This window comes from Coffea arabica, chromosome 8c (assembly GCF_036785885.1).
Source record: "Coffea arabica cultivar ET-39 chromosome 8c, Coffea Arabica ET-39 HiFi, whole genome shotgun sequence".
Taxonomy (NCBI): Eukaryota; Viridiplantae; Streptophyta; class Magnoliopsida; order Gentianales; family Rubiaceae; genus Coffea; species Coffea arabica.
Genome location: NC_092325.1, coordinates 45,486,849 through 45,611,909, shown reverse-complemented (window position 1 = coordinate 45,611,909; position 125,061 = coordinate 45,486,849). Strand labels below are relative to the sequence as shown.

General features: G+C 36.0%; 18 protein-coding genes and 1 non-coding gene across 35 annotated transcripts; 7 read left to right on the top strand and 12 right to left on the bottom strand.

Moving 5' to 3' along the window:
* Positions 1–384: 384 nt before the first annotated feature.
* On the bottom strand, positions 385–10,236 carry LOC113705283 (uncharacterized protein At4g10930). 8 transcript variants are annotated; one of them, XM_027227082.2, is made up of 15 exons: positions 10,065–10,236; positions 9,883–9,965; positions 8,954–9,039; positions 8,412–8,502; positions 8,135–8,184; positions 7,932–8,001; positions 7,254–7,363; positions 6,730–6,795; positions 5,713–6,272; positions 5,527–5,610; positions 5,270–5,384; positions 2,920–4,153; positions 2,756–2,830; positions 936–2,003; positions 385–744 (listed from the first exon to the last, which is right to left on the bottom strand). In XM_027227082.2, exons 2-15 carry the CDS (start codon positions 9,949–9,951, stop codon positions 526–528), a joined length of 3,897 nt encoding a protein of 1,298 aa, XP_027082883.1. In that variant the 5' UTR covers positions 9,952–9,965; positions 10,065–10,236; the 3' UTR covers positions 385–525. The 8 variants fall into 8 exon arrangements, with proteins under 8 accessions (XP_027082883.1, XP_027082884.1, XP_071918503.1 ...); XM_027227083.2 differs by having other exon boundaries at positions 10,077–10,234; XM_072062402.1 differs by lacking the exon at positions 7,932–8,001.
* A 2,407-nt stretch (positions 10,237–12,643) lies between these two features.
* On the top strand, positions 12,644–17,660 carry LOC113705265 (calcineurin B-like protein 7). Of its 2 annotated transcripts, XM_027227064.2 has the most exons (9): positions 12,644–12,752; positions 14,189–14,338; positions 14,721–14,803; positions 15,265–15,324; positions 15,812–15,920; positions 16,066–16,118; positions 16,845–16,925; positions 17,033–17,145; positions 17,449–17,660. In XM_027227064.2, exons 2-9 carry the CDS (start codon positions 14,251–14,253, stop codon positions 17,516–17,518), a joined length of 657 nt encoding a protein of 218 aa, XP_027082865.1. In that variant the 5' UTR covers positions 12,644–12,752; positions 14,189–14,250; the 3' UTR covers positions 17,519–17,660. The 2 variants fall into 2 exon arrangements, with proteins under 2 accessions (XP_027082865.1, XP_071920091.1); XM_072063990.1 differs by lacking the exon at positions 12,644–12,752 and having other exon boundaries at positions 12,943–14,338.
* Positions 17,661–18,002: 342 nt separating this feature from the next.
* Positions 18,003–20,601, top strand: LOC113705264 (calcineurin B-like protein 7). Of its 3 annotated transcripts, none has more exons than XM_027227062.2 (8): positions 18,003–18,806; positions 18,891–18,973; positions 19,108–19,167; positions 19,293–19,338; positions 19,500–19,552; positions 19,636–19,716; positions 19,804–19,916; positions 20,003–20,114. In XM_027227062.2, the coding sequence occupies exons 1-8, from the start codon at positions 18,731–18,733 to the stop codon at positions 20,088–20,090; spliced, it is 600 nt and encodes a 199-aa protein (XP_027082863.1). In that variant the 5' UTR covers positions 18,003–18,730; the 3' UTR covers positions 20,091–20,114. The 3 variants fall into 3 exon arrangements, with proteins under 3 accessions (XP_027082863.1, XP_027082861.1, XP_027082862.1); XM_027227060.2 differs by having other exon boundaries at positions 18,012–18,806; positions 19,293–19,401; XM_027227061.2 differs by lacking the exon at positions 20,003–20,114 and adding an exon at positions 20,360–20,601 and having other exon boundaries at positions 18,352–18,806; positions 19,293–19,401.
* A 125-nt stretch (positions 20,602–20,726) lies between these two features.
* Positions 20,727–23,512, bottom strand: LOC113705263 (GDSL esterase/lipase At5g08460). The gene is made up of 5 exons (XM_027227059.2): positions 22,888–23,512; positions 22,475–22,602; positions 21,877–22,116; positions 21,211–21,466; positions 20,727–21,126 (listed from the first exon to the last, which is right to left on the bottom strand). The coding sequence occupies exons 1-5, from the start codon at positions 23,252–23,254 to the stop codon at positions 20,891–20,893; spliced, it is 1,227 nt and encodes a 408-aa protein (XP_027082860.1). The 5' UTR covers positions 23,255–23,512; the 3' UTR covers positions 20,727–20,890.
* An 895-nt stretch (positions 23,513–24,407) lies between these two features.
* On the top strand, positions 24,408–36,573 carry LOC140013600 (serine/threonine-protein phosphatase 7 long form homolog). The gene is made up of 5 exons (XM_072062950.1): positions 24,408–24,942; positions 25,034–25,102; positions 34,059–35,010; positions 35,100–35,543; positions 35,629–36,573. Exons 3-5 carry the CDS (start codon positions 34,075–34,077, stop codon positions 36,571–36,573), a joined length of 2,325 nt encoding a protein of 774 aa, XP_071919051.1. The 5' UTR covers positions 24,408–24,942; positions 25,034–25,102; positions 34,059–34,074.
* Positions 32,193–33,829, top strand: LOC113706268 (uncharacterized). Its single transcript, XM_027228141.2, has 2 exons — positions 32,193–32,932; positions 33,034–33,829. Exons 1-2 carry the CDS (start codon positions 32,193–32,195, stop codon positions 33,827–33,829), a joined length of 1,536 nt encoding a protein of 511 aa, XP_027083942.2.
* A 4,406-nt stretch (positions 36,574–40,979) lies between the features above and the next one.
* Positions 40,980–44,678, top strand: LOC113706301 (phosphatidylinositol 4-kinase gamma 4). The gene is made up of 2 exons (XM_027228175.2): positions 40,980–43,475; positions 44,049–44,678. The coding sequence occupies exons 1-2, from the start codon at positions 42,099–42,101 to the stop codon at positions 44,433–44,435; spliced, it is 1,764 nt and encodes a 587-aa protein (XP_027083976.1). The 5' UTR covers positions 40,980–42,098; the 3' UTR covers positions 44,436–44,678.
* A 1,237-nt stretch (positions 44,679–45,915) lies between these two features.
* LOC113706736 (uncharacterized) lies at positions 45,916–48,531 on the top strand. 3 transcript variants are annotated; one of them, XM_027228691.2, is made up of 3 exons: positions 45,916–46,686; positions 47,195–47,320; positions 47,400–48,531. In XM_027228691.2, the coding sequence occupies exons 1-2, from the start codon at positions 46,129–46,131 to the stop codon at positions 47,291–47,293; spliced, it is 657 nt and encodes a 218-aa protein (XP_027084492.1). In that variant the 5' UTR covers positions 45,916–46,128; the 3' UTR covers positions 47,294–47,320; positions 47,400–48,531. The 3 variants fall into 3 exon arrangements, with proteins under 3 accessions (XP_027084492.1, XP_027084490.1, XP_027084493.1); XM_027228689.2 differs by having other exon boundaries at positions 47,195–48,531; XM_027228692.2 differs by lacking the exons at positions 47,195–47,320; positions 47,400–48,531 and having other exon boundaries at positions 45,916–46,829.
* Positions 48,275–51,361, bottom strand: LOC113706734 (GDSL esterase/lipase At4g10955-like). Of its 2 annotated transcripts, none has more exons than XM_027228687.2 (4): positions 51,152–51,361; positions 50,359–50,451; positions 50,181–50,274; positions 48,275–49,418 (listed from the first exon to the last, which is right to left on the bottom strand). In XM_027228687.2, the coding sequence occupies exons 2-4, from the start codon at positions 50,366–50,368 to the stop codon at positions 48,449–48,451; spliced, it is 1,074 nt and encodes a 357-aa protein (XP_027084488.1). In that variant the 5' UTR covers positions 50,369–50,451; positions 51,152–51,361; the 3' UTR covers positions 48,275–48,448. The 2 variants fall into 2 exon arrangements, with proteins under 2 accessions (XP_027084488.1, XP_027084487.1); XM_027228686.2 differs by having other exon boundaries at positions 50,359–50,400.
* Positions 51,362–53,482: 2,121 nt separating this feature from the next.
* Positions 53,483–57,833, bottom strand: LOC113706735 (UDP-glucose 4-epimerase GEPI48-like). Its single transcript, XM_027228688.2, has 9 exons — positions 57,046–57,833; positions 56,422–56,471; positions 56,089–56,224; positions 55,796–55,897; positions 55,342–55,569; positions 54,853–54,931; positions 54,523–54,605; positions 54,085–54,176; positions 53,483–53,910 (listed from the first exon to the last, which is right to left on the bottom strand). The coding sequence occupies exons 1-9, from the start codon at positions 57,232–57,234 to the stop codon at positions 53,817–53,819; spliced, it is 1,053 nt and encodes a 350-aa protein (XP_027084489.1). The 5' UTR covers positions 57,235–57,833; the 3' UTR covers positions 53,483–53,816.
* A 1,747-nt stretch (positions 57,834–59,580) lies between these two features.
* LOC113706732 (uncharacterized) lies at positions 59,581–65,190 on the bottom strand. Of its 2 annotated transcripts, XM_027228685.2 has the most exons (13): positions 64,449–65,190; positions 64,025–64,188; positions 63,656–63,733; positions 63,225–63,304; positions 62,805–62,889; positions 62,104–62,523; positions 61,473–61,580; positions 60,965–61,032; positions 60,769–60,856; positions 60,579–60,650; positions 60,358–60,411; positions 60,025–60,135; positions 59,581–59,941 (listed from the first exon to the last, which is right to left on the bottom strand). In XM_027228685.2, the coding sequence occupies exons 1-12, from the start codon at positions 64,903–64,905 to the stop codon at positions 60,046–60,048; spliced, it is 1,764 nt and encodes a 587-aa protein (XP_027084486.1). In that variant the 5' UTR covers positions 64,906–65,190; the 3' UTR covers positions 59,581–59,941; positions 60,025–60,045. The 2 variants fall into 2 exon arrangements, with proteins under 2 accessions (XP_027084486.1, XP_071918636.1); XM_072062535.1 differs by having other exon boundaries at positions 59,581–60,135.
* Positions 65,191–65,238: 48 nt separating this feature from the next.
* On the bottom strand, positions 65,239–65,311 carry TRNAA-CGC (transfer RNA alanine (anticodon CGC)). The gene has a single exon. It is a non-coding gene; the product is annotated as a tRNA-Ala (tRNA).
* Positions 65,312–67,623: 2,312 nt separating this feature from the next.
* Positions 67,624–71,664, bottom strand: LOC113706691 (uncharacterized). Of its 2 annotated transcripts, none has more exons than XM_027228634.2 (7): positions 71,487–71,664; positions 70,467–70,533; positions 70,311–70,369; positions 70,136–70,225; positions 69,879–70,018; positions 68,273–68,330; positions 67,624–67,973 (listed from the first exon to the last, which is right to left on the bottom strand). In XM_027228634.2, exons 2-7 carry the CDS (start codon positions 70,531–70,533, stop codon positions 67,797–67,799), a joined length of 591 nt encoding a protein of 196 aa, XP_027084435.1. In that variant the 5' UTR covers positions 71,487–71,664; the 3' UTR covers positions 67,624–67,796. The 2 variants fall into 2 exon arrangements, with proteins under 2 accessions (XP_027084435.1, XP_071919104.1); XM_072063003.1 differs by having other exon boundaries at positions 70,311–70,385; positions 71,487–71,532.
* A 3,842-nt stretch (positions 71,665–75,506) lies between these two features.
* Positions 75,507–84,143, bottom strand: LOC113707164 (uncharacterized). Its single transcript, XM_027229355.2, has 16 exons — positions 84,003–84,143; positions 83,815–83,919; positions 82,330–82,475; positions 82,143–82,254; positions 81,983–82,065; positions 81,330–81,393; positions 81,103–81,220; positions 80,444–80,598; positions 80,126–80,175; positions 78,502–78,584; positions 77,655–77,789; positions 76,804–76,841; positions 76,626–76,676; positions 76,161–76,328; positions 75,964–76,076; positions 75,507–75,849 (listed from the first exon to the last, which is right to left on the bottom strand). The coding sequence occupies exons 3-16, from the start codon at positions 82,449–82,451 to the stop codon at positions 75,726–75,728; spliced, it is 1,416 nt and encodes a 471-aa protein (XP_027085156.1). The 5' UTR covers positions 82,452–82,475; positions 83,815–83,919; positions 84,003–84,143; the 3' UTR covers positions 75,507–75,725.
* Positions 84,144–85,971: 1,828 nt separating this feature from the next.
* LOC113706356 (uncharacterized) lies at positions 85,972–93,395 on the bottom strand. 2 transcript variants are annotated; one of them, XM_027228247.2, is made up of 6 exons: positions 92,205–93,373; positions 89,443–90,541; positions 88,218–88,684; positions 87,271–88,130; positions 87,097–87,180; positions 85,972–86,624 (listed from the first exon to the last, which is right to left on the bottom strand). In XM_027228247.2, the coding sequence occupies exons 1-6, from the start codon at positions 92,989–92,991 to the stop codon at positions 86,001–86,003; spliced, it is 3,921 nt and encodes a 1,306-aa protein (XP_027084048.2). In that variant the 5' UTR covers positions 92,992–93,373; the 3' UTR covers positions 85,972–86,000. The 2 variants fall into 2 exon arrangements, with proteins under 2 accessions (XP_027084048.2, XP_027084047.2); XM_027228246.2 differs by having other exon boundaries at positions 87,271–88,684; positions 92,205–93,395.
* Positions 93,396–94,437: 1,042 nt separating this feature from the next.
* LOC113707293 (NAD(P)H-quinone oxidoreductase subunit S, chloroplastic-like) lies at positions 94,438–95,461 on the top strand. Its single transcript, XM_027229550.2, has one exon. The coding sequence runs from the start codon at positions 94,571–94,573 to the stop codon at positions 95,261–95,263; it is 693 nt and encodes a 230-aa protein (XP_027085351.2). The 5' UTR covers positions 94,438–94,570; the 3' UTR covers positions 95,264–95,461.
* A 208-nt stretch (positions 95,462–95,669) lies between these two features.
* On the bottom strand, positions 95,670–98,215 carry LOC140013681 (uncharacterized). The gene is made up of 3 exons (XM_072063376.1): positions 98,012–98,215; positions 96,686–96,834; positions 95,670–95,844 (listed from the first exon to the last, which is right to left on the bottom strand). Exons 1-3 carry the CDS (start codon positions 98,085–98,087, stop codon positions 95,827–95,829), a joined length of 243 nt encoding a protein of 80 aa, XP_071919477.1. The 5' UTR covers positions 98,088–98,215; the 3' UTR covers positions 95,670–95,826.
* A 6,452-nt stretch (positions 98,216–104,667) lies between these two features.
* Positions 104,668–105,003, bottom strand: LOC113707242 (uncharacterized). The gene has a single exon (XM_027229472.2). The coding sequence runs from the start codon at positions 105,001–105,003 to the stop codon at positions 104,668–104,670; it is 336 nt and encodes a 111-aa protein (XP_027085273.1).
* An 8,119-nt stretch (positions 105,004–113,122) lies between these two features.
* LOC113705309 (uncharacterized) lies at positions 113,123–117,433 on the bottom strand. Its single transcript, XM_027227112.2, has 5 exons — positions 117,159–117,433; positions 116,060–116,218; positions 114,971–115,231; positions 113,678–114,337; positions 113,123–113,579 (listed from the first exon to the last, which is right to left on the bottom strand). The coding sequence occupies exons 1-5, from the start codon at positions 117,237–117,239 to the stop codon at positions 113,490–113,492; spliced, it is 1,251 nt and encodes a 416-aa protein (XP_027082913.1). The 5' UTR covers positions 117,240–117,433; the 3' UTR covers positions 113,123–113,489.
* Positions 117,434–125,061: the final 7,628 nt, after the last annotated feature.

The following is a 125,061-nucleotide window of genomic DNA, read 5'->3' as shown; positions in this document are numbered from 1 at the left end:
TCAAGCCTTTAAGGTTCCAGTATATCCTCTCCCATGGTGAAAAGCGCCATCAAGCAGAATGTGAGGGTGCAGAAAGCTCGTTCTACAAATTGCATAGGAATCCTTTACAAAACTTGCCCAGTCAAAAATTTTTCAAAAAAAATCTCCTCCACTCAAAATTTTGGACAAACTTGCAGAGTTCCTTTGTTCTATTTCTGTGTGATTAGTTTACTTTTCTATGACTTCACATTCAGCTAATCTTTGTCCTTTTTTCCCCCTTAAATTAGAAAGGTTTCGAGCTGAGTTAGATAAAGGGAATTCCGTGCGTTAGCAAGACTAATTGGGAGATCATTTATGGGTCTGTTCCGGTGCTATGCCAGATTTAAGGTTTGATAAATTCCATGGTTCAGTGGCAAAAGGATTCATGAATATCGAATTGCATATCTACAATTGCCGTATATTGAAAGCCCGTTGGCTCTGCATATTAAGAAGCCTCTTTACATGACCATACAAAATTGGTGGACCAGCAAACAGTCTGATGGCTGCCTACTGAGCTTTTGCTGTTTGCTGGGCAGCTTCGACATACTGCTCAGCAAGTTTCTTCACTTTCTCCCCTTCCTTGATGAGAAAATTTGCATTTTGTTCTTTTGAGTGATATTTCATAACTTTCTCAGTTGTTTTTCCTACAGCCCATCTGTATTGTTCAACAGTGATAACACCGCTCTTGCACAATGGCCGGATATGCTCTTTGATATATGCTTCAACCTGTGTAGAAATATATAAGTGGATTTATCAGAAAATAAAACATGGATGGACATAACCGGTGAAGCAGTTAAAGAGTAGAGTGCCACTATGCACACAGTAAAATGGTGACAGAACAGCCTTTTCGTGTTTTTACTTTTTAATCGAGTGGAGCTATTGAAAATCCACCAAACAAATGCATTAGTGACTAGTACCTTCTTTGATACAAAATTACGGCTGTCTGATAGCTTGTTGGAGTCCACAGTAGACATCTTTTCCTTCCTTTGCACCTTTTCAGTATTTTGGGAATGACTAGGTGAATTTACTGATCCGACACTGCCCTGGTGAGCTTCGCTAACTGCTAAATTCCCACTCTTGGATTCAGATGTCTTTGCCATTTCACTGGATCCATGACATCCATTTTCCATCACAATCTCTTTACCGGCTACCAGTTCGCATGGTTTGACTAGTGCTGTCTCTGGATACTTTTCAATCAGTGGTTCTTTGTCCGGGCCATACAATTCCTCACATTCAGCAAGAGAAAGCTCCCCATATACTTCATCAACTCTGGTGTTCTGTGGTTGGTTATCATTTGCCCTACCATCGACAGTTGAATTCCCAGCATCTGTAAGGAATTCATGACCAGAGGAAGCCATTGTAGGTCCAACACCAGCTGATCCTTCATGATCACATATATCTTGGGAGCCATTTGATGCATCGGGGTTAAGAGTGGAAAAAAGAACTTTCATTTTTGACACCTCTTGCTGTAGCTTAGAAATCTTTAGAGCACTTGCACCAACAAAGTAATCATCTTCCAAATCATAATCAAAATCACCATAAATATCAAGTTCTGGTTGAGAATCCATTTCGAATACATTGTCTGGGCCATCAGATTCGCTCTTATTCAAGAAGCCAGCATCCTCCTTAATTTCCTCCACTGGTTTAGATGGACTATTTGGAGGTGTATCAGACAAAAGCCCAGCAGTTTTCAGTGCTTCGTTAACCTCAAGATTGGAATCATTGGTTACTTTTTCTCCATCACTAGAAACTCCTGAAGTCGGAGGACTTGTTTCTGCATCTCTACTCAAGTTCATGTTATCAGATCTACGTGATAACTCCTGTGAACACAAATTTACGTAAACCAGCTTGCTGTTTGACTTATCAGCAACCTCCTTTTCAATATTAATAGCATCAGCAACTGCCAACTCCGTTTCTGCAGTTCTGCGTATAATGGATAGATTTGCTTTCCTCAAAAAGTGCTCCAAAAGGCGGTAAAGTTGAGCCTGTGCAATAATTTTTATGCAAACCATCAAGACCTTGAATTGACAGCTTTCAACTATTACATTTCAGGAAATCAGAATTCCAGGAATCGAGATTCTTAAGCATGCCAAACAGGAAAACATGGGTTATGGTACTGATCATTATACATATTATCACATATAAAGGTCTTAAGGCTTTTCAAAAGCTTGGAAATACTTTTAGATGAAAGGAGATTAACTGATTATGCTTTCAGCAAATCCATGCTGTGTATCTACATTAGTTTTCAGTGAGGTTGAAGTTCCTACAAAACTTGTAATAGCAATGCAAAAATTAGCAAAACTAGTAGGGCAGTAAGTTTAATTGCAGTAAAGACAGAAGAATTATAGTTGAAGGTGCAGGAAGCCAGACTAAAATCTGTAGCAGAGGTGAGAAATCCCAGAAGAGCATAAAGATGTTGATATGCAAAACTAGCAGCCTGAAAGTCCTAACAGTCACGAGAATGAGGATTGCAATTGCATTTCAAGCATTAAATTGGTTTCATTAGCCATATCATACAATAGCAATTCTAGTAAAATTTTGGAGCTAGTATTGCAAAAACCAGATATTTCTGGCTCAAAAGATGCTACACGTCAGCAGTCAACTCAAATAATTATCAAATACATCTTATTTTTTGATGACCAAGTAATGCTAATAGCAATTTTTTATTCGTTTTTTGCACTAATTTCTCGGGTTAAGTCTCTGAAAAGAAGGCTAGAAAACAACACACACTGTTTACCTGCCTGACTGCTATAGGGATTTTATTGTGGCGAATGGGTGCCAAACTTGGTCGCATATCTTTCGGTAGCTGAGCCTGCTCAATTCAGTAAAGGAAAAACATGTTTTAGCTCCCCAAGTGAAAAGAGAGGAGATATTTGTAACATAAATGGAAGTATCACATACTAATAAAGGGAAATTTCCTTTAAGCATGACACTGTCCTCTTCCTTTTCTTGCACCCCAGTAGTAGGTGTTACAGCTGTTTTTCTAGCAAGAACTTCTAAAGCCCATTTCCTCTTATCAGTCTTCATGCTACCAGTTGCACTAGTGATTTCCTGCTCAGAAGCTACCTTTGAGCCACCTAATTTGGAGGTGGATGGCCTCTCTGTGCGATTGTTTGGACACGATTTAGTTGAAGCAGCTTCAGCCTTAACGCCTGAGGCACCCTTCTTGGTCCCATTGCTGTCTGAAATTACAGAAACAACTGGTTTCTTTGAAACCTCGTGTTTCATTGGATTGACTTCAAGTTTTTCAGGAGTATTCTGCTCCTGATTTTTTTCAACTGCATCACCTTTGGAGGCTGAGACAGGCCTGATGTTATGCTTCCTTGGGAAAATAGAAGTATCCGCTAAATACAATCTTGAAAGAATCGAACTTGCCTCGCCTTCTTTATGATGCTTGATTTCCTTGTTAACAGTATCATTTCGCAGGACGTCAAGAACAGATTTTAAGGTTTGAATTTTTTCAGGCCTTGATATGTTTGAGCAGCGATGTTTCCAAAACTCAACTTCACAATCTCGAGTCCATGCACGTCTTCGTCTTCCCCCCATCCCATATATTTTCTTGGTTAAATTTTCACGTACCTTCCCCTTCTGCAATAATGCCTTCTTTGCCTTCAAATCTAGAGGAGGCTTCTTAGTTTCTGCCACCGATCCTGACACAGCAGCCCTAAAAGCAGCCAGGAGTTTTGGATCAAAAAGACTTTCTCCAATTTCTTTAGAGGATTTATTCCGAACAGCTTCCCTGATTTCTTTTCTCAGCTTCTGAACCAGTACGGACGAATCTGCATCCTCATCAGTTCTCCTCATGATCTTTTTCACTCTCAAACCTGCTGCATTTTCTGATTTTTCCCTTTTTCTAGATGATATGTTACTAGAATTGGCATGTGCTAACGGCTTTGGACGTCTACGACCTGTCTCCTGAACTATATCCATTATAACATCACTAACATTTTTCTTTTCCGACGCACAAGTTGGTTCACTATTCTCAATATTTGTTGTACTTGAAAACTGTCTAGAATCATATGGAACAGGGTCTTTCAAAGGAGTCAACTTAGTTCCCTCAATAGCCTCAACTTTGACTTTCTTGAGAGGAGCATTAGCATCAATTTCAGCCTTGCATTCTCCATCATCCAGACTTCTGCAAACCATTAGGATCATTATGAGAAACAAGATAAACAGTTAAAATATAAAGAAAACCTCAAAAGGAAATTTGGTTTCACATGTTGTAAGATAATACATTACATTGACAGAAGTTTTCAAACATGAAGCACATAGCAAGCTCATACGGGAACTTTACCTTCTCTCAGTTCACACACATACAATTGATATCAAAATCAGCACCGGAAGTCTCACAGGACTATAAATGTAGATCTAATCAAAGCTATCTTTCCAATTCCATTTGTCATCCTAAAAAGATAAGTATTTTATTTCCTAGATTACATTTGGCTACTCAACACTAGATTAAATTTTGGATACTCGACACTTCAGCTGGTTGTAAATCCCCCACTCATAATATGGACTTTCTCCCATGAGATTCCCTTCGGTAATTTCCAGCTATCCCACAGAAGGGTAAAGTTAAGGAAAAAGCCAGTTTCCAAGATAGATGAATCCAAGACAATATACAATTATTGCCTAACCATGACTCTCAATCTTGGACTACAGATTTATCAAGTCACTAGAATCCATCAAACCAGTGACTAAACATAAATCAAACTCTTAGAGATCTGAGAACTTGTACAGAAGATTAAGAATGGTAATACACTTTATCTACTATATCTATAGTATTTGAGAAATATACTTATCTGATGAGAATCAAAGAAGCTCTAATTTGAGCTATTTGTACTAAACCTACTCTCTGACACTAACATGCAGTGTACGAATGGACCGATATTTTGTCAAAAGATTCACATGTTCATTTCATAAGGTAATCAACTCCAAGCACAAGTTACTATCAACTCTAAGCACAAGTTACTATGTAAAACTTGATCACTTCATGGATCTATCATTGCTTTGGAGGCTTCTTCATAAGTAAAACGTAGGGTCTTTTCAAACAGCACATTACTTGAGCACTGCAGCACTTAAAGTACCAGGCAGGCATATGAGATGCAGTCCAAGACTTAGAAGCAATCTTGCCTATGCCAATACTTGTCAGTTGTCACCCACAAAAGACAGTTTTTCCACATAAAACAAAAAGCGTCCAAACATTAGTATTCAGAGTTCCAGTAATAGCACAAATTACGAAAAGAAATATTACCCAGTATCTTTGTGCTTTCTCTTTTCACCACTAACTAGAGTAGTATCATCATTTTTATCAGGCATCATCCTGCCTACTGTAAGTATCACCTCTTCATGAGGCACCATTCCATCAGCTGGAAGCATTCAAGTGAAAAGGCCATAAGCAAGCCACATAAGAAAGAGTTGCACAAAAGCTTAGCCACGCTAATTTGGTAATTATGCTCCAAACTGAAGTATAAACCACAACGAAAGATTTAAACTTCATCCTTCTTGTACCTGATAAGAGATGTCCTGAGCTGCTTTTCTGGTAAACCAACCCAAGCTCATGATCATCCATGGATGTATTATTTATCATGTCAACTATTTCCATATAAGAAAGGCAAGTAAATAAAAAATTGCAACATCTTTATTGGAGAATGTTAGGAAGATCTTGAAAACGAAAAAACTATGAACACCAATTACCAGTTGAGGATGAGTTTACTGATAAACCCAGATGAAGGTCTAAACCAGATTTAGCCATTTTATCCTCAAGAAGAATGGAAGAACATTTTGTTGAAGACATTCCAAGCTTATTGACAAGTTTTTGTTCTCCTGTTTCTTCCTTATCAGCTTTAACAGTCAAATCAATGGAAGGAAATTGTGAACTGAAACAAATATCCCCTGACAAGGAGAGTTTTAGTTCCTCTGACTCAGACTTTGGTACAAAGCCAAGCCTTTCACTGGATAGGTCTCCACATTGAGGAGCAAATGCAACATTACTTGACAAGGAAGCATCAGCTTTTGTGTCGGTTGTGAAGTCCAATGTTGAATGTTCTCCACCTGGTTCTTCAGCCCTTCGGCTTCCCTCAACAACAGAGACAACAACAGCTGTCTCACCAGCATCAGCAACAGATACTGACACCTTTCCAGAAAAAGCTGCTTCACCGGAGCCCCCACTTCTTGCATTTTCTGGCTCATGCTGGTTGCCTAACCTGGGTACTAGAACACCATCTAATTTTTTAGGCAGTTGATCAACTAGACACCTGTATCAGCTACAAAAATTAGTTCAAAGAAAGCAAAAGAAAGAACCTTAATGAAAAGTCAACTGAAATAGATAACCAAAATGAAAGTAACTGAGCTGGAAAGATAGATCAATCAAGATTAACTAACCCAAACAAGGAAAGCGTGTATCATAAGTGAAGAGATATACAATTTTTATTGGGTTGAAACTTTCTTATTGTTCAACAGATATTAGCAAGAAATTGTAACCAGGACTCACTTTCAATTGTTAGTAATACAGCCAGAATTTCCCAAAACGGGTTATAACAGTAACTTATTTTGCCTCATTTTGTAACTTATTGCTGCAAAAGAATTAACATTAAAAAAAAAGAGGTCTTAAAACAGAAAAGTAATCTTGTGCCCCAATACCATGCAGTGGCTTTTGATTTTGGCAAATGCAATGGTACTAATAAATGTGACATCCAATTCCCAGTTAACTACCTTGGGCAGAGCCATGAATTCTCACATGCACCTTCGGGATCAAATCCAACACAGAAGGCGTGGTACCTGATTAATGCACACAATAAGCAATTAGGAAAACAAGAACAGAAAAAATTTCAAAGATCATCAGACACAGAAGAATTTCTATGTCAAAAGTATCAGACAACATCTATTACAACAAATTCACACTTTTCCCTGAAACTTCTCAACTGGTACACTTCAGGGCCATTTATTGTCACAATTGCACATCTAGCACCATAGCCAACAATCATGTGGCAGCCTGGCAGGACCCAATATGCTAATGCTAAAGAAAGTAGTTCCAGTCAATGCCTTTTAACTTTCATTCAGAAAGTGGCCATTTCATGTGACTTAAAGCATCTAGTTTCCATTTCTTAGATGTTATTATGTAAGCTAGCAATTCATTGTTCACGTAGATAGTCCCCAGAGAACTTAAAATTCATTAAGATACAAGGATTCAACCTGTGTACAAAATGATTAGGCTTGACAAAGCATATTCTACATACCATATATCACATGAATCACAAGCAATTGATGTGTCAAGGTTTGAATCTGCTTCCATTGCTGCAGATCTACTTCGAATTTTGCAGCCATCACCATCCAAACAGACAACTGCCTACAAGATGACAAAGTGCATGGCAATTTCCTGGTCATAAAAAGACTTGCACAAAACTGAACGCCAACCAGGTAATAAAAAGCAAAAAGTATGAGGATCTGGCCAAATATACTAAATATAGTTATACTTTCCATGTATTTCCCAAAGAAATAATTCAGCAAAAGAGCAGTAATGCAGCACATCCTAAAACTTCATTCTTCACACCAAATGAAGAAGTGACTATCCTGCACATATTTAAATAGTGTTCTTCAAAATCATATTTCTTCAATAGGCATATGCTTTGTTTCATCATCATAACTATTTTTCGAAAGACCCATAGGAAGATGCAGTATGTGGCAGATCCTGAATCATGACATAGTCATTATAAACTCAATGTTGAAGCAATCTTCTCATGTTATCAAATAAGCTAAAATCAATTACTAAATTCACAATGCCAGATGTGTGTATCTTCATCTAGACCTTTCTCTAATAGATAAGGTACAAAGTTAATGATTTCTGAAAGTTGGTAGACCATTGATGGCATTAAAATCACAATTCCATGAACCACTAGATGACTTCATTGCCTTACATTTTCATCAATATAATATGATGGAAAAGAAAGAGTGTTATTCTTTCCTTCAATGCACCAATCATCATCCCTGCACAGACCAGACAAAATACAAATTACAATGTCTGAGACACCTAATTGACAAAAACAACTGTAGCACTTTCATTCGATGAAATAGTAGCACACACTATAGAATACTGAGAGCATCTAGAAAATAAAACTACCTGGAATATGAATCCTCATCAGTCTTGTTGCTACCAATAGTATCATATACCTTCACAATTAAGAATCATGCATCAGCAGCTTCTTTAAAAATTTCTTCAAGAGCTTTTTTAACAGGCTCTATGACAATTCTCCAAGAAATTACAGCACAAGGACCAAGAGAATGAATAAGCATTATCCAGAGTAAATAGGGTTTTGGCCAGAATATAGTATGAAAATCAACTAAAAGGTGGTCATAGAAGCAATAACCAAGAACCGTCTAACATTTTTGTTACTCACAGGCACACATGTGATCAATTGAAATTCATTCTGGCAAAGCGGGCATAGATTTGTGATTGTAGCCCAGTTGTCAATGCATGTAAAACAGAACCTGAAATTTGAATCATAAGCTCAGGTCATAATTTACATGTGATCCAGACAAGCTGGATTAACTTCAAAACTAGTAACAGAATCAGGAGATATAGTTCCACTAAATTGCATCTTAACTAATCACATTAACCAGAATACGAATGTTTGATGTCTAAAAATTACCATAGGCTGACTACCATAAGATATACATGTCAGAGTCACTAAGGACTATGAAAACATAAATCAGAAAGTTAAACATATTGAGCCAATATTCATGACAATATTGCAGGAGTATGGATATGTATTTAGTACACCAGCAAAAGGATACTAGTCTCTTCTGAATAGACATAAGACCAGTAAAACAACTGAGTGACAAATACCACCAAGGGCCCCCACCTCAGCCAATCCTTGCCCACCCTCACCACCAGAAATACAAAAAAGTTTAGTGCTATATAGAGTGATCAAACACATACCAGTGCTGACAACAATCAAGAACTCCTCTGTCAATGACAATATCCATACAAATACCACATCTTTCACCGTCAAAATTCATATATACCTGAAAAGAAAGAAGCCCATTAGAGGCACAATAACACACATTCACCATTCTTCAGCAAATTTATCAAAAATTGCTTATCTTGTCAATGTCACAACACATAGAAACTTATATTATGATTAAAAAAAATGAAAAACTAAACACAATCATCAAAAATCAGAGTTGAAAACAGAAGGAAGCCAGAGAAAATGAATCAATTTTTTTGGAACATTTTGGAGAATAAACTGAAATTTAGGGCACTCCCCGAAAATCTGTATCTGACTTCTATGGCAGTATTTGAATTTCATGGTCATAGTTCATCTACAAGATACTGGGAAGACGCCGCATGGGGTTGAATCAAAACGAAGTCACTTGTTACGCAACTCAAGTTCAGATTAATAGAGATCATTAAGAATTGGCTCATCGAATAATCAAACCCAGCATGAAAACAACTTAATGTTTCTTGGTTTCTAAAGCTCACCTTGGTAAGTATAGAATGTGATATATACAAACAACAACAATTAAGCTACTCGAGCTTGATTCGAGCTTGGGTTGATAAAAGCTCATTCCACCCAGGGCTTGTTATAATCAAGCCAACAATCACACCAGTCAGGAATGCAAATTTCAAGCTTGATAAGAAATCAAACCAAGCTTAGAATACAGGAGTTACAATCCTATGAATTGCTCTTCATAGCAATAACTTACTCTAACAATTAGCACTAAACCGTAAGCTAAGCAAGTAAACTAGATTATTAAAGTTTTACTCCCGAGATCAATTTTTTTAGGGTCTGAACAGTAAGAAGAACTAAACCGTGTAACCAATTTTACTGCCTCTGGTGATGAAAATGAATTAGAAAGAAAAATGACCTCATTATTTTCATCAATTCTATAGCCTTCATCATCCGATGTTCCTTCTGTAACCAATTCCACATCCATAGCTTCGTATAGACCTGAAATTTAACCCCAGAAAAAAAAAGATGCGACTTTTGGAGTGAAGAAAATGAATTAACCAATGTAAAATTGAAACGCAATTTATGATCGCCTCGTACCTAGGACTTTACCAGTTCTAGCAGTGAATAGCAGTTGAAGCTGTAATGTGCCCAAAGATTAACGGAGAATAATAATAATAATGGGGAAAGAAAAAAGAAAAAAAGGCAAGATCATCTGAGAGGGAGAGAGAGAAAGGGGGCCGAGAAAGGGGGACTCACAGGCCCCCATTGTCTTCGTTTAGTATCGTACATGGTTCTTGCAAAGTGGCTAGCAATGGGTCCAAGCTACCAGTCCTGTTTAGCATTTTAGGGCCTGTACTCAAGCCCATATAATGAGTGCTGCGGAAAGAAGCCAATTTATTGGCGATGGCCCAAGATGAAAAAATAGCTGCCTTGAAGATGTGTAGGGGCCTCAATTTGGTCGTGGAAACACCGCTTCCGGCCCTTTCCTTGTATATTCCGGTCAGAGTTGATAATGCCATTGCCACCGCTCGACGAGCCCTCCTCCATTTCCTTCGTTTATTTTTTAGTAAAAATGCCGAAAAAATCACTCAATTATGTAAGATTGCACCGTCCGGTCACCAAATATTTTCTTTAGCCGACAAGGTCACTAAACTCGTAATAGTGTATCTTTTTTGATCATTTTGTCGAATTCTAGTGTTAAAATAGTTGAAAATGAAATTATACAAATAATACGCTTAGGTTTTTAACACCAAAAATATCTCACAATCTTTTCGAAAAGGGATGAATTGAATGATAAAGAAAAAAACAGTATAAATAAAAAGTCTCAGATTTGATGTGAGATCTCTCACTTATACTAAAAACAAAAAACAAAAAAAAGAAATTTGAAAAGAGATTAAGGATCTTCTCATATTACGATTGTAATCTTTAACCGTGCTCGGAAAAAATGGGTCAAAATCTGAAGAGAATAAGTGAAGTTTGAAAATTCAAAAAGCCCTCAATCTTTGTTTCTAGTAATATGTATCAAAGACTGTGAGACATTTTAGTCTCTGAGAATCTAAAAGTGGACTGGTCACATGGATGCATTTTCAGCTATTTTAGTACCGGAATTCAAAGAAATGACTTTGATGACTTTTGCCAAAAAGAAAACAAAAAAAAAAGGTTTAATGACCAAACGATATAATTTTAAATAATTGAGCGATTTTTTTTTTGTTTTTTACCATTTGCTCTTTATTTTTTGTTATTAGTGTGGTTTGTGTGCGCACAAACAAGGAGTGTAAAGTGGACATAAATAACAGTAGTGTGTTGTACTTGGAAGAATTTTGTATGTCCTGCTACTGGGGAAGAAAATTAAAAAAAAAAAAAAAAAAAAAAAGCTATCTCATGACTTTGTGCGCGTCTTCTTGCTTATTTTATTAATCCAAAGACCACAGGATTGGACAAACATCACAATTTTTACCAAAGAAACTAGAAAATATTTATATTATTCGTAGCAAAATAATTAAATAAAATAAATGGGTGACTAAGGTGTCGTTCACCTCAAGGCTCAAACGGACCGCGTCTCGGTTGGGAAGGTCACAACTGGCGAAGCTTCTCTGCAATTCTCACATTGTGGACGGTGATGTATTGGTATTCTGTTACTTCTCTCCTGCTGCGTAAATTCGAACATCACCAATAGCAGAAACACAAATGTCCTTTTGCTATCTACCAACAGATTGATGCAAAATTAATTGTCAATGTAGTAATGTTCATAAATCAACTCGTTTAGGTGAGTTGGCCATGAATTTTAAATTTCTTGTTTGGGCAAGGGTCGCTGCTGAACTGTAGTGAATCCAGAAAGTGCACTCTTCTGACCTAAAGCGTGGACAGAAGAGGCAGGACCCGTGGAGGGGATAGAACTTAGAAGGTGCCTTGCTAGCAGTGTAATAGTTCTAAATGACCATTGTTTTCTTTTCTGAATAAATCTTATATACACTGACTGACAGTGTATGTACTATCACGGTTGGATGCATGACACACGTACGTAAAATTTGGGTTTCAAATTCAAATATGAATTATGTATCATGCATCTAATGATGAAAATATATACACTGTCATGTCAGTGTATAGAAGAAGGTTAATCCTTGTTTTCTTCTGTACCAAATTTTCTTGAGTTAGGTGGTCTGATTTGGATTTGCCCTTATGACTCGTGAATTAACTAACGAGCCAGAATAGTCCTGTTACTTTTTAAGTCATTCTCTCTCTAGAATGGTCTCTCAAGTCTCATCTTCTGATTACTCTATTGAACACTACTGCACCTTCTCTAGTTGTGCTGAGTCTTACGCCATTTAAAATTAGGTCATAAGCTAATGGCAGTGATTTGATCTTTGAGTTTTTATTTGGCACAGCTATTAAACTATGGTTTTCGAGTGCAAGGCTAATGTGACTCTTACTAGTCCTCATTGCGTTTGCGGGATAACAAAATGTCAACCATCTTCTCCGGATCTGCTGACACACACGTTAGAACAGTAGTACTAATAATGTAGACAAATATTCATTTCTTGATAGCAGCATGCATTAGACTATTAGCTCAGTCCATGCATAATGCAACTAAATAAATGTGGTCCGGTTGCGACCCGGCATTGTCACAAGACTACGAGAACAAATAAAACAGAAGCCCGAAAACTGAAAGAAGAGGAATACACCATTTAAAGAGAGAGATTAGCACTCTGAAGATGAACTCGGTTTGATGTAGCTAGCCTACACCAGCTAAAGAGCAAAGAAGCATATAGTACTAATAAATTACAGGTGAAGTCACGAGTTTCTACGTTTTTTTATTTCCTTCATTCCAACTCCTAATTATATATGGTTAACATCTGGTAATTGTCTAAGTTTCCATATTTTTTACAATCCTTCTACAACTCCATATAACATATGCCAAAAAGAGTTTGTACGATGTTGCTTGTCGACTTGTGGGATTCCTGGTCCCCAAGTGCTTTTTGTGGATGTTTTTCTTCATCACTATTGTGCGCTATATGTTAGCAAGTTGAAAAGTTGCTGCATTAGACTCTGCCGCATTAGAGTGGAAAAGTTGAAAAGTGCTTTTGTTTTGACTTATTTTCTCATATTGTTTCTGCGTCTTCCTGTTTCAATCAGTTGCGGTGTTACCTGGAGAAATGTTTAAGAACTCGCAACCATCCCAGGGCGGTCCATGCCAAAAGCCACCAATCCCAAGTGGTCTTTTAAAGAATAAAACCAAATTCTGTATATTTGACATAGATTGGTATTGGAACGGTTATCTCTGTTCCGATCTCAGAAGGTCGCCTGAGTTTATCGGTGCTGTATATTCTATTTAGTACAATGAAAACATAAAGTGTTTTTGGTAGCTGCGCTTTCAGGTCTCAACTCTATGCACCGCGGAGCTAAGTGATATCCGATAATGAGGACTTGCATGACAATTTATAATTGTTTTCTCGTTATCATTTCAACCAGCATCCTGACCATCCTTGTTAATTTTATTGTTATTGGCTTCCTCGTCTACCATTGGGGTTTTGGTCAGTACTCAAGAAATTCCTGAAACACGAAGCGAATTGTTCACTTTGTTTTCTTAAACAGAAAAATGAGGTTAAGTAAACTGTATTTCCCCAAAAAATAGATGGATGTTGAATTTCAGTTGCATATTGATGCTGTTCTCTTATTGATATTTTTTACGATGCTAATCTTGAGTAGGATGGTGCTGCATGGATTTACTATGATGAATTCAGTAGAATCCTAAGATTCACTCTAGTGGTTCAGCTAGCCAGCTAAAGGAAATTGAGTTGTTCTTGGTCGGCTGGACATTTGTCAAATTCTGTGACGGACAAATAAGTCATCAAACATGATTGGTTGCCTATTGATATTAGTTGCTTGCCTGGCAAAAAATACCACTTTTGATTCATTTAAAGATGCTATGTTCATGTTCTGAAGAGCAGTGTTTTTTGACTTAAAACACAATGCGGATACACAGTTAAACCTTTTGATTTAGCTGCGTTTACTAGGACGGAAATTGCTAATTGAACTATTAAATTCACTCTGCTGTCTTTCCGACAGAGTAACTCTGCCCATGACCATTGACAACAGCTGCTACTAAACCTCAGTCTAAAGTCCGACCACTCCCCAACTCTTGCAAATTTTATTTCGCTATTCCTATGATGAAAGCGTCTTGATTTGCTGGACTTAGTTTGCCTCTTTTACTCTTACGGCAGGTGCAGTTCTTAACAAACGCAATTGAGTTTCGGGGGCAGGTATACAAACTTGCTACAGGAATATGAATTCCATGGCAAGCTGCTTTTGCTTGAAGAGAGCTGGACGTCCAACTCTTGAGGAGCATTCTATACTTGCTTCTGAGACATCTTGTGAGTGGATATATGCAACAGTGTTCAATTATCTTTCGTGGAACTGCAATATAACTAGGCCTTGATCACCTATCATCTTTGATTTTCAACTGCAAATAAGTTGATGCACTTGCATAGAAAGTGTAGTGCTGGTTGTCTAAATTGTAATGCAAGGACAGTTGAACTGGCTTTTAATAAAGTCACAAAGGCCATTTCAGAAGAGTGAACTGTCAGTGGTATATTACTCTTTTCAATAGTAATCTTTAATCCATAACAATTTGATATAACCTTCTTCTAGAGCTTTCTGTCCTAGATGATGTTTTATGTTTCATTTTTTGTGTCCAGTTGACCGGTTAATCTAGTGAAAAATTCTAAGTCGTAATGGCTCAATTTCATTTGACAGTTACCGTGAATGAAGTAGACGCTCTCTATACTCTGTATGAGAAACTAAGCAGCTCCATCACTGATGATGGTCTTCTTCACAAGGTACTACGTCAAACTTTCTGAAGGTGCATGATATCAAATCTCACCAGTTCTGTCCTTTAATGATGTTAACATGCACATTAGTCCATATCCAAGACATTAACTGCCCATATGTCTTGTTATTTCTGTTTCTTTAAGAACATGACTCCAATATCTTTCTCTTTTTCTGTCTTCCGTAATTGTAAGAAGAGACAAACTTCAGACTAATCCACAAAATTTGTCTCCCAACTTTTTCACTGGAGATATCTTGAGTTATTAGGGTTGAACTTTGAAACAGTATCATATAGAAGGATCATGAACGTCAATATCTGGTTTCCTCATCCTCCCGTATTGAGTTGTTTTTTCATCAATACGGTAGGCTGAGTGCTTTTTCATCAGAGGGATCAAAACCTTCTTGCATGCATCTATTTCCACCAACTTTGCTTTGTGCATCGTTTGTAACTCTACTTTGTGCTTTCTTGCAGGAAGATTTTCAGCTTGCTCTTCTTGATAGCAGCAATAAGCATACATTCTTTGCAGACAGGGTTTGTGATTTGGTCTTATTCTTATTCATCAAACGATTGCCCTTTTTTTTTTTTTTTGGAAATTATTGCTAACTGAGGGCATGGTAAAGTTTCTCAAGAAAGGATTGCTGCACCATTTATGTTCATCAGCGTTGCAGAAAAAAAATAAAGCAAAACAATAGCGTATGATCTAAAATTACTATACTGCCAAATTCAAATTCAGATTTAGATGGAAAATGTGGTATGTTCTCTAAAGAAACATTATAATGGTTCAAAGTTTTGTCTCTCAATTAATGGCAGCAAAGGTCAGAAGCCGGGATGAACTTAAGATTATGAAATAATTTTCTGGCCCTGACTTCATCTAATCAGTATTTTCATAGAAAATGTCCTTTTTTTTTCTGTGCTGATGCTTTGCTATGAACTCTTTCTATTACCCTTATCAAGCATGCTTGTCCCTCATCCTCCAAAAGCTAACAAAACTCTGTTCCGTGTTCTCTCACAATTGCAGTTGTTTGATTTGTTTGATCTTAAGCATAATGGAGTTATTGAATTTGGAGAATTTGTTCGTTCTTTAAGCATCTTTCACCCAAGAGCACCAGAGGCAGACAAAATTGCTTGTAAGGAATACAGTTGGTGATTCTAGAAATATTTATTCTGCTGTACCTCATGGCCTAGTTGAAATATTTGAATATTTTAAGATTTGCGATCATCAAATGGTACAATGCAACTTCCTGCAGCTAACTTAAGGAGATTCCTTTTCAGTTTCCTTTAAGTTGTATGACTTGAGGTGCACTGGCTATATCGAACATGATGAGGTACATACCTAGATTGGCAGTTATTCAATTCTTTGGCTGTTTTATTATGTAGCTGAGTTGAGAGTTAACTATGGTATAGGGTGGCATCTCACTCATGCGTGCTGTTCAATTCGTTTGGTATGTTACTCGGAATAAGTCTGCTTGAATCCGGGATATCAATCTTGATGCTTGGAAATTGGCATATCTTATAAGATCTATCAGGTTTTCATTTCCCATCTTCAACTAAAATCAGCATATATTCTTTTCAGCGCATCAAACTGGCTTCTGCCAGTGGTCTGTCTAAAAATTTTACCTCAGGTTTTCTTTTATCAGTAGTTACGGAGTTTTCCAAAATGGGTATCCTTCAATTACTTATTGCATCGTGAACTTATGATTTCTCTGAATGACCAGAAACGCACATCTTGTGGCCTCCATCTGCATCTGATCACGGTGCCCCTCCTGCATTCACATTTGAATTTAGTCATAAAACAAAGCAAGAGGAAGTTAGAAGCATATACTGTCTCAAGTCCAATGTAGAATCTGGAGCGTATTGTGCAAAGCTAATAATGTTAAGAAATATTATGCTAGCTAAGAACGAGATAGCATCGTGATTGCTAGAGTATCTGTAAACAAACGATTTGGTTTGCTAATTTAGCTGCTTCAGCTTACGAGTTTTGTAGACACAAACGGTTTTTTTTTTTTTCCCTCATGAAGTTAGAAATGATCTCCGAACTTAATTCTTTGCAGTTGAAAGAAATGGTATTGGCTCTTCTACGTGAATCAGAATTGACACTTCCAGATGACGTCGTTGAAGCAATCGTAAATAAGGTGGTGAAAAATACAGTTAGATGCATCAACTTTAGAGTTGTGTAGTCTGGTCCTCCTATATCCTCTTATCAATTAATGAGAGCTTGTCTGAGTTGAAAATTTAACAGACAATCATGGAGGCAGATCTAAAAGGTGATGGGAGGATTGATCCAGAAGAATGGAAGGAATTGGTGGCAAGGCATCCTTCAGTCATAAAAAACATGACTCTTCCACATTTAAAGTAAGTGATCACTTCTCCGGTAACCTACCTTCATATATCTGGAACGACTGTTGCTTGGTTAATATGTTGGCTAGTTTTAAAAAACATCATCATGTCTTCTGACCGATAAACTTTGAAAATGCTAGTTGTGCAAGTACATCTTTTGCAGTAGGCACGAACTGACCGATGCCCAGGAATGACCTTTTGCAATCTGAGCTTGTCTTAGCTGATTACTTGTGTTTTTTTTTTTTTTTTTTCCTTTCAAGTGACTCCGGCATGTCTTGTTGCTTGTATGAGATTCAAATTCAGAGTCCCCTGTTGCAGGGAGATAACTTTGGCATTTCCAAGTTTTGTGATGAAGACGCGTGTTCAAGATTCAGAACTCTTCTCTTAAAATGACAACCAACCGACCAAGCGTACCAAATTCTCGTGGTGTAATCAACGAGAAGCATTTTCTTTTTGCAGGTTTTAATACGCCATCTATCAGACATTAAAAAACATAGCCTGATATAAATCAGTCGTCAATTCACTATCAATCCTCTGTTAGCTAGTTTGCCATTTTTATCCTCCTGAACCATCAGCATATGATGCGTTTTTAATTACTATTGCTCTTTCTTATCTGATCTCAACTCATAGAGCACCACGTAATGGAAAAATATATCTGATCTTTCAAAAGCTTTTGGTTGCAGAGATCTTTCAAATGTATTATCTGAGATCTTGAAAAGTTACATGAATAAGTTACCATGCATGGCCGCCCTACATCTATCCTTTGCAACTTCTGGTCTAAAATCTTTAATATTTTAGTTTTGCCAAGAAATCCTGCATGTCACGCCACATTTGCATTTGTTGTTCCAAAATCTTTGTCATCCAGGGGAGAAGAATGATGAGCTTATCGAGGGAATAAACCGGTTGCTTGTTGAAATTCCTTGCAGATTGAAAGTGAAGTAAAATTAGCTTATCTGCCATCAGTTCGAGAGCATTTGGTTGGATTGACAGAAGAAATCTATTCTTAGCAAGTTCCATCTAGAAAAGTAACGGCACCAGATTCCAAAGCAAATTTACGAAAGCCATAGGATATTTTGTGCTTGTACGTAGTGTTTATGGCCATTGCACATGCGCGCGTGATCAAACCAAATAGAGAAAGATTTGACGCTCGAATCAACTTTCCATTTGAAAATGGAAACTTACTTCATAAAAGCCGATGATTTTTCCATTTTTATCCAGAATTCAGAATCAGGGCTCTTTTGATTTGGAGTGGGATGAGATTTTGCGGTTCCAATTTCCTTTTCTCGGACAGGAATCGCGACTCCTGAGAGAAGTGACGTGGATGACCACTCAAAATAGACGGTCAAGAAGAGCAATTTTTTTTTGGGAAAAGAGTATAAACCGTTGCCTTTTTTTATTTTTCGTGGATTTTTTTAGAAAGAGAACTCCTTCGGACTGTGGTATCCATTCACACCATTACATCTAACTTCTTCGCATATATAATTGACTTCAGTGTTGTTGGAGATTAATGCTCACAAAGTTCGAACTGCTTGGTTTTAGATACACACATGTCCTAATGAATCTCTGTAGTAACTAAAAATAGAAGCACGTAGCTTTCTACATGGGAAATTGGTGTATGAAGCAGCGGCATCAGGTATATCATGAAGATCCATCTGTTCTTGCATCTGAAACACATTGTGAGTGAGCTAGAACGCCGCCTCTCTTTTAGGAGGTTATTATACACATTACATCTTTTTCAAATTTACTACACATGGCTGCAGTTACTGTGAGGGAGGTGAAACTGTTGTACAAGTTGTTCAAGAAATTAAGCAGCTCTATAATTGATGATGGATTTATCAGCAGAGTAGGTTTTATCACTTGTTTTGCGTGTTTCATAATTACTACTCCTGCAAAAGATTGCTGCTGATGTTCCAATCAGCAACTAAAAAAACGCAGTACCACTTTTCAGCACTTGTTCATAAGTATTAGCTTTGGCAGGAAGAGTTTCAGCTCGGATTGGTTCAAAATAGCAAGAAGCAGTCATTCTTTGCAGATAGGGTAAGCCGGCTTTATGCTGTTTGTTGATGGAATATACAGCATAATGAATGTTATTCACAAATCCCAGGCTTAACTATTATCTCTCTGTAGCCATTATGATGTTTTATCTCTGTCAACCTCTGCAGATGTTCAATTTATTTGACTACAAGAATGATGGAGTGATAGATTTTGGTGAGTTTGTCCGATCTTTGAGCATCTTTCACCCCGACACACCTGAAGCCAAAAAAGTTGCTTGTATGGAAATTCATCCTCTACAAGTAGTAGTACATTTCGAATGCAAATAGAAAATTATGCAGGCTTGAGGTTGCATTAAAACTTTTTCTGTGATGCAGTTGCATTCGGACTATATGACATTTGGCAGACAGGATTTATAGAAACTGAGGAGGTAAGTCAAATATTACCATTGTGAAATTCAGAGCTTAAGACATTTTAAGTGGTCATGCATGCTCCTCTCTCATTCCATATTAGGTCAAGGAGATGATTTTGGCATTCCTAGATGAGTCAGATTTGACGCTGTCCGATGATACTGTTGAACTCATAATCAGCAAGGTATAAATAGAATTTAAGTTCTAAATCTGGAGTCTGTTTTACCTTTTTACGAGTATTCCCTGCCTTATATGGTACGGTTTTGTGAAGACATTTGAAGAAGCTGATTCAAAGAGAGACGGAAAGATTGACACGGAAGAATTTAAGGATTTTGCTGCCCGGAATCCATCCTTACTAAAGAACATGACAATTCCATACCTGAAGTAAATCTCTCTTATTCATTCAGTTGCAAAGTCAAGTCCTGGAATGGACTAGCTTAAGCCCTCTTGAAAATTTTACCATCTCAAAGGTGTAAATACTCGAAAAGCAAACTTATTCAGCACTCAATGCAAGCAAGGAGATTGTTTGACTTGGAGCACACCAGTTTAAATTCATAATAGAGGCAAATATGCTGTTGGTTATTCACCTCTTCCCCATGCTTCAACTTAGTCAATCAAATTGCTTTAAGTCTATAGTTGACTAGGTGGAAAGATTAAAAAGCATTTGAAATTGCGGACAATCGAAATTCTTTGGACAGAATAAATAGGCTTATTTTGCTGAAAATGGTATGATTACTTGATCCAATAAAAAATTATTAGTTGTCCTAGTTTTTTCCTTTCGGAAGACAAATTACTTCTTTTTTTTTCCCCCCTCCCTCTATTTGCAGGGATATAACTACGGCATTTCCTAGTTTTGTGCTGAAATCTGAGCCGGAAGATGGGATTACCAAGGCGTTTTGAGGATGTTATGACCAACTAGACTTGTTAAATGATGCAGAGAGTAATTAAAGGATGGCAAAACACATCCCTTTGAACACTGAACAGATGAAGTGTTTATGTAGAATAAGTTTGACGTGAAGTTGCAGTTTAAGTACGATGTGAAACCTTTTAAGATGGTGTTTTGGTTCAACATTTAAAGCCTTTCCATTCTGCATGTACGATCGATAATATAATTGAGGGATAAATCAAGAAGCAAACTGAGGCTAGGAAGTGCTTATAAGAGGAAAATCACATGTTATATCCACCAAGGCATCAAATGGAAAAACAAAAAAGTTTATACTCAAATCTGCCTCATCGGTGTTTGACGTTGCTTCAAAATCAACCAAGTACGCTACAAAATACGTTTGACAGGATCTCAGAAGCAAAACAAAATTCCCGTCTAATGCATGGAGAGTTTGTCAATTGCTGCGCTTCCATGTCTAATCATTTTGCTTCTGAGCAATCATGTCCTCCAAGTTCATGGGGTAGCATATATTGGTATGCAAACCGGACCATACATTGTCAGCCAAAATAGCATTTACTGCATCTGTTGGATGAAATTGGTCCCACCAAATGTGATTTGAAGCATTACTGCATGCCATTTCAGGAGTAAGGCATGTTATCCAACCCTTATATTTCCCTAAACCACAGCAAGCATTTGCAGTAACATTGAAACCTGGGACAGCACAAAAAGTGATGGCATAAGACAAAATGCTACCAGTTCAAATGATTTGATCATTGTGAAACCATAAGATCTCACCATAATGGTCATGATTCTTGATTATGTCCATTGAAGCTTCAAATGCATCACAGAAGATTATGTTGGAGTCCATGAGCTCCTGATTTAGTTCATCAACCATGTATCTCATAGCATAGTTAAACTCCATTATCATGTCATTTATCTTCTCAATACACCTCCCATGTTTGCTGCCATACATCCACAGATAGTAAGGAGCACATCCCAAAGGGGCGAGTCCCATCACAACCACTTTTCTGACGTTTGCAGTGTACAAATTCTGTTCAAACATTACACCTTAGATGAATTCTGAAGAAAGCTTAAGCAATGTGTCACACTGAAAATGCTCAATTGGGAAGAAAGAACAATTACAACTGAACACCTTGTGAAAGAGATGCTTGCTCAACATTTTACCAGGGGACTACAACGGTATATTTAAAACAAAATGAAAAAAAAAATTCCAACTATATACTCCTAAAGGACATGAATTGCAGGGAATTTTAGTATCTATACCAATTAACCAAAAAGGGGCAGGCAACTCCTGATATTTTTTGGACCCAGGGATGCAGGGGCCAAGAAAGTTCTGTTTTTGTGAAGCATTGCAGATGAAGAGGACATGTTTCTTGTGGAGATATTTTCTTAGTTGCTGTGTAAACACAAGGCCATAAAATGATGAAGCAAAATAATCACCTTAATTTCCTCCTTCATTGTATCTGCTAAGAACTGGTTGAAACCCCAAGGTAGGTACGCAGATTGCACATTAGACACATTACGAAGATAGTAATGTATGTAGTCATTGCTGCCAATCGATATGTAAAATATAGATCTTGACATCAGATCAGCTGTTGCATCCTCACCAATGTTCAGTATGAACTGTTGGTTTGTGTCATAAACTTGCTGAATTTGCTGTGTCAGAGAAATATGTTGACCCTGCATAAATTTGACCACAATCAAAGTAACAAGCAGGGAAATAGGGTAATCGTATCAGGTAACAAATGCTTCATCATCAGATTCTATTGAAGTGCCAAAAGCATCAAAGGACTAATAGAACTGATCAGTTTTAACATCAAAAGCAGAAAAACTCCAAAATCATCATTTCCTATCATCTCAATAAACAGCCAAGTTAACTAGGATCTTGACATATAATCATTTTCATCTTTTGCAGCAACCGAGTCCTTGTACTACAGCTGACTAATTATCGACACTTCTTGACCGATAAAATAAACAATTTACAACCAAGTATGATCTGTGTAAAACCAAGAAACAACTACAGGCGGAAATATCTTACCAATTCAGAGCCACTGGAGAAAATTATCCCAGCACCAGCAGATGCATAATTCACTCCTTTCATCATATCCTCAATAGAACCACCTTGCCCAAGGTAACTGGGAACAAACGGCAACCCAAGACGCAATGCTGTTGATATTAACCATCAAAATCAAACAAAATAAAAGATCCAGATATAAATGACAATCATCCATGAAGAAGAAACAGCCCAAGAAACATACTCGGTTTTTCATTTTCTTCTAAGTTAAGAAACTAATTAACTGGAAAAATAATAATAAAATTAAATCAGCCCGGCTCAGCTCCAAGAAAATAAAAAACGAAGCACCCCATAATCATTATTCCCATCCTCTCGAACTCCATTGGGTCATCTAAAAACCCAAGTCAAAAATCAAGAAAAAATGAACAGGAAATTACCAATGTAGTCAACAGGGATTCTTCCGTTGCAGAAACGTCCAGTGGGCTGATGTGTATCAAAGTCTTTCCCGTAAGGAAGCCTATCAGCACGAGCAAATGTTCCAAGAAAGTTATTGGTCCCACAATCAACAGAAGAATCGCCAATTACGAACAGGGCAGGGACTTTAGTGGGAGAAATCTGTGGGTCTGGAGGGAGGTGAAAAGTAACATTTCTTGGTTGAAATGGAGAAATTGTGTCCAACATCTTGATCAGATTTGGGTTTGCATCGTGTTTGTGGTTGAGACCTTGAGCTGTAATCGCCGTTGAGGTGGGGTAGAAAATGAAGATCAGAATCAAAATGCGGCAGAGTTCTCGAATTGACTCCATGAATGAACTGAGAGCGAGACGGAGAGGTGCTCTGTGAAATTTGGCGGGTAAAAGAAAGAGGCGGTTGAGCTATAACTAACTATACAAATCCCAAATAATAAAGAACTTGTAATATTTTTGTGACTTCAAGAACTCGTTATATACTTGCTTTTTTTTTTTCTTTTTTTTTTGGCGGTAGGCTCTCTTCTGGTGCCTCGTTATATCCCTTGATTCGCATTTTTTTCCCTTTTTTTTAATTAAATAAACCTTTGGCTCCTTCTTACACCTTTCCTGCCTCCAAAAGTATGCTTTACTAGAATTTCAGGTTTAGAACACGGATGAGATATTTAAGACTTGTATTTGGGAGATGTTCACCATCTCGAACATGGAGCTGCAGCTCTTTTCTTTCTTCCTTTACATGCAGTGCTAAAGCTCTAACTTCAATTTAAGCCGACCACCAAAAAGATACAGCATTCAATATAGAACAAAATGCACTATGCCATTAATTTCTACCGACAACAAGGTATATGTATCCTATTAACGCTAACCAAAAAGGATCATTTGAATTCCAAAATTTTCCCCAAGCCTGGCACAAGTCTGAGCATTTTGCCGGTGCACCGGCCCCAGCACTACTTAACGGTAATGAGGTTGCATGCATGAGCTAGTGGAAACTGACTAGCAGCTCAGAAACAACCGATCAAAATATACAGTATCGTATATACTTGCTGTGCCCATTATGTTGATGCCATAATTATTTATCTTTGTTTGAATGAATGCGTAATTATTTAAAGCATTTTTTATGCCATATGTGTAGAAATTTAAAAAATGTTACAGTATATTTTTCTCAAAATTACACTCTATTTTTATTCCTTAGACTATTGTTTGAAAAAAAAAAAGTCGTCTACCTACGGATCTGACACTGGGTAAGTATGAATCTATGGGTGCCGGGCTGTCTCAGCCCGGCACCTGACACTCCAATTTAAAAAAATTTTTTTTTTTTTAAAATTGGCAGCCCGGCAACCGACAGAATTTTGTGCTGTAAGTGTTATCAGGTGCCGGGCTCTGTCAGCCCGGCACCTGACAGATTCTTTTTTTTTTTTTTTAAAGCAGTGCACCAGACAGCTTTTTAAAGCCATGCGCCCCTCTCGTCCATGCAATTTCCTGACCCGCCACCTGACAGATTCTCCCTTTTTTTTTTGTTTTTTTAAAGCTGTGCACCAGACAGCTTTTTAAAGCCATGCGCCCCTCTCGTCCATGCAATTTCCTGAGCCGCCAGAGCTTTTATCAGGTGCCTGTTAGCTGGTGGAATCTCAGCTTAGCATCCCGTGGTGCCTAGCTACGGAAAAACAAACAAAAGCTATCTCAGCTTAGCACCCCGTGGTGGCTAGCTACGGACAGAAACAAAAACTGCAATCACGTGGGCTTGCTCCAGCGTCGTGAACTCCGAATGTGTATATAAACGAACCAAACTTCACCCTTCACCCCTCATCCCGCACCTCATTTCTCATTTCCTTATTTCTGAGCTCTCCCAATTCTATTTGCATCATCCCTCTCACTTCTCACTCAGCTTCTCGGCCAAAGTTCCTCCAGAGCCGAAAGACATTTGTTGTGTTTGCGATTTGCCTTCCCTATTGGTGTCTCAGATTTGCCTTGTCGAGGATTGTCCCTCTCGGTGTCTCTGACCATAGCTTTGTTCGCGGGCAGAATTGGTGAGCCTATTGTTAATGTATTTATGCTAAGACGTTCGTGTTAATTAATTACGATACCGCCGTGCTAATTAATTACGGTGCTTTTGTTTAGGTCGCCGTACTGACTACTAACGGTGCTGACAAGACAATCAATTTTTTAAATACAAATAGTTCGAAAGAGGTTAGTGATCTGTCTTATATAAAAATTGTTATAACTGTTATATTATGTTACTCAATTGGTGATAAATATTTTATATTGTTGTTATATTGTGTTGTTAATATTTTTTGTTAAATAAATATTTAATTTATTATAGAATAGTTGTATACAAATAATGTAATTTACTTTTTACGTAAGTTAGCTAATATTAGTTTAATAATATGGTACATGCTTAGTTGAATTAGTTTAGTGATAAAATTAGTTTAAGTAGTTTAATTAGTTGTTTAAATTTATTTAATGGATGAATTAAATTAGTTTAACTAAAATACATAAAATTAGCATAACTTAATTAATGATATTAGTGTTATTAGTTTAATACAATTTACTTTATTATGCAAATTAGTTGATAATTAGTTTATGTAATTTAGTATATGATTAGTTTAATTAGTTTAGTGGATTAATTAGTTTAATTAATTGTGGAATTCATTGAATTTAAGAGGTTCAATTAGGGGTGAATTTAGATGTATTCGGCAAGGTTAGTTTATGTTATTTAGTATATGTTATTAGTTTAATTAGTTTAAATGAATTTTGATTAAATGAATTTAAATGAATTAGTTTATGTTATTTAGTATATGTTATTAGTTTAATTAGTTTAAATGAATTTCGATTAAATGATTTTAAATGAATTATTTTATGTTATTTAGTATATGATTAGTTTAATTAGCCAATAGGATATATTAGTTTAATTAATTGAATGAATTAATTTTAAGAGGTTCGATTAGGGGTGAATTTAGATGTATTCGGCAAGGTTAGTTTATGTTATCTAGTATATGTTATTAGTTTAATTAGTTTAAATGAATTTTGATTAAATGAATTTAAATGAATTAGTTTATGTTATTTAGTATATGTTATTAGTTTAATTAGTTTAAATGAATTTCGATTAAATGAATTTAAATGAATTAGTTTATGTTATTTAGTATATGATTAGTTTAATTAGCCAACAGGATATATTAGTTTAATTAATTGAATGAATTAATTTTAAGAGGTTCGATTAGGGGTGAATTTAGATGTATTCGGCAAGGTTAGTTTATGTTATCTAGTATATGTTATTAGTTTATGTAAGAGCCCGGTGCAACCCAATGAGTACAAACAAATTCACAATGATGCACAAAGATATATCAAATTTAAGCACAATAAAGAAAACTTAATTAAAGAGAAAAGATAAGAAATGCAAACCAAATATCAAACCAATAGCCTCTTCAATTGATGGCGATGCTAACCAAGATGTACAAGTGAAGGCTCACTCCTTCCTCACCCCAAATACTCTTTGGGTGAGCCAAGGAGCTTTACAACTATTCTAGTTAACCCTCAACAACTTACACTTGAAAGATCACTCACCCAATTAAGAACTATTTTATACAAATGAGGCAACCTTCACCAAGGTTTTACCACTCCAAGTGATTGGTTCACCTTCACCAAGGTTTTACTACTCCAAGAGAGTAACCTTCACTTGAGCAACCTCACAACCCAACTTCCCCAACCCCTTATACAACCAACAAAGAATCTTTCTACTCAAAAATCTCACTTGTAAGCTTGTATTTTGTGTTGGCAAAAGTCTCTTGTCTTCTTGTGCTTTGGGGTGTTTATAGAAGGTGAGAAATGGCTTCAAAAGGCTCTCCAACGGTCAAATATTAAATGCTGTCAAAACTAGCCGTTGGCCTGTCGGACGTCCGAACCACCTGTCGATCGTCCGAACCCTGCGTCCAAACCACCTGTCGGACGTCCGAACCCTGCGTCCGACCGTCGTCAGAGAGTCATCAAATCTTTGCGAAATTTCTCGGACGTCCGATGCGATCGATGTGCGTCCGACAGAGTTTCCTTCTTGATGTTCTTCATCCTTTCGGACGTCCGATAGCTTCCTTTCGGACGTCCCACATGAGTGCCCTGTTTTTGCTTCTTCTTTTATGCCACAAGAATCTGTTCTAACAAATTACTCACATAAAAACATTAGCCCAAATCTACATTTTGGTTTGTTAATCATCAAAACCAAGGATTGATCGACCAAGGTCAACAATCTCCCCCTTTTTGATGATGACAAACAAAATGAAGATTTCTTTTATCAAATAAGTTCAAATAAAGCTCCCCCTTAGAAAGTGCCAACATACAAAGAAATTTCAATAAATCCTACTCCCCCTTTTGGCATCAATAAAAAAAAAACAAACTCCCCCTTTATTTTTCAGATCAAAACCATATTGAATATCAAAATTTTCAAATGTACTTACAACCATATAGCACTACTTGGATCAAAACTTCATGATGTACCTAAATATGAGAAATTTCATTTGGTACCCTTTCTTTATAGGGTCCTTGGGAGTTAATAAGACATGATCTAGCAATCCACATGAATTTCATGCCTTTTCTCATATTTTTTTTTACATAGCAATCATTTTGCATATGTCCAAATTTGCAACAAAAGTTACACATGATAGAAGTATTTTGCACATAGGTGGATTTAATGCAACTAATTTTCTTACTTCTTATCATAGCAAACTTATTTGTGCCTTGAAAAGATTTGCTTTCTTTTGTTTGAGAAAACTTTTGTTTTTCATTTTGGAGAAACTCGTTCAAGTCATTAATTCTTTTCTTTAACACATTTTGTTCCTCCAACATTTTTTCATAAAACTTTGTTTTCTCTTCTAACTTCCTTTTCAAATTATTTTTGCAATCAAAAACACTTTTTTGATTTTTTAAATCATCATTTTCCATTCTCAAACATTTGTTTTCTTGAAACAGTTTGGAGTTTTCTTCCAACAAATCATTTATTTTTGTTTTCAAATCTTTATTTTTAGCATAAGATTTTCTCAAACTTTTATGCATATTAATCATAAGAATTTTCACATCATCATCTTCATCATCTTCATCACAAGAAGAGTGATAAGAACTTACCTCATCTTCTCCAACGGCCATTAGTGCCATTTGGGCCAACTCTTCTTTTTCTCTTTTTGAATTGCATTCATCCCATGTAATTTTGCAATCTCCTCTTGAGCATCTCTTGTTGAAGGTCTTCTTGGAACTTTTGATGTGAGGAGTTGTATCATTGTCCACATCCATGATTTCATTACCCATGAAGTCAGGGTTATCCCCCACTTGAGATGCTTTAAAAGCTATGCCTCTCTTATACATTCTTGCATTTTCTTCCTCTTGCACTTTGAATTTCAGCTTTAATTCATAAGAGGTTAGGGTATCCACAAGAGATTCAATGGACATAGAATTTAAATCCTTTGCCTCTTCTATAGCATTTATTTTGTTTTCCCATTCTTTTGGCAAGGCATTCAAAATCTTTCTATTTTTCTCACCCAAAGAATATTCTTTTCCAAGCAATTTAAGATCTTCAATAATGTCACAAAATCTACTACACATCTTCTCAACATTTTCAAGAGGATGCATTTTGAAAAATTCATATTGAGAAACAAGCAAAGATTTCTTTTGTTCTTTAATATCTTGGTTACCTTCATGAAATACACACAATTTATCCCAAATATCTTTAGCTGATTTACAACCTTTAATCCTACTAGATTCATTTACATCTAATGCATTGTACAATATACACATGGCCTTGGCATTCAAAGAAAGGTATCTCTTGTTTTTTTTATTCAATTCTTGTCTAGTCTTTAATCTATTCAAATTGGTGATAGAGTCAACTATTCTAGTTTCATAAGGACCATCTTCTACCACATACCATAATTCAATGTAAACAGATTGTAAGAAAATCATCATTCTTTGTTTCCACATGCTAAAATGAGAACCATTAAACATAGGTGGTCTATCAATAGATTGCCCTTCTAAAAAAGAAACTTTTATGGTTGCCATGATCTTTACTCTAAGCGGTTAAGCTTGATCAAAAGAGACCAAGCTCTGATACCAATTGTAAGAGCCCGGTGCAACCCAATGAGTACAAACAAATTCACAATGATGCACAAAGATATATCAAATTTAAGCACAATAAAGAAAACTTAATTAAAGAGAAAAGATAAGAAATGCAAACCAAATATCAAACCAATAGCCTCTTCAATTGATGGCGATGCTAACCAAGATGTACAAGTGAAGGCTCACTCCTTCCTCACCCCAAATACTCTTTGGGTGAGCCAAGGAGTTTTACAACTATTCTAGTTAACCCTCAACAACCTACACTTGAAAGATCACTCACCCAATTAAGAACTATTTTATACAAATGAGGCAACCTTCACCAAGGTTTTACCACTCCAAGTGATTGGTTCACCTTCACCAAGGTTTTACTACTCCAAGAGAGTAACCTTCACTTGAGTAACCTCACAACCCAACTTCCCCAACCCCTTATACAATCAACAAAGAATCTTTCTACTCAAAAATCTCACTTGTAAGCTTGTATTTTGTGTTGGCAAAAGTCTCTTGTCTTCTTGTGCTTTGGGGTGTTTATAGAAGGTGAGAAATGACTTCAAAAGGCTCTCCAACGGTCAAATATTAAATGCTGTCAAAACTAGCCGTTGGCCTGTCGGACGTCCGAACCACCTGTCGATCGTCCGAACCCTGCGTCCAAACCACCTGTCGGACGTCCGAACCCTGCGTCCGACCGTCGTCAGAGAGTCATCAAATCTTTGCGAAATTTCTCGGACGTCCGATGCGATCGATGTGCGTCCGACAGAGTTTCCTTCTTGATGTTCTTCATCCTTTCGGACGTCCGATAGCTTCCTTTCGGACGTCCCACATGAGTGCCCTGTTTTTGCTTCTTCTTTTATGCCACAAGAATCTGTTCTAACAAATTACTCACATAAAAACATTAGCCCAAATCTACATTTTGGTTTGTTAATCATCAAAATCAAGGATTGATCGACCAAGGTCAACAGTTTAATTAGTTTAAATGAATTTTGATTAAATGAATTTAAATGAATTAGTTTATGTTATTTAGTATATGTTATTAGTTTAATTAGTTTAAATGAATTTCGATTAAATGAATTAGTTTATGTTATTTAGTATATGTTATTAGTTTAATTAGTTTAAATGAATTTCGATTAAATGAATTTAAATGAATTAGTTTATGTTATTTAGTATATGATTAGTTTAATTAGCCAACAGGATATATTAGTTTAATTAATTGAATGAATTAATTTTAAGAGGTTCGATTAAATGAATTTAGATGTACTTGGCGAGGTTAATTAATTGAATGGATTAATTGAACGAATTTGTGCAATTGAGTTTTGATTAAGATAGCCGTTTAGTCGGGGCAATTTAAGTAATTGAAATAATACCTATGCTAATAAAATAAATACATAAAATTAATGTAATTAGCATAGCAAAATTTCATACCTAGTGATATTAGTTTAATGCTATTCACTTTATTTGTTAAGTTAGTTGATAATTAGTTTATGTTATTTAGTAAACAATTATTTTAATTAGTTTAGTGGATTAATTAGTTTAATTAGTTGTGAAATTAGTTAAATTAAAGAGGTTCGATCAAATGCATTTGTTGTTAATTAAGGTGATGAATTAGGATTATGTTGTTATTTATTAAATATTCATTTGTTTATTATAAATGATTTAATTATTTAATTATAATGCATTATTTGTTGTTATTTGTTGTTATTTAATTACACTTTATTTGTTGTTATTTGTTATACTGTTTGTTATTATTTGTTATTTATTAATTACGCTTTATTTGCTGTTATTCGTTATATTATTTGTTGTTATTTAATCACACTTGATTTGTTGTTATTCATTATACTATTAGTTATTATTCGTTATTATTTAATTACACTTTATTTGTTGTTATTTGTTATACTATTTGTTATCATTCGTTATTATTTAATTACACTTTATTTGTTGTTATTTGTTATTATTTGTCACAGTTATAGAATCGTAATTATTTATTATTTGTTATTAAATTATATATATATTTGATTCAATTAAATAATTATTCAAATAAGTATATTAATGGTGTTTTAAAATGCTATCAACACTCGTCTCTAATAGGTATAACATGTCAAGTGATAATTGCTTGGTGATTCAAGTATATTGGGGAGGAAAAATTATATACGAAGGAGGGTCAATTTCATATGATCCCCCTATACCGAAACAAGTATTGTTCCTTCCAGAGATGGTAGGTTATGATGATTTGGTAGACCAAATATACAATCTTTTGGGTTTAGATCGGAAGCGCTATAAGATTAGTTTGATATATCGAAGTTGCCTTCCAAATGGCAAGTTTGGTGCAATGCCTTTGGTGAATGACAATGGAGTTGCCGGGCTGTACTACTTACAATCTGGTAGTAGACTTGCAACCGAAATATATGTGGAGGTCGAGGAGGTCTTTCATTTACAAGAGAATGATTCTCAAATTTTAGGTGTTGTAAGTGCTAATCTTGATAGAGGTGGTAGTAGTTCAGAACACATATCTTTATTCCAGTCAGGCGGCCTTTTTGAGAGTCAAATGACCCAATTAGATGTAGGTGATGTTCAACCAAGGCATAGAGAGCGAAGAAGGGGTAATGGTCGGCGGAGTAATAATGATCCTTCAAGTACAAGTGGTCAACCAATAGAGCACACCTCATCATTTCAAACTCGATGTACGGATATTGAATCATCTCCGATGTTTGATGCTCTACCATCTACTGACATTCAGTTTGTAGATGTTGACATGGACTCCGAACCGGAGCCCAATCTTAGTGGTTCCGATGAAGAGAACCACCAACATGATACCGATCGACAAGATGGGTATTCAAATCTTCCAACTACGACCTATGTTGACATGGGTCGCAATGCTCCTTGGATAACTCGTGAAGGACCACAACTGCGTTATGAAGCTGGTGTCGACGCTGCATTGAATTATGACCCCCTTGATGTTGGGCGAGTTGAGAAGTTAAAGTTGTGGAATTAACACACCAAAGATTTAGAATTAGGTCAACTTTTCGAAACAAAGGAGCATGTCAAGAGAGCTGTGAAATTGTGGTCCATAAAGGAGAATAGGGAGTTCAAAGTTCGTGAGAGCACGCCAACAACATGGTATGTTCGTTGTCGGGCTCGTAACTCTGTACCCCCGTGTAATTGGCAGCTTCGTGCAACCCTGCGTAGCTCGCACAACATGTGGATGATTGTCACACTTGCTGATGCTCATACATGCATTCGTGTCTGTTTTAATAATGACCACCGTGGATTGAGTAGCGACATAATTGCCGAACATATTATTCCCCACATTATGAATGGTCCAGTGTATAAAATCAAGGAAATTCAAGCATCGGTGAAACAGGAGTTTCATTGCGATGTGTCTTACAAGAAAGCTTGGTATGCTAGACGCCGTGCCATTGATATATTATACGGGGATTGGCCGACATCCATATCACAGCTGCCAACCTATATTCAGGAGTTACAACGGTCCAATCCGGGTACGGTAGTTGTGTGGGACCATCATCCATCGAGTACCCCTTCCAATATTATTTTTGATTATATATTTTGGGCATTTGCACCTGCCATCCAAGGCTTTCGCCATCTGAAACCGGTCATATGTGTGGATGGTACCTTTTTGAAAGGACCTTATCGGGGAAAACTTCTTGTCGCCGTAGGTTTTGATGCTAATGGTTCACTGTTTCCCCTGGCATATGCTCTAGTCGATGAGGAGAATAATCGGAGTTGGCATTGGTTCATGAGACTGTTACGCATTCACGTGTGTGGTGACATGCAGAATATATGCATTATTTCTGATCGTCATCATGGCATCATTAATGCAATGCGTACACTCGAAGAGTGGCAGGAGCCATTAGGGGTGCACCGATTCTGTTCGATTCATATTCGGAGCAATTTCATACAAAAATTCAAGAATGAAAGGTAAATTGTCATTTAACCCCTAAAAATTAAATATATTTTCATGTTCCACCCATCATAGGTAAATTAATCCCCTTTTGACGTTATTTTACGATGTGTGTTAGGCTTAAAAACCTGATGTACGGGGCTGGTGTGGCGAATCAGACACGTAAGTATGAGAACTTCATGAATGTGATTTTCTCCCTAAATACGGAGGCATATGCATGGCTAACGGGTGGATCAGTTCGACCCGAACAATGGGCTCTGTGCAAAGATGGGGGATATCGTTGGGGCCACATATCCACAAATATGGTCGAGTGTTTCAACAATCTCTTGAGGGACGCTCGGTTGCTGCCAATTACTGCGTTGATAAGATTCACATTCAATCAAACTGTTGATTTGTTCGTGAAGAATCACAAGGTTGCATGGGATGAGGTATACCGCCTCCCAAAGAAATCTTGGGATAAATATGTCAAAAATGAACAAAAAAGGCGGGCCCATGCAGTTCAAGTGTTCGATCATAGGATGGGTATTTACTGCATTACGACTGCCTATCGACAAAGCCATCAAGGAGGTAATGCGCAAACCGTTGACATTGAAAATCGCACGTGCACATGTGGAAAATGGAGAGAATTCCGCTTCCCATGTTCACATGCCATAGCTGCGTGTTTTAGGTGTGGCATCTCCCCATTGACGCTTGTCGCTCATGAACACACGTTTTCCTCTTATCAAGCTACATTCACCGGTAATTTTGAACCGCTACGGGATCCAAAATATTGGCCTGTAGCGGAATTACAGCTGAATATCATAGGAGGGAGATTGAAACAAAAGATGCCAGGACCATTGAGAAATTCTAGGATCAGAAATCAGATGGATAGAAGATGCCCTGATGTACCACGTCGATGCAGTAACTGTTTATAGCCGGGTCACACAGCCCCTAACTGTCCGTATGCCGGTTACTTTCATAAATAATGTTATCCTCTATTGTTGTAGAAGTGTTTTGGTGTGAACTAAAACCATATGAACTCCTATTTGGTGTAAAACTCTGTCATTTTATTGTAATAAAATTGCATTTGATATGTTATTTTGTCGCAATGATTTGTTAATTGTACCACATATATTTCTTTATGTGATTTTTGTCTTAAAACAGGATTTCAAATGGAGCGATGGCATTCGACCACAGCACCCCCCATCCAGGACCATTGGATGGGAGTGTTTTATATTTACAATCGGAACATAGGACCGCTGCGATTTTTCAAGGGACAGGTGTGGATTTAGATGTTCGGCGCTGTGATAGGAGGTTTTTTCAACCTCTAATACATTTGGATGATCGGATTGCTCAATACATCGATGCCGCAGGCTTTTATGGTATTCGCAGAGCCGGTTACCTCACAGTAGATCATGGCCTTATAAATGCACTTGTGGAACGTTGGAGGCAAGAGACACATACTTTTCACCTCCCAGTTATGGGAGAGGCGACAGTAACTCTGCAGGATGTGGAGGTTTTGTGGGGTTTTCGGGTTGATGGTTTGCCGGTTACATTAGTGCACCGTAGACGTAACTTGGTGGAGCGGAAGCAGTTGATTTATGATATTTTGGGATATTGGCCAGAAGATAACATGCTCAACCACGATCGTCTAAAGCTTACTTCTATATCCCGACGGTTGAGTACACCGTTGCCAGCAGATGCTTCAGATGTTATGGTTCGTCAGTATGCCCGCATGTACATCCTGATTCTATTGGGTGGATTGTTATTTGCTGATTCATGTCAGAATCTCGTGAGTTTGAATTGGTTAGACTATGTCCGTGATTTGGATGCCATGAGGCAATACAGCTGGGGGACTGCGACGTTGGCTTGTTTATATTCACGAATGTGCCACGCATCTCGTGTTGGAACAATAACAACTGGAGGTCCATACTTGTTACTACAACTTTGGGCGTGGGAGCGGATTCCTGTGATTCGACCTGATGTACTCCTATATTCTGAAATTGGGGATTTTTCGAGAGGAGGGAGATGGGCAGCCGAACGAACAGGGATTGACCCTTCTAGTCAGTCCGGCATACATTATCGGGAGCAGTTAGCCTTATTACGCATGGATCAGGTATTTGTCTCTTATATCTAAATAAATTATTTATAATAATAATATCACAAAGAGCCGATCCACAATCTAAATAACTGTTATGATATCAGTTTATTTGGATGCCGTATACCGATGATATACTGGCACGACTACCTGATTACTGCAAACGGGGAGCGCACATATGGCGGGCAAGAGTCCCTCTTATATTCTGGTACATCGTCGAATTTCATTTTCCTGATCGTGTCATGCGTCAATTTGGGATGAGGCCGGACATTCCGGAACCAGTTGACACTAATCGGGGTGGTTTACACCAATTGGATATTTCTGGTTATCCGGGAAGAAATTGGGCTGATTTTCATAAGGGTTGGATAGCATACTGGAATGCGCGTGCAACTGCAGAGGTACCTGGTGTGCCCATAGATACATTCAGGCCTTCCAATAAGTATCTCGAGTGGTATCATAATCACACCATTCTGTACATTACGCCTCCTATCCAGCAGCATGCACAGTATGGGCAAATGTTGCATGGAGTTTCTGGCCAGTTTGAGTATTTGGTAAGTTATTACTATATACCAATTTAATTAATTTACTATTCAACAATGATTAAAAAGGATTGTCGCCGTTTTTTGTATATGCCAGATGGGTACTATGCAGCAGGTTGGCCAACAATCGCATGATGCACTACAGCTTGACGACACTAACGGTCGCTTTCATTCCCATTATGCAACCATTGTTGATAGAGCATATGGATCAATGCAATACCTCCAGCGTTTTGATCGCATGGTTGTTGGTGATTTTAATTCTTTCGGTCATAATCCTCCTGTGTCACAAGAAATTCCACAGCCCAATCGTGTGCGGCGTGTCCCTACACAAGGTGGACCATCATCTAGTAGAAGTCGACGGCACAGGCATGGCTTGCAAGACGAAGTCATTGGGGAGCAGACCATTCAACACACCGAGGTGCCGGATATCAATGCTATGCCAACTACACAGAATATATCGGCTTTTAACCCTCAGGTGACATCTTTCCCATACTCATCGCATATTGGTCTAGATGCCACGCCTTTGCCACAGTTTCCACCTTTTGGTGCACATCCCACACCCTCTTCATATTGTCCTGCCTTCGGTGGACAATATCCATCCTCATCGCACGAGCCTCTAGTTGGAGACACTACCATTGCAGCGGTGTCATCATCTTCTTTTGAACTACATCCAATATTCAATTTTCTTAGTGGAGTGGGTGGTACATCTCCTATTTCAGAGCTTCCTGATTATTATAGTTTTGGACAGCCTATGACCGTACCTACGTCGATTCAGCCAGTATGTGCTACTGGATACGGTCATTCGGGAGATTTTGTCACGTATCGCTCTCAGAACGATTGTGATAGCAGTACGACTGCAGACACGGTTGAGGAGGAGGACGCAGGACTTGATGATGCTTCCATAGATGTTGCCCCTCCAATCGATACACAACAGGAGCCAATAGTTCTGCGGGAACGTTGCAGACGACAACCCAAAAGATTTTGCTGTCCGTCCACAACACCAGGTGATAAAGGCAAGGGCAAAAGGCGCACGGGGCGTTGATGTGATCATTTTCAGTACATGTTTGTTAAATATCAAATATTATAATATGGGGATTTAGCGCTATTTTAGCCTTTTATTATTTGAATGCTTATCGTTATTTTTATATTTAACCATTTCACCATGTCACACTATGCATTTTTCTTTCTTTTTTTCGTCCTTTTTTCTTTTTATATTGCACAATAAATTTATATTTATAAAATTATAGTGAACATTTAAAAGTTACATAATAATTCTAACAAAATGAATGGGATATTTTGTTTGAAAAACCTTTTCTTAGTTTAACATCCTATAAGAGTAATTAGTGATTTTGCACAAATCTATTTTCATCTTTTTCTTACGTTTCAACTTTGAAATGAAAATTAATTAACTTAAAAGACTAAAAGATTTAGTACTTCAGGTCGACCTAGCTTTTTATTAAGCTTTTTATATAAATATTTATATATATTTATAATATACATTTATATTATGTATAATATATAATATAATACAATACATTTATACATTTATATTAATATACATAATAATATTTTTACATTTATACATAATATTAATACATGTATACAATTATATTAATTATACTAATACATTTCTACTAAATATTAATATATATTTATAATATATTAATTTATACATTTAATATAATATTCATTTATAATTTATACATTTTTAATAATATACACGTATACATTTAAATATACATTTATATTATGTATTATATATAATATAATACATTTATACATTTATATTAATATACATAATATTAATTTTGCATTTATACATAATATCAATACATATATACATTTATATTAATTATATAAATACATTTCTACATAATATTAATATATATTTATAATATATCAATTTATACATTTATAATATTCATTTATAATTTATACATTTATAATAATATACACTTATAATTTATAATATATTTATAATATTCATTTATAATTTATAATAATATACACTTATACATTTATAAATATATTTAGATTTTGTATTATATATAATATAATACATTTATATATTTATATATGAATATATAAATATTTATTTATAAATATCTATAAATGTATTATAAATGCATAAATGCATATTTATATAAAAATATAAAATTTATAATTTATACATTTATATAATATTCATTTATAATTTATACATTCATAATAATATACATCTATACATTTGTAAATATAAATGTATTATAAATGCATAAATGTATAGTTATATAAAAATATAAAAATTATAATATTCTAAAAATACTCAAACATATGTTTCAAAAATACCTCTAAAAATAATCCAAAAAAATCTATAGTAAAAGTTTTTCATATAGTTTTTAAAAAACAACCCCAAAAACAACTAATCCAAACGGACTTGTTTTTCATATTCAAGCTGAGACAGCCCGGCACCCATAGATTCATACTTAACCCATGTCAGATCCGTAGGTAGACGACTTTTGTTTTTTCAAACAATAGTCTAAGGAATTAGCCATCTTCGCATCTTTCATAGGTGTTTATGCAAAAAAGTGCAGCCACCTTAAGAATCCTGCCACCATGTGAATGGGAAAGAGTAGAATGAGTTTCAACGGAGCTAATTCCTTGGATTATAGTTGGAAACGATAAATCCTCTCAAAGTATACATACATAATGTAGAAGGCAAAAAATGTTCTCAACTTTAATGAAGATGTGATGAAGAATGTCAGTTTTCTTTTTTTTTTTTGTGTATTTTGATGAAACAAAGCTGGAACTAATATGATTTAGTTCAATAGTTAAAACAGACAAATCTTAGAGCTGATTAACAAGTTACAACAACATAATGTATAGAAAAATGCCTTCAAACTGTATGTAGAAGTTTATTGGTAAACTTCTTCGTGACCTACTCATAATCATTTCCTTCTCCGAGTGCATTATGACTTCCACAACACTTCAGCGAATATTGTTAAATAAGACAAAATCCTATTCACAATAGTAATTCAGAAAGAAGTAAGGCGTAGTTTTGACTTTTGATGGAACTTAATATTAATATAACACCATGAAAGATATGCAGAGGATAGGGCAAAAACTAGTTGAAGTATTGACTTTGAAAGTACAAGCAAAAAAAAAAAGAATAATTGTTGGTTGCCAGCTTATTTTAAAAAAAAAAAAAAATTTGGTTGTCCTGCCGTGCTTTGTCCACGGGAGGTATAGTATGGGAGCACAACTTTGTCAGAGCAACAATTTATTAACATTTTTTTTCAACTATAATTTAAGGAATTAGCCTTTTCAACTAGTCTTATTAATCGAATCGAGTAACTTGTGAGCCGAGCTCGACCCAGCTCGTTTAATGAGAAAAACAAGCCAAGCTCGAGTTGTATATATATGCTTATTGGTGCAAGCTAATTTCATTCACATGCTGATTTCGCTCAAAAGCTGCATCATTCACAAGCTATTTTCGCTCAAGAAAGTTGTTTTTAACTTTTAGACAATTGAACTTAAACATGTTGGTCAACTTGGTCTAGAGTTTGGACATTTTAGAATCTGTTTATAACTATTTGATAGCTGATGTTTAATTGTTGGGACTACTTGAATTGTGAATCGCTTGAATTGTGATTTCTGTATCTATTTCAACTGCAGATTTAGTTGTGAATTTGCCGGAAAATTTTGTTAACAAATTAGACAATAATGATTGCTAACATCCAGGTGTTTGAGCTCAAGTCTCAAGCTCACCGAGCTCGTTAAGCTCAACTCGATTTTGAACTCGAGTTTGAGTTTTAATCAAGTTTGACGAATCGATTTCGAACGGCTTTTGAAACTCGAACTATTAATCGAACGAGCTCGAGCTAGCTCAATTAGAGGTTCAAGTCGATTTCGATTATCAGGTACTCGAATTCGATTTGACTCGATTAACAACTCTATTTTAAACGGATGGATAAAATTATGACTTTCGTGACAACATAAATTTTTAAATGTAAAGGTACAATATCAAGTTGCACCATCGACAAGAGGGCACCAAAAAGATAAAGCTTCCCGGGATCATGACCATTCCCAAGACATGAAAGTAAGAGAGATTAAACTTTTTGAGCGATTTTATGGATTGTGTACTGGGGAAGTAGGACCAATACCAAAAGTAACGGGAGTGCCGCATATGATGGACGATGCACCTGTTCTTTCACAAATATCAGAGCTTCATTGTTCACCAATTTATTTACCCTGCTGCAATTGGCAAGTGCTCTGCACCTAGAGGCTCCTGGATCAGGGCGCCTCTAGTGAGCACTCCTTCAGTAAAAAAAAAAAAAAAAAAAGGACCTTTAATTCTTATAATTTTTTGCGTAAATTCGTGTCAGTTATGTAATTGTGAATTCGTTGTATGAGTTAATAAAATTCACGTTTACATCTAACTTGTCCTATAATTTTATATCAAACGTCATAAGAATTATATAACTGGATGAACTGGATATAAAGTTCGATTAAAAAGGGCCCAGATCGATAGACACGTGGTATCGAGATGCGATAATCATAGCTTCATTACTTTGGTTTGACTAACGGCGTTATAGCACATGTATGGGCTTAATTAACAAAGAAACGAAAGACAAAATCCATGGAATTTATTCCAATGCCAGTTTATATTCGATCGATGATTTCATCAAGCACTTTTAGTACACTCGATCACAATTGAAGTGGAAATGTGAAAGAAAAGCAATAAATTTGAAAATGTTGACAAACTTAGATCAACAATAAGTAACACTAGCAAGTTCCAATTGGCAAGTGATTCTCTTAATTGAAAAAATTGAGTTTTGTGTGGTTCCGTCGTGATTCAGATACAAAATTGAGTTTGACAGAAATTTACTGAATCAAAAAATGGGTTAAGTTTATGTGTTAAATTTTCACTTATCAAATATAATTTTAATCAATTCAACGCCTCGTTCGCATGTGCCTTAATCGTGACTATTTTATTATTTGAAGAATCAAGATAAAGAAGCACTTATCATGTTGAATCTGAATCGAGAAACATAATTTTTTTTTACCTCTTCTCATGAATATTTCTATTGCATATTTTTTTTAATTATCTTTTTACCTTCACATATATCATACCCTAAAAATATCTATACTAATCTTTCTTCGAAAGCTCTTCAAAACACACCATCCAAACCACCTCTAAGTCCTCGTTAAATATTATTTATTTCCGACTGTGCAACGGTGCTTGCCAGATGCTAGTCAAAGAAAGTTGTTGAGCTGTTGCGGTAAGTTTTTCTTAACCCCCCAAAGATCCTTCCCCAAAAAGCTAATAAGTAAAAAGGAGAAATGGTTGGTTTAAACCTGTAGTACTCGATGTTACAGTGTGACACGTGGCTCTTTAGCGGTTTCCACGTAATTACAGATGTTATTAGGGCAATGCCGTTAACGTCGTTAGTCAGGAAGGAGTCAGAACAAGTAGCTGTCTGGAATTCAATTGATAAACTCAGCGAGTAGGGAAGCAGTAAGCATGGAACCAAAGGCCAACGGCTATAATTCCGCTCCCTCGCCTCTTTCAGTCTCCGCGACATTTTTACCGGAAAATTCAAAAAACGGGCGAAGAATTCGGACCTGCTCTCAGCACTGAATTCACAAGTCACCGGGTAACTGAGAATACCAAATTGCTATAATCTCGGAAAATGCAGCAAATAGTCCACATTTTCCAAGTCCCCCCAATTATTCGCAGGCTTTGAATCTCATCCTTTTCTCGGCATATAAGCTCATCTTCTGCTACCCATTTACCTTTTGATTCTTTCCGATGCGGTAAGAATCCTCACTTCTCTGGAAAGAAAGATTTCTCCCCCCCTTGAACACACACCAAAAAAAAAGCCCATCAATCTTATTGCTCTCATTCTTGTGTTGATGTTGATGTAAACCCTCTCAAATGCTTGGGAGGGAAAGGGGAAATTGCACTGAAATATTGGATCTTTGGATTAGAAAGTGTGGGAAAAAGAAAGGAAGCTCTTATCTTTTGAGTTTTTTTTTTTGTTTTTTCCCTTGTTTTCATACCTCTACATTCAGGTGTTGTGAAAATTTTCAAAGGGCATTATTTCCCTTGGTTTAAAGTTTTTTGCCCTTTGGGTTCTTGTTATTACCTCACAAGACCCCTCTCAAATGCTTGGGAGGGAAAGGGGAAATTGCACTGAAATATTGGATCTTTGGATTAGAAAGTGTGGGAAAAAGAAAGGAAGCTCTTATCTTTTGAGTTTTTTTTTTGTTTTTTCCCTTGTTTTCATACCTCTACATTCAGGTGTTGTGAAAATTTTCAAAGGGCATTATTTCCCTTGGTTTAAAGTTTTTTGCCCTTTGGGTTCTTGTTATTACCTCACAAGAACCTGACTAGTTTTAAGGTTTATACTTTGATCTCCTTTCTGGGGGTTTTTTTTTAATTAGATTATTGTTAATTCTATTGTTCTGTCTCGTACTGTACATAATACTTGATCGTCAAGGTTGCATTTTGGGGTTGATACTGAAAAAATTGAATTGGTCGTTCAAAAAAGAAAGGCTCATCAGGGGTAGGCTGATAATAGTACCATGTCTGTTGCTGATGTCGCTTTGAGCCCAATTAGTGAAGAATCAGTGAGGTCTAGTGGGTATATCATCAACCGGTTGCATCTTACCTCCGGTGAATCTATTGTGATATACCTCACTCTTGCTGGTTCTGTCATTCCCATGAAGGTTTTAGAATCTGATTCAATTGGTTCAGTCAAACTTAGGATCCAAAAATGCAAAGGCTGTGTTGTGAAAAGGCAGAAGCTGGTTTTTGGTGGCAGAGAACTAGCAAGAAGTGATTCTCTTGTTAAGGATTACGGTATATCGAGTGGGAACGTCTTGCACTTAATTGTGAAGCTCTCTGATACTGTTCTGGTCACGGTTAGGACCATCTGTGAGCGAGAATATGAATTTCATGTTGATCGTCATCGGAATGTTGGGTATCTCAAGCGTGTGATTGCCAAGAAAGCGGAAGGATTTACTAATACTGAGGATCAGGAAGTTCTCTACAATGGTCAGAAGCTTGAGGAACATAGACTGATTGATGATGTATGCAAGTTTTCTGAAGCTATTCTCCACTTGGTAGTTGAAAATTCTGCAAAAGTTCGGGCTAAGCCTATTGAGAAAGATGTTGAATTCTCAATTGTGGCTGCAAATTGCAGTGAGAGGACACATGAAGAAAAAGTGCAGGAAGAAAAGGAACAAACTACGGACTATCAAGTGACATCTTGGAAGCCACAGGACAAAAGCAGTTTGCTGGAACCAGTCATTGTAAATCCAAAGGTGAAATTTCCCTTATTTGTGCAGCAGATGATTGATTCTGTATTGGAAGGATTGGAGAATGGAAGACCACCTTTGCGATCATCTGAGGGTACAGGAGGAACTTACTTCATGCAAGACGCGTCAGGAGATAAATCTGTTGCTGTTTTCAAGCCCATAGATGAAGAACCAATGGCTGTAAATAATCCTCATGGGCTACCTTTGTCATTGAATGGTGAAGGATTGAAGAAAGGGACCAGAGTTGGAGAGGGAGCCTTAAGGGAAGTTGCAGCCTATATACTTGATCACCCAAAGAATGGGCCACGCTGCCTGTCAAATTGGGATGTTGGTTTTGCTGGTGTTCCCCCCACATTAATGGTTCAATGCTCACACAAGGAGTTCTATCATCCAGAAGGGTATGAGAATCCACATAACTATATGAAGCTGGGATCTCTGCAGATGTTTATGAGTAATTCTGGGAGCTGCGAGGACATGGGTCCTCGAGATTTTCCTGTGGAGGAGGTTCACAAAATCAGTGTCTTGGACATAAGAACTGCAAATGCAGATAGGCATGCTGGAAATATATTGGTAACCAGAGAAGGGAAACAAGGGCGAATCGAGCTTATCCCAATTGACCATGGATACTGCTTGCCTGAGATTGTAAGGAATATCCTTTCTCATGTTTATATTCTTCTAATTCTTACAAATACAATGCTTAATGCCTATAATTCCTGAACGAGAGTGTTTCATTTGCAGACCCATCTCTTTGTGATATATTACTGGATAAATATTTTTGGAAATTTACAAATTTAGTTGACTCAGATTATAGGCACTAGGGTGCAAGACAAATCTGGAGAAGAAATAAGTCTGTAGTTCAATATAGGAGGGATAGAAATGGGTAAACTCCTAAAATGATCTGGTGAAGTAAATTGAGGAATGGGATACAGTATCCTTGTTCCTTCTCCATTAGATGCCATAGTCTTCATAACGTGTTTTGTCCATTCCTACTGTGCTTAATATACACCTGTTGGGGTATGCTTGGAGGCAAAATTACTATTTCTTATGCCTCAAAAAGCAAGTGTGTAATCAACTTAAAACTCCTCAGGTCTTGTTAAACTATCCAAATTACATACTTTAAAGCATTGTGATCATTATTTTCTTCTTTCAAAAGATGCATTATTTGTTGTTTCAAGATCTGCAATTGATAAATGCTTGTCATTGTCCTCTTGGCAGTTTGAAGATTGCACATTTGACTGGCTTTACTGGCCACAAGCCCGTGAACCTTTCTCGCCAGAGACCACTAGCTACATAAACACTCTTGATGCTGAGCTAGACATCAGACTACTTAAATTCTATGGGTTGGATCTATCCCTGAAATGTGCTCGAACATTCCGCATCTCCACCATGCTTCTGAAGAAAGGGGCAGCCAGAGGGCTCACTCCCTTTGCCATTGGAAGCATGATGTGCAGGGAATCCTTAAACAAGAAATCCATGATAGAAGAGATCATTCATGAAGCTCAAGAATCCATGCTCCCGGGCATGAGTGAAGCTGCATTTCTTGAAATGGTATCTGACATTATGGATATTCAGCTTGACAAGCTCATTGAATCACCATCATAGGGTTTCTAGTGTATATGTATAGAACGTCCAATTATATAGGTGGACTGGAGTTGGTGCCTTTCTGCATTCCGTTTGATTTTGGGTGTCAGCTGAATTGCTTCCATATTTACTCAGAGAAGCAGGACTAAATTAAGAATAAAGAGGTCGTTGTAAAACTAATACTATTAATAGTGGAGGAAAAGAGGAAAGTAAGAAAGAAGAACAACTATTCTTTCATACTCAAATGAACTTTTCAATTCTTCAGTTCTGTATGACCCCTACCCCCTATGTTTTGTATCGCTTAGGGTGACCCCTATTTGTAGAGGAGGATAGAAGGGGACAAAGTACATCAACTATAATAATTCTTATCAAGATAGTGAATCGTCATAGCTTTATCAGCTCGAAAATCATGATAGCTTGCTATCATCTAAGGGATGAGATAAATGTGATAGATAACCATGATTCATGATAGCTTACTATCATATAAGGAATAAATGTGATAAACATCAATAATTATTTCATAAAAAAGGTACTACTTTGCCTTGTAGTTGGCTTCTCTATTACATGTTTAGTGTAAACAGGATCTGAGGATCCTAGGTGGTTTTAAGTTGAACTGGCATTTGCTAGTAACATTTGCTACAGTCAGTCTTGCAGCATTCAATCCTTGTTTATGTCTTAGTTCTGCTGCATGAATGTTAATATGTTCTCCTTGTAAGACGTGTTTTCACTTGAGCACTTCTATTTCATGGGGTTTTCGGCTTCAATGGTACAAGTCGTGAATGGCCTCTATCTTAGATGTCCGCTCAACTCAAAGGGCTTATAGAATATTTGGGAGAAAGTTGAGACTTTGTTGATACTCCTACTATTTACTGATAAGCCCGCCCATGGAAATATTTTTCTGACTTCTGAAGTATGGTTCTCACTTCCTAGTAAGCTGTTGTAGGAATACTTGTGTAATGCAAGCCAACACTTTGCTCACGGCAACATACAAAATCCCTAACAAGCAGCATGCTTGACTGAACGAAAAGCAAGAGCCCAACCAGCAATCCAAAATAATCAGAATTTCTCAATGCAGAACTTTAGTTGGAAATTGTTGTCTCTCCTAATATTTTTCCTCTAATACCTTGAAAACAGCTCTTGATTTGGATTCGCATTTCAGGTCTGAAGACACATCAAATCTCTAATTTGAAAACATAAACAGCCAACAGGATGGACTCTAATCTTCGGTCAACACTACTCTGTGTGTGAGATCTCTTCAAATGCGGGGTACTGTATTACTGCTACGAATATGACCAACGAGCCCAATGCCCCGGATAAGCCTGCCTTGGGCCTGAGTTAAATGGTCCCTCGTGATTCAAAGCACAGTGTCGTAACCCCTAACTCCACTCCAGGCAATGCTGATCTTGACTCGAATGGATCCACATGAATGATGAATCAATTCAAGGGAAATATATGGTACCATGATCATATCATTTGCTGAGACAAAAAATTGGTAGTACAACATACAAAGCAAACCAAAAAAAAAAGTCTTTCTTTTCATTTCACACCCTCGGTCGGGTCCCCGTTGCCAGACGCTCCATCCATCATTACACTAACACTGCAGGGTACAGGCCGCAAGCAAGCAATACAACCGTTATCATCTCGCACAGCCACACCTAACACTTTTTTTTCAAGGCATTGTGAGATCTCTCCGTATAATAAACATACATAGAAAATGGGGAAACATAAGCCACCTAAACCTCCGAGCGGTCGAACAAACTTGGCTTCATGCATAGTGGCAACCGTTTTCTTGATTTTCGTTGTCATAGTCATCCTCATTGTTTACTTCACCGTTTTCAAACCCAAGGACGTGAACCTCACGGTCAACGCCATCCAGCTGCCCACCTTCTCCGTGGCAAACGGCACTGTAAACTTCACCTTCTCGCAATACGTCACCGTTCTCAACCCCAACAGGGCCGTCTTTACCCACTACGACAGCTCCCTCCAGCTCCTCTACGCCGGAAGTCAAGTGGGCTTCATGTTCATCCCCGCCGGAAAGATCGCCGCGGGCAAGAGCCAGTACATGGCCGCGACCTTTTCCGTTCAGTCCTTCCCGTTGTCTGTTAACCAGCCGCTCAATGTGGGGCCTACTGTTACTGATGGGCTTAGTGGGTTTCGAGTAGGGCCCACGATGGAGATCGAGTCCAGGTTAGAGATGGCGGGCCGGGTTCGGGTGCTGCATTTCTTTAGCCATCATATGGACGCTAGTGCTGAATGCAGGGTGGCCATTTCTGTAAGTGATGGATCTGTGTTAGGATTCCACTGTTAGTTAGTAGTCTAAGAAGTGGTCTGGGTGATTAAACTTTTTCTGAAAGAAGTGTAGAATGATGTGGATTTTTACTTATGGGCAATTGATGACCAATTTGAGCTTTGTTCCTTTTTTTTTTTTTTAAAATTTATTATTAGTATTAGCCTGATTAATCAAAAGTTGTACAAAGAACTTGTTTGATTAATATTATCTGGCAATTAAATGCAAAACTTGTTTGATTAGTATTATCTGACAAATTAGGTGCATCATGAAACATATATAGATTCTCTTGCCTAGAGGTTCTATATTTATAACAGGGTGATTAAAGGTTTTTGTATCTGTTCTAGAATGAGCCTTCTGCTCTCTTTATATTTATAACGGATTTGTAATAGAGATATTAAAGACTAAAGCATCACGGTAATTGTTTACATTTATGCGAATCGTGCGTTCTGAATTTTTAATCCAATGATCATTTATACGACTTTTTCAAAAGAGGGGACGGGGGACGGTTGCCGGCTTCGGCGCAAGTGACGGTGATTGCAGCGACAGCAGGGATTGGGATCGGAGTCGGAGGAGGACGGCCCACTTTTAACTTTCTAGGGATTGGGGAAAAGCTATTGTAAGTTGTTGTAGTTGGAGTGCTTAATTTCTTTGACTTGACTCCCGTCTTTTTCTGATTTCCTGGAGCCCGCCCGCAGGAGACTACGGGGTCTTGTTCAGGACTGTTGCAAACTGGTGATTAAAGGACTTATTAAAGTCTTAACTTTTGTTCAGGACAAAAGTTTTGTTTAGGACTAATTTGTCTGCAATCTGATGCAGAAAACGTGGAATGTGTTATTGACAAGGTAGACCCTTTACAACGACAAATATGGCTATGCCATTGTCGTCCAGAATCATGGAACGTATTTTAAACAATTGAGCAGAAAAGAAAGAGCTTTATCATATTCATGGCACAGAAAAGAGCCTTACTGTAAATCCTGAACTTGGAAGAAACCACAACACAAAGGGCACAGGAAGAACACTACCGTCTCTTTTGAATGTTCCCGTGCTTTGCTCCTTGGGACCTAAAAAATGAACAAGGCAGGCAGGCAGCTAAGAATTTAACAGAAATTCACTTTTCATACGTCAAATTTCATCTTTGTCCCACTACCGCTTAATAGCATCCTCAAGATTCAAGACGACATCACACTCGAGGACGTATGGTTAAGATCAGCACTGATTAGCCAAAGCAGCACCCGGGCTTTTCAGGTCGTCCATTTCCATTTTAAGTGGTAGCTGCCTGGCGTAATTGCCATGGTTGAAGCTGTACATTAGCATATTACACAAGCCAAAAGAGTCAAACCTGAACATGAGCCGAATTTTTCAACAAACCAAAAATCCAACCAGCCCAAAAAGTATCACAAATTCCATCAACGATCATTGAAGCCAACCTAAAATTTCAGGTATGAATGGATTTCTGGGTTTTCTGCAGAATGCTTGTACTAACAAACCTGATCAAACTGTGCATATGTGCTTACTACTGAGTGCTTCGAGTTTCAAATACTGCACGTCAGGCTGCATAAAAAGCTCAGAATAGTGAAAGTGAAGATCATGCTTGATCCATCTCACCACAATAATTCCACAACCCATAATCATTTTAGCATCGATCCTGGTATTACATTTATAATATAAATCAGGAATTATGTGACAATTCCTGTACAGCATAATTCTATAATAAATTGTCAATACCTGTACAACATAACAACCATCAGTACTTGTAAGTTTTCAATTCTAAGAGCAGATCAGACCTCCACCATTGGTGTATTCCGTGGGCTTCTTTGAATTCTTGTGAGGGAGATAAATTAACCGTTAATTTTGCAGAAGGAATAAGGTATAGGGGCTCTCCTGCCTCCTTGCCCATTGCGGTCATAACAAGACCCCCAAGCGAGTGCTGGGTTGCCAATTTCTCAATTAGTCCAACACCAATCTCGTCCATGTTTTTCCTGTGTTCAAAATACCCAATATACTCGGAGCATACGTGATCCGCTGGATTAACAAATAGGCATGGCATCCATTCTGACAATGCAACAAATGTATCTCCTGTTTGATTCTTCCGGTGGCTATTTTTCATAGCAAAAGCAAGTCCAGCGGTTACGACACTACTTGCAATTCGAAGCCCATGTTTGACTTTTTTGTCCTTTATTCTCTCAATTGGAGCTGAAACAAATGGTGGATTAAACAGAAAAGCTTCAAGTAAGACTCCTGTTTTTGCCATACTCTTTCCAACAAGCAATGCCAAGGCAGATCCCAGAGAGTGTCCAGCTAGCCAAATATTTGAACTTCCATATGTTGCAACAATGCTCCGAACAGCTTGAATGGCTATTTCAAATCGAGACGTCTGGTGAAGGTCATTCCGGACTAAGTGGACATTCAATTGGAGGTCCCGGGAGAATGCATCACCCTTGGTTAATGTACCTCGAAAAGCAATAACATAACGTGGGCTGTCATTAACTGAACTTTTATCATCAGGCATTGGGTGTTTCAATTCATAGATGGCACCAAAGGTAGATGAATCAGCCTCATCAACAAGCGGAGTGCATAATTGAAAATGGAAGAAATTCCACCATGGAGGAGCAAGTGCTTCACTTCCCTGCCGCTTTTCCTGGCGATCGCGTTCCAGAATGTAGACACCCTGTACCAAACAAGCTGCAACAGATCTTCGATAATCTGTACTCTTCCTGCTCAAAGAAGAGTTTGATTACAATTCTCTTAGCAGAAACTATAACATTAAAGTTTATGTCAGCAAGGATCCTAAGCTGAAACCAATATAAAGAAAAAAATTCTCTCTTTTTCGTCATGAAAAAGTTGCAAGTCTATGTCTAAGAAGCACTCTTGGTTTCACCAACCGTTCTTGAGTATTAAAAACAAAGATTTTGGAGAACAATAACAGGAGAAGATAAGTGGATAGAAGGGCACTTATCCTGCATCAGAGTTATCAAACAAGCATCCTATGCATAAAGGGCAACCAGTAAACAAAATCATCAACCATGATTGATTGTAGAAACTAAAACTGATGACTTTATTGCAATGACTTTACTAATACCATCTTAGATACCAAAATATGTTGCAAATGACTACCTCCATACCAACAGCATCGTAAGCAGTAACTCTAAGGGATTGCAAGTCTTGTTTATTTTCCATGTATTAGAACGGAACCTGCCTGGTAGTGATTGATCATTGTTGTCATCTACAGAGCTTACTTTCAAAATCCAATTTTTCTTGGATAGAATAGAAACTACTACAAAATTTGCAGTAAAGAAAAAAAATAGATATATCAGATGTGGCACTGCTATCATCTCTGAGTTAATATCATCAATGTATGGTTTAAGAATTTATCAAGCAAATGGGAATTTGGCACGCATCCCTACAATTTATGCATGCAAAATGTCAAATTCTTGTGAAAATATGTACTAGAAAGCGCGACAGACCAGAAGTCTTACCAGTCCATACTAGATAGGTGCAATGGCCCTGAAAGCTCAAAATTCTCCCTTTCTGATGCCATTACCATCTCTCTCCTTATTTGTTCTCCTGAATCTGCAACATTCAAGTGAACAATGAGCTACAATGCAGATCAAGTTCATGTACATCAACATGGATTAGTCGATTTCAACAACGTACCTCTATCCATGGAGTGTTGGCTAATAGAATATCAAACGATACCTGCAAAACACATAATAAACCTGTGAAAGCTCCGACAAACCCCCATGTACACTGCATAAAATACAAAGCAAAAAATGTCTCCTGAATTAATAATTGAGGTTATGCAAAAGCAGAGTCAGAAAGAGAAATTTAAATTGTTCTCCGTCTCTAAAAACTTTTTCTTTTTCACTTTCTCTTCCTACATGGAGCATCAGTGACCAGAAACTTCTGAACTATAAATTGGTTTTAAAAAAGGTCAGCCTCTTCGCATCACCTCCATGCCACTGAAGACCAAAAAAAATATTTCTTTTTAAGTCGTCGAAGAGCCCATGGAGATCTAATACTTCGATTTCCACACAGAAAAATCCAACGCATCATAACTACAATGTATGAGCCTTAGAAAATATTATTGATGTTAACAAACTTTGATATCTCTGAGTTTTATAATGTGGCTTATGCTGCTTCTAGATTCCTAAACGCCAAAGCTTTCAATCACTGTCCCAGATATTGCAACAATCATGCATGCCGAGCACTTAGAAAACACTTTTGCTCGTTCTGAATTCAACGAAAAAAGCAACTGGGAAAAAAAATACCCATAAGCGCGCACAAAAACAATGAAATTATGCAAATTCTTTTGACCAAATGATTGGTAACAAAATTAGTGAAAAAAAAAAGGGAAAAGAAGAAGTTGAGGGAGGCCGAGTTTGGCAGAATAAGGAAGCAAAGATCTCGGGCCGTATAAAAGATAGAAGAATTATGAAAGGCAATGTACCTGGAAGATCACGGAGAATTGAGATTTCAGAGGAGATGGATCGGAGGAGCTCAAAGCTTGCGGAGTTTGGTTTGATTTGAAGACTCTTCGAATATGCCTACCTTGCTCGCTTCCATGACTCATTTATGGTGGCGGTGGGTGGCAGTTGCTGTTAGCTTGTTCGACATTGATGATGGTGGGGTGTTGCCGTTAGCTGTTCGAAATTGATGATCCGGTTGCAGTGCTAATCATATAATTATTATTTAAAGTACTTTTTCCCTTCTTTTTTTTTGGGATAATTTCAGAAACCTCCCCTGAGGTTTCTGACATTTACACTTACCTCCCCTGTAGTTTGAACAATTACACTGACCTCCCCTGAGGTTACTAATCCTTTACAAATTCAGTCCAAATGATTAAAATATTATTTTAGAGAGTGAAATTAGAATTTTGTACCTGATTTGTCCTTTGTGCCACATGTCCAATGAATGGCAAAGTATTACAAATTAATTAACAATTAATAAATTTTAACGAGCGTAGTTTATAGGCAAATACGTATTGTCTATTTAAAGTACCAGATCTTTACATGTATTTTACTTTCAAACATTTACTTTATCACAAATATTTATTCTCAAATACAGATTTGTATTTACTCTCAAATATTTAATTTTTGTTAAACACAAAACCTACCAGTTTTTCTTCCGTAGAAATATTAATATAACACTTTTTCAATTTTAGTTATAAATATTTATGTATTTAACATAAATTAAATGATTCAGGATAAAATATCCATAAAGAGCCAATACTTTACTCATGTAATGGATGAAAGTCATAAAAAATTAATAGTTTATGAGGCCATTTATTTTTTAAAAAATATTTAATTTATATTAAATAGATAACCTACTGATTTTTTTTGCAAGAATTTTACTTTAACACTTTTTAATTTTTAATTACAAATGTTAATATATTTATCATAACTTAAATATTTGAAAATAAAATATCTGTAAAGAGCCGATACTTTAAATAGGATATGCGTATTTGCCTATAAACTACACTATTTAAAGTAAGGAGTATAATTTATTGATTTAAATTAAGGAGTGTAGTTTATTGATTTAAGTAAGGGGTGTAGTTTATAGGCAAATACACATAATTTATTTAAAGTACCGGCTCTTTATAGGTATTTTATTTTTAAATATTTAATTTACAATAAATATATCAATATTTGTAATTAAAAATTAAAAGGTGTTACAATAATATTCTTGTAAAAAGAAAATCGATAGGTTATCTATTTAATATAAATTAAAATTTTAAAAAAATGGCCTATAAAATATTAATTTTTTATGACTTTCATCCATTACATGAGTAAAGTATTAGCTCTTTATAAGTATTTTATTTTGAATCATTTAATTTATGTTAAATACATAAATATTTGTAACTGAAATTGAAAAAATGTTATATTAATATTTCTACGGAAGAAAAACTGGTAGGTTTTGTGTTTAACAAAAATTAAATATTTGAGAGTAAATACAAATCTGTATTTGAGAATAAATATTTGTAATAAAGTAAATGTTTGAAAGTAAAATACATGTAAAGAACTGGTACTTTAAATAGACAATACGTATTTGCCTATAAACTACGCTCGTTAAAATTTATTAATTGTTAATTAATTTGTAATACTTTGCCATTCATTGGACATGTGGCACAAAGGACAAATCAGGTACAAAATTCTAATTTCACTCTCTAAAATAATATTTTAATCATTTGAACTGAATTTGTAAAGGATTAGTAACCTCAGGGGAGGTCAGTGTAATTGTTCAAACTACAGGGGAGGTAAGTGTAAATGTCAGAAACCTCAGGGGAGGTTTCTGAAATTATCCCTTTTTTTTTTTTGGTCCCGGTAGATGACCAAGTAAATTTATTTTAAATAGGCGTTTGGTCGGTGAGTTCCAGGACGGGAAATGAGTTTCATTTCGATTTCAGGGAGCATTGCACCGACTCGTGACAAAAAAAAAAAAAATTTCCAGCAATTTAAAAAAGCGAAAAGAAGACCAATCAGAAAGTCAATGACATGCGGCGCGGACTCTTGATCAGTTCCAAAGGGCAGAAATCTTCGAAATGTCTGTCTGTTGCTCGTAGAAGCTTCAAAATGTCCGACCAAATTCGTTATGGTACGTACACTTGCATCATTTTCAACTAGGAGCAACTCCATCCATCAATCTGTTAATGCAAGCCAAGCAGGACGATGCGAGTGACCCGAAAATGGTCATCCTGATCATTGCGGAACTGACAGCATGAACTATTCTTCAAGTTACATCCATTGTTTGTTACAGCACACGAGGTACAGTAGACAAAATGTCACAAAGAAAGGAAACTACTCGGCGGATCATCTCATCTGATCACCTTTTTATTGAACATTTGTTTATAAAAGATGATATAAGTTCATCATATATTCAGCAGCAGTGAGCCATGTTAGAATTACATGCATATGACATCCCTGGTATCATTATTATTGTTAAACTGCAATCCTATCTCATCTGCCTACCCAACCTACAAAGGACTCAAAAAGAAAGAAAACAAAACAAAAAAAGGGACAGCTCTACAAACTCCTACCGACCGGCACGCATTTGGACTCTGTAGCAAACAGCTCTTCAAATGGGTGGTGACTCTAGGATGTAATGTCAGAATCCAATCAATCGGTAGAATCAGGTGATCCGTAGCCATAAGGATTCTTGCTAGCCCAGTTCCACTGGTCTCGGCACATCTCCTCTATGCCATATTTTGCCCTGCAAAAATCAATTATGTTCAAAATGCCTGAAACGCATGCCATACATTCAAAATGACATCACCCCTCAGTATCCTCTCCTCTTCTTGAGGCTTTCTTTCAGTACGCAATCAAGGATAGCACACAATTATGAAATGAGCTTCTTTTTTCCAATATAAATCACATGTATACTTACTTCCAGTTCAGTTCATGTTCTGCCTTATCTGTGGATCCATATACAATCTCTGCATCACCAGCCCGGCGACCAGCTTTCACCAGTGGAATTTTCTATAGAAACAGAAGATAAAATTAAATAGAGTCAAAATTTGAGAAACCATCCATGAGAGTTTCCTTTATCTTCACCAAAAAAAAAAAACTGCATTAATACGTGGTTGTCTTCGATTGTACATCCATTTAAAAAAAACGGGGGATGAAGCAATCACAAAAAAAAAAAAAAAAATCATCAGTTTACGACGGAAGACAGCAGCAAAATAGTCGTGTCCCCTGACTAAAAAATCTAGCTTAGCTGAACGTCAGTTTTTGGGTGTTTGGGGAGAGGTTAGCTTTTTTTTCAAGTCCAGACAACTGAAGCAAAGGACAAATGTGATAAATTGTACACAATAGGATTTAATACCTTTCTTGATGCCTTCTCAAATGCTTCTACCATTTCCAAGACAGAAGTTCCTTTCCCAGTTCCTAAGTTGTACACTTCGCACCCTGAAGTTGGGCAATCATAAGAGTTATAAGAAGCTAATATAATGATTCCGCAAACATTCCTCCCTATGAAACAAAATGCAAGCCACCCATCCAGAATATCCCTTTCCTCATTGAAGAACATACACATTGATCTCCAACAGGCTTGGTCAAAAGCTGTGACTTAGATACGATTTAAAAATTACAGCGACCTTTTCAAATGAACCAATTGGCATAAAATTGGAACAGGAGCAGTGAATCACCTACATACCTATAGAAGGATCAGACAGCTTATTAACTGCTGCTATATGACCATCTGCTAAGTCCACAACATGGATGTAGTCACGCACCTGAAAAGTAATTATGTAGAAAGCATCAATATACGAAACAAAATAAAAGCAGGTATCACTTCTCATGATGTTCCTCAGTTCCAGAGGGAATAATACAGATTACAGAGTACATCCACAAAAGAATGGCCAGCAAAATTTGAAACTGTTTTGCAGAAAACTCAAAATGACAGGAAGCTCAAAAGTTGGTATACTAGAATCTGTTCAGAAATAACCAGATAAAGAGAAAAAAAGTGTAGCGACTTTGTTCTCTTTGTCAAATGATGAGAGGCCAAGGCAAATAGATACCATACTGGCAGATAACAGAATTACATATTTGAAACAGCTCTTGGACATGGAAAACTACATATATGCCGCGTGCATGCATACTATTCCAAGAAAATGGAACTTTAGTACTAATGATGCGTACGTACCCCAGTACCATCCTTCGTTGAGTAATCAGTTCCAAAAACTGTCAGAGCAGGTCTCCTACCAACAGCTACTTGTTGCACAAAAGGCATGAGATTGTTTGGAATTCCACGTGGATCTTCACCAATATAACCACTAGGATGTGCACCAACCGGATTGAAGTACCGCAGCAATATGATTTTCCATTCAGAGTCTGAACCATACACATCACGACAGATTTCTTCAATAAAAAGCTGCAGAGATCAACTTTATCAACATGGTTTCCAAGGCGAGGGGGGTTGGGGAAGAAAAGCTTCCCTGCTACCACAGAATGGAGCAGAGGGAAGAAGTACATGCACATGACATGATTTCCCCACTTGACATGAGAAAAAGCTGCACATCTCTTAATCCAGATATGTGCATCATTTGGTTTCCAACATGCAAGTAAAAGCTTATGCATGAACCCAGAATAGATAATACCTTGGTTCGTCCATATGGATTTACAGCACATAAGGGAAATTCCTCAGTGCAAGGGACCTCCTTTGGCCAACCATAAACAGTAGCCGATGATGAAAACACAAGCTGAAATATTTACGGAAGAAAAAAATCAGATGAGGTGGAGTGGTTTGAACCATCAGCTAATGTAATAATAGAATGCCAGAAATAGTAGTATCAAGACTCTTCGAGTATAATTTATCCTCCATCATATAAGTTCTGGAATAATGCAGTATTTTACTTCACACTCCTCATGTCAAACTAGTAAAGAGATGAACCTTTTTACATCCATGAGCAGCCATGACTTCTAGTAGGGTAATTGTACCGACAAGATTGTTGTTATAGTACATCAACGGTTTTTGCACACTTTCACCTACTGCTTTCAGTCCAGCAAAATGGATTACTGCATCAAACCTGGATTAAAATTTGAAATATCAGACACAATACACACTCAGCTGCATGGTTTAACCTTCACAAACCAAATTTATGAACTTTAAAATGCAAAGAACATGCTCAAAGCAACTTACTTTAGGTTTCAATGGGAAGAAAGGGGAGAAAAATAGTACTGGATTAATTGTGAATATAAAAGGCGAGAATTTGGTGGAACTTACTTTTCAGAAACAAAAAGATTTTCAAGTGCAACCTTGTCACGAAGATCCATCTGCAGTCAAAATAAAGATACAGCATTTAGTGTCATCCAAATGAACAGATGAAGTAACAACCAGCAATAACGTGTTAAACAGAACCATCCTCTTGAAACCTGAGGGAATTATCAGATTTGAACAGAATTTATTTGCACGAATGGAACAGCTTTTAACACAATATAACAAAGAGAACTACACTGATATAGCACCTTAACTTCACCAGTATCCTGAACACCTAAACCAACTTGAAATTCTACCCACCCTTTCTCCATTTTTCTAACCTAACGACCTAAAGCAGCAATTACCTCAGCATGTTAGCGCGTTGCAACGTTAAACATGCTCATTCTAACCTCATAATATTCCTGTTTTTCATATCCACTAAATTCCCCACAAAAATAAAAACTTTATGCCAGAAAGCAGAAGTCCAAAAGCTTGAAAATCATAACTGCCCGCTAGCATCCTCGAGTGGCAAATTTCGACAAAGCCCAAAACTTTATGAAAATTCAGAACCCAGTACAATTGGACGACAATCAAGAGTACTAATCTTAGTCTTAGAAATATAAACCAAAAAAAATAAGATAAGGAGCCAACCTTATGAAAGGTGAGGTTGGAGGCATGTTCACCGGCGAGTTCTCGGACCCTCTTGAGGGCAACATCGGAAGAATTGTCCAAATTATCAACCACAACAGTCTTGTACCCTCCCAACAGCAATTGAAGAACTGTGTGGCTTCCTATATACCCTGCCCCTCCCGTCACCAATATATTCATCTTCTCCGGCATCGTTTTTCCGCTCAATCTTTTGCCCGAGCCTAACCAGTATACAAAACTATCTGTACTCCTTTCTCTGCCAGTCTAGCAGAAAAAAAAGAGACTTCAGAATATTTATAGGAACAATGGGAAGAAGGAATGTCCCAGGAATCAATATGGACGGCCCCGCATTTATGCACAGCACGCAAATATAAGGTAGTATAATTGTGAGGACCAGGGAAAAAAAATTAGTAGCAGGCTAGTAGTCGTAGTATATACGTCTGTCGTAGGTAAGTTGAGCTTGGCAGGTGAAAAGGTTTTACTACTGCTTGAAAAGATTTGGGCTTTTGTTGTGGGACGGCTGAAAAGTTTTTGGTGAAGCGAATAAGAAGGCTAAATTCAAGAATCTGGTGACACATAGAATTATGATTTAATTCTTTTATATTTATAGCACCGGGGAAAAGGGCTAAAAAACAAGGAGCTGGAGCGCAGGGAAGGAAGGGGAGAGCTGGGGTTCACGAGCCACGTGGGGAGACGTTTATTCGTCCATTTAAGGAGGTCCCGACGCATACCGGATCAGAAAATGTCGGTTTTAGGTGGAACGGGCTGTGGGGCAGGTTGGGCGGCCGGATGGACGGGAGAAGTTGGCATGGATGACTAGAAAGTAGAAACAGAGGGTATTTGACTCTATGATCGACTTAATAAGACCTACATACAAGTTTAAATTTGACTCTATGATCGAACAATTAAATTTGCACACAACTTCAATGGTACGGTCAGTTTTCTTTTGATTGTAAAGTTTTGGGGCGACAAGTTTGAAGCAATTTATGAAACAATAATAGCAGTATCAATGAAGACTTAATGATGGCTTCATTCTATTTTAACAGTAGTGGGATTTTGCCATTGCACGAAACTTGTAAAGTGGTAGAGATTTATTTTCTCTACTTTCCTTGCTTGCTACATGCCACAAGAGTTTGTAGATGCGGAAAGTTTTGATACCCGAATCAGAGCAAGCACAGAACAAGGAATAAAGGAGGGATTGGATAAATTTATATGAGAGAGAAGGAGGAAAGGGGGGGAGACGGCTGGGGAAGGTGCCTTTAGGATAAAGGCACGGTTATCGAGTCCACATATGCTTTCTTTTCTTTTTTTGAGAACCACCCACTTTTCCGCCTTTAAGAGTTCAGTCTATTAAATTTTTCATATTCCTCCTTCCGCATGATGGCGCCAATAAATCACCATTTTGCTAAACCAGTTGCCAAAGGAGTCGCGCCAAGACGAGAGGACCGCTGCTACAAAAGTGGAGTATCATATTAGCCCACCTTTGCTTGTATTTACAAACTTGATGGATGGAAAAAGGCGAACCCAATTGTCACTTGCCTGGTTAAAGGATCACAAATGTTGATGAACTGAAAATGGTGAACCCAATTGTCAAATACCCTTATTTTGAAATGATTGACGGTGTACTTGCAATTTCACAAGAGTCATAGGCTCAAAATGGCTAACCTCAATTTGTTTTCAACAACCGAAATTACTGGAAATCACACAACAAAGTTAGATTAACACTCACGGGTAATCGAAATCCTGGTGCAAAGCACAATCTAAAGTGGAACCCACAAACCAACACCATCCAACCAATTAATAACTGAAAGTGCGGCCGAAAACCTTAAACCCAGAATAACTACCTCATAATCTTTCGATATTAGTCAAAATATTTTTTAGCTAGTGGACCAGAGCTCCAGCATGATCCAGCAAGTCTACAGGCACAGCACACATCTATTGTAGAGCTAAGGCTAGCATTTCATATGGGCCAAAAAGCATCATTGTGAAAATAAAACTTGGGATTGAATCATTTGGGAATTTTTTCTGAAAAGAGTATTAGTATTATCTTGGAGGAAAAAAACTCTAATTATTGTAAGCTGCTGCTAGTCTTTAAAAAAAAAAAAATTCAGAAATGCCAATTTCCATTTCACCCGCCTACAATTCTAGTGTTTAGTGTCAATTATTCTATTCTTGTACAGTGTAGAATCCTTGTGCTTTCCAATTATTGCGGCCCAAAACATGCCCCACGCTAGTTTTACAAACCGACTCGTCCAAGAATCAGGACCCACAATCACCGAATGAGCCTGAACTACCTAGTTAGCTAGCTGGAGCAACTAACAACTCAATTTGTCAGGCATATATCCTGCTCATCTTATCATTACCCATTTGACACCTATAACTCTAACGTGGCAAGCATCAGACAAGTTGCTCAAAAAGCAGAATGAAGTACCACCAAAAAGTTGAAGGATTCCTTCAGGAAAATACAGTCCCACCTGTTTTGACCTTCACACCCTGCGACTTACAGAATACCTTTGATAAGAGTAATAAACGCCCGCATGGAAGAAATCATCACTTGAATAAACAAGTTTGACTGAAAGAGAAGCCCAAAACCACTCAATCTAGTCATCCAACCTAAATCTTGACACCATTTGGAAATAGTTCGGAAAACAAAAAGGTAGATGTAGGAGAAGAGGGTAGGATCAAGATTCTATTCCTTGTCCACAGGAACCGGAAAGAATGCTATTTCAATTTATAGAGGATACAACTGCTTTCTGCATTGGGCAATGAAGCCCGCAGCCTTTAGCGAGTGTAAACAATTGGTTTGAGATGCCATCACTTGCATTCCACATGATCATGCTCTACTTGGTGCCATGGCAGAATGTTTGTAATGCATCAGCCATCCTAAACAGGAATGCACCTGCTACCAAATTCCATCTAAAGCAGTCTATTGCATGCCAAGTATGGGGAAGTGGATGTGCAACCATATAATAATCAGAGTACCTGGCTAGAAAATGTCGGCCGTTATCTGTCTAGAACCTGTTCTGCAGATGTGGGTTCAGTACTAAGAAGTCTTTCGGCCTCATCGTTTGCCTCTGCCTGGAGTCTCCATTTCTGCAAGCATAGATAATTTAGACTCTCATACGAAACAAATTAGTATCTCATATTGCTGTTTTGATCTCACTCTATGTAACTGAAACTGCAGAGATATACAGCATCAGGAGTCCCTACTTAAATTGCCCATTTTAGTTGTACCGAATAGTTTTGATACAGTGTATGTCTAAAATATCATGTATACAGCATCCTGATTATATGCTTCATAGTAATAAAACATGCCTCTTCAAGATTTTCAATCTCCATTATTTGCTGTATCTGTCCAGTAATATTTTCCTGCAAAGAGAAAATAACACTCAATAAGCCTCACACAACAACAGGAAGTTCATACAAGTAATACTACACTACGACTGAAATTAATGATTCAAGAACAAAGAGAAATGAAGCTTGCATGCGTTTGGACTTAAAAAAGTGGTGGAGAAACTTCTTTCAAGTGTGCATACCGCATTGGTTGCTGCTTCCGCAGCAAGAACATCAGAATCCATCTCTACCTCAATCTCTATCATTGATGAGATCTGTAAATGTACAACACCATTACATAATGTCATATGATACTTAGAGGCTATCTCACTCTGCAGCAAAGAGGCCACTATTTTATATCATGCTATGAGATTTTTTGTAGAAGTAACCTACTCTAGCATAGCTCTCAATCAATTCAATCCTTTTCTTAAGGGAACCCTCCAGTCCTTCACGAACCCTTTTGACTCTACTTCTTCGTGCTCTGGAGACGAAGACAAAATTTCATTAACACTTGAAAAAAAGAAACAAGGAGGCCTTCTACCGTAGTAGCTCAAATATAATCTGGTTTCAGCTGATGTTAATGATTTACCGATAGGAAGGTTCCCCAACAGCAAAAATTTTGTTCTCCAATTGGCACATGCGAGCCAACATCCAAACCTATAAATAGACCGTCCCAAAACAAAGAAACAAATCAGAAAAGTAGCAGATAGAAAAAAATCAATGTCTAGCTCATCAGCACAGTCACACGCTTGTAATATACATAGAAGGAAATCTGATGAAAATAAGTTGGATCATCCAATTTTGTGGAAGCATATTAATGACATTCTTATGTCTAATCCACTTTTTCTGCTTAACTTTTCTTGTTAAAAAGTTTTTGACAGCTGCACAGTGCTCTGGTCAGGGTCCTCTCACAATGATCAGAAAGTAAAAGTTTTTTCCAAATTTCAAGTCAGAATTGTAAAATCACAGTAGTTAATCTATAAAGCCAGTATTATCTTCATCAAAGGAAAGGGCAATGGGAATGAACTTGAATTGCCTTATGCATACAAACAAGTAAAAAGGCCCTCACATGACTGCAGAATATTAAGTGCAAATACCTCGTTTTCAGCAGCTTGCTTCAACTCCTTGATTCGAGATTGCAGTAAATCATACTGAGATAGCAGTTGCTGCTTGATAGCAATTGTGTCCACTAATCTTTGAGGAAGCTGGCCAAACAAGAAATGTTAAACATCCAATAACAAGTATCATTAATTTTCTTACAGATAATTAATCAGATTTAGATTACGACTTCTCAGGATAGTTCAAATAGGTTGGACCAAAAAGGAGAAAAGATTAAGAAGAAGAAGAAGCAAAATAGAAAAAAATTACTACAATGTCCTTGAACTTACTCGTGAAAGGAATGATTATAGGGAATGAGAAAGTCTTTTGAGAGAGAGAGACATTGAAGCAAAGATTAAAAGAAACTAGTGGTATTATCATAGATACGAACCTACAAATTTTCACAATGACATAAATACTTCTGATATGATGCGACCAGGGATTGAACCATGGTTTCTAGAATCAAGAGTGTATCACTCTACCACTAGGCCAATTGGTTGATGGCAAGACATTAATATATTCAAGTGTTTTCGTGTAGCATATTAGAAATAGCCATGTCATAAGTTCATCTGTCAATACATGGCAAGTAATGGACATTAGATGCAATCACGCACTCAGTAATGTACTTGCCTTGCTTAACTGAGGAAAAACCAGGCTATTCACAGTGGCTCCAAGGGCAAGCGAGGAAGCTGCAGCAACCAAAATTAACTGAGGCAAGTTGGAGTCTATGATCCCAGAGGCAGCATCTCCAGAGGCAACCACAGCAAGAAGAGGAAAGAGAACAGAGGGATTCATTAAGGTTGTTCCCTTATCTTTTGCAGGTGCCCTTAATAATGGTGATTCTCGACCATTGGTGTGGTTTGTCAGGCACATAGGTTCTCCAGGGAAGAAATTGGGGGCTTTTGGACTTAACTTCAATGGACCAATCTCCCTGTAGACAGTTGTTGGAGCAGCTGCAGCAATGGTCACTCTTTCTCCTTCTTGTGCAGGGAGATCAACAGTTTCAGTAGCAAACCTGTGTGTCCGTGCCATGCCAGAGGGTGTCTCCATCTGTAAAGAGAATAAAATGACAAGGAGTGCTACTCAGTCCCAGGCCAAAATATTCTGTTAGGTAAGCAATAACATTATGTTGTCCGGGAGTTGTTGATGAGACGACAGAAATAATACTTCACTTGTCTTCTGAGGTAAATTGTGCTAATGATCCAAAACATTTATGTCAATGGAAATTCATTAGGATTCAAATATTTGTGTGTAAATAGTTTTTGCAGTAAAAGAAAAAACTACAAATTCATGCTACAATTTAAATGTAATTAAGTTCAAAAGAAATGCACCACAACGGAATGAACAGCAGCTGGAATGTTCTGCTTTGCGATTTGCAAAAATCTTAGCCCCCTCTTCCATGCTGGAACATCCACGCTGCGTTCGGCAGTAGGAGATCCTTAGAAAAAGTAAATATGCCAAGATCAACATCAAACACAATTACTCAACATTCCAAGAAATAAGAAAAGGTGAGTTAAATGAAGGATGTCAGATATGTCGAACACATACTTGCATACATGCAATTGTAATAATTGCAAAGTCAGCATCTAAAGGTCCCCAATGACAAAGAACGCAACATTGTAAGAAAACCATTGAGTGATTGACATCAAGTCTCTTTTCTAGGTATCAAGAAAGTAAATATGTACCAAAATGTCTGTTTGACAGACAGAAAAAAGCTCATTAAAAACAAAAAAGAAAACATCATAACCAACCTAATTTCTTCAGAGTCTATACTGCAAATAGTGCCTGAAACAAGCTCGTATTGGTAGCGGCACTTTGAACAGGAAGCAATCTGCACAGTTGAAAATAAAAAAGGGATTTTTGAACTCTTGGAAAAAATTGAAATCTATCACCCTTTATGTTGTGTCTCAAACTCAAGGTAAAATTTTCTTTTCTTCCTAAGAATGCAATGTAGTAAAAGCAAAAACCAAAAAGAAAAGGGATATTTGGTCTCCTTTTTTTTCTCACGCAAATTTCTACCAACTAATCTGTAGTTGATTAACCAACACACTACTGTTTTATAAAATGTGCTAGTATCGATCTCCACCAGATTCACTACATACTGCCAGCATCCAAGTTCTTTTCACCAATGAAGACAAATGGGAGAAAGATAGAATATCTGATCCAGTTCTAATGGGGGTACCTGAATACCATGTTGTGGTTGAGCGACAGCAACAGCGACCATACAAATTGGACATCTGACAACTTTACCAAAAGGGACCTAGAAGCATACGTGCTGTTTGTTAGCTCAAAAAAGTATTCGAATCTGAGATGCCAGAATCACTGCTTCAAGTACAACTGATAATTAGCTGACTAATTATGTTGAGTTACATTTTAAATTCCATGATTCCCAAGACTCCCCCATTCCAAGAGACAGATCATTTGGTGACATAAAAATAAAGACTATCCAGATTTGATTGACGTGGTAGTAGACCAATACATAAGGATGCATTGAAGAAAGATCAGCAATGACATTTTGGCACAAGGAGTAACAGGATCCATATATATATACCTCCTCACTGGGCGATACTCCAACACGGCAAACACTGGTAATGATTCTGAGGGCATCTGAGACCCTAAGCGAGGATGCAAGACCTTGAATGAGTGAAGTGTAAGTATTTACATCTGGCCTCGGCCACTTCCATTTTTCAACAGAAGGACTTTTCTCACCAATATCTGCACCTCAAATCAAAGTTTTGGGAATGCCCCTTCGTAATGTTAAAAACGATACTATATAAACAATCTAAAACAGAGTCTCAAGGAATACATAAGATTGAGAAGAATCCTGAACTGAAATTGGTCGTCACAGAATGCTAACAAGTGATTAACCAGTGCAACTGTAAGCCTTGGCTCGTAAAGGAAAAGATAGATACTTTTCTTCTGAAGCCCAAGAAAGTAGGAAACACAGAGAGAGAGAGAGAGAGAGAGAGAGAGACCTGAAGTATCAAAGCTGGAGCGCATGGCAGAGAAAACAGCAAGAGCCAAGTTAGCATTGCCACGATCAATGGCCGCAGAGATAATCAAACAACAATCTGAACTAGTCACAACCCCGCTGCTTCTATTAGTTCTCTCAGCAATTCTATTCAACACTTGGGCTGCGTCCTCAGCTGCAGAGACCCAGTTAAGGAGTTCCTCATCCAACAATTCAGAGAGCAGTACCTTCCCATTTGCAGGAAGGGCTGACTCATTGGCGGACCCTTTAGTTGTAAATGTAGAAAAGGCTTGTTTTTTAGCAATACTACTAGTAGTAGCAGTTGTTGTTGTTGTTGTTGTGGTATTGTGGAAGAAGATGTAGAAGAGAGTGGTGGGGCAGGTGCTTGTTGAAGAGTAGTAGCAGGGGAATTTGTGGGAAGAAGGGAGAGGGAGGCAGGAACATAACAAGTTTAAGCTCATAATTTTACACCAGGTCACAAATTACAATGTTATGGGGATTTTGGAAGGTGGTTGAAGCTAGAAAAGTGGTTGCTTTTCTTGCTGGGACGGTGTTGAAAAATTGGGTGTGGGTGGGCTCTGAAATGGAGTTTGATGCTGATGCTGTTTCTCCACCATTTCTGTGGGTGTATGGTGGCGAAGGGGGTAGGTGTTTTGTGGTAGAAGATGAGGAATGAGAGGTGGTCAGTACATGTACAGATAGATGAACTGAATAGACGGGCGGGGACGCGATAGGACAGTCTCAGCGGTTTGTCAATCAACTCACACAACAATCATAAAGAGTTAAAATAAAAATGGAGGTGCGGGGAATCGAACCCCGTGCCTCTCGCATGCGAAGCGAGCGCTCTACCATATGAGCTACACCCCCACCCGCTTCTTTACTTTTCAATAGTCTTTTAGACAAAGCGATGCAGTACAACAATTTCCCGCTCCGCATCCTCCAGTTTCATTTTGCGTATCATTTTCTAATGGGATAATTTCACAAACCTCCCCTGAGGTTTCTGACACTTGCACTGAGACCCCTCCAGGTTCTAAAAATTTCACCTAGCTCCCTTAGCAGAGTATTGTGGTCCATTGCTGACATGCAGAGCGCTGAAATGACCTATTTATCCTCAGAGGATGGTTTAGATGACTGACATTAACTACATTGACAAATGCATCTGGAGGTTGGTAATTACATTTAACTAGAATAATCGAAATTTAATGTCTAATGAAAGTGATTAAAAAACCATTACTCCTAGGCAAAACATACTACAATACTTGCCAGTTTCCATAAAGAGTTGATATGTTATGGACAATTTATTTTTTTTTTAACTTTCACATATTTAATTTATATTAAATACAAAACATAATAGTTTTTCTTTGGGCGCTATTTAACCAATTTTTTTCATAAAGAGCTGGTATGTTTCCCATAAAGAGTTGGTACAAAACATACTATACATGCTAGTTTCCCATAAAGAGCTCGTATGTTATGGACAATTTCTTTTTTTTTTTTAAACTTTCACATATTTAATTTATATTAAATACAAAACATACTAGTTTTCCTTTGAGCGGTATTTAAATTTTTTTTCATAAAGAGTTGGTATGTTTCCCATAAAGAAGTGATACAAAACATACTATAAAACTTGTCAATTTCCCATAATGAACTGGCATATTATGGGCAATTTCTTTTCTTTTTTTTAACTTCCACATATTTAATTTATGTTAAATACAAAACATACTAGTTTTTCTTTGGCGCTATTTAACCAATTTTTTCTATAAAGAGCTGGTATGTTTCTCATAAAGAGTTGGTACAAAGCATACTGCAAAACCTGTCAGTTTTCCATAAAGAGCCGGTATGTTATGGGTAATTTCTTTTTTTTTTTCAACTTTCACATATTTAATTTATGTTAAATACAAAACATACTAGTTTTCTTTTGAACTGTATTTAACTAATTTTTTTCATAAAGAGCTGGCATGTTTTCCATAAAGAGTTGGTACAAAATATACTATAAAACCTGTCAGTTTCCCATAAAAAACTAGTATGTTATGGGCAATTTCTTTTCTTTTTTTTTTAAACTTTCACATATTTAATTTATATTAAATACAAAACATACTAGTTTTCCTTTGAGCGCTATTTAACCAATTTTTCCCATAAAGAGATGGTATGTTTCTCGTAAAGAGTTGGTACAAAACATACTACAACTTTAATAATCATCTCTACCTTTTTATTAACAAGCAATCTTGTACTAATATAGGGAAGAAGAGGGTATTCATGAAATATAAATGTCATCTCTATCATGATAGTAATATTTTAATCCTAATTGGACTGAATTGTTATCAAAATTTGAAAAGCAAGGGAGCTAGGTGAAAGTTTTAAAACCTGGAGGGGTCTCAGTGCAAGTGTCAGAAACCTCAGGGGGAGTTTGTGAAATTATCCCTTTTCTAATTTGTCTGGAACAAGGAGTAATATGCCCAAACTTTGCGGCTTAATTTTTTTTTTGTTTCCATGACTGAAATTAATTCTCATCGTAATTGCTGGAACAAAAAATATAGCACCGCTATTAAAACAACTGGTGCATTCGCACAAGGCTACCTCACAAAATTTAAGTTGACACAAGACACCAGCACGCAGGCAGAGTAACGTTGTAAGCAAAAAGACGAGGAGGTGAAATGGTTCCGATCAGCTGTCCGTCGAAGAAAAGCACAAGAGCAACAATATGAATAGAAAACCCTCCTCCCTCGAAGTACGGACGTCCTGTTATATCTCCTGGACTAAAAAGCACATGGAGCAACAATATGAAAAGCTTTCCGAAAAAAACTCCTGGCTGGCCCATTGACCGAATCTTTCCCCCCATAGATGAGCTTTAAACCACCTAATGCAAGGCTATCATCAACAATCTCCTCTAGACCACCTAATGCAAGACTACTATCAATAATAACCCCGGGACTATGATGCATTCCAATTACAGCCAAGCTGCGGAAGGAACACCTAGTCAACCATCACCAGAATCCTAATTTCAACACACACATCATCCAGCAGCACAAGGCCTGGAAGTATGCCTTGCATTCTGTGGGCCAAAAGACTACATGAACTTGTTGCATTGCAAATAAAAAATCAGTACCCATACTGAAAGCCTGAATATCCAACCATTGATAAAAAGCATGACTTGTAAAGAAAAAAAAATGCTATACATAACATTTGAACCCCAAAGCAAGAGAATGTTGCTGGGACATTGCAAATCAACTTTATAGAATGTTATATCCAAACTAACAGCAGTTTGCTGTTCCCCAAACTCTAAACCTTCTTATTAAAGTACAAGCACCTTCCTCCAGCAACCTAGGAAATCTAGATGTTCTAGCATGAATTGGTATCACTTGCCAAAACGAGCTCTTTGCCATGGAGGTAATCGTTGGCCACCACCATTTCTTTTTACAGGGTTGTTCTGTTGAGACAAGACTTTCATCCTTTGCTCTTTCATGTCTGCAAACAATGAATCTAGAGTCTGTGGCCTCTGCTTTGGTGTCACCTTGACCTGCTGCTGAGATTGCTGCACAAGAAAAAGAAGCTTTGTCAAACATCACTTGACCTGTTCAAGTACAACCCCCAAGAACAAATAGGGCAAGTCGAAGAGGCCCCAATAGCTGATTAAGATACAATGTGGTCCTACCCAAACACATTAAAGGTCCTACATTGGTTGGTAGTGAACTGAATTCATAATAGTTGCCACTATATACGCAATATTGAACAGAGGAAAAAGAATTAGCCAATCCTTCCCAATGAGATCCATCAAGATTGGTCACATTTAAGGAGCCACCAACAATTTCTTGAAAAATAAGAAGTGTATACCTTCATATTAAAGCCACCCCCGTTCACAGCCCTTCTCTGGACCATTGGAGCACCAACCCTGCACAAATATACAAACCATGATTGAAAGTCCAAAAGGAAATATTCACCAAATGAACCAAGCTTTCAAGCATGACTGGAGGTTCGAGGTCAGCAACAATACCACCCACATGTTAGAGACACTTACCCTCACTGTTTAAGGTATTTTCCAACTAACACAAGTGTAAGACAAACCATAAACAGTATAAAACAAGTTACAATCACGATGATTCCTGGATCTTTTGCCTTCAGCCAGTCTTGCCTCAAACTGAATATGCTATAAGCTAGGTACATATGAATAACCTCCACAGAAGCAGAAATTTAATACATTATCCAATCTGCCCAATTACAGAATACAAGCTCCACTGACTCCTCAGCAGCGACTATCATTACAAGCCCAGAAGCAAGTTTGACAGGCTTTTCCAAGCATTCAATATGCAACACCATACAATTCAGACAAGTTGATAATACTACCCATGCAGCTTCCCTCCCAAGATGAGAAAAAATACAACAAATAGAAAATTCCGCATCCAGCCACCGAAATGAATCAACACCCAATGCATACTAAGCACACGGCCTGGGAAAAATATAAACTCAAGGTTGATATATAACAACCAATACAAGCATCAAGAATACTGCTCCAAGAATTGCAAAATCTTTGGAGAGTAATGCATTTTATGTGCCAGAGGAAATTTGAAATAGCAAAGAGATCTTGGTACTCCATTCCCCTGAAGACAACACAGAAGACAGAAAGGTATTCACTATCCTGCTTTTGTCGGCCCTCACAATATAACAAGATGTGACCTCATCAATACCAATACATCACTGGCTCTTATAACATGCATTTCAGCAAAAGTTCAAACTTCATCAGCAAATGGAGATTCACAAAAGCTTCTTTGAGGTACCCCTTCAATCAATTAAACTCTAGAAACATCTACCAGTTATGCAGGGTAGCAAACCAGCTCATACTTTACCCCAATAACGTAAAGCAAAATAATCAAGACGACTCTGTCAATGACAAAGCAAACCACTTAGATGCAATATAGCATCATGTGCATATTCTCTTCTTGTCTGATATTCGCCATAAAAGCTTACACTTCACCTTAAACTGAAGAACTGATATTCTTACTAGCTCCAAAAAGCCAAATCAGCATAACCCCAATTCAAGAAATTAAACAATTTCAACCAAGACGCTCAAACTTTTAGCCCAACCAAATGCTGCATATCACGAAAGCCAAGGGAGTACAATTTCTGAACCTTGTGTACCAACTCTACTTGCTTAAAGTCATAAAAAAGATGCTTTGGTCCTAACATCAACCAAAAAGTCCCAACAATGGCATCCTCTTTCTGATACAACAAGAAGTGGCAGAAGTAAAAGCCATGAATACTACTGAGGAACACGATTTACCTGCAAAATGTTTGAAGTGTTTACCACAATTAATTAGCATGACTGAAAACTCCAAATCTATAAATTTTTTGCCAACTATTAAACACGACAATCATAATTGTCATAACAGGGCTCTCATCCACTGCATTTGAAACAGCTCATACGTTTTGTATTCCAACATACCTCGGCTTATTAACATTCACTGCCCTGATCCCATTGAAAGGTCTGTTACGGATAGGAATGGCTGCAGCTTTTCTTGCAGCCTCAGTTGCCAAAGGGAATTGGTTTCCCTGAAAATTGGACCTCCTCTGACCAAGGGCACCCTAGTAGGAAAATTTTGAATTTAATAATCATCTCAAGTCATTGGAAACCAGATACCCCACTTCACTTCTAGGGAACACAAATATCAATGTCACAATCAGCACAACTTAACAGTATACCTGTCTCATGGTAGACCTTGCATCCATAAACCTCTGCACCTTTGCCCCTTTATCTTGGGTAACATTATTCACAAATTTCTTACTTCTATTCTGAATAGTTCAAAAAGAAACTGTTAAACAAGGCCAAATGCCAACTAATCCAACATTGAAAAGTCGAAAGAAATATATTTCTTACTGAAACTCTCTGCTTCCTGCCTTTAGATGTGTTATTTTTTGACATTTTGATGATATCATCTGTGTAGTTATATGCCTTAACATCAGTACCATTGGGAATTCTTACATTAATTCAATAAAAGATTGCAGCAATATGTACAATTGCTAACATGCGCACCTAAAGTCATATCCATTTTCTTCTCTGTCAGGGCAATTGCCTCACTTGTAAGCGGTTTACTAGCCATCTGCCATGATAAAGAACGATAAACAGTATTGAATGACAACAGGATATCATATAATAGCTTACTCAAGTAAAAACCAAATGAAGAATCAAGAGATAATGATTTCAGAAATTTTCCACATTCCTAAATTGTAAGAGAAGAAAAAGAAGGGGCTCAGAAAACAACTACACAAGAGCTGAGGAATTAAGTATGTCATTACCAAGCAATCTTCAGAACACGTTATGCAGTCGAACCAAACTCAAGAAATTTTCCAATATACTAAGCATCAATAGTCTCTGTTTTGTCCTACAACCAACAATAACGAAAGGAATCCTCACCTTCCAACCCAAACAGTAACCAAGAACTACTGAATCCCAAAGAGAGGATTTGTCCTCAAACCACAAAAATGCATCAAAACAAGTTCTTTCATCCAGGATAAAACAACAAAGGATGACAAGGTTTTGATGATGCACAGGAAATTTTTTCTTAGTTTCCCTAATTTCTGAGAATCAAAAAAACTGTCCGAACCAAACAATTGCTTGACAAAACTTACAACAGTTGCCATGAATCCAGAAAGTCCAGAAACCATAATAAGTTGGTTAATCCTAAATTTTCCTAAATTCAAAAATTTTTAAAAAAAGGTTGAAGCAAAAGGGAAATGCAAAACAACCGTTACCCACACCCAAATAGTAAAAAAAAAAACAAAAAAAAAAATGACATACAACTTCAGGAACCAGTATAACCTAATATTAGCATAACTTCTGACCACATCCAAAATCAATCAAGAAACAATTTCCAGTACTTCGTAAATCAAACACTCAAACTTCAACCGCATAAAACACAATTCTATTACTAAAACGACAATAAAATAAAGCATGTAAAAAAACAGCCGCATCAATAAGTAACAAAATAAATTTAAAAAAAGGGGAAAAACATCTAAATCTATCAAAAGATTCAGATTTGAGGAGAAAACATACCTGTTAAGAAGTTGAAACAAAGACCAACAAAAAATTTGAGTTAGGAATTGGAAGGCGGCTTTGGTTAGGGTTTGTTGTGTAGAAGACGGAGGAAGAGAGAGAACCTGAGAAAAGCACCGGCGAAAAGAAGGAAAAGGACTTAACTAACCGATTTAGGTTGAGGTAAAAAATTTTTATAGGGGGTTCTAACGATTGGCGGGTTTTAATATCCAGAATTTACCGTCGGCTTATGAATTGGGATTTAATTTCCAGCTCGAGTCCGGCTGTACAGCGAGTGGGTAGATCTCATGGTGCAGCCTCTTGTATCGTGTGAATTACTACGTAAGCCACCCACGGAACCTTGGTGCATGCTTCATTTAACCAATAACAAGATGCCACGTTGTTCTCAGTTTTTTTTGTTTTTTGGGTGGGAAAAATGGTAAGCTTTAAGGCACACTCTAACCCATGTGCAATTAATATTTATCAAAATTATCTCTTTAAAAAATTTTTTATGAGTTTTATGGGTCAAATAAGTGTTTTTTTATGGATTTTATGGGTCAAATTCCATTATAATTATAATGTAGATAAAGCATATAGATATATAATGAAAGTGAAGCATAATACATGGGAGTTGGGAGTTGGTGCAAGGGAGTTGTAGCCCGTGGAAGACTAAACAAATAACTATCTTCTGATTCAAATAACTCCGTTTGGATTAACTATTTCTTAGGGTGTTTTTGAAAAATTTTATTGTAGCAGATTTTTAGAATATATTTTGGGATATTTATGAGTAGAAAAGTTTCTATAATATATTTTGAGATATTTTTTAAAATTTTTAAAAAATTTAAACTAATTTTTAGATTATTTTTTAGAGTACTTTTTAAAAATTTTTATTGTATTTAAAAATCTAGTTTTAAAAACAGGGGATTCCCTGTTTTTGAAAGGTTTTTTTAAATATATATATATATATTTGGATAAATTTGTCCTTATAATTAAACGTATATTAGAAATTTTAAAAAAGTAACACTCTGTGTTTACACCGTATAACAACACTCTCCCTTCATATATTACTAGTTGCAAGGCATATAATAATGTGTGTGCGACTAATAGGAAAAATATTTGTAAAATTTTTTTATTATATTTATTGAAATCGTTTTTAGTTTATCAGTAGATAGTCGATGAGAATTTTATCAGTGTAACCGTTATCATCCAAATTAATTGTGGGTTTACAAAAGATGCTACGGTAGTTTTTATCTTAATGGGTTGTGGAAGTTAAAAAAATTGTTTGATCTTATCATACACCAAACCAAACCCCTACTCTTACATTATTATAATGGAAACTAGGGGGAAAAGCCCACGCAACGCGTGGGAGTTTAGTGTCTATAATTAAAGATGGTTAATAATTATTATTTGATATTTTCTAGTATAAGATTGAAGTATGATAATTTTATTATGTGATATTAAATTAAAAAAATCTATAAATTACATATTGAGTTAAAAAAATATAATATGCAATAAAACATAATTATAAGATACGATCAACTACTTTGCATCTAACCTAGTGTAATAAAAGACTTATTTATATCTGCTCATGCACTTTAGAGATATTAAAATTTGTTATTTAGTTTGAATTTGATCTTGCTATGAGGGCAATCCACTACATTATCTTATCATATAAGTGAGATTTGAATAATTAGCATACTTGAAGAAATCATTACTAGTAGAATTTCGGTTCTTACAAGCCAAATTCTTGAATTTATATTGATTATAAGGACATATATCATCACGAGGCCTTCACATTGAGCAAGCAATTAATTATAATTTATTATATGATTTAGAACATATAGTAAAGCATCTCCTTCTCGATAGGGGTTACAATCACGAAATATCAGTTTTGTGTTAGTTGCAAAGATATACAACAACTAACATGCTAATTTAGATGAATAATTACCTCAAAAAAGTACTAAAGCGTCTTAATCCACTCAATTTAAGAAAAATAATTAAAAGTAATGAGGTACATGCTTTAAATTTGTAGCCAAATAACTTTAAGTAGATAGTTAAACATATTGGCAAATCAGATGAAGTGAAAAATTGTCTAAATGGAATGGTCAATAAAGTAACAAATGATTTGAAAATTATCCTAACTAATAATTAAAACAACAAAAGAAGTAGATGTAATCTATAAATGGGAAAATTTATGATGATAAACTTATTTTAAACCATAAATAACAATTAACAAATGTGGTCTCTTCCTTATCATGCTTGTCTAACATGGGCAGTTGAATTAAAATACTAAAAAATTATTGCACATACAACTTGCACTATTACAGATTTTTTACAACAAAAAAGTAAATTGGTTAAAGAAAACATATCTATTGAAAAAGGTGTTACAAAATAGGGAAAAAGAGTAGCTAATGTAACAACATTTGAATTAACATCTATGATAACGGCCAAGAAACCAAACTTCTCTACTAATTGACATTAATTGTGTCTTAACATCTATATATCATAACTTTGCAAATAACTGATGAGAAAGGCTTTAAGAAATTAAAAGACTTAGATATTAATACAATTAAATAATTAGAAGGGCTTTTATGTAATTTCATTAAAACACAAGCTGAATTCAGTTGTACCCAATGTTTAATCGGATATCAAACAATGTCACATATCAAACTTATCCTTAGTTTTAAATGTTTAAAAGGACATCCAAATAATTACAATACTCATATTCAATACTCTAATTGCATTTCAAACACTCTCATATTTTCAAAAAAGCCCCACCCTTGCGGTTGAAATTCAAGCCCTAAACTCATTCTTATATAGTATAAGGATAAGGATATTATATTAGCCATCGATGCACACTCTTTTCTGTTGGGTTAATGGACGTAGATTCATTATTTGACAATAATATCTAGTTATAGTAAATTAAAAGCTTAATACAGAAAAATTATAAAAATCAAACAAAAAATAAAATCATGTAAATATTTGTAAGTAGTTATGTTTAAATGATATATATGTATTTCATTAGTTGTGTGACTTTAGTGGTTGAATTGATCCAAGTTACTCATGAGAAATAATTCGAAGAGTGAAAAAAGGAATTCTAAAAAGTAACAATTGATTGTTTATATCAAACTATCTCATTTCACTTTATTATTGTGTGCATACACATACACACACTAACACATTAGCGATCAATGTATACTCGATATGTGTGCAAGTGATAAAAAAAAACTTATGTTGACTTGATGAATGTAAATTCATTATTTGATAACAAAATATAGTAGCAGAAAAATTAAAAAAGTTAATACAAAAAATCATAAAAATCTAACAAAAAAAAAATTAAATCATGCAATTATCTTTCAGAGGTTATGTTTAAATGATAAACATGTAATTCATTTGTTGTATGATGTCAGTACTTGAGTCGAAGTGGGTTAATGGTGAAAAGTTATTTGACGGATAAAAAAAAAATTGTAGAAAGTGACAACAGATTATTTACACCAAATCATCTGCTGCCGCTTGATTATTGTAGATATACATACGAGTTCTTAAGAGCAAACCTAACCCCTCTACGAGTTAAAGTGCCCTTCTTATCATCACTTAAGATGTACGTATGAATTCTCAGGAGCAAATATAACCCCCATTAGGAATCTAACCCCTCTTTTGTTTATAGTACTAGTATTTGTTTCAACCCTCTGTATTTATCTAACCCCCTATTCTCTTTATAGTGCTAGTATTTGTTTCGACGGGATGTTGTTCTTCAATAATAATTATTTTTATTTATCTTTTATCTTTCATCCCTCTTTACATTCTTTTCACCTAGACCCAAAATTCGAATCCTGAATTTGATAATGGAGAGAACTCCAATTTTACTATAGTGTTGAAGTACTTACAAAGAGGTTGTTTTGCATTTTAATCGCATTGCTATAATATCGGTAATTGTACATCGTATTCGGTAATAAATGCATCATTCATGGATCCAATACCGTCTTCAAAGGTGCATCATTCATGATGCATTAGCGGTTGGTCATAGGTAGAGAAACGAACTGTCAAGGTAAAACTGCATTGAACTAAGTCATGTGCTAATTAATTTGAGGAAACAAATTATTGCTATGATTTTCACAGCGAGTTTGTTCCACCAAACTATTTTAATGTGTTGTTCCTCGCCCAAACACATGCACATTATTTTGATAATTTTGTATTTATCCACTCTTTGACGTGGACAGAAGTTGCAGAAGAAACGGTAAATTAAAGAAAAAAATTGGCTCAGTTGACTCCATAGACCCATTTCTCTGCATTGCTTGTGTAGCTAACCAACTCATCGGGCTTGAACCATAGGCTGATTTCATCCTTCGCAGTTTCAGGGCCATCGCTTCCGTGAATAATATTTCTGAAAGCATGAAAGCCAATACAAATTCGACACGTCCAAACATACTAAGCACGTAATTCTAAAGACCAAACAGCTTATAGAAAAACAAAACCACTTTGACATATAGAATCTTACCTTCCAACCACAACAGCTAAGTCACCTCTAATGGTTCCAGGTTCTGATTTCTGTGGATCTGTAGCACCAATAAGTTTCCGGCCATATTTTATTACTCCTTCGCCTTCCCAAACCTGAACGAGCAAAAATGCGCTCAAAAGTTTTTGTCGGTTGCATAAGTAGTCAAACAGAGCATGGCAGAGTTTGGTTCATCTTACCATTGCAATGACAGGACCAGAGCCTAGAAAGTCACAGAGGCCATTAAAGAATGGTCTTTCCTTGAGATCATGATAATGCTTTTGTGCAAAGTCCTTCGAAGGAACCACAATTTTGATTGCCACGAGTTTGAAACCTTTGCGTTCAAAGCGGGATATGATTTCTGCAATCTGAAACTCAGGAACACATTTTTAGATCAAACAAAGATGCTCAATGAGATACAGAGAACATGAAAAATAATCCATTTCTAGATGATGAACTGAATTGAAAAGCACAATCCAGGCCTATTCTCTCAAGAGAGGACACCAATACACAAAATCAGTAAAAAGGAACAGAAAAGTGTATAACATATTTCCAAGAGGGAAGTTTCCAGTCAAGCGCCATGTTAAACGGTTGGTAATCAATTCGGAAATCAAAATAAGCAAGGTGTCCCTGTAGGACGACAGAATAATTTGAATGCATCATACCAGTCCTCTTTGCACCCCATCAGGCTTGATGGCAATAAAAGTGCGTTCCAACTAAATAGAGAGGAAAAGGCGCAGAATCAGTCACAAAGAAAACTCTGACAAACAAATACTGTTGGCAAAATTTTGTGTGCATGTGTATGTGAGGAGCAGTAGGATGAAAGGAGAGCAAATAATGTACCTCTGCAGCATGTGCTTCTTGCTCTGTGAGCATGTAAGCTGCAGAATCAAAGCAAATTGAAAGAATAATAAGTACTGGTTGTCCAACGTGGCTATTGTAATGCACAATCCAGAGCAACTTAAAGTATCTGGTTTGGAGTTTAAAAGTAAACAAGCGATCAAAATGACTGATTCTACTCACAATGAAGTGAAAGACAAACTTCCAGATCATGATTTTATAAGACCAAAAGGATCTAAATGTTCAATTTCTAGTACAAACCGAATTTGCCCATATGTGTGTGTGTGTGAGAGAGAGAGAGAGAGAAGGGGGGGGGGAGGGAGATCACAATCTACAGTTTTGAACCTCAAGGAGCTATTGGAGACTCAATTTTTAAGCATTATAGGCAATAATGAAGTTCTGTCGGGCGAGAAAAACAAGGCAGTAACTGATGCTCGAGTACAACCTGAACAAACTAATTCACCCCATTCGATGCATTAGAAATAAGAATGGAATAATTACTGTAGAAGAGGTCCTGGATGCCACAATGCTAATGTTAAGCCAGGGACAAGGCTCCTCTTCTTTTCACTTGAATTTATGATGTATAGAATTTCGATTCTAAGCCTACAAGAGGACGTTGCCCACGTATTGGCTGATTCAAAACTTATTTCCAGAGTGCCACGGTCATACTGTTCTGGCTGCTTATTGATGAAAAGTGCTCTTAATGCCAGAGGTGACACATATAAGAACATATGGTTAAACTAAAAGATCCAGCAACCTTAATCCAACCTCCGATTATCTTAACCATATATATCCACAAAGAAAGCGGCTGGAACAAAGCAGTGAATTTGACATATAAATTTAGTAACTGGAACCTGCTGCAGGGAGGGCAAGGAGCCCTGAAATCCAACTTCTAGAAGCATGTCCTGGATCCACCCTGCTATGTGCGGCAAGGGAAGTTGCCCTTCCTCTCAATGAAACTGCTGCTGCAGCTGCTGTTGCTCGCCCTTCTGCAACCAAAGAAATATATTCACTACTTATATTGCTTCAGGTAAGCATTAACACAGGTTCGCTGAAAAGCTAGTAATGGTGAGATTTGTTTCCCAATGTGCAAAAACAGACAAAATGACAGATTAATATATTAATCTATCCGCTAAGATTGATTGTCGAGAGACACGAGCGACGAGACACAGGCGGAAAAAATCAGAGAGAAGGCACGAGTATTTGCAGATGCCCAGATGGAACAGAAATCTGAATGTGATTTTATCAATTCAATTCGGAAACGAACATTCTTCATTAATTCCAGGAGAGCAGGGTCACAGACGGCAGCATGTCAATCTAATACACCTACAAAGAGTTACAAAAACAGGCCTTGTCCTAGGCTTACCAAAAACTCCACCAGCACTCCTCTGACTCAAATCGACAAACAAACAATCTTGAAAGACTCACAACACAAATACGCCAATACCATAATGATTTTTGCACATACTTCGAAAAGAGTATAAAAAGATTCAATTTTGACTTCTTTCTTTCATTTGTCCGACAAAAAGAAGAACACTTGTCAACTTGCATGCGGAGTTGAAAACCAACAATGCAAAAAGGCCAACTACTAATGAAACGTACACAGCAAAATTTTAAACCAGAGAGAATAAAAAAGTTATCAAAACATAGGAAGAAACAATTCAAATAATTCGAGTAGCAGCAGCGACGCAAGTAATTTACCGGAAAAGGCACGAGAGCTCTGCCTGGTGGATGCAGAAAGAACAGTCCTTGCAGCTCGTGCAGCGGATCTGCAAATCTCGGATCTCATCTTTCTTTCTTTCTTTTTTTTATATATATATTTCCCTTTTCCGAGTTTATGTAATCGAACTTTATGAAAAACGTGGAGCTGCGGCTTCTGGTTTTGAGGTGAAAAGGTCAAAAAGAGAAATGAGTATATAATGATAGGAGTGATGAGTGATGTACTTTTCTCCTGGATTGAGTGAGCGAGCTTTTCTGCTTCTGCTGCTGCTTCTAGGAGTAATGGATTTGATTCGGTAAAGCAAAGTACACCGTACACTACACAAAAGTGCAGCAATGGCATTGTACATTATGCATTTAGGTGTGGTACGTCGAGTCCTTCTTTGACAACTGGCAGTTATCATATTTACCCAGGTTAGATAGAGACCTCAGAAGCTACTCACTGGTTACGTCCACTCCTCAGTCAAAACGCTACCCGAATCTTTGGGACTTTTGTGGGTTCAGAAATGGCCTACGGGCATCTGCTTGCGACGTCGTAGTGGTTGTTGTTCCTTTCTCTTTTCTCGTTTGGTAAGTTGGCTATTGTGTCGTCATGTGTGAGTGAATCACGTGTGATGCAATTTTGGAAACTCGGACTAAATTTATTTAAATGAGGAAAAAAATTTCTTTTTTTTTTAATGCTTTTTGGTCACTTCTGGACCCGGGATGTGCTTCGCCCTTTTTCTTCTTGTCTTCTACAGATATATTTTGAAGGAAGCATTTTGCAATGCAAGTGAGAGTGGAGGAGCTTCTTTCGTGAGAGAACAAGGAATGCTCCCTGTTACCAGAAATGAGAGTTGGCAAATATCACGATCGGACTTGTTTGAATGCCCCATTTTTTCAAATAATATTTTGCTTGTATCATAAACATATTTTTTAACTCATCTTTTTATATTTTCAATCACCTTTTTATCTCACATATATCACATCACAAAAAAAGTTACAGTAATTATTTCAAATAACGCTCCATCCAAACAGGATCATTTATACGTCAAGACAGGTTTCTTTTTTCTTGCTGTATCACTTTATTCCTTATTCTAATCTGACCATGCTTTTGTTCGATGGAATAAAGTGGAAAGACGCACTAATTGCCACTGCCAGTATTGGAATAGTTTTACAGTGAATGACTTTGTTGGAACTCCATGTACATAAAGAAAATGTTGATGTTCCATCACCCGGCCAAAATCAAATGGTACATAATTTTGCCGCATAATATTTGTCTTGTGTTGTGTTGCTGCCAAACCATGAAAGCACAAACTTTGGCGTATCTCAAATATCACCACTACGCTTGACAGCATGTGAACTGTATCTACCACGGCCCAGAGAAATAAAATCGTGACTTCTAAAACCTTTTCACAAAAATTAGTAGTAAAAGGCTAAAAGCACCATTGATTATGGTTCTAGCTGGAATGGGATATGTACAAATCACACAGAATAATTTCTCGTTGTTGCAGTCAAGAGTCAGGAATCAGATGCTACTATTTACAACATGTTCGGCAGTATTTACGGTTCAAGCTTGAACATGTAACCCAGTCAAGTCTCCCTTGAATCATCAACAGCTTTAGACTCAGATCCCAATTTGCAGTCGATTTGTAATGCTTCCAACCAAACATCCACCTAAGGCGAAAAGAGAAATTAGCGAGACCTGTGTCCACATGTTCATCCAGTTTCTATCAACTGAGGAGGGAACAATTTGTGGATTAGGGTTTTTCCCTAATTCTAAAACCATTTGACTCATTTCTCACTTGTAAGATAATGGTCAAATTCTGAAAGAGAAAGTCCTGCACAAAATAACACGTTCTGGGAGGTCTAGAGTTGGCTTTTACTCATAATCCACTAATGAGGTCAAGAAGAACACCTTCCCCCCAAAAAGAACAACAACTACCTGCACGTCGGAAGCAGTTGAGCACTCATAGCGCAGGCCATGACGGGTTAAGATGAAAAAGCAATATCGGATTTCCTCATCTTCTCGTGTAAGGTTTGGAAGACGACCAACTTCAACCACATCAGACAGTAGTGTGGAGTCCTGAGGACTCAAATCTGTAAATTGTCACATATAAGCTCATTGACAAAGAGTACAGAAAGTATGGATGCTAATATTTTACTAGCTGCAAGAAACAGTTGGAATGGAATTCCACAATTTTCAAAATTACAAGTGAGATGCAGCCCAACCCATCGCATTTTACATTCTGACAATGACAAGCATCAATAAGTGAGATTAAACAATGGAGAAAAAACTTGTTAACTCTGATGTGCTATTATTTTGTGGTAAGCCATTAATGTATAAAAAGGATAATAAATATGTGTAATAAGTCACCAAACACCATCTATATTTTATGGCTCAATTAACAACAGAACATACTGTGACATGTACAAAAACCAACCCAAGCAGACAGAAGATTACATGTACTCTCTACCATCTAAGATTATAAAGAATCTATGAGCACTTTTAAATACAGAAGTCTCCAACAACTTTGATGTGAATGGACATGCATACTTTGAAGAAAAAAGTCACTGCTGAAAATTAAGACTCTGATTGATTACCAGTCGATGCCAAATACAGAAAAATACACGATCCTTGGAGGACAACAAAGCGTGGAAGCCAGTCGTCAACCTCAGCATCATCAAGAGGAGGAGGTTCTCCTGGTAATGTTGCCCATCTCTGCCAAAGAAATGAGATATATTGTAATGATGTATGCAAAGTGCAGACAGCACACGGGGTCTTACTACAAGCATATGGTTAGAATTGAAAGAATTTGCACGGTCCCTACCGTTCTCAAGTACAAATAGCCTGATAGACGAGCAGATCGCAATATTTCATCAAGATGTTCCAGCCTGTATAAGACAGGAAATATTTTCAGGCAACATACTTTTTAAATATGCTCCACGGTATCTACATTAACTATTCCAGACGCGATACGGTCACGAGAACACACACACACACAGACACACTCATATGAATGTGGAAAATAGACACGATTGCTCGATCAAAATTGGAATTGCCAAGTAATCCATGACTTTTTATTTCAGTCGATTAATTCAAAACAAGATATTGCAGAGAGAGAGAGAGAGAGAGATGTTGAGCAATATATCTATTGACTCCAAAACAATTGACCCACAAAAGGCTTTCGCTTATAACTTGAACAATGAATACAAATTATCATCAACATTTGATCCAAGAGCTTTTGTTGTGATGATTTTTTATTCTTTTTTATCCTTGCTATAATATGAGCATATGAATTGAGACAGCTTTGCATAGCGAAGCAGTTGAATTTAGACTTATTCATTGTATTTCTATGTCAGAACTTTAATGAGCTTTTACTTTTAGCATAATTGTGAGAGCTAGGAAGAGGAAACATGTACTTGCAAAACTAAATCTATGGGTAATCAAAAGATCAAAAATATAGCATGAAAACCGCCATACTGGGCTTTCAGGTGGGCTTCCCTCTCTTCCAAGTCAGTTATCTCTGATCGAAGAGATGCAACTTCTGTGGCACTTAGCACAACCTGTAAAATGCACTCACTAGTTATCCACAATGTACCATATTACTAAATCATGAAGTTCAAGATAATGTGTAATCAACCTTTTCCTGACCATCCGTTCCAGATATCCAAGGTAACCCCCGTAAACTAAACAAGTTCAACATTGATGCGGCACTCTTTAACTGTCTTCGAGCCCACAAACTGCTGTGGGACCTATCCTAAAACAGAGAAGATGAAATTAATTCAAAAAAAGCAACTATTTACATGGTATCTTTCAAGGAGATATACCTCAAATAACTATTAGTTCTTGAATCTGTAGAAGAAGTTTGACTTTGGGGATGATCTGCATCAGACGTTGAAGCTTGAAAATGATCAGCAAAAACCTCTATTCCTGGAGGGCCATCACCCATGGAGCTTACCTCAGGGCAGAAAAGCTATGAGTTATGTAAATTTAAGTTAGAACAAACTCACCAAAAATCCAGGAGGCTCCTCATCGTGACAGGAACCTCTCCTAAAATACTGAAAATTACAGTTAACTCTCTATATTTTCATATGGCATAAAATAAATCTCTCCTACCACAACAACACCTACTATAGTTGATGAGATCATGAAGAATTTCTTTCACACTTTAAAAGCACAGTAAGAACTAAGAAAAGCTAATTAAAGAGAAGCCACTCCCCGTAGAAACATTGGGGTAATCTTGTGAAAACCACTGAGCATAAAAGGTAAGCTAACAATGAAGGCAGTAAAATTTCCAAAACACTCAACCAATTATTTTCTGTTGTGTTCAATCAAATACAAAGTATAATGTTCAAAAAAATAAAATCAGAGACTGTACCTTGTGGTATGCCTAAATGGTCCAATGATAAGTTTATTTGATTAGCACAGGATTCAGAAGTATATGGCCTATATCAGAGACTACAGTAACAGCCAGTCTTTTTAAACAGGACTTGCTTAGTCTTAAGATTTCTTGTCCAACAGGTTCTTTATACACACATCAAAATGTAGTGTCATTCTGAGTTTCCCCTTGCAATGAACAAAATTACCGCAAAAAGACAACCAAAAAGGAAAAGAAGAAGAACAAGAAAGGTGTGGATTAATTACACCTTATACAATGTCATAGATCTGAATTCCGGGGACAAAACTGAAGAGAACTAATCCCTACTATCCTTGAGATGTCAAAACAGAATGCCCAAAAGGCAAATCAGGACTCAGTTTCAGTAAGGCGATAAACTGGTTTACAGCTTTGAAGAGCTGCTGATCACCACTACCCAAATCAAAGAGGTGTTAAACACTCCAGTGTACAAGCTGTAAAGAAATCCAGGAAAGCCATTTTGTGCACTAATCATAGTATAACAGCGAATCAAAAAGTCAATCTCGACTACATCATCAGATTACTGAATCATCTCATTCATTCGACAATGAATAATTAGTTCGATCACAAATTATCAATATGAGCTGGTTATGTGATGAACATTTAATGGCAAACTGCAAGAAAACATGTGCATACGTAGATTATGAGCTTAACCAACCCAAAATTCAATAGTGATTAGCAAGACATGCGCCAAATTCTTTCAGCCATCATACAAGCAGATCAATCATACAAGCAGATCAAATATAGGTTGAATCCAATATTAAGTAGCTTATATTCCTGCTGCAGCGTACATAACAACCCATCATCTTCAACTAAACACTACTACTAATTACAAGATAACGAGTATTTTCCGTACGAATTCAAACTAAAATAAATTAGGCAGAAATTAGGAGCTAACCAGCGCAAAGACACGCCTCAACTGAAATGAATCACTATATCAACCGAATTTCACTTGATCTCAACAAAAAGGTTCAGCACAGAATAATAGTTCCCGAATTCAGGCCTACAAAACTTCCGCAAGTCTCACTGATTTGAACTATATTAGTAATTGGACAAAGTAAACCAGAAGGTGCTTGTAGCTCGAACCTGTAAAGTACGATGATGATTATGATGATCAACTGACGTTTTGCCGAGGTCGAGGACAGGTCCAAGAGAGATGGGGACTAAGAAAAGTTGCTTTTGGTACGGGAAAGACGGTTGTTGACGTTGGACACAATTACTAATGAGTTGAGTGGTGGAGGTGGATGTTGTTGTGAGTTAATTGGAAGGGGATTGCTTAAGTACGTATCTGGTGTCTAGTTTGTAGTGGTTAGTGGTAAAATGGCAATCCTACCCCCATTGGTTGGTTATTTTTTTCAAGGAGGTTAGCTGGAAATTGGCATCTCAGATTGGTTGGTCGGACCGCGCAGCCAAAATAGTTGTCTTATCCCCGATCCAGTTCCTTAATTCCTAAATTTAACAACAACAATTATCATTACCTGGGCTTGCCTTCTTAATTAAATTTTTTTAAAAGTGAAAATCGTTCAAAATATTCCTCACATTTAAAATAGTTTCAATTAAACATCCCTCACTTTTAAAATAGTTTCAATTTAAGTTTTTAATCACTTTTTATCATAAATTTATCACTTGATCTACATGTGATCATATTTTTTTTTAAAGACAAAAAAGTAGAATTTGATCTCATTTGTAATTAAACAAATGATTTGATCCATATTTATTTTTACCCTAAAAATGTAGAATTTGATCTAAACCATATCATTTTTTCTCCTAAAAAAGTGAAATCGGACTAAACTCATATTTATTTTTGCCATTAAAAAAAAAAGTAGAACATGACACCTTTTTATACAAAAAAAAAAAAAAAGATTTTGCATGTGATTCACACTGTGATTTTAAGTTAAAAGATGATAAAAACAAACGTAGGTTAGAACCAAATTGTAATAACTTGAATTTGTAAGAAATATAAAATTACTATAGCACGAGAATGCACTAATGGCACACGAAATTGCTTTAGTTGTTTAAATTCGAAATTGTATATACGTGTGTTTTCAGCTCTTTTAAAGTACTTTTTCAAAAAGCTCTTTTAAAGTACAGAACATAACGACATCCTAGGGTACATTAGAGGGAACAGGCAACCAGTAGCGCCTGGGCACCATATTAATGGAATTAATGGAAATATAGGACCAACGAATACAACTATTTTCACGTAAAAAAAAAAAAAAAACTATTTTCACGTCAAGCGTACATCTTAAGAGTAACATTATTGATCTCCAGCCATGAATCAGTCAGCATATGAGTAATAACGTGAAATAATTCGTAATCTACGACAAAGGATACCAAGTATCTTGAAAACCACTTTCAAGAGCAAGGCTATAGGCTTCTTTAAATTATAGGAATTAGATGAATATCCAGCCTCTGTCTCCGTAAAATTATATATTTGCTCAAAATTTTATTAAATAGCTCTATTACTATTTAGCACCTTAACCTACATAAAAAACCAAATCAACATAATGATACTAAGTACGATAACACCCAAATCCTAATACATGTGCCATTCAGTTTATCATATACTATTTTTTAGATACTGGGAGTGGAACAAAGGCAGATCCGAACTTCGTATTCATTAACTTTCCGAGACTCAATTCAAGATTTGTCTCAGTTCCCTTGTTTTACTCAACAGGTATGTTTTCTATTTGCCTAAGCACATAACACAATGCAGTGCTGTATTCGTTAGCGTTCAACGTTGTTTGTCTAAGCAGAAAGTAAAACATCCGATAGCCCTGGAGCAGGCGGCAGGTAGAGCAACTGTTTCAGAAAGAGTGCCTCACCTCAATAACGAACCTGCTGAAACACAGCTGGCATCGCCAAAATCAGTTGGAGATGGTGAATACGAAGCAACTGAAGTCCGACCGGTCAGATCCCTAGTGCAGGAAAGAGGGAACATTTTCTCTATCTCCAAAATGACACCCAGATCAAATGTAGACAAAACTCAATGTTTATTGCATAACGAAGATAAGCAGCATATATATAAGATACGCAAATAAAAGCTACCACCGCATTTCAAAAACTCGATAAAAATAAAATGTCTCAATGTGTATTTTCAGGAGAATGATGTATCCGGCTTAAATTTACTGATCCAGATTCAATTGACTCTGGTATCGCTACCTCACATGCCTTAGAGGACACATCAGCTAAAAGCAAGGAACCACATTTAGAATCGGGCAGTATTTGCACCTCACTGTTACTGGCCAACTCAATGGCCCTTGAATTGCTGGGCATGACCACCTCTTCAAGACAAGTAGATGATTCTACATCTTTAATGGAGACAGAATTGACAGGAACTTGCTCCTGAAAATCCATATCATTCACCAATTCCTCCTTTATCTTTGCGTTCATTATTGTCTTGTCTGATTTCTCCATGACATCAGCAACAGCTGGTTCATCCAACTTCTGATATTCCTCTGGAGAAACTTCTTCCAACTTAGGTACAAAGACCTGCTGCTTAACTTCCAGGGCACAATTTGGATAGGCATCCTGTGGCTGCGGCTCGTTGTCAGCAGATGAGAGTTGCTCAGCTTTGTTATTTTCAGAAAGGTGCATCTCCTGATCAAACTTGATAATACTCTTATTGCACAACTGGGCTAATGTAGTGTTCTCTCCACTTATGACCTCAAATTCTTCTCTGCATTTCTTGTACAGTGTCATGGCTTTCTGCGGATAAAGACATGCACACAGTTTAGAAAGGAAATTTTACTGTACAATTGATATCCATTTGAAACTTGAGAGGGCACAATAAAGACCATGGGAAAATTTTCATATAATATAAAAACAAGTAAGCTGTAACTTCAAAAGGAAAACGACAGAAAATCAGAAATATCCGACTTCCCCACTCTAAACTTTATTTTGTCCCCTTTTATTAGGTAACCAATTCAGGATAGCGCTTCATCTATAGAAGTATCAACCATGAACCCAATAGGCAGCCCGCCATGGAAAAATTCAACATTGCTTGTCAGATTATTCAAAAAAAAAAATAGTATAAATAATCTCTGCAGCTGCAGTACTGTTGCCACCAAGTTGAAGACAATACTTATCAAAACAAACACTAAAGTTATAGTACAACAAGACAGATACAGAACTATAATGAGAATGCATTACAAAACATGCACTTAAGCAACTCAAATACCTGGAAAACAGAGTCATTAATGGTGGCAAAAAGTAATGCCTTTTTGTTGGGAGTTGGAACTTGCTCTTTTGCTCCTAAGGCCTCCTGTTAAAATCAAGGGTAAACAAAATAGACATAAGAAGACTATTATATGAGCTTGAGAAGGACAACAGCATGTGTCAATATTATCTTTACCTCTACATACAAAATCTTGGCATCTTCTGAATCTGAAACTATTTTCTCATCCACATTCAATAAGCCTGTGCACTTGCTATACAACTCAGGGTCAGTAAGATCTGCAGAAATGTCAAGCTTAGACAGGTATACACGGCAAAGATTACAATCATCCTTTTCTGACTTTTTGGGGACATCAAGGGCCTTCTCTGTGGTAACCTTTGAATTTTCAGGAGCTTTCTTATGCAAGGCACCACTCAACTTGCTAGTTTCAATGCTTTCAGCTGGAATATCAGGTTGAACTTGTTCAACTTGAGCTTGTTGACCTGCGTGGCCAGCCAAAGCTACATCCACTGGGACACCAGTAAATCGACTCTCCTTCTCAGAGATAGAAGGCAAATCCATGCTAACATCACTTTTTGAGCTCTTCCACATCTCTCCACCTGTCTCCCAACCTCGACCCCCCGAAAGGGTCCTACTATGATCCCAATCTGGCCTACCATAAATGTGGGACTCATCACCAAAAGGAGCATTATTAGCATCCCAACCATGTAATGGAGGAGGGCACGAATCATCCACTGGATTTCTCCAACCCATGGGACGCCCATGGCCAGGGAACCTCTCAGCATCAGATATATGGTAAGGAACACAGGGATGATTCAACTCCATTGAAGGTCTAACACCATATATTGGTGGACCAGGAAACTGCTGCATCACTGGGGGAAATCCAACAGGAGGTGGACCGTGTTGGAAAGGAATGAAACCATTTGCCATCGGAGAAGGCCAGCTAGGAACAGCTTTCCAAGGGCTTCCTTGCACTCTTCCCATATTAGGGTCACTAATTCTTCTATGGCGAGCATTAAATTTCACTCTACTGTCATCTTCAGAAGATCCAAAATTTAAAGGGCTGTCAATCCCTGTTCTGAATGGAGGAGGTAGAAGAGACTTGGAACTGACAGAAAAATTACCAGTTCTAGCAAAAGGTGAAGAAACAGACACATTGTCTCCATCAACTTGGGAAAGGTCATCTCCTGGAAGCATCTCCACAGCTGAATCACGAACTCCCCTGCTCTCCTTTCCAGGATAATCCTTTGCATCCCGGGATCCACCACTCCTCTGCCCAGATTCTTCCACATCAATACTCCGTCTAACATCAGATCTGCTCCCATGTCTGCGGTCTGCACTTGTTGATGAAGGGGACTTGTCAATTAATTGTCTGGGAGAAGTGCGAGCATCTGTTCTGAGGCGCCTTTCAGCTGAAAATTCTACCAAATGGCTGTCATCCTTCTGAACAACTTTCTCACTTACTCGAGATGCTGAGATTTTATCAGTTACTCCAGCAGCACTGGAATACTCTCTTGCAGAAGTTACACCATGTCTAGATCTATCTTCATATGCATACTCCCTATACTTGGACTCGTCTTGCTTTGAAAGCCTAGAGGAAGGAAGCAAATAGGCATTCAATGCCCATCAGTTTCATTAACTTTGCAGTTAAGATTGGGTTGCATGCACCAAGCTAAATACTGTATGATATAATTGATCACAATAACATGTTTGAGAAATGTTGTCCCTATACCTTCTAACAAATAGCACATACAAATACTTGTTATAATGAATTATATTACCAAAAATTATGCTCCTGTATTGCAAAGTTCATGTTTTTAAGCCATTAAGTCAAAGTATCTGAACAAGTAAACTAGAAACAGCACCTCCAACCTTCCCCCACCCAAAGCCTCTTCCCCTTCTTCTCTTCCCTTTTTTCGATTTATTCTGTTTCAAGTTCATGTGTAAGCTTCCTTGCAAAAGAGCCCAAATATCATACGGCCAAAGCAGTAATCGTAATACTTCTCCAGGAAAAGAGAAACACATATGCAGACCACCGTCTGTAGCAAATTAACTAGGCAAAAAATATCAAGTGAAAAGGCAAGAAGAAAAGATGGTCAATAGTCGAGATACAATGCTAAGCATCTCGAAAAATTCATTTCTCACATTTTGAGATTTGGTAAAATTGGCATCCAATTATCCATTAAAGAAGAACATTCTTCTCATGCAACCAATTATTTCAAGACTAACCAGTTATTTTGTAAAGAGGCCAGCTTGCATTCTTTAAGAAAAAAGGTATATAAAGGTAACCTAAATGACCAGGTCAGGCCTCTGTTTAAATATGTTAACAATCAAGGGGGGCAAAAGTACCTATAACGCTCTCTTGTAACATGAGAACTTGAACTAGGGGAACCTTGATGTCTATTGCGGCTTGGAGTAAGTTCCAGATCAGCATTCCTCGAGGCAGACCTCCCTCTTTCACTTGTTAAGTCTACCCTGGCACCACTTGTCAATCTTTTGTCACCATCATACCGTTGATCTTTGGTACTTCGTGATTTAACATCAATCTGATCATCTTTATCAGAGCTTCTTTTTCTACCCTGATCATCTTTAAACCTGGCTCGATCATCATAATTAGGACTACTATCACGCATGCTAGATTTCCTTGAATGAAGGTCTGCAACATGAATCTCATCCCTTGATTGCTTAATATCAGACTTATCCCCTGGGCGGTCTCTTGATGCACGCTCATCCTTGTACTTAGCATCTCTCAGTCTCTTCTCCTTATCAACATCATCTGCTTGCTTTCCATCCTTGCGCCTGCTGTCTCTTTCATAATCTTCCCGACGTTTCTCAACCTTGTATCTATCATTATCTTCTCTATACTTGTCATCCTTGTACCTATCATCCCTTTCACCATCCTCATGATATCTACTGTCCTTGTCACCATCCTCACGATACCTGTCATCTCTGCGTTTATTCTCTCTCTCACCATCTTCTCGATACTTATCATCCCTACGCCAACCATCTCTTTCACCATCATCTCGATACTTGTCATCCTTGCGTCGAGTATCCCTATCAGCATCCTCATGATACTTATCCTCTCTCCTTCTATTATCTTTCTCACCATCCTCACGGAACTTATCATCCCGATGTCTACCATCTCTGTCGCCATCATCCCGAAACTTAACATCCTTGTCAGCATCTGACCGGTACTTTACATCTCGGTGCCTATCATCTTTCTCCACATCATCCTGGTTCTTATCTCCGTAACTCCCATCCTTGTACCTTTCATCCTTGTATTTTCCATCCTTAGCTCGGTCACCCCTAGAGGAAAAATGCCTCTCATCACTTTCTCTTGCATCTTGACTTCTATCTCCGTCACCAGAACCATCTCTTCTCCTCCGAATCCTCTTTTCAAGATCCTTCTCTGACTCTGAATTTCGAAATTCATCCTGTATAGCGAATTCTGCATTTTTAAATATCAAAGAAATTATTAGAAAAACAACAAAGAAAATTCACCATCATCACTAAAGAAAATGGTCAATTAGCTATTCCCACCAGCAGGGAAATGCAACAATGAGAATGTAAACGAAGCTAACTATTCTAACTCAATTCACAATTCCAGAAATACAAAATCATAGAGGAAGCAAGCTAGGAAATAAGCTTTATTAGGGCCATATATCCACAAAATAACCCCAAAAAAAATCATGTGCTCAGGGGACAGGAATTAATTTTAAAGCAGAAAAACATTGAAGGGCAGGAGAAGATTAATTTAGCTCATTGTCGTGGACTATGAAAAAACAGTTCTGGCAAATAACCATAGCTTTCAATTCTTGTTTGGATGACATTTAACTTATAACATGTTCCAGTAAATCATATACTAGGAAAACAAAGATCGGCTTGCTGCAGAGAACAAGAAACGATTAAAAACAAAGAAAATTTATGAGGTTAGTAATGAAAATATGATAGAGAAATGTTTCGTTACCCTCTATCAAAAACTAAAAACCAGAAGAAGTGTTCCCAATGACCAATAATAATACCAGTAAGCAGTTGACCATCTTTACTTATTTATTTATCTAATAGGTAATAGTATTCTATGCCAGCGCCACATGATCTTCCAAACGTGGGCACAAGGGCAGTAACTAAATCAAAGACATATCCTCAACTGGCTAGATGCATTTGGAAATATGACATATCATGTTGTGAAGTATGACAAGTACACCATTAAACTCTTATAATTGGGCTGAACCTTTTTCAGTAAAATAACCATGCATCCTGCCTCCAGACTCAATTTCAGAAACACAATCATAACAGGGACACAATCATAGCCCAAACAGAAAAAGAAAAAAGGAAAAGCTTAAAGCCTCTGTTGACAAGTGTGCCCCCATAATTAGCAAAAAGTAACATAAATAATCTATGACAAAGATAAGACTGGTGCAAAAGTACAAAAAAAAATACTCAAAAATTTATCTTTTTCCGTTTTAAAAAAGGATTCTTAAAAAATCAGCAAGTAAAATAACCTCTCTTCCTCACTCTCCAGTGCCCCTTTCTCTCTCACCCCATCTTTCTTTCGGATAGCTGAGGAGTGCTGGAAACAGAAAGTCATTGAATCAAACAAGTGTTATGCCATTCTAAACATCATAGAACAGCACCCCTTCCAACAAATCTGTAGGCTTAAACCTGTTATCCTCACCTATCAAGCACACAATAATACCCATGGAAGAAATTGAGACATGTAGATACCCAGACTTCAGTCCTGGAGTTAATGCAGGAGTAAAAAAGGCCAAAAAAAATGGTAATTTATCTATGCATACTCTAATAGTCAAATTGATTTTATCTTCCCTTTATTAGCATGAAGAACAAACTGAACATTTGAGGATCCCTAACTTACTAGTTGTAGAGAGAATTTCCACAAAACCATTTTCCTAATTCTATTAACATAGCAATAAAAGATACATTTAAAATATAGCCATAACAAAGAGTCCAATTTAAAGGACAATCCAAGAGTGAACAACAACATCAGAATTTAATTAAACACACCAACGACTAGCTAGACTAATCAGAACAAGAATACCAAGGCCCAACAAAAAATCATTTATTATACCTACCACATGAATAAGTTACCTTACCAGTATAATCTCTACCTCTCTTGCTCTGTCTATCTTCGCTCCCATCCTCCCACTGTGATCCTTGCTTCTTTGCCAAAACCCCATCTGCTTGACGCATCTCAGAATCCCGTCTACTCTCCTGACCCTTCTTCTCCCTATCAGGCCCCCGATCCTTGTCCTTCATTTCCTTTGAATCCTTTCCCTCTTTCCTTCCTGACTCCTTGTCAGACTTCCTCTTCGACTCACTTCTACTACTGCTCCTACTCTCCTCCTTCTCCACCAGCAAACCAACATTTCTCTCCTCCTTTTCACCACCACTCTCATGTCTCTTACTGCTTTTACTTTTTGAATCCCCTAACCCCTTAGACTCCTTGAATTTTGCACCCTTCTCTAAATCAATTTTTGAACTTTCTCCTTTAAATTCCTTCTCTATACCTCCACCATCATCCTTTTCATCTCCTCCTCCTCCATGCCACCTATCTCCAGCACCACCACTTCCGCCCTCGGCCTTGTCTTTCCGCCTTTTGGAGGACACATACTCCTCTGCAACATCCACATTCCCATTACCGCTCAGATCTTTTCCATCCTTGCCCTCTTTCAACAAGGAAGAGGAAGAAAGTTTCCGCTTCTCCCCAGAAGCGGAATGGCTCGAATCTTTCGAAACCCTAACAGACCCACCGCCGTCCTCTTTACTACTGTTCCTATCCTTCATCTTCACATCCTCGTCTGAGTCCGAATAATAATCCTTGGCCTCTTTCGAGCTGTGTTTACTTTGCTTATGCGATTTGTGCCTCGAACTTCGCGGCATAACTGTTATTTCACTTCGAACTCCCCTCCCAAAACCACCAAACCCTAATTCCAAACTGCAGAACCTAATTTTTAAGCTCCACTGTTAAAACTCAATCGACATCGATTGCTTCAAAAAAAGCTGCCGACAGTCAAAAAATCGAATGGAATCTTACAATTCCGACGGTTCGAAACCTGAAGGTTGAACTTCCGCTGACTTTAATAAATCAGATCGCTCTATTAGGGCAAAATTGAATCTCCACGAATACTTATTTAGGGAGAGACGGTCAATTACTGTATAAATGCATAGAGAGAGAGAGACAGAGTAGAGCGAGAATGTGGAGAAATTTGGAAAACTCTTGGAGAGAAAAAGCGAGAGATCGGAGGCTAAAGGTTTGATGATTACTGCGAAATTAAAATGTGATTCGCATTGGACTTCTGGAGCATTGGGGATAATTGCTCCGAAAGGACGTTTGTGACCTTATCGTGGCCAAGTAATTACGGAGAGGGTTCTTGTAGGTAAAAGCAACCCTAATTTACCGCAAACTTCAATACTACTACAGTTGGAAAAATCAATTTATTACGCACATACAATTTTTTTTAATTAATAGTTTACGAAAAATGTAAAAAAAAAAAAAAAAAATTTTGGAGCAAAATGATAATCCAATTAAGGCAATACACCACTTTTCACACCAACATTGAGTAGTTTAGGATCCATTCTTACATTATAGGCTTTAAACTTTCTCGTTTCCTTGTTTATATTCCGGAGCATGCAATGAGATTATGAATATATTGGTGTAATCCAGAAACAGATTATCCTTTTTGGTGCCAATTAGGGTAGAAATTATTTGATGAATGCAAGGCCAAAAACTATAAGCAGGATTGTTTTACATGATCTTAACACAAGTCTGAGCACCAAACCATAAGATTGTCAACGCTTGGGATTTGGAAAAGTTAATATAAATGCCTTAATTGTGTCGAAGCTATATATATGTAATGTGTGCAAATAATGTCGGTTAAAAATGGTAATAAAGCTTTTATGCGATGGCTAACCGTAAAGGTACCAGCACCTTAGAACTAGGCTGTAACGATTTTGATGCATATCATATATATATATAATTTAAATTAAAAATAGGCATCATCCAAGATTAACCCAAACTAATTATCCTACATGTCCAGTGATGGGTCCAATCTCCTGCTGATGCAGCTAGGCATCACTGAGGTTGCAATATGGAACTTGGGACCAGGCATCGCCCAAGTCCATAGGCAAACACAGATCTGCTTGCTTACGCCCAGGCGGTTTTTGTTTTGGACCTTGCACTTAACAGCTACAACATCACTGGGCCTTAATACACAACCCAAGTTCACTACAACCCAAGTTCACTCGTGGCCTTAATACAACATCAACTCGTTAGCTGTCGAACACTCCCGACTCCTCCCACAGCCTGATACATTGGTGACTCCATTGTCAAAGATAGGACCGTCATTGCAAAGAGATATGTGGCCAGAACAGAATGACTGGGATGAAATAACTGTAACCTTGTTGCTGATTTTCATCCATCCTCGGATCCTCATCCCTCGCTGCAAAATTTGGCAGGGTAATGGCTTCATCATTCCTTCAGTGCCCCCTGCTTCACAACTCTAGTTTTCTTGGCCATACCAGTTTCACTCATAAAACCTCCTCTAATCCCACCCCAAAACGAGCATCAACCATTCAGTTTAGCCCAAATGCCAAATTCAATCTTTCTGAGATCTTGGGAGGTAGAGGTCTTTGCAACGGAGAAGCAGGCCTTCAAGAAGAACTAAAGAAGACCGTCTCGCTAGAACCATCAAAAACCACCGAAAATGAAGAAAAACCACAAGTCTCAGCAGTTGAAAGCGTTCCAGAAGATGGATTTGAAAAGGAGTTACAAGGCTTGACCGGTGGATTTCCGGGAGGGGAAAAGGGTCTCCAGAAGTTCATTGAACAGAATCCACCTCCCAAAAAGTCACAGGCTGAAGCATCAGCATTTCTAGCATTTAATCAAAACTTTGTCAAGAAGCAAAAACCGCCACAACTGCCGATTTTATTGCCGGGAATGATTGTCATTGTCAAGAACCCTAGCAATCCGTATCACATGTATTGTGGAATCGTCCAGAGGATTACTGATGGCAAAGCTGGTGTTCTGTTTGAAGGTGGGAACTGGGATAGATTGATAACTTTCAGGCTTGAAGAGCTTGAGCGTCGTGAGAAGGGACCGCCAATGGTTAATCCTAGGTCTGCCATCCTCGAGACCCTGTTAGACAGGAATTAACGACTCAATTGTCTCCTGCATTTCTTCTTCTATGTATGGATTAGCATTGTAAATCTCGGGGGTTTGCAACCATTTTGTACTGGTTTTTGGCGTGTGGATTTCGTCACTACGTAGCTGTGCCCGTTCAAATCATGTAACTCGTAACCTAGTATTTTTGCCTGTATTCGAGTAGTAGGATATTAAGTTGATTTTTCCATAGCCGCAGCTGGCCTCATTCTTGGACGTTCGAATTCACTTATTTCAGCTTTAAATATCTAATTCAGAATGAACTCTTGAAACATCTAAACCAAATTTCTTTAAGGAAATTGTTAAGCTTTGAAGCCTCTACAAGCGCCATCGGGGTATAAAAGGACCAGAAAGGACAATATCATGAAAACCTCCATGACACCCCAAAACGACAAGACGATTATAGTCTCAAATCTTCAAAAATTATAGAGAGTCAAACAAAAATAAGTAGATCATAGTCAGTAATCTTCAAAGTTGTGTCCAATTGCCCTGAACACATGGGTACATGTCTGAGAAAGCCAAAATGTTCGTGAACTATACTCTCGAATTGTGTTCCTTCACAAAGTGCCACCCAACTGCCAACAAGAATATGACAATATAAAGATTATGAAGTAACAGTTAGAAGACAAGCTACACTATTAGTACAATGGAGGGCAAACACAATCTCGTTTTAGAAAGTCATTAATGCCGTCCATCTGGACAGCACTCCGCCAATGGAGTATATGTAGATGATCAAAGCTGGGCTCAAGTATTAGGCCTCTTTTACCTAGATGCTGCATGATTGGTTCATTACTAGAAAAGCCTTCATATACCAAGAGTTCGAAGAGCACGACAAGGAAAATACACTTCTCAGAGTTGAATTTAAATTCATCAACAAATATTCTCAGACACAGAAGTATCAAATGTGAAGGAAGGACAACAAAAGGAGCTCAAATGGTGGACACCACTCTTGGTCCAATGACCAGCAACTAATATTGTAAAATAGTTGCAACAGGTGTCTGATTTTAAGATAAAAGCTGAATATGCATATCCTAAACATCATTCACATTCTTCCCAAATGAAGTATGCAGCTTCAGCAAACATCTAAGCATTCACAAACTACTTCAATTTTATCTAAAAGCTGATTCTCATTTGCTAATTATCTCTTAGAATTTCAAATGATCTGCCAATATTTTCTTTTTTAAGAGTGTTCCCACATTAAAGTTTGCTTTCACCGTCGAAAACCCACGTTCCAATCCTTAAAATCTAAGAACCAATATCTTGATAGCTTTACTCAAGAAGGAGCTAGGGGATGCATGAGATGGAGATTGGCAGTGAATTAGTCTAAGGATTCAGTAAAAGCAGAAAGTGCTTTAAGCAGGTAGGGAATTGAAGGAATAAATTTAGCATGACACCACTATAGGAAACATTTCATACCAAGATAGCCTCAATCTCCTCTTGTGACACTGGAGTTCTTCTGGGCTGGTCAGAGGCCTTTCCTCCAGGAGTCGTGCTAGGAGGCCTTGGAAAAAATGGCCGAGAAGCATCTCCAGATGCAGATGTTGTTTGAGCCTGGGACGAGGTAGCTGCAGAACAGTAGTCTTGTTGTTTAATTCAGAATCCATCAAATAATAAATGATTCGAGTTGAAACTAGATGCTCACTGCAGTATAAACTTCATTCCAGAAATCAATAGGACCCAAGATGGGCTTCTATTTTCTTCCTCATTTTACGAGGAAAGCAAGATATTGAACAGGATATTCAAACGGCCCAGTAGAGACTGAGGGATCACAGAAACAGACCACATAGTGAAACTCCTTAATAGAAATAGAACAGAACAAGCAGTTAACTAATGATACAATGCAATGGGAGCAGGTAGACTAAAGTGAGGCAGTCAGGTAGGAATCAGCAAATAGAAAAGTTATCTCCACTGTGGACCTAGACAGCATCAGTTCAACGAGGTTATCTGGCGGAAAATGCTCATGCAGTTTGGATCCTTATGAGACTGGAAATAACATGGCAATATATATGATTCTCTTCAGATTCTAAACCTTCACAGGTATATAGGGTACATCTTACCAACATATCTACAGTAGAACATTATTGCAGTTTGGACAGCAGAACAGAAGCACAACTGAGGTAAATTTCTCAAATGGGCGCTTCCACACACAGCCTGAGTTTCTTCAGGTCAACCAGCCTTTTACCTAACGTTTAAACCATATTTGAAGCGCATTGTATCTCAACAAAAGTAGCATATACAAAGAAAAAGAGTTTCTCACTTCAGCGTAAAGTGTACGGATTGAACGAGTTAGAAACTTCAGCATGATCCGAACTAGCATTTCTACCAAAACCTAGTCTTCTAAATGCTCAGTTTCTAAATCCAGAACTAACATTCAGCTGCATCTTTCTTCATTTTGGCCAAATTATGCTCTAATACAGAATAAAGATAAGAATTTCCACAGCGCCCATAATACCCTAATGCCAAACTACTCCAAAATCCCAGAAAGCACCTGCAAAAAAGGACTTCTTCCCTTATAACAAAATAAGGCTACCATCCATGCTATAACATCTACCATAATTGCATCCCTGGGGTCACAAATTCCGATTCCGGTGCAGATATTCGAAACAGCTCAACCATTATTGCTAATGCAGAAACAAAGCAATATTTTCTAAAAAGAAAGGAAACAAAGCAATCAACATTACGTGGTATTTTTTTTCCCATTTTGAAACAAAATTACGCAAGTCAGGAAGGGCATGAACATACCCCCGGGAGGTTTAGGATGCCTCTGGGGGAATTTGATTCGTGGGATCCTCTTCAGAGCGTGTGCTGCGCCGCCCATCTTGCTCGGTTTTTCTCCCAATTGAATTTGGAATTCTCTGGATCAGAATTCAACTCAGCTGACCCAATCACAACAAGGTGGCGAAGGAAGAATAAAAGATTTTAGACAAGAAAAAGAAGAATGGAAACCTTTTTCCTTTTTTATTTTTTTATCGGCCAAAATAAAAGGAATTCTTTTATTAGGATTTAAAAAAAAAGGGATACAAAAACGAAAAAGACAATTAATACACGGACCGATGAGTTGTCTACCATTCTAAACGGGTTCGTGGGTCTTTTATTGGTTTGGCAATCGGGTCAAATTGCTTTAAAGTATTGTGCGAAAATATTGAATTGATTACACTAATTGTAAATACATTTAAATATTAAAATTAATTATAAATTTAAGTACCTTCTAAATAATCCAAATAACCAAAAAGCAAGAGGTTAATAGTGAACAGAAGGTCATAACAAAGAAAATGGGATAATTTTAGAAACTCCTTTAGAGGTTTCTAACTATTTCACTAGCATTTCTCTAGATTTGAAAATTACATTAACCTCTATTAAAATTTATTATTTTGTAACATCTAGATCCAATTAACAATTAAAAAATGATATTATAAGAAAGAAATAATATAATTTTACCAATACCTCTCATCTACTAAATTATTTAATTAATCTAATACAGGCCCAAATATTACAGAAAGCACTAGGATTTACTATTTATTATCAGGGTTTTAAATCACATATGGTATTAAAAATAGTATATCATTCTAAATATTTTACTTAATATAAGATCCAAATTACTTTTCAGTTACGAGCCCATTGTTAAAGATGATCAACAACAAATAATAAAAAAAATTTGCAATCAAAATATTATAAGGAGTGAATTTTAATACCATAAAAATCTCAAGGAACTAATCTTAATATATTGACAAGAATATTTTATGATGTTAAAATTTGGTATTAAATTAATTAAATAATGTAACATATATAAGAGGCAATGATAGAACCATGTTATCTTCTCTATCCTAATATCAATTTTTTAATTATTGATTGGACCTAAATGTTATGAGATAATTAACCTTAAGAAATGTTAATTTTTAATTTTTAAAATCTAAAGGGCAGCCAATGAAATAATTAGAAAAATTATCCCAAGTAAAATTGCAGATTACTACAACATTACAGCTTAGAACAGTGGCTGAAATATTTGGGCCAAAAAGTGGCTCTGAACTGCGGGCCAACAGTGGTGAATAGCATTGGGAGAGCATCCTATGACATGTGACGGAGACAGAGATTGACCAGGCTGTGAGCCTGGACCAATTCAACCCCAAAACGCACTCGAGAATGACCTCTTTCACGAAAGCTAGACGCATCGTCATCGATCAATTCCTACGGAAAGGGAATTCGCCACCCAAATTTGATAAATGGGTCTACGGTTTACTTGGTCATGCCCCAGGGTTAGGAAAAAGTGTAAAAAGTGCTAAACTCGGTCTTAATGGACAAAATGGAAAATACTTCTACTATCAAACTTCCTAATCGAAGTATTCAACTTTCCTAAGTATTTTTTTCCTGGTCAAAAGATAATACTATTGTTTCGTAGCAGTAATTAATCTAAATAGCTTTGCTACTAGCACTGGCGTAGTATGACGTTGTTTTCTAGAACAGGTTCTAGTTAGTTATATGCTAAAACTAGTACTTTGGACTGGACTCGATATTTTTTACCATTCCACAAGCCATATAAGAGCAGAATTGTACAAATTAATGGATCACCATTTGGTTTTATATATATTTTCTCCACTGACAAAATTGTATAATTAAATATAGGATTAATATTATATACATTAATGGTGTATATACTATTATTGTTAGATATATAATAACTAATCTGAGTTTAAATTTACATTTTACTTATGTGTTATGCATACAATGATCATGGCTCCGTTTGGATTTGAGAGTTTTTGAAATACTTGTTTTTCATCTACAATGCTATAGTAATATACAAACAAAAACAACTCAAAAAACACCATATCCAAACAATATATCAAAAACAACTCCAAATATACAAAAAATATATTAATATATAAATATTATATACAAAAAATATATTTTGTTTAATAAATATATATTTATATATAAATATTAATACAAAAATTAATATTTATATTTTGTTTAAAATAAATATATATACTTATAAAATTAATAAAATACATAGACAAAAAAATAAATATATATATTTATATATAAATATAAATATTTTGTTTAAAATATATTTATAATTATATTTACATATATATTTATGTAAATATATAAATATATTTATATAAATTTATAAATATATTTATTTCAAAAAATAAAATTAATAAAAAATATATTAAAATTTTAATGGTGTATGTACTGTCAATTTTTCAATCATTTTTTATTTCACATATATTAAATCATTATAATATATTTTGTTTTATAAAAACTCGAAAAAATAGCAATCCGATCTGGACCTTTAAATATATGACTGTCACGAGTTATTTTAGTTAATACACGCTTTACTTGTTGTTAAACAATTAGAAGTGTTGGTTAATTCTAGGAGTTTGTCCGTCCCACGAGGTAATAATTGAAGTGCCAATCACTGTGATTGAAACTAGTCTCTTCTTTTCGTGTAATTTGAGTTTCGTACGGCAGGAATCAATGTAAACATGACCAAGTCCAAATTCTACTTCTGGATAATAACAGAATAATTAACCTTTAAACCATTTATTTCCCAATTTCTTTCCGTGTGTGTCTTGTGACTTATATTAAAAATCCATTGACGGGTCTACATTTTTTTTTTTCATTATCCGTACACTTTTTTCTACACATAGGGAGAGACTCGAGAGAATTCAAACTATCTTGTGTTTGTGACAAGGTAAGAAGAAAAATTTTCAAATTGACTACAAACTTCCTCTCGTCTATATATATATTACCAATTCACTGGATGGTTTTGGTTTGTGGGTCCCCTTATATTAGTCTCTAACTCAATTTGGCGATGACTTTTTGAGCATTCTAAACTAATTGAGTGCATATGTTCTTTCTGTCTATGAAATATATATATATATATATATATATATATATATATATATATATATAGCGGGAGAAGATGATTTTATGTAAATCATCAGTTGTCACTTTTTAGATTTTCTTTTTCTCCTTCAAATAACTTCTCATCACTAACTCACTTTAACTCAATCGCTAGTATCACATAACCAATGAAATACACATATATCACTTCAACATAACATGCTCACAGATAATTGCTTGATTTAATTTTTGGTTTGAATTTTATGATTTTTTTGTATTATCTTTTTTTAATTTACTATTACTAGATTTTGTTGTCAAATAATGATTCTACATTCATTAATTCAACAAAAGATTTTTTTTTTATCACTTACATACACATCAAGTGTGTGTCGATCACTGGTATAAATAAAATGAGAGTCTTAAATTTTGCTGTAGACATTTTTTTGTCAATTTTTTAGCTTGGATTTTTACTCTCGCAGAACATAAATTTTATCCTGACCATAATCTCTAATCTTATCGTAACTGCCAAAGCATACCTTTCCAATGTAAATACTCGTCAACATGTCAACATAATTAATGTTTTTAAAGAAAAAAATTTAAAAGATCAAAGTTATGTTTAATTATAAAAGTTCTATGTAAAATAAGTTTAGACAAGGAAAGAAATTATTTCTAAATTGTACGTGCATTGAGCGTGTTCCATCATCTATGCCCCTAGCGGTCTACAAAGTCCATGCACTTTCTTTTTCACCAAGTTGATACGTTGCTCGATTGACTGAAACAGAAGTGCAAGACTTTTAAGAGGATAAGCCGACGGGCAATTGACGGTCTAAAGCTTTCCATGTATGCCCCCAATCAAATGTAGACATCTCCAACTTTACCTTCATCTCTGCTCGATCATATACATGTGTGTGTGTGTGTGTGTGTGTATATATATATGTAGTCTTGGTCCTGCATACAGCTTCATCAACCCCCCATCAAGAGTCAATAGAATCACCACCTATTTCCCTCACAAACACACACAGAAGACATATATATTTCTGAGCAGAAAAATGTTCAGCTCCTTGCGCTCTTTGATCAATGGAAAGGTGCCATTCGACTCCAGGAAAACAAACAAGGTTGTGATATATAGAGATGAGTTGGATACTAAGAAGCCATCACAAAGCAAGCCAAAGAAAAAGGTAAGCTTTGAAACAAAACCATTGGTTCAAAACCAAGTGGCAGGCGAAAAGAATTTCGATATGAAGAACACCACTTCTGCTGCCGGTAATGAGAATAAAGCAGGTCTCAAGTTGAAGATACTGATGACCAAGGAAGAAGCTGCTCGGCTGCTTTCCAAATGCAAAGAAGGAGGCGTTCTCGAATACAAGGACGTGGCTAGTGAGCTCGTGCAAATTCCAGTTAATCGTGTTAGCTTGGTTTCTTCTGCTGCCACTAAATCAAGTCCTTGCTTACTTAAGAAGAGTGCTGTTGACAAAGAAGAGTAGAGCCACCAGCTAGCCTTGTCCTGTTGGTCACGATGACTCATGAGGTCCTTGGATACTCAAGTGAAGAGTTGAACTCAGTAGTGGCTTGCAATACTAGTACGGTTTTTCCTTTTGTTTTTTTTTTTTCAAAAATTTTCCCCTTTTTAAAGTAGTACTAGAAGTATGTAAAAAGAGGCAGTTTTTGGTAATACAGGCTATGGTAGGGCAACTTTTAATTTGGTGAGAAATTAGTCTGATTTCTTGGTTAGTTTAGGAATCTGTAAATAAAACTTCATCTAGCCTATACTACCTACACGTTTCCTATGATTATCATATTCCTTCTCTTGGCTTTTACAAAGAAAAGTCGATGCAAGTTTTTGAATGGAAATGTCAAATTCAGTTTATTATCGTACCGTCTTTAACTAAAAGAGCTTGGCTGTCCAAGATTGTGCCTTTTAAATAGGATAACAAACGGCCTTTTGTTTTTTTTTTTTTTTTTTTTAAAAAAAATTGTTTCATATTTGAATATTTCCTTCCTAGTTCCTTCTCCTTGTGGCACGATTCATAAATTCTAAAGGCCCACTGGACAAGCAATAGTTTTCGAATCCTTAGACCACGGAAAACTTATGTAATTCGCCCGAGTTGAACATGTATTCACCTTCCCCAGCCCATTATCAGCAACAATTCTCTACCTCGTCCACACTCTTGACCCTACATAAATGGGCTGAATCGTGGTCATTTGCTTCTCAAGATTCATCAGCCCAATGGGCTAACATCTATGAGACAATTGGCCTTCGTATGTATCCCACAAACACACGAGCGGCAAACTACTCCTAGTCCTATTTATCACTCCCTAAACATTTTTTGGCATGGAGAAAACTAACATGGAGAAAACAAGTACTTATCCAGACAAACTTGTCAAACAGGAAAATACATAAACAAATCCTTAGCGGTCTTGATGGAGCTTTGGAGTCCAAGTACCACGTCTTGTTCTCAATCAGTTTGACATCCTTTTATGTAACCAAGTGCTCAAGCCTGAAGGCCAGGCCATGATTAACTAAAAGCTGCTTGTTCACAACTATTTAACGCATTGCTGATTTTCAATCATCCGATTCAACAAATGCTTAATTTCATGCGCCAGAGAAACTTTTTGTTCTTTCTTCTATTATAGTTAGCCCATACCCGGACTTTGGTTTACAGCTGAACATGACAAAAAGGCAAAGAAAGAGCAGCAACAGGAATTGAGTTAGCACGATTAGATACCACTGCTGACGCCATAGCCTATACTAACAAAGAAAATGAGGCCACTTTCGTCGTGACCATACAAGATATCTTTTCACTTAACAAGGACAAAAGTTTTAACGCGATCTGCGCAACCAAATCAGGCTTCCGGCCGATAGAATACAAGATCATGATTCCCAAATTTCAAAGTGGAAGGCCCTAGAAGAACAGATTAGAAACATTTCATGAAACTGGGGTAATGGTTGGATCACTTTTCCCTCCTTTAGCACTGCCCGACCAATTATATGTTTTTGTATTTCTTCCCTCTTTCTTATTGCTTAGGTTACTTTTATCAATCAATCCAAACTTTTTGAAAAGTGGCCCCGAGTGTTGGAAAGGCCACAATAAGACTGGAGTCGTCATACCCTATTGACATCGTCCATCCATTCGCTACGACTACGAGTATTATATAGAGCATAAAAAGAACAGGATCCACATATTAATTATGAAATGCGGATTTTTTTTTTTTTTCAAGTTTCGTGAATTGGGATGTTCATGAATCCAAGAAAAGAAAAAAAAAAGGTACTACCGATTTTCACCAATCTTTCCAAAAAAGGACGTTTCTTCACAAAGTTAAAGAAAGATTGCACCTCAATTCACATTCATGTACCGCAGTAAGCCAAATAATTACAAACTAATACGGTTGCTCAACAGTATTTAAAAAAAAAAAAAAAACAACTTCGGTGCTTGCGAAGAAGAAGAAGAGAATAATGAAAATATAAAAGAAAAAGAAGATCCTAATTTAAAAAAAAAAAAAAAAATCAAGCACAAAAGATAGAAGGGAGGCCATTGCACCCTACATACAAACGCTCATCTGTCCATTTGCTCAGGAACTTCAGGGCTTTCAGTAATGCTCTCTAAAGAAGGTTTCCATGATCCAACTGGTCTGCTTCTGCTTCTCTCAATCTCATCCAAAACATCCTCTAACCTCTTCCCTTCCATATTCTTGAGCTGGAATACTAGCAACTCTAGCTCCTCTTTCGTCAACACTATCTTGATTCTCATGGCGCCACTGTTTTGATCTTTCTCAATTATGCTTTCCTTGAGCATTTCTGATGGTTTCTCCACGCTTTCTAATTGCTCTAATTGTAATTCACTCTTTGCCTCTTTGGAGCCGTGTTTGCATGTCTCGATGCAATTTCCCATGATTTAGGAGTGCCGGGACGCTGCTCTTCTCCGAGAAAGCAGCTCTTCCTTCTGTGATTTTTTTTTTTCTTGTCGTTCCTGAAGAAGGCCGCTGCCGTGGTTTTGTGATGCAAAAGACAGAGCTGCAAAGTGGAGTACCAGTAGTAGTTAGGAGTGGTTAACTAGTGCATGTGAATGCGGGCATACCGACATTTATAGATGTTAAATATTGATAAATAATTAGTAGTTGATTGATTACAGTTTGTATCGTAGTGGTAGTTTCTAAATGACATTTTTGGGCCTCAGTAGTTTAATCAGCTTCAATAGGTTGGAATATTTGTCGGCATAAACGTAAAATATCTTACATAACGCAATTTTCCAATATAATGTGCTTTGTACTGTATATACTTCCGTCGACAAAAATAACAACATGGTCTTTGAAAAGATGTCTAATTTTCAGACCACAAATTTATCAATTGACAAACTTGTTTGTGTAAATGGATTGGAAGGAACGGTTATAATTGGTGCAATTTTGCTACAACTATTGTATTGTAACAATACAAGGAAAATTTATTCTTATAACAAAACTAAATGAGTGTATATCAAATTACGTAAGAAATATAATAATTATACAATCGCTTAAAAATCACAACTGTACATGTACGAGATCCCCATGACAAAATTAGATTAAGGTGGACGAGGGGTGGGGAGCCAGCCTAATGCCTTACTTACCCCCTTGGTTCAAAATTTCTGTGGGTGAGCTTGGAAAAGAATTTCGGGTCCTTTTTTTTTTTTTTTTTTTGTCAACGTAGGGATATCCTGGAATCACCCAGACTAGGTGATTCAACGTCCACCCCTTAGAATGCGTAGCACGTTAATTCAGGAAGAGTCGAACCGTGGTCAATGCTGTAAAGATAGACAACACGACTAGGTGAGTTTGAGCTGCACGCCGAGGGGCCACTTCGGCTTTTTACTTGGTGGGCATAGTTTATAGAGTATTACTGGCGATGCCCACCCGAAGGGTAATGGACGTTATGGACTGGTGAGAAAATAGTAGTAATTAGTTCTGCTCGAAGTGAATTCAACTAGCAGTGCACCTGACCTCTATAATGCGAGGGTGAATAATGGGTAGCCAGAATTAATTATTTGTTACATTGAGAATTAATGTTGGACTCCGAGGGAGGGCGAGAGATCATGAAATGCCATGTGAGCTGCGACTAACGGAAACAGACAATATGTGCCGTCAACTAATCTGATTTTTCCAACTCAGAACAAGAAACAGTAACAAGAGAAAAATCTGTCCCGTAGAAAAGTAGATAGGAGATTTCCAAGGCATATGAAACAAGACCGTTTACCTGGAAATTTGACATGGGAACGTTGTTGTGCCCTATGATTAAAAAAAGGAAGAAGTGATCAGTGATCACCCGCTCCCGCGTGAATGGTCCAGTGACAGCGCCTCTCACCAGTAAACCTTGAGGTCACAAGTTCGAATCTCCGCTACGCTGAATTCTTCCGCGCACTTAACGTGTTCGGATCGGGTTGAAGCGCCAGACCCGGACCACAGGGAATTAGTCGGGCCCCGTAAAGATTGACCCGACCACCCCTGTATCGATAAAAAAAAAAAAAAAGAAGATCAGTGATCACCCATCCTGTTTTGGTCCAATAATTGTGGGTCTGGTCCATCATCACACCTTCGAATTTACTTTGGGAGACCAACCAAAACAAAAAAAAAAAGTATAATCTTCTAAAAGTATAATGCATGAATTTGATCCATTAAAATTGCAAAAAATTCATGTCTAACATTAATTACAAGAGGGTCCAGCAAGAAGTGTGACATATACTATAGAATTTAAGGCATTGATTGCAAATATGAAATAAGTTCTTTCTTGGTGAGCGTTTTTCCAACTTTGCTGCCTCTGAGACGAGATCGAACATACTATCCATGCATTGGAATAAAAAGGGTTTATACAATTAGCTACTCCTGTACTAAATGCATTTGCTTATACATCTCCTACATTTCTAACCAAACATGCAATGATGGATGTCTTTTGCATGTGAACCACCACGAGAAAACCAATTTGTTGGTCCTTGGAGATCTAGGGCACCTCAGCTGAAGCTCTCTGATCAGTATGTTTTCTATTCAATGCAGTAACAATACTTTATGATTCAAGAGGTTTCGTGGAAACTGTAGCTTGAGATTCAAAATCCATGCAAGAAAAAAAAAATCCATGTATAATGCTAAGGCATCTGTCCTTTGGTACGAAGGGTGACAGACTAATACAGTACCCCACATCCATTAGTAATCCCATCGTCCAAGCTCCTAACTACCAACCCCCTACATATAAAAAAAAAGAGACTGCTGTCGTTTAATACCTACGTAGGGTACGAAGTTGAGAGAAATATTAATGCACATTTTGGTTGCGTGTTGGAACTCCGAATCCAACAACAACCAACTCCATCTCCAGTCCCAAGATCTTGTCTGTGCATGATAACTGATAAGCCAACTTTTCTCATCTTCTGGCTTTTTCCCTGATCTCTATTGCTTCGTACATATCGTGTCTATTCAGCAAGATTTATTACATTGATTTCGGATCTATAATCACAACGTGTATTCCTTACGGCAACTGATAATGCCACAGTCCAAATTTTATATCCACCGCCATTTTCACCAAAATGCCAACAAAACCCTTCTCCAGTTAAACATGATTATACCTCCATATATATATATATATATATCTCATTTACATTCCATATTTCTGGAACAACTCTCTGCTTTCAGTCTTTTTGTTCTAAAATCGGCTTTTCCTCTACCCTCTTTGTCTGATTCAACTCTTATCCTTTTTGCTAAATTCTTTCAAATCCCCATCTCCTTGCTCTTGGTTATCCTATTTCTTGATCTGCTTCCAAATTTCTGTGATTAGCTTGCGGTCACATAGCACTAGATGAAAACTGCTTCCTCCTATCCCTAAGAGAAGCCAAAAGCCAGCGTCCCACCAAGCCCCAAGGACAAGGAGCCACCAGAATAAAGCTCAAATCTTTTAGAGCCTGGTTGAGACTTGAGAGCGTATCTTCTGTTGCCTCAGTCAAAAGCAGGGGAAGCACGGGCAAGCTTAAGGGATTTTACCATCTCTAAAACACACGGACAAATCCATTTAAAAAAAAAAAAAAAAGAAATCTGATTTTAGTACACGTTTTGCAGAGAAAATTAATCCCTATACCAAATGCATATTTTATTGAACTGTTGCAAGGAAATACTCCAAACTGATAAAACCTTAACAAACTCAGAAAAGAAGAGAGACTCAAGCTAAACTTTAAATAAAAAAAAAAAATTCAAATTCGCCTCCTGTTTTAGCTACTGCTTAATTTTTATAGTTTATGTTCAATAAGAATGGGACCAAACAAAATCGGAAAAACGGGAGCAGTTCGGTTTGTGGATGTAAAATTTGGACCGTGGCATTATCTACTGTGGTTGGATATAATAATTTTTCTAAATAATATTTTAGATCGCAAATATATTTTTTAATCTTACATATATCACATCACAAGAAATACTAATAATTATTTCAAATGCTTTCCTATTCAAGATGCAGTCTCATTTGCCATTCCATGTACACATATCCTCCAGCCAGTGGAAAAACTCGTTGGTTTTTCTTGAGCACCGCTCTGGGAGTGACATTCGTCTAGAACGTCTGAACATTACTAAAGGTTCAAATTGACTATAATCCGTCAATGGCGCTAAGTTGAATGCATGTTGAATTAATTTTTTTCTGGGGAATATTTGCAATGTGGAAGATTGAGAACTTCAATGTACAATTTTTGAGTCCCTTAATGAGATAGTAGCGTTGATTACCATGATTGTGAAATTTGGATATGTGTGAGATATACTACTGTGTAAGCAACTGCATAGGCTACACAGTAGTAGTAGTATTCTTGAGCCACTTTCTTTTACGTGATAGATTTTCTGCTTCACTTCCTTGCTCGTCCCTTATTATACCGTTATTTCTCCTTCACAAACATATTATATTAGTAATTCTTTTTTGTTTCTTTAAATTCCTGTCTATCTTCCTGGATTGTTGTCCACGACTGCAGCAGTTTGTTGGAATGCGTCAGTCTGATTAGCTGTTTTCCTCCAAAGAAAAACATTACGTAGACCGTAATCGTTTTCTGTAAACAATAATATATATTAGTATGGAGTATTTAGCCATTTTAGCATCTTCACCTCTAATACGTATGCAAGTTCTTGACAGTGCTTCACATTAAATTAAAGGTTCAGATTCAGCGATATACAGAGCAAGGTCAGTCTCAAAAAAGAACTTGCCAGCATATTGACTCACAAGTCGCAAATGTAAGTCTGCATCAATTTTTCAACAATTCAAGCTTGCTTTATAATAGTCAGATTGTTAGACCATCTCCAATTAGTTACTGTCACTCCCCAAAAGTAAACGGGAAGACATTATTATTGATCTCCTGTGCTTTTCATTTGATTGGCTTCTAAACTTCCAGTGTATGTGTTTATCTCAGGGCAAACATTTTCTTTTTCTTTTGGTTTATGTATTATCGGGTAGAATCGGATTCCTAGAAAAAGGAGCAAATAAAATATCAAAAGATCACTTTTACAAGGAGATTTAAAAAAAAAAAAAAAGAAGAAAGAAGATGAAAAGATCACTTTTACAAGGCAAAAGATTCCTAGAAGATTAAAAAAAAAAAAAAAGATGAAAAGATCACTTTTACAAGGCAAAAGATACCTCGAGATCATGTATGACGATTCGTTTGAAATAATTCAAGTGTGAAAGATTGACTTAAAGCAAACCATTGTTTTCAATATGTTGTATACTTTCAGCACGGCGACTTTATTGATATCTGGTCCAAAGAAAAAGAAAGACTACAAAATCTAAGGCCTAATTCTTGGCCCACGGACGCCGGAGCTCCAAGCTCATTAATTTTCAGAAGGATATTCTGGATTGCCATTATTTTTTTAAAAAAAAAATGAAATTTATGTTTTTTATAAACACATTTTTCAATCACCTCTCTATCTCACATATATTATTAAATCATTACATTACATTTTTTTACAAATATTTTAAAAATATATCAATCGAAATGAGATCTTAACACTTGTCTCTAGTACAATCTACCGTAGAAATGGCTGATTATCTTCTTTCACCCAATAATCAAACAAAATTATTGGATGTCTTCTTCCCATGAATATTCCACATTCAAGGTTCAAATATTCAACCTACGCTCTGTTTGATCATTTATGCAATACGTAAAGGAACAACTGTGCACACTTGTTTGTCATTTTTTGAATTTTTAATTCTGTCCTTCACCCTAATCACCTAAACATGTTTGCAAGTATAATCATTTGTCAACTCTAAGTATTATTAATTATCAAATTAACTATAATCTTACTTAAGAAAAAAATTACTGATAAAGCATGTTTCCTAATGAAAATTATATATAAAGTTTACTGAATTAATTTTATATATAATGTCAGTGTATGCGCATTCGCCATTAGATATATGACACATGAGCAAAATTTGAATTTAAAATTCAAAATTTGCTTACGTGTCATCCATCCAATCGTTATACATTCAGTGCATATAAATTTACTTAAATTTATTCGTGTAAAAACAAAATTTATATATTCATGAAAAACAATAATAATAATTTCTAAATACCTTAACACCAGCGTCAGCAATGGCTGTTGAGGACCGTAATTTTTTTTTGGGGCCTTTTCCTGGTGTTTCGAGGGTAATTTCCTCTATAGTGCTTTCCCTTTTTCAATCCGTGCTTCAAGGGAAAGCAAAAATTTTATTGTGGCGGAGTCTTTGTCTTGACAAGCATCTCTTACTCATGCGTTGTAAGATGCGAAAAGGCCACTGACACAAGGCCCACTTGGCGAACAATTCGAACGTCAAAAATACCAAAAAGCCACGACATTTTTTTTCTTTTGACGTAACCATGACTCAATCTGACGTGCCATGCAAAAGAAAAAAAAAATTTCCAGGGAGACAATCAAGTTTGACATGGTCATGGACAAGATTAAATGACAAAAGATGCTAGTCTTTGTCATTGAAAAAGAAAAAAAAAAAAAAGATTTAGGGCTAGCAAAAAAAGATTAAAAAAAGGATGCTAGTCATGAAATATTTTCCAAAGATGACCAGTTAATTAATGATTTGGTTTAGGTAATTTTGTCGTTTCATTTTAGCGAGAAAGAAAAGAGAATCTGAAAATAACAAATGAAAGATTTGTTGTCACCCATCAAAGAGCGGTGGAAAGCGACATTCACGCGACAGTCCACGATTTTAGGTGAGAGAGGGAAGGACTGTTTCTTTAATGGGGAAGGAGACCTCTTTTGACTGTAGTGTTTGAGCACAGCAACACAACACCTCTGCTTATGCAATGGAGGAGACACCAAGAACCTACCCTTTTTTTTCATTTCTTTTTGAAGCAATCAAGAACCTAATTTTGTCCTACGCGTTGAGCAAGTCTTCATGCATGGTGATTGCAATTTGCAGCTAGTACTGGGTAAATAATCTTGAAGCAAGAGAAAACAGGGTTAAGGTCAGATTATATTGATCTGTGAAAAACAATACCTGGATTTCAGACATACTTGTGTTGTGTTTGAATTGCAGTTTTCGTCATTTTTCATAAAAAAATTACTGTAGCGATTTGATATATGTGAGGGAAAAAGGTGATAGGAAAATGTGATCACGGAAAACGATAATATTTTCCGACAGAAACAAGCAATCCAAGCAAGGCAATTTTACGACAACTTTTTAGTCCGCCGCAGCTTGTAACTGCACAGTTACAAATTACGTCTTTCTAGTCAATTTTCCGCAACAGTTCTATCCATGACAATCTTATTGGTATGGGAATTACCATTATAGGATGTCCTGGAAGAAATTGAAAACCATAGATGTTTGTTATTATTAACCCCATTTTTCTTCCAGTGTAGAAGGCCCGCAGCTCTGGCAAGAAAATCTTCCCCGGTGACGGTTTCACATGTGGATAGAGAAGTCCAGATTAAAGGGACAGGAAAGGTGAGTCAAATGGTTGTAATCAGCAAAAAGCAAAATAGCCTTCCTTAGCCAAGCGTCACTCCTGTCGACTCCGGAGCTAAGCCAAACTCCACATGTTCATTACCTAATGATTCAATAGGAACAGGCTCCACAACTCAAGGTTGGATCACAACTTCCGTATCAGGCTCCTCCATCTACGGTTAAAAAGTAAAGCGGAGAGCGCTTCAGGACTCTGAAATGACGAGCTGCTCGCGTCAATTCCCCATCAGCACCACAGCAGCGCAACAATGTCAAAGGCCCTGCCCAATCAGCAAGGAGCAAAATGTGCAATCTTATATCTTAATTCAACCAAGAAATGTATAAAGGGGAATCACTAAGCTATCGCAGCAACGGAGAAATTTCATCTTTTTGTGCCAACGTAAAATTGCAGCATAAGCGCATAACGAAATGACTCCAGCAACCTATTCATGAGCTCCCAATTTATGTCCTTTGGCATGGTGAGAGCTAGGCATACGGAGATCAAACTCTCAAACACTACAGAAATTTACTTCTACAAAGCCTAATCCACCAGAAGAAGTGTTAAATCTAAGGCCTGTAGTCTAGACATCATTAATGCAACCAAGAGGCTCAACTCAACTGCCAGTCTTGCCACTAGGACCACGACGGCCGCATAGGTACACTACAAGCCACAAACCTAGGAAAGTAAAATCTCAAAAGAAGACCCCAAAGGATTCAATAATGTATCATGCAACGGAAGGCCCAGGGGGAACCTAGAATGCTACAGGACTTTTGAGCACAAACAAACAAAGAAGGGAGGAAAATCAAAGACACTCTTAATCTGTCAGAGGTTCCGATCTATGTTTATGCTAGGATAGAGTTCAAACTAATGACTCAAGACGGCCAAATCACCCCAATTTCCAGTTAGCTGCTCCAACTATGATGGAACAAGTTTCAGTTAATAAGCGTGTACGGATTTGTCTATTGCCCTTGGTTCATTAGTTTAGGGAGGATTGACCGCATCATACTCATATGTACAGTATCGCCTTCCAGCGTTTTTCCCTTTTGAGGATCTGCAAGTTATTATTGATGATCAAAGACAAGAATAAAATAAAATAACATGCCACATTAAACTCCTGGTCCTGATGTATATACAATAGCATTGAGTGGTCCAAGAAGAGTTGAAAACAGAACCGAAGCGTTTGCTCTCTCAGAAAAGGCGAGCTGAAAACTCCTCCTAATATCACAGTTTTAACCTAATCAACACAGAATATGCTACAAGGCACCCAGTGCAACAGACAGAAGTAAAGGGACTTCAATGTCAATAATTACACAAATCTTTAAGTTTACATTCCATTACCACAGACCAGCAAGAGCAAGTCAAATCTCATATAAAGAGTTGCCGTTTGCAACCTTGCTGGACAAGCCCACAATTTGGTCACAAGCAAAGCAAGTTGTGCAAATTGCAACAAAGATCCACTTTGCAGATTACGGCATACGCCTACGTTTTTTGGCAAGATTCTCAAAGACCTGGTGAACATCATCAGCTGTGATCGGTTTTGATGCGTCAAAAGACTCCTGACAAAGGAAAGGTCGACAAAATTTTTCTCAGACAGTTAGTTGCAAGGTAATGACTGGACAATGATATTAAGTACTAATATACTTTAGGAACATACCAGGAAAGAATGAATCTCATTTTTCATGTCGGCAATGCCACTCAAAATCTCCATTTTCTCAACATGGCCAAGCTTACTGAGGAAACTCAATTCCTGACCCTGTTGTTGCTGCAGCTTTTCGTCCCTCTTCTGCTTTCCTATTTTCTCATATTCAGCGATTGAATCCTCTCTGTCAAGCAAGAAGCTAATTCTTTTCTGAGAGTAGAAGTCTAAACAATTTTCACATGTGCAGAGAACTTCTCTCCAGTTTTTACAAAATAACATTGCTTTGCTTTTCGCCGGTTTTGGTGCTGCTTCAAGCAGATTTGTCCCAATAATACATGTCTTACTTGGGCCTGCAGTTTGACTGCGTTCCAGCACAACTGCAGTGTTGGCTTTAATTTGTCCTATGAGAATACCCTTCCCAACAGAGACAGCTCCAGAAGTGGAATCTCCAGTAGAAGTGTCAGCTGAACAATCTCCATGTTGCTTCTCTGATGATGCAAAACATGAAGGAGCATTTTCAATGACTTCTTTATCCTTGGCAGAATTTGCTACATGCGGTTGCCTGACTGTGACCCTAATAGTTTGAGGATAAAGAGTCAGAAAGAAGCAAATGTTCGAGCAAGCCTGACATATTAGGTCCTCATACAAAGGCTCCCCCTCTTCATCCCTTGGTATCTGCATGTGAAACATTCAAAGATAAGCTATTAATGGTAGCAAATAGTTGTTTTTTATTTTTAAAAAAATGTAAAGTAGTAAAATTATTTTACATATTTGTTTGATAACCAAAATAGCTAGTAGTTTTCTTGTCATTGACCACAAAACAAATAAACATCACATAAGCTTTGCCTTGCAAAGCAGCAAGGCAAAAAGCTATCTGGCTTCTCAATATGGTCAATTAACTAGTCGATGATGGAACATTCTATGCATGAAAAAAGTATAACCGTATGATTTGAGCCAAAAAAAAATATTCTTAAATCACACTTGGACCAAATCCTACAAACTACTATGTCCAGGAACTGTCACACTGGAGAATAGAGTCAACCAGGTTAGAGCATTTGTATAACTTGATGAATGTCAATCCTTCAAATTTGATACAGATTCCAAAGTGCTAGTCTTATTAGGTCAATTTCTGACATGAATTAACTGCAACATTTCAAAATGTACAACTAAATTCAATTGTTCTTCCTACATGTTAAAATTCAGCACGATGGAGAAAGAATGTCACAAGAAACTAATAAAGAGGAAATAAAGAGAGAAAGAAATGGGTAAAATGGTAGGAGAGTGATATTTGAAAATACAACTGCACACCTCATCAGAAGGTTCAAGACCAAGATGCTCCTCATGAAACCAGTCCTCACATATGCAGCACTGAATCATCTCTACCTGTTCTTCAGCATCTGGATCAGGGTAGGGGCGATTGCACGTGCAATATAAACCTTTGAAATTATGATTGTAAGAATTCTCCAAATTCTCCACATCTTTGTTGGGAAATAGCTTACAATAGGCCTCTCCAAATTTTGAATTTCCACAGTCACACCTAAAATTCCTCTTGGTCCAAAGTTCCGCAATCTTGTCCAAGCAACACAAACATCACAGTTAAATACGAGAAAGCAATCATACAACTCGGTTGATTATTACAGTAGCCACAAACAAAACACAAGGCAAAGAATATCCCTTCGTTTTAGATATACAAATCTAACTAAAAAGTAGGCGATACTTGGATAACTTTTTAGAACTAAACTTAAGCAAGGGAGAAGGAAAGGCAAGAAAAAGTGTAAACAATAGAATATGGGCCATTTTTTTTCCATTTTGCCCCAGTCAAGGCCATCTCTTCACTAAGTCATGCATAGTATGCTATAAAATTTCTCTCACCAACAACTGCCTACCAAGTAAGCTATTTTCGGCTAGCATCTTCCTCTACCTTGCTACAAATATTAATCTAGAGTTAGACGGACAAAATTCGAGTTAGGCAGCTTAGCAAAGCATGAATATAGCTATTAAATCCATTACCAAAACTGTTAACATGTTCACCCTTCAGGCTACATCGGTCAGAAATAACACTCATCAAAACATTTCCTAGGAGATTTTTCAAACATGATTATGAAATTTCAATAGATAAAGTTAATAGTAACTTAAATTGCACGAGACAGCATCAATTCCCTGGGTAATGCCTCCCCCGCTGCTCCCAAAACAACATAGAAAACAGCTGCCCTCTTCCTCAGTATTGATACTAAAATGTAGAGAATCATATACTACAGGAGTAGCTAATCAATCATTGGTAACAAAACTGACATGAGACATTTAGCTCCTGAGGTATCAGCCTCTTCCCCCCCCCCCCCCCAAAAAAACAAAAAAAAAGCAAAAAAAGTAGCTTTAAGTTATTAAATTTAGCAATACCTCATGGCCATCATGGCAGGACAAACTACAGGCTGTGCAAACCCCAGCATTCCCATCTGGTGTGCATGTCAAGCAAGAGAATATGGCCTGCCTCTTCAGATAACCTTTGTTGTATGTGCATTCTTTCCCCTCATCACCACCCAGGACCAAATCTGCTTCCTTTTACAACAGTTAATCCATAAAGCTAAGATGGGTTAACGGTAATCATCAATATCAGTATGAAAACTTAGACTACAATTATGAGCAATATAAGCTGTAAAAGCACATTACATGCACAGTAATATGGCAACCTAGATTTGAAGGTGCTCATTTTGGGTTTAAAACTCAAGGGAGATTGCGACTGTATCTCATATTATCCTATGAGTTCCAATTGTCAGACAAAGGTAATCTGTACACTATATAAGTACAGCAACAAAGGTTAGACATGGAATGGCTCATAAATATGTATCTTAGGTTAACACTTTTAAGCTACTATAATTCAGCCTAACCTCCGAGACTCTTTTTCCTTTCAGTAAATGACCTTCTAACGCAGACATCAACTGAAGATAATACCAAGACGATAAAATGCTCCCTCATACTGAATTGCTTGCGCACGTATTTCACTTGCTAGCAAGCTTAGCATCTTGTTTCCTGATCTGAAAACTAGATGCCACTCCTCTCCCTTTCTCTCACGTCTAAAATGTGTGGGAAAAAAAGTTAAAAATATAAAAGCTTAATTTTGTATAGGGCAAGTTTTAACTTGACTTAACATCCCTTATAAAGAAAAAAGTTTGCCTCTAACCCAACCAGTTATACACTAGGATACTATTGGAATTAATTTTCTACTTCATCTAAGAATGAATTGATTTATCATGATCAATACTACAAGAACCCTAATTCATGGTACAAATTCGCGTTAACCCCATCCCTAACAAAGGAAATGCTTGACATGAAGCATAATCATTGGAAAATCAACAAGCTCTAAGCTCAAAAAAAAAAAAGAAAATAAAAAGAGAAAGTTCGTAACTTCTATTGAAAAAATGCCGAATTTAACAACTATAGTTAACAAACGAAAATAATGAATAAAAATTCAAAATTTTCGACGACGAAAGAAGCTTACTAGCTCCTGTTCCTCGACGCCCTCGAGGTACTCGCCGATTGAAATCGTTGGCTCAACTTCATCTTCGAACCCGTCAGCCATTATTCAGGAGCCTCGGGAAAAAAATTTGAAAAAGATTTTAAATAAAAAGAGCTGAAGAAACCCTAGATTATTCTCAAAAGCAAAAATTAAATCACATGGCTGAAATCGAAGGGGTAATCAATTTGACTGTCATTTACTGCCTTGAAGAAGATTTTAGAGAGTGAAGATTGGAAAGAGAGGAAGTTATGGGAGGTGCTGAGGAGAGTGAGTTAGGGTTGTATATATTGCTGAAGCATTGGGCTGTATGGACATTTTCCCGCCAATTTGAGGCCCCAAAGTTTTGATAGTCTTGGTTCCTTATTCACTTCTATATATTTTGTATTTGAATGGTGATTTCACATGGTCATATGCATTGTCCAAATTTTTTAGTAACTGAATGTATTACTTAAAATTCAGAATTTTTGCATTTGAAAAAAAAACAATTAATATCATATCATTTTCTTTGTTTTTTCTTACCCCCAAATCATCAAAATTGAGAAGATTGGCATTTGGGACTTGGAATGTCACGTGTTCCATAAAATTTTGACCTCTTTTTCAGGGATTACTGGTTGAAATTTCTTGTGATTAGTACTTTTTTCAATTGTTTCTGTGAAAATTATCTTAGATTACGTATTGCTCGAAAAATTCTCTTATAGTATATGTTTAATACACTCAAGTAGAATTGATAGATGTATTTGTTCTTGACAGCAGGCAAATTTCTAGGTACCAAAAAACTGTTTACTGCCTTTGTAACTTAATTGAAAGTGATTTTACATTTTTGTGACTCCTATTGGCTATCGTTTATCCACTACTGCTCAAATAACTACTGGCGCCAGCATTTCTACAAATTACTAGTACTAGCAACCAAAATAATAAGAGTAAATCTATATACTATCATTGTTGGATTCACGATACATATGCAAGAGTTGGAGTTTAAATTCAAATTTTATATAACTGCTATTCATTTAAATCCAACAATGTGTATACTGTCAGTGTATGAAAAATTAATCCAAATAATAATGGAAAACCATTTGAAATGTTATTCGAAATAATTATAATAGCATTTTTTGTGAATAAAAATAGTACTAGTAATAATTAGTTATTTGGTACATTTTGAAATTACTAGTAAATTCAATTTCATTTCTATAAGTACTAATAATCAGTTATTTGGCATTTTTTTTGAAATTTATTAAATCATATTATTGTTTAGTATTTTTTTTTTCAAAATACTACTACTTTAATTTGGTTGCTATGTCCAACTAGTAACTAACTACGGCTCCGTTTGATAAAATTGAATCTGAATTTTGAATTTTGAATTCTGAATTCTAAATAATGAAACAATTAATTTGCTGAATATTAAGCACTAAAAGAGATATATGAATATCTGAATCTTAATGCTGAACATATTTATACTGTTTGATAAATATTTATAACTTAATGCTTAATAAGCTAAATTGTACAATTTTGTCCTTCTATCTTTTAATCCAAAAAGGAAATAGAACCTATGATTTAATTAATTTAAAATTTTTAAGTATGAAAATGATAATATTTATTTTTAAATCAAAGTAATATAAAAGAAGAAATATATTATGGAAAAGTCCAAATATCGGTGCAAATATATTTTTAAATCAGAGTTTGATAAGAAAAGTTCAAATATAAGCAAAAGGAAGCTGCAATAAACAAGTTTTAAATTCACACCAAATTATATAGAAATTTAATTACTTCAATGGAAAAATGTTGACGCTACCTTTGAAATAATGAATTTGAGATCGGAGAGTACGGTAGCAATAAAAAATTTTGGGAGGAAAAAAATGACAAAATTATGAAAGAGTAGAAAGATGTAAAAAGATAAGGAGTAGACAGATGTGAGTAGCATGGAGAAATTGTAACAAAGTCATTCAATAGGGAGAAAATAGAAATAGAAAGCCATTAGACAGAGAATGTGAGGTTGTTTAATTAGATAAGGATTTTGGATAGAGAATATTAGGTTGTTTAATTAGATAAGGATTTTGAATGTAATTAACAAACAATGATAGATTTGGTTGATAAGATAAAATAGTTGAAGTAAATCTCTTGATTCTTATCAAATTAAGCATTCAGTTACGATTATTGTGCTGAAAAAAATACATACAAATTCAGCACCACTTAATAAGTTCAACAGAAAAATTTTTATTTATCAAACACCAAAAACATCTAAATGTTTGAATGAATTCAGTTTCAGCACTTTTTTATATTATCAAACAGACACTAACTATTACACAGGGCTCGGGTATGAGCAAGTTGATTTTGGTTAGAATGCCCAAATAAAGTGTAATTACATGTTGCATAGTTAACAAGTAACTTAAACTTGTTATAATGGATTAATCTTTCTTAAACTAATCAGTTTGAATACATATTGAATCATTTGAATTTGAACTCTTAATTTTCTCATACACGTGGCACGCAATTGTTAGTGTATGTAGTGTCAAAGTAAGAAACATTGAGCTTAACAAAATGAAATAAATTATGGTTCATGATCTTCTGCCATTGTTTATCTTTTAAGTTGATCAGTGAAAATGATTCACAACATGCGAAAATGCTTGAAACTGAAACTCCTTAAAGAAGCCGCTAACAAAATGAATAGTATAACGCTGTTCATTTGGCAATTAGATTTCTTTGCCAATTGCAATTAGATGACATTTAGTGGATCCCAAACAAGGCGAAGGCGTGACAATGCCGCGGCATGAGATGTGATGATCGGCAGCTATTCATAATTTGCGGAAAACGAAAGCAATTATGAACGACAAAAAATCTTCCGATGGCCTCAACTTTATGCGGGATGAGCCATTTCCAAATCAAGTCTCTCTCTGTTCAGTAATTTTAGCTGGAGCTTTGAGGGTCGGCCACGCGGCATATTTTCAGGCCACCACCATCGCTCTAGAACATTGCTATCCTTTCGAAAACTATGCGGCCAAATTCGCAAACAAGTCCGATTAAATATATCTCCCGTGTTAAGGCGAAGTGATTTTGCGGACCGTTTGCACTGGTGGTGGTTGATTGAATTCTTTTGGATTTCTTTTTCCCTAATCTATATTTATATAAATTTAAGAATGGATTTTTAGGAAGAAGCCTTCGCATATCTTTCCACTACTAATTCTAATTTTTTAGCATTTCATATTTAATTTAATTTATAAAATATATTCCTCTTAACTTCCCATATCTACTCTTCACATTTGAAATTGTTAGTTACTTTTTAAAATTATTTCATTTCAAATTATTAGTTAATGTGCATGTTATCCTATTTGAATTTCAACCCATCACATTTCCGATTGCTTTGCGTTATTTATGATTCTACAACAATTAAAACTTCTATAAGACCATAAGAAGAGATAACAAATATAACATCCTTTCATGCTTTCTTATTAATTTAAATAAGTAAGATTATTTACACTCCATTTTTGTTATTCATACTTCAATAATCATTTTGATCGTATAATTTTCATTAATTAGACTAAATGATAAAACAAATGGTGGAATTGCAAATAATAAAAAATGGAGTGCAAATAACATTTTCTTGAGTAATATGTGGCTTCCATGCCTTCCTAATTTAAAAGAGTAGGGTTCTGCTTATATAAGAATTTGGTTTGAAATTTATTAGTGGGAAGGTAAATAAAAAGAAAATATTGCCAACTTAGTAAAAGTAAAAAAGTAAATGATAATATTTTATCTTTTAACTTAGTAATCCTAAGTAAAAGGGCAAAATTAAATAGAAAGCAAAAAGGAAATAATGTCATGGATTTAAAAAATAAAAAATGGTACCATTCATGAAATCTAAATTATGAAATCACTAAATAAAAAACAAAATACTACTAGCTTTTAACATGAATTTTTTTTTTGAAATATTCATTTTGAAAAAAAAATAATGATAATAACAACACCAATCTATCAAAATTTTTTTTAAAAAAAGTAACATTATAGTTTAGAAGAAAAATATAGAACATTCAACCCTAAAATACTACTTAATTTGTATATATTTGACCCAAATTTGACATTAGATTTGAATAAGAGTGCAAAATCCAAACACTGAGAATAACTTTTGATATCATCAATTATTTTATGTATTCTTATTGCTGTCTTCATATGTAATATATGTATTTGCTATGTTATATATATATATATATATATATATTAATTGTAGTATTTGAGAATATTATAGATATTATCAATTTTTCATTCCCATTTTTAGATACTAAAAATTACAACCATTGTAATCAATTTTCATTATGATAGGTAAAGTTAAATATATTGGGTTGCAGGAATATGAATTTAGAGGTTAGGTACAGGGGGAGGAAGGAGGGAAGAAAATGGTAAGGAGTTGAAAAGTGGCAGGAAAGGTTGAAGAATAAATATAGGGCCTGTTTGGAACCTGAGGGTGTGTTTGGATCCCTTGTTTTTGGGCCTGTTTTTGAAAAACTGTTTTTCACATTCTAAATGCTACAGTAAATGTATATTTCCAAAACAACTCAAAAAACACCATATCCAAACATTATATCAAAAACAACTACATATGTATATTTCAATTATGTATATTATATATATTATATTAATATAAATTGAAATATACAAATTGAAAATTATATATATTATATATTATATAAATATTTATATACATTAATATTATACATAATATTGTATATTAACCATAATATAATATAATATACATAATATGTAATATTGTATACATAAATGTGCAAATATTTATACATAATACATTATGTACATTATATTATAATATATATACATTATTAATGTAGAATATTATTATGTACATTATTGTGTATAATAATGTATAATAATGTTATGTATAATATATAATATACATAATATGTAATAATGTATATTATGTATATTATATTATATATATACAATATTATGTATATTATACAAATTAAAAATTAAAAATTAAAAATTATATATTTATATATTATATATTATATGAATATTTATATAATGAAATATACAATAAATATTACAAATTGAAATATTATATAAACACCATATTTATAATATTATAATATTTATAATTAATATTAATGTATATTACATATATTAAATATTTATACATATTATAAATACTTTATATTATTTAAAAAATATTTTTATATATTTATAATATATTTATATGAATATTATATATTATATAATTTATATATAATATAATATATATTATATAATTTATATATAATATAATATATAATATATATTATATATATTATACATTTATATAAATATACATTTATACATAATATATATTAATGTATATTTATAATATACATAATATTGTATATTATACATAATATAATACATTTATACATTTATATTAACATACATAATATTAATTTTATATTTATACATAATATTAATACATTTGTACATTTATATTAATTATATTAACACATTTATACTTAATATTAACATATATTAATAAAATTATAAGTTATACATTTATATAATATTCATTTGTAATTTATCCATTTATAATAATATAGACTTATACGTTTATAAATATATTTATATTATGTATTATATATAATATAATACATTTATATATTTTTTATAAATGCAAAAATATATTTATTTATAAATATTTATAAATGTATTATAAATGCATAAATGTATATTTATATAAAAATATAAAATTGTAAATTTAAATTTATAATTTATACATTTATATAATATTCATTTATAATATATACATTTACAATAATATACACTTATACATTTATAAATATATTTATATTATGTATTATATATAATATAATAAATTTATAATAAATTTTTATATTTTTATATAAATATATAAATGTATTTATTTATAAATGTATTATAAATGCATAAATGCATATTTATATAAAAATATAAAAGTTATAAATTATAAATTGTAATTTATACATTTATATAACATTCCTTTATAATTTATACATTTATAATAATATACACTTATACATTTATAATACATTTATATATTTTTTAGCGAATATATAAATATATTTATTTATAAATATTTATAAATGTATTATAAATGCATAAATGTATAAAAAATAAAAAAAATAAAAATTATAAATTATAAAATTACCCAAAAATATGTTTTAAAAATAACTCTAAAACTAATCCGAAAAACATTTACAGTAAAAGTTTTTCATATAGTTTTTGAAAAACAACTAATCCAAACGGACTTGTATTTCAAAAACGAAATGTTACGGTGCTGTTTTTGAAAAACAACCCCAAAAACAGCTAATCCAAACGGAGCCTGAGTTTTTTGGGAGTTTGTCTAAAATTTTACTGTAGTGCACTGTAGAAGTTTTTGAAAAAATTTTGTAGAAGTTTTTGTAAGGTGAAAAATTTTTTTGTAGAAGTTTTTGAAATGTTACTGTAGACGTTTTTTGGATTATTTTTAGAGGTATTTTTAAAACATATTTTTGAGTATTTTGTAATTTATAATTTATATATTTTTAAACATTTATGCATTTATAATACATTTATAAATATTTAGAAATAAATATATTTATATATTTATATAAAAATATATAAATGTATTATATTATATATGATACGTAATATACATATATTTATAAATGTAAAAATGTATAATTAATATAAATATATAAATTATAAATGAATATTATATAAATGTATAAATTATAATTTATAAATGTATATGATGATTATGTATAAATGTACTAATATAATTAATATAAATGTATAAATGTATTAATATTATGTATAAATGTATAATTAATATTGTTTATAATTTATAATTTTTATTGTTTAAATATTTATATATATATTTATGCATTTATAATACATTTATAAATAAATATATTTATATAGTTATATAAAAATATATAAATGAATTATATTATATATAATACATAATATAAATATATTTACAAATGTAATAATTGTATATTATTATAAATGAATATTATATAAATATATAAATTAATATATTATAAATATATAAATATATAATATTATGTATAAATGTATTAATATAATTAATATAAATGTATAAATGTATTAGTATTATGTATAAATGTAATATGTTATACATAATACATAATATAATTGTATATAAATATACATAAATATATATACATAAATGTGTAATATATATAATATGTATTATATATATTAAATATATAATATGTAATATTTATATAAATTTATAATTACATATTTATATTAATATTAATTTATATGGCTTATAATATTTATATAAATATATAAAAATATATTTTAAATAAAATAAAATATTTATAATATGTTTAAATAAATATATAATATTATAAATATATAATATATATAATAAATTTTTGAGGGTGAGGGACTAAAAAATTCAAAAAAAAATTTTGAGGTTACCGGCGGCGCCGGAATCAGTGTTTTAAAAACCGGACCGGACCGGCCGGTTCGACCGGTTCAACCGCGAACCGGCCATGGCTCCGGTCCGGTTCACTGCCAGGTTTGACTTTGTCAAGAAACCGGTCAAAAACCGGTCGGACCGCAAAACCGCTGAACCGGTTATTTCCGGTTTTTGAGTTTCCCTTTTTTTTTTTTTTTTTGCAAAATATAGTTATTAAGATTCGAACTCAAGACCTTTGTAATAGAAGACCAATGTAGTAACCGTTGCACTATCACATCTTATTAGTTTTTTTTGATAACTTATTTATATAAAACAAACACTCATATTTCTTTTGTTCCATTTTTTTTACAAAATATTATCCTTTCATGACTCTTTCTTTTTAATCTTCAACACACACACACACACACACACACACTCTCTCTATCATCTTTTCTTTTGCCA

Excerpts from the sequence above, each read along its gene's own strand:
- LOC113705283 (XM_027227082.2), bottom strand. The coding sequence starts at position 9,951 with ATGGATGTGGAATTGGTTACAGAAGGAACATCGGATGATGAAGGCTAT. Across the intron at positions 8,503-8,953 it reads CTTGATTGTTGTCAGCACTG|GTTCTGTTTTACATGCATTG; the intron begins GTATGTGTTTGA and ends TTCAAATTTCAG. Across the intron at positions 8,002-8,134 it reads GATGAGGATTCATATTCCAG|GGATGATGATTGGTGCATTG; the intron begins GTAGTTTTATTT and ends TGGTCTGTGCAG.
- LOC113705265 (XM_027227064.2), top strand. The coding sequence starts at position 14,251 with ATGAATTCCATGGCAAGCTGCTTTTGCTTGAAGAGAGCTGGACGTCCA. Across the intron at positions 14,339-14,720 it reads ACTTGCTTCTGAGACATCTT|TTACCGTGAATGAAGTAGAC; the intron begins GTGAGTGGATAT and ends TTCATTTGACAG. Across the intron at positions 15,921-16,065 it reads AGAGGCAGACAAAATTGCTT|TTTCCTTTAAGTTGTATGAC; the intron begins GTAAGGAATACA and ends ATTCCTTTTCAG.
- LOC113705264 (XM_027227060.2), top strand. The coding sequence starts at position 18,731 with ATGGGAAATTGGTGTATGAAGCAGCGGCATCAGGTATATCATGAAGAT. Across the intron at positions 18,807-18,890 it reads TCTTGCATCTGAAACACATT|TTACTGTGAGGGAGGTGAAA; the intron begins GTGAGTGAGCTA and ends ACATGGCTGCAG. Across the intron at positions 18,974-19,107 it reads ATGATGGATTTATCAGCAGA|GAAGAGTTTCAGCTCGGATT; the intron begins GTAGGTTTTATC and ends TAGCTTTGGCAG.
- LOC113705263 (XM_027227059.2), bottom strand. The coding sequence starts at position 23,254 with ATGGAGTCAATTCGAGAACTCTGCCGCATTTTGATTCTGATCTTCATT. Across the intron at positions 22,603-22,887 it reads AATCCCTGTTGACTACATTG|CATTGCGTCTTGGGTTGCCG; the intron begins GTAATTTCCTGT and ends TAATATCAACAG. Across the intron at positions 21,467-21,876 it reads CAATGAAGGAGGAAATTAAG|AATTTGTACACTGCAAACGT; the intron begins GTGATTATTTTG and ends ATGTTTGAACAG.
- LOC113706268 (XM_027228141.2), top strand. The coding sequence starts at position 32,193 with ATGTGGATGATTGTCACACTTGCTGATGCTCATACATGCATTCGTGTC. Across the intron at positions 32,933-33,033 it reads CAAAAATTCAAGAATGAAAG|GCTTAAAAACCTGATGTACG; the intron begins GTAAATTGTCAT and ends GATGTGTGTTAG.
- LOC140013600 (XM_072062950.1), top strand. The coding sequence starts at position 34,075 with ATGGCATTCGACCACAGCACCCCCCATCCAGGACCATTGGATGGGAGT. Across the intron at positions 35,011-35,099 it reads CCTTATTACGCATGGATCAG|TTTATTTGGATGCCGTATAC; the intron begins GTATTTGTCTCT and ends TTATGATATCAG. Across the intron at positions 35,544-35,628 it reads CTGGCCAGTTTGAGTATTTG|ATGGGTACTATGCAGCAGGT; the intron begins GTAAGTTATTAC and ends TGTATATGCCAG.
- LOC113706301 (XM_027228175.2), top strand. The coding sequence starts at position 42,099 with ATGTCTGTTGCTGATGTCGCTTTGAGCCCAATTAGTGAAGAATCAGTG. Across the intron at positions 43,476-44,048 it reads GATACTGCTTGCCTGAGATT|TTTGAAGATTGCACATTTGA; the intron begins GTAAGGAATATC and ends TCCTCTTGGCAG.
- LOC113706736 (XM_027228691.2), top strand. The coding sequence starts at position 46,129 with ATGGGGAAACATAAGCCACCTAAACCTCCGAGCGGTCGAACAAACTTG. Across the intron at positions 46,687-47,194 it reads AATGCAGGGTGGCCATTTCT|AGGGGACGGGGGACGGTTGC; the intron begins GTAAGTGATGGA and ends CTTTTTCAAAAG.
- LOC113706734 (XM_027228687.2), bottom strand. Across the intron at positions 49,419-50,180 it reads CACCTATCTAGTATGGACTG|GAAGAGTACAGATTATCGAA; the intron begins GTAAGACTTCTG and ends TTCTTTGAGCAG.
- LOC113706735 (XM_027228688.2), bottom strand. The coding sequence starts at position 57,234 with ATGCCGGAGAAGATGAATATATTGGTGACGGGAGGGGCAGGGTATATA. Across the intron at positions 54,177-54,522 it reads TTGAGAAGGCATCAAGAAAG|AAAATTCCACTGGTGAAAGC; the intron begins GTATTAAATCCT and ends CTGTTTCTATAG. Across the intron at positions 53,911-54,084 it reads GAACATGAACTGAACTGGAA|GGCAAAATATGGCATAGAGG; the intron begins GTAAGTATACAT and ends TGATTTTTGCAG.
- LOC113706732 (XM_072062535.1), bottom strand. The coding sequence starts at position 64,905 with ATGAGCTTAAACTTGTTATGTTCCTGCCTCCCTCTCCCTTCTTCCCAC. Across the intron at positions 64,189-64,448 it reads CTCCAGCTTTGATACTTCAG|ATATTGGTGAGAAAAGTCCT; the intron begins GTCTCTCTCTCT and ends TTTGAGGTGCAG. Across the intron at positions 62,524-62,804 it reads CTGCTGTTCATTCCGTTGTG|ATGGAGACACCCTCTGGCAT; the intron begins GTGCATTTCTTT and ends TTCTCTTTACAG.
- LOC113706691 (XM_027228634.2), bottom strand. The coding sequence starts at position 70,533 with ATGGCTAGTAAACCGCTTACAAGTGAGGCAATTGCCCTGACAGAGAAG. Across the intron at positions 70,226-70,310 it reads GCAGGAAGCAGAGAGTTTCA|AATAGAAGTAAGAAATTTGT; the intron begins GTAAGAAATATA and ends TGAACTATTCAG. Across the intron at positions 70,019-70,135 it reads CAAGGTCTACCATGAGACAG|GGTGCCCTTGGTCAGAGGAG; the intron begins GTATACTGTTAA and ends TTTTCCTACTAG.
- LOC113707164 (XM_027229355.2), bottom strand. The coding sequence starts at position 82,451 with ATGGGTGATGGCCCTCCAGGAATAGAGGTTTTTGCTGATCATTTTCAA. Across the intron at positions 82,066-82,142 it reads GAACGGATGGTCAGGAAAAG|GTTGTGCTAAGTGCCACAGA; the intron begins GTTGATTACACA and ends TGCATTTTACAG. Across the intron at positions 76,842-77,654 it reads CCTTGCCCTCCCTGCAGCAG|CTTACATGCTCACAGAGCAA; the intron begins GTTCCAGTTACT and ends TTGATTCTGCAG.
- LOC113706356 (XM_027228246.2), bottom strand. The coding sequence starts at position 92,991 with ATGCCGCGAAGTTCGAGGCACAAATCGCATAAGCAAAGTAAACACAGC. Across the intron at positions 87,181-87,270 it reads CCAAGATTTTGTATGTAGAG|GAGGCCTTAGGAGCAAAAGA; the intron begins GTAAAGATAATA and ends TGATTTTAACAG. Across the intron at positions 86,625-87,096 it reads TTAATGACTCTGTTTTCCAG|AAAGCCATGACACTGTACAA; the intron begins GTATTTGAGTTG and ends CTTTATCCGCAG.
- LOC113707293 (XM_027229550.2), top strand. The coding sequence starts at position 94,571 with ATGGCTTCATCATTCCTTCAGTGCCCCCTGCTTCACAACTCTAGTTTT.
- LOC140013681 (XM_072063376.1), bottom strand. The coding sequence starts at position 98,087 with ATGGGCGGCGCAGCACACGCTCTGAAGAGGATCCCACGAATCAAATTC. Across the intron at positions 96,835-98,011 it reads GCATCCTAAACCTCCCGGGG|CTACCTCGTCCCAGGCTCAA; the intron begins GTATGTTCATGC and ends ACTGTTCTGCAG.
- LOC113707242 (XM_027229472.2), bottom strand. The coding sequence starts at position 105,003 with ATGGGAAATTGCATCGAGACATGCAAACACGGCTCCAAAGAGGCAAAG.
- LOC113705309 (XM_027227112.2), bottom strand. The coding sequence starts at position 117,239 with ATGGCTGACGGGTTCGAAGATGAAGTTGAGCCAACGATTTCAATCGGC. Across the intron at positions 114,338-114,970 it reads GTCTTGAACCTTCTGATGAG|ATACCAAGGGATGAAGAGGG; the intron begins GTGTGCAGTTGT and ends TTTCACATGCAG. Across the intron at positions 113,580-113,677 it reads ATGAGATTCATTCTTTCCTG|GAGTCTTTTGACGCATCAAA; the intron begins GTATGTTCCTAA and ends TTCCTTTGTCAG.